The 121,896-nt window shown below is 35.9% G+C and overlaps 1 protein-coding gene across 1 annotated transcript; it reads right to left on the bottom strand.

Moving 5' to 3' along the window:
* Nucleotides 1-553: 553 nt before the first annotated feature.
* Nucleotides 554-98,339, bottom strand: STT3B (STT3 oligosaccharyltransferase complex catalytic subunit B). The gene is made up of 16 exons (XM_080804803.1): nt 97,642-98,339; nt 56,432-56,540; nt 51,937-52,224; nt 34,847-34,912; nt 33,039-33,138; nt 20,414-20,512; nt 18,678-18,824; nt 17,709-17,757; nt 16,181-16,335; nt 14,000-14,211; nt 12,146-12,333; nt 11,418-11,589; nt 10,348-10,521; nt 7,379-7,492; nt 4,891-5,103; nt 554-2,186 (listed from the first exon to the last, which is right to left on the bottom strand). The coding sequence occupies exons 1-16, from the start codon at nt 97,953-97,955 to the stop codon at nt 2,106-2,108; spliced, it is 2,481 nt and encodes an 826-aa protein (XP_080660929.1). The 5' UTR covers nt 97,956-98,339; the 3' UTR covers nt 554-2,105.
* Between the last annotated feature and the right edge of the window lie 23,557 nt (nt 98,340-121,896).

Genomic DNA, 121,896 nt, shown 5'->3' with positions numbered 1-121,896 from the left:
GTTCTTATAACAGTCCTCCCCTTATCTGTGAGGGACATGTTCTAAGACTGCCAGTGGATGCCTAAACATGTGGACAGTACCCAACCTTATATATTCTGTATTTTCCTATACATACCACCTACAACACAGTTTAATATATAAATTAGGCACAATGATTAACAATAAAGTAGAATAATGACAAAATCTACTGTAATAAAAGTTAATGTGTGGTCTCTCTCTCAAAAGATCTTATTGTATTATACTCACCCTTCTCATGATGACGAGAGATAATAAAACACCTATGTGATGAGATGATGTGAGGTGAACGACGTATGCACTGTGATGTACGATAGGCTACTACTGACCTTCTGAAGATGCATCATTAAGGAGGATCATTTGCTTCTAGATCACAGTTGACTGCAGGAAACTGAAACCGAGGAAAGCCAAACCACATAGAGGGAGGACTACTATACACATATTCTCTAAAATCTTTGTAAAAGTGAACAAGGAAGGAATTATGTGTTCAGTACTCTGTAACTCCTTTCAAAAATAAAATTTTTATGAAAGACAACACTTAACACAAAATTTGAATTAACTTTATTTCCCCTACAGTCAACAACTTCTCTGCATTGAATTTTAAAGCAACAAAGTAAAATAAAATCCCCCAAATGACAAGGTATCAGAAATCCAGATTTAGTTACACTTTATTTGTGAAAATGTTCAGCCATTTTATTGGTCTGTAAAAGAACCATCATCTGGGTCAAAAATGAATTCTATAAATCAAAGAATATTCTACACTTTGGAAAAGAAAATCAGCAGTAACATTCTCACTGAATATTGTAAATTACACTTTTCTTCATAAAAGGTACATACTATTCTGTACTTTTCCACCAAAAGCAGTGGTAAGTTATGCTTGTTTATATAAAAAAAAGTTATATCCTGTGGCAGGAAAAACCCTTTCTCTTTCACTTTTACTAAACAACTGGAGAAAATTTTCAAGTCTATATAAAGTTGCCTATAAGCTGGAAAATGAACATGTTCAATCTCCATTTATATTTTAGTGCATTTTTTGACAATTGTCACATTTTTAATAAAAGTAAGAAAATGCATATAGCATTAAAGAGTGTTTCATCAAATGCTTTAGGGATTTAAAAAAATGGGAGTGGAGGATAAAATCATTGTGATGGATGAAGCTATTATAAAATGAGAGAAATCCAGGCAAAGTTTACAAATCCTTTGTCATTTTGAAGAGTCACAGAAAAGGAACTTTGGATACCTGTCCACTTTAAGGGTTTTCTCCTTAATCTTCTGCATGTAAACATAGTGCTAATCTCAGTGATACCAAACCCCATCCTGGTAAGCAACATTCTGTGCAGTTGCCATGCCCTCCAAAGGATATAAATTTAGCCCTTGAATGAACGAACAATGCATGAGATCTGCTCTGTTGAGTACCTGGTGAAAACAACTGCTAAAAGCAGCAATGTGTCAACATAAAAAACTATTGGCATCAATTAGTTACTCAGAGGTCCATCTTTGAAACAGCAGCTTCTTCTTTGACAGAGCAAACAGTAAGCAACAGAAAATATACATTTGATGAAACAATCTTTGCACTGGAGAAACATGAAAATAAATATAGTTCAAGGAAGTATAATTATTTTTCTAATACCTCTTTCTCAGACCTGTACTAGTTTACTGGTTCAAGAAACTCACATCACATTTTGTCATTTGTATTTTACATATTGCTATTTGGGTAATTCAAAGAAAATGTAGGTCTTGTAAAAAATAAAAACATTGACAAGTATGCATGTGCCAGGGACCAAATTAGAGGGTTCTTTGGTGCAATTAGTCCAAATTCTCAGATTTGAAGGATAATATGTACCAATAAAAAAAATCTGCTGTTAGACATTTACAGCAGTGCTCTGTCTTGCTTCACATTACAAATAGAAAATAGCTGTTCTCAATAAGCCAATTTTATTTTTTAAATCAGGCATTGCCAGAAAATTTTGTACATTAATCTGGACCAGTGATGGTTCTGTACCCTCTGTTGTGAAACATGACATGAGCTAAAGGCAAAGACCGGTTCTCACAAGGACAACTGCTTCAAGTTAGGAACCAGAACAGTGTATTTAAACAGTCTTCTTAGATATTTTCTTGCCCTTCTTAAAAACTAGCTTATTTTTAATGTAGCCACGCTTCCTTTTTGTAGTCTAAAAAAGAAAACAGAACACATGATATTAGTGTAGGTTTCCCACAGATTACAAAAATATTACACACGTGGTTTATAGCATTTTTATGAAGCCTGTCTTAATAAAGCCCTTAGAGTTCATCCTATAGCTGGAGTTGAACAATCAATGAGGAACAATAATAGTTCTATGCTAAGTATGCTTAGAGATTCAAGGTAAATTAGACTAGGTCCCTAGCTTTAGGATGAAAGCACTTACCACAATATTCCTCAAATGTATTTCATATATTCCTTACCAGCGGGTAAATGAACTCCTTCCTCTCCTCTCAACCACTAAATGCTTAGCTGTAATTATTACTCACATTTCCAGGCATAACAGAATGTAACACTAGACTAAGGAATCAGGAAATGTTAAATGTGGCTCCTGTTTTAGCCTCCAAGAATTAGCTGTGTATTAAAAATACAAAATAACTTAGGAACTTTCATTATATGTAAAATGATGATTGTACATCTACAAAAACAAAAGAAATAAAATTACTTGGCATATTCTCTCAATTTGGGTAAAAAATAAGAACTTAAAAAATGAAATACAAAACAAAACCAAGCACCAAGAAAAAAATTTCATAGATTTAAAAAAAAATAACATTTTTCTAAACACTTCAGGATCCCATTAAAATACTTTCAACAGATGTTTTCTGGTGTAAGAAACAAATCACTACAAATGTGTGTTAGAACTTACTGCAAAAGTATTTGCTATGTTACAATCTTAGAAGACTAATCATACAGACACATGTGTCTGCCACTCTGACACAGCCACAGATACTGAAAAGAGCAAACGCTTTTTAATTTAAAGCACTTATCAGAGGGTGAAGACTTAAATACAACTCTTACAGGTGGTTTTAGAAACTTAGGGTAAATGCCATGTCATGTAATTTATGATGTCAGTTTAAAACAATTTATAATTTTTTCTAACAGGCACAAGAATACAAGGCAAATGCAGTCCTTCTTAAGGTTATAAAAATTAGCTACTGCTAACTTGTTCGCAATTTATGCTACTTTATTATTAATTTATAAAGGCAAAAAAGTAAAAAATTTCAGAGGGCACAATTTAAAAAGATTTAAACCAGGTCAAGGAGTTAGTTTCCTTATCATTACCCAAAGATTTCTAACACGAAACCTTTTCTATAAGATCTTATAAAATGCCCCAGGTCTATGTAAGTACGTAACTAGAACCTCAGCGACCCATGCCAAAAAGTCTTTCTCCAGCCCTGGACTACATACAATTCCTAGTGCCTCAACCGTCAGCTTTGTAATAGCAGAAGTAAGTTTTCAAATGACTACACAGTCCCAAAAAGTAAAAACTGGTGTGGGGAGAGGAAAGCAAATATTCCTCTAGTGCTAGTATAAAACAGAATATAAAGACATGGAAACCTGAGATTCAAAATCCATGTTGTTGGCCACTAGAATATAGGTTTTGGGCATACAAGGGAGACTAATTTTTATTTATTGATTCATTTACTGATTTGGGGGAAATCATGGGAAGACAAAAGAGGTCAGATTTAGAAAATTCACTATCATCAGTTAGCAAGTTCAACGGCCTTGTTTCTCAGAAACGGTAGACTTTAACGGGGCTTAGATGTCTTAGGAATAAGTGCCTTGATACTAGCAGCATTTATTTTGACTTCCGCACTGATGTGACACACCAGTTTCTCTGCCCACATGCCTATGAAAAACCAGATCATTTGTCATTTGATGCAAATACTGTTCAGTGAATTTGATATGACTAACACATGCATGGCAGCTCCATGTGACATATTTATCAGTCTAGATATGGTGACTTATACCTGACAGAAAATATTAGTTTAAAAAGTTTCTATTTATATAAATGATCTGTACTTTGAATATATTTTAAGTAACGCAAAGAGAAAGACAATTGCTCTAATGATTTAAAAAGAAAATCCTCATCCAAGCAATGTAAACCTAAGCATCTTTCAAGACTTAAGACTGAAATGGGTCTAATAGTATTATAAGGGTAGTACCTTAATATAGAGAGCAACCTATATAAATACTTATTTTTAGTAGCCCATTATAGCAAAGATTAGATCTATTTGGCTTAAGTGAGCAATAATGACCTTCAATAAAATACTTCATATCTTATTATTTATTACAAAAGGACTAGAATAGTCCCATCATCATAATTCCTGTCTACAACCTTTGTCATGATAATTACATTTAAAAATAATTCTTGTGATTTTTTTAAAAATTCAAGACTCTACCAATTCAGACTTAGTTTTTACTCAGTAATACTGTAGCAACATACTAAGAATGGAACATGGCAATGCAATGTAAATTTGCTTTGACTGAAAGATGAGAAACCAATTACATTTTTACTTTCAACAAAAGTTCAGAAAGTGATGGCCACAGATATATTTTACTTTCAAGTAAGTCTTACTAATGGGAATGGCCCAAACTAAAGCCTGAATGCCTCTGGAAAAATCTCAGGTTGGTTCATCGATAATCATGATACTATCCAGAAAAGGCTGTTGTTTGGGCTATCTCAAGTGCTCAGTTTGAAAAGAATGGCCTGCTGTTTACTTTGTATATAAGCTATAGTCTACAAAGATCTGGCAAATGAAAATTTATTAGTAATTTTAAGTAACTGTTTTTCAGACAAACCAATGAACTCTGAGTTACCCTTTTATAGACTAATGACTTCCCTTGGCACCCACCTTCTTTGACAAATACTTCTGTTTTGGGAAAATGTTGGTGACTCGAGGTTTATGGTCTAGTGTTTCCCTGTTATCAGGTGCTTTCACTTTATATATCCTCACAAGCCAGTGTTCTGATGTAAAGGCTTCCTCCAAATGTTTGAACTTAATGTCCTTGTTTCCAATCTCAGCATTACGTGTTCGATCAAAACCTGGGGGTGTACGAAAATCCAGCTGCAAAAGTGGCATTAGTTTGAGATGTTAACCGTACTGGAAAACATTCAGTATTAGAAGATAGTAAATGTTATAATCAGAGCAAAACTCTCTCCCTTTAAACTAGGAAAACAGAATCAGAGCAATATATCATAACATTTCTCATATGTTGCTAACTAGATAGGAAGAGAGAAATTAAATACAGCAGAATTAGAATTTCACTGAACCCTTAGAGTAGATGAGCAGCCTACGGGCATAAAAAACCAAAACAGCCAACCAAAGGAAATCCATCAAAGCCCTCTTTATTACAGGTATACAGAGAGAAACATACAGAAGGGATCTTTTCTGTTTCAGGGCCTTGCTCTATCTACTCTCTCAGCCTGAAAGTTCTTCATCCAGCTTCATTCTGCTAGGCTGGCTCCTCTCTATCCTTTGGTCTCAGCCCAAACACCAGGGAAATATTTTCTTGAAATTGGTGACTGAGAAGTCTCTTCCATTGTTTCCTCATCTTTTACTCTATACCATTCACTGCTAAAGTTTTTTTTATGTATTTTTAAAATTACCTGTATCCTCCACCAGGATGTAAGCTGTAAGATGACTTTATCTTATTCAGAGTGTGGCTTTATCTCCCCAGTATTATTTGTTAAATAAATGCACAAGTAAGCAGCGATATTATATCCAGAAAGTGGAAACTATAAAGGAAGTTAGAAAAGCCAAACCACGGGAGGATTTATGAGGAATGAAAAAAGGAAAAAGTGGGGAGAAGGGAGAAGATTTTAAGAAATTCTCAGACTAAGTTTATGTTCACACAGAGCATGAGCAAATTCAACTTTAAAACAAAAACAAATGCTAATGAGGGCATAACTTGTTCTTGCTTATCTATAAGATAGAAAAGTTGTACTCATGTCTTAAACATTTAATATTCTTTAATAGGGAAGATATCAAAATGAACGCATGACCGAAGTATGATTTGAAACTGTTGATAAATTTAAAGGACACACACACGAAAGTCTTTTGATGCTATCACTATGACCAGAAAAATAATCTTTGAACCATTTTCTGAGATAGCTAATTATCATGGGTTAAGTGCTTCTTTCTTACATGAGTTTAGAGACCATGCAGTTGCCTTCAAAGAAAATCAAAACACAAACAAAACCCTAAATCTTGTAGTAAAATTACTGTCTATTTTTTTAAAGCCACCTGCAGAATATAAATATAGTCAATGGTTGTGTAACAGCATTGTATGGTGACAGGTAGTAGCTACACTTATGAACACAATGTCTAAACTTGTCCAATTACTACAATGTATACCTGAGATAAATGTAGTATTATGTTGCCAACTATACTTCCAAAAAAAAAAACAAAAAACAAAAAAACAAACCCAAACAAACCAGAAACAGAAAAAAAGCCACTTACAGAGTAATTCCAAATGAATAATAATTACCTTGACCCCTATGTAAAGTTCAACAAGCAATTTTTCCTCTACCTTCTAGTAATCAACCAGAAAGCAACATGAAATCAGGCAGTTTGTGCTCAAATCTTAGTATGAAGGTCTAACCTGGTATTATCGTCATATAATGTAAGAGCTACAAAGAAGCCCAGAAATCAAGTCATCAGTCCAACACCCATTATATACAGACAAGGAAAAGGATGAGTCCAGGGAGGATGTGACTTGTCTAAGGTTTATATAACCTGACAGAGCCAGACCTAAAACCCAAGTAGTACGGCAGGAACAGCAGGAAGTCCACTCTTTTCTTTTTGCCGCAATGTCTCTTTACACATTCACTCATTTTGGGGGCCCTTTTGTATACACATCATTCTAATATTCCAGGAAACTCTTACCCAGATAGTCCCAGCTAGCTATGATAACAGAACAGGGATAGAGAGAGTATCAGAAGTGACTATATAATTCAACTCTTTCAGACTTTTCGCCACCAAACAGCAGAGTAGCCTACTTAAGATCATGTGGTTTCCTACCTAGAAGACCTCTCCCTTACAGAAAAATGTCTTCCAAAAGCATGAGATCAAAAGTTAAGATGGCAAGCGAAGGCTGAATTTGAGCCTAGTGTTAATTAATATTTTGGAAAGAAATCTTCGTTCTAAAAACATTTTCCCCCTAACTTTTTACATAGTAGTTTTAGAAATCTAAATTTAAGGGGTGTGTGGACTCTTTAGATAGCATATTTTTCTATACAACGCAACTAAAACATTCATTATCCTGTTTTCTGGAGGCAAACAAGACTACTTTAAAAATATTCCTTTGAATAAAGATTATAGGAAAACTGATGTAACCAACCTGCATTTCTCCAAATCTGTAGTACGACATTTTATACATAAGGCAATTCAATAACGTGGGGGATCCTGCTTTGTCCACACGGAATTCTCCTTGTGGGGTAAAATAATCACTTTCCTACAAGAAAAGAAATTTCTGTGTCAGTTCCATTTAACACATTCAAAGCTACCGGGTTCCCCCCTCTCATTTCCTCATAAAGAAGTAGATCTTGAGATCTTCAGAAAGCTATTATTTAGTTATCTCAAAAAATATGGTATTAAAAGATTAATGTATAAATTTAACATGACCTCTAAAAGAAACCTGCAAAAACTATCAAGGGTTTTTTTTTTTTTAAGCTGAGTCTAGAAATCATTTATAAAAAATAAACAAGAGTGTCTAAGAAAACACAAGAAAAGAACTTTGTTCGATGAGGGAGGGCAGACTTTAAACCATGTTATAAAATCTCAATTATTTAAAAAAAAAATGGTGTCAATGCATCATTTAATACCAGGTAGGCTAGCCCTTTACCAACTGCTCTATCCTCAACCCAATTACACCTTTTTAGAGTTTTCCTAAAAGTTATTTCCATATGAACTCTAAATAATCAGTTCTTTGGTTGGGGAGGAGAATGTCTAAAAAAACTGTGGTAGTTTTTATTGGAATTACATAAAATTTATAGATTAACCACTAAGAGGGCCAACTTGGAAATATAGATAGAAATTTCTTGTCTAGGAATTTATCCTACAGAGATATTTATATATCAGCAAAATACTGAGTATATTAAGTTATTTATCAAACCTCTGTTTATTAAGACTAAAAACCTGGAAATAACCCAAGTATCCATCAAGAGGGAAAGGTTAAAAACATCATGGTGCACAGACACAACTGAGCAACCACTGTGTAGATGTGCAATAAAGGAATGAAGAAGGCTCTCCACATATTCTAATATGGGATGGTCTCCAAGATATATGACAAAGTGAAGAAAGCAAAAACAAAGTATATACTTTGCTACTCGTTACCTGCTTAAATAAAAATCATAAGAAAATAATAAAACATGGGACATTTTTTTTCCTTGGGGGAGGGGATAAATTTTTATTGTATATCTCTTTATATTTAATTTATTTATTTTTAAAGATTTTATAGGATGCCTGGGTTGCTCAGGCCATGGTCCCAGGGGCCTGGGATGGAGCCGAGCCCCTCGTTGTTGGACTTCTTGCTCAGCAGGGAACCTGTTTTTCCCTCTCCCTCTACTCCTCCCCCACTGCTCATGCTCTCTCTTTAAAAAAAAAATAATAATAATTTATTTGGGACAAGAGAGAGCGAGAGCATGAGTATGGGAGTAGGGAGGGATAAAAGGAGAGGGAGAAGCAGACTCTCTGACTCCCACTGAGCAGGGAGCCAGATGAGGGGCTTGATCCGAGGACTCTGAGACACTTAACTAGCTGAGCCACCCAGGTGCCCCTGTTTTTTATTTTTTGAATCATGTGAATGTATACTTATTCTCAAAGTTCAAAAATACTCAACTTAAAGGCATGGAAACTGGATCATATGTCACAATTTTAACACTGCTAAAGCAAATCCATAAATGGAAATCACATACTAGAAAAATTAAGATTAATTTAATACAATGAAGCAGTGTTTTAAAATCATAGTTAAGGGAAACCATCACAGCATTTACAGCTGAACAGAAAGTTGGGAGCTTTACTTCATCCCTGTCATATAACACACATACATACATTTTCCCAAAAGTTTCTTTTATTCTGGATCAGTGGTGAATCTTACTCTTGTCTTTTTTCCCTTCATCATGTAACCACAATGCTGGGTGCCCATCCTCTATGAGCTCACAACTGAGAAAGAGAGATATCTTAGAATCTATTAATGAGACAGGCTGCATGTGATCTGATGATAAACAAACACACAGATGCACCAGAGAAGGGCTTTGGGAGAATGGATAAATCTGTGGTAGGGAAAGTATTCCAAGAAAGAGAAGAGTATATAAACAAAGGTATCACATAAGTCAAAGTAAGAAACCACAAGGCAAATTTCACAGGCTGGAGTAGATTGACGGATGGGAAAAAGTTGAGAGGGACAAGAGGCCAGAAAAATAAAGGACAATATTAAGGGCTTTACATTCCAAGCAAAGGAGTTTGGATTTTATACCACTGCTTCAGTAGAGATTACTTCATACCAACCCCTAGGCTGAGCTTCATCTATATCCCTACAAATTTTCATGACAGCACCACAAATTAATTATTCCTGGCCTTTCCATTAGTGACAATCTATGCTACCTTAGTCACCATTATAATACCAGGACCAAGAATGAGACCTAATGCTTCAAGCATGTAATGCTGACTGGACAAAAATAAGCTGCCCATAGCACCAAGCTGACAGTGGCAGGGTTTTATTCTATCTCCCATCTCTCTGATTTTAAAACCCCCTTTTTTTTGTATATTAGCATTTTTAGTGTATTTCAGTATATTTTTATATTTTATATTTTTATATTTTTAATTTTATTTTTATTTTATTACTTATTATTTTTTATTATATTTTATATTTTTAGTATATTTAAAAAATATATACTAAAGGCTTTTAAGTTGGACAACGACATGATCAATGTCATGTTAGGGACAGGAAACAAGACTGAGGCAGAGAACAATCTCAAGGTTACTGTCCTATTTCAGGTTTATAATCGTAAGGGTTAGTATCAGAATAGAAGCAATGTAAATGGAAAGAAAGGACAGAACTGAGAGGCTATAAAGGAGTAAAAAGCAAGAGTCTTGAGAGGGGACAGTTTCACAGGAGAGAACAGTAGTATCAGTGAATTTCAAAAGTTTTAAACCTGGAAAAATGCTCAATGCTTTACTATTTCAATAAATAGTAAAGTCAGAGTAAGGGACTAATTTACAGGATAAGATGATGAAAATAAATATGATAAGACAATTACGAGGACACTGGCAGCTGTCTCACACATGTAGAATGGTCAGGTTTCTTACCCGAATGTCTTTTGGATGTTCCCCTTCAGCTATCCTAACCATCCAGAGAAACTTGTTGATGTCATCACCAGAATAGCCAATAACTCCTCCAAAAATAACCAAAACATAATCTACATCCAGACTTCTCATGATTTTATAGGCTGCTGATTCATTTGAAGACATAGCTTTTCCCACCTATAGAAAAATGAGAATGTGTGTATTTAGTCCCACAGTACACTAAAAATAAAAATGAAGGAACATTGGACAGAATGCACCTCAAGAGTTCAATTTACATGGAATTCTTTTCCAAGAGATGATTTGCTATGAATTCAACAAATTTAACAAGTTCTATAAGCACCTCACTTACTACAACCAATTATAGCAGGAATGTCAACAATTAAGCTTCATGGAATTAATATTTTAATATAAAAGCAGGCAAGCTTAAAAGAAATACAATTTCTCATAACTTCAAGGCCAAGGATGACCAGCAATCTAGCTGATAACAAATATATTCTTCTTCTCAGTCTACCAGATGATTTGCTACAATGCTAACACAAAAAGAACTCATTTGCTTAACATCCATTATCTATTTAAAATCTTTAAAGAACAGAGAGGTGATTATCTTAATTTATGCAAATTACTTATTTAATAGAGTGAACATAATTTACATGGCCATAAAAATGCAATACGTTTGGCTTTACATACTTGCAAATATTTTTAATTTAAAAATGGAAAATACAAGTTAAACAATACTTAAAAGCTTCAGATTTTGCCTGATTTTCCAGTGAGCTAAATTTATCATGTGATATGCCAGAAATCGGCCTATTTTTCTGAATGATATTTAGATAAGTAAATACCATTCTTTAAAACAAAGTATAGAAGCATACCCTGAATTTACTTTATTGAATAAATGAGTGAAATATTATTTTGAGAATTCAGCAGAGAGTACTTTTACCCACATTTTCCCTACTCAAACACAAAGTGAAGCCTGATTGTGAAATATAAAGATTTAGCAAAATATACAGCAAAATATAAAGACTGCGAATTATAAAGATTTATAATTTTTAATCTTTTGCTTATCAAATTCTTACCAGTGCTATGTGGCTGTTATTCCAGGTGTTATTATCCACCAAAGTAGTTCTATTAGCCATTCCAGCTATCTGATAGCCATAATCCCACCAAGACATCACTCGGGCATGTTCATCTGTATTTTGCCTTAGCCAAAAGTAAGCTTCTCTAAAATCATCTAAGATATTCCTGGTGCTGAAAAGAATCACAATATTCTTTTAAATAAGATATTAAATGTGAAGAGAATCACTTAAAATCTTGAGGGGCTAAGCCATTAAATAATTTCACATTTTAAAATCCTCAACAACGGGGGCAGGGGGATCCATTAAGAGCTAGACCAGTGCTTTTTAAACTATAATATGCACACAAATCACTTGGCTATCTTAAAAAAAAAAAAAAAAAGCAGATTCTGGTGTACTAGTTCTGGGGCGGAAATGTCCATAGGGAGGTAAAAGAAAAACATGGTGGATTCAAATGCAGAGTCTCACAAACATCATTCTATCTTTGAATTCTATCTTTTGAGATAGAAAAAAAGGATAGGTAAAAAAAATCCCTTTATAGGGATTTTTATTTGAGAAAAAGAGAGTGAGAGAGCACAAGCAGAGGGAGAGGCAGAAACAGACTCCCCATGGAGCAGGGAGCCCAACCCGATGCTGGGCTCACACCCAGGACCCCAGGACCATGACAAAAGCTGCAGGCAGATGCTTAACTGACTGAGCCACCCAGGTGCCCTGCCAATTTACTTTCTTACCCATCATGATTATAGGACGCCAGGACCACACTTGGACTGGAGTAGGCATTGCTTGTGACCCAGGTACAGTGGACTGCAAACATCATCAATAGCATCAGCATCAACATGGTGACAATGCTTTTTATATTAGGACCTAATCCTTCTTCAGTTTTTTCCTGTTCAGTTACATGTTTCCTCACTTTACCTGCCTGAACATAGAAAAACTGGTTAGACTAATTATTTGACTTTGTCATTAAGGCATTCAGGGAAAATGTTGAGAAGAATGTTAAATCAATTTAGTTCTTTGAGAAGGAAAATGTATAACCATCAGATAGTCTTGTGCGGGTGATATAATGTTTTCTAAAAATTATCAAGGTAGATTTTAAAGTCAAATGTGAATGAGAAGGATTTCTGGGACTATAATCAATTCAGGAGCTGATCACAAAGTAAAATACCTCTAGTATAAAGCTTTTGAACCCAGGTGCCCTTATGTTTTACTTAAATACAAAGGGAAAAAACAAAACAAAGACAAAGGAGATAACTAGTTATTTTGGCCTCATTCTGGCAACCTTTTCTTTTAAAATCTGAATTTATCATCTTGAAAATGGCAATGTCCACTTATAATTTAGACTTGTAGTAATTTTAGTACAGGAAAAATCTGCATTATCGTAATCTTCCAATTACCAAAGCCTCAAAATAATGGGCTTGTTATTTTGTTAAGATTACAATCCTGTTAAGATTACATTTTTGAAAACAACAACAAAATCCCAAAAGAGTCAGAGTTCTAGATTGCAAGGCCAGTTTAAGAAAAAAACCACAAAACATAACCACCACAAAAGCAAGAATATGCTTTATTAACACAAATCCGCATGAATTCTATTGGACCTGTAATAAGGAAAGAAAGAACTTCAAAGTTAATACTTATACTGGGAAGTTTCATTCCTTTTTGGTATTTAAAAACCTAGTGAATACTCAAATAGTGAAGCTTAACATGGTCCCTGGACAAGGATGACATGCAAATTCATGAAATGTTTCATATTTTTTCATAAAGCGTTCTTTTTTGCCCCCCTCATGAAAATAAGTAACATGGGACTAAAAAAAAAAAAAAAAAAAAGACAAGTGCCCTTACAAGTTTTTTCTACACCTGCACCAAATATAATCCTGCTGTTACGTGAGAGGTTAAAAGTAAATTACATTATACTGGACAGCCACCTGTTACTAACAAACTAGAGGCTTTTTTTTTTTAAAGAGAACAAGATAGAGTACGTGTACACACTTGTGCAAGCTGGGGGCATGAGGCAGGGGCTAGAGGGAGAGAGAATCTTAAGTGGGCTTCATGCCTAGCGTGGAGCCTGAAGGAGGGCTCTATCTCACAACCCAAGCCAAAGTCAAGAGTCAGACATTTAACCAACTGAGTCACCCAGGTGCTCCAGAGGGTCCTTCTTCTTTTTTTTCTAAAGATATTTATTCCCTTTAATTTACTTTTCAATCAACCAAATATTTAAAAAGTTTACACTGAATATGGACCTAAAGGATTAATGCTTGTACCCTTTCAGAAGGGTTTATAGTGCTAAATTTTGTGTAACTAAGGAGAGCAAAAGGTTTTACTCTCAAAAGTGGAGGGGTTTCAGATAAAACCTGACCAACAAGAAAAGAGAATTCCTTCTCTGATTATACTATATTTTCTTCTTCAGCTTAAGCTAAAAGACCAAAAGACCAAACAGGACCCAAATGTTGACACAAACAGTAGAGACCAATTAGAAATGTCACAGGTTGTCTAAATCCTTAATCATTTTTCTTAATATGTATAGTTCTTGCCATGGTAGAAAAATAAAGCACATAAAAATTTTAAAGGCCTTATATTTAGATTCCCACCTTATCATACAAATTTCCTGGGTTTCTTTTATCATCCTCATCACTGCTGTCTTCCACCGGTGGGTTTTCCCTTTTCATGTCATCCCCCAAATAGTGCTCAAACACATTCGAGAAGGCAATTGCAGATAGCATACAGACGACTGGGGTCAAAGTCAGCATCAACCGCACCATCACTCCAGCAAAATAGACAGCACTGATTGCATACAGAGCAACTGCAAAGACAAGTTCTCTTATAACACTTCAGAAAATGTCTACAGAAAACCGAACTCAGTATTTAATACTACATTATAAACCAAAGCTAAAAAGAGATAAATATCTCATAAAGAGCTAATTGTTTTTAAATTGATAATACAGACCAACTGATTAAATAGTCCTACTCAGAAATTATAAGGCAACTTGACTAAACACTACATATCAACAGTTTTAGGTTAATGTATCATGATTCAAATTTAATTATTATGGGAAAGATGACAATTTAGTATTTGTCAAAAGCATCACATATTAGAAAATCCATAGCTAATAGATGAAAACGTATTTGGTGAACTAGATTATTAGGCACAGTAAGTTTATAAAAACAATCCATAAAAAGCCAATGCAAATATCTGGCATAAAGCCTGCTTTAAAGTAGGAAAGAGATGAAAATAATATAATTTATTAACCAACGGAGGAACTTACAAAGTTACTGCCAAGAGACTTAAAAAAATCTTTTCGTGAAAGTAGTTTTTAACAGTCAAAGCTTTCTAGATAATGTGCTAACCACAGGGAAGGCTCCACCAATTCTGGCTAAAGGCTGTATGACTTTCAATGGTATTCAGAGCTCTTATATCATTTGATACTAAATTTTTTTCTAACCATAGATTTATTATACTGTATTCTTAAGTGTACAGCTCAATGAATTTTTAACATATGTGCACACCCATGTAATTACTACCCATATCAAAATATAGAACATTTGTTTATCTCCCTCAGAAGGAACCCACATGCCTCTTCCCAGTTAATAGCTGCCCTTCCTCCTACCTATAAAAAAAGGCAATCACTTTTGAACTTCTAAAGCATTAATTCGTTTTTCTTTATTCTTGAACTTCTTAAAATGCAATTATATAAAAATGTTCTCTTTTGTACTAGCTTCTTTTATTTACCCATGCTATCCTTTTATTTAATGTTGTCATATATTACACTGTACATCAGAATTTATTTATCTATTCTACTGCTGATAACCTCTGGAATGTTTCTAGTTAGGGGCTATAATGGATAAAGTTGCTATTTACATTCTTAAACATGTCCTTTGTCGGATATACACACTTACTTCTCTTGGATATATACCTGGGACTGGGACTGCTGACTAATAAGGGGGGTAAATGTTTAAACTAAGTTCTTCTGAGTGATAGAATATTAATAAGACCTTATCCAAAGTCACTGATCTATATAAACAGGACAAAAATGAATGTCATCCTTGGTTATAACTCATGCAAGTGCTATTTTTCTCTCCCGACTTTACTCTGGAATAGTAATGTGAGTGTCACTCATGGTTCAAACATCATACTTGTACAAGTTCAAGTGTGTACGTCACAAATCTTTTTAAAGTTTCAGGTTTAAACAGATACTTCTTGTGATGACTTACTCATGTAAAGGTCTTTAGTATCTGCTTATTTTGTCTACTTATATCTTGAAGGTCAAATCTTAAACATTTGGCTTTAAAATAGTTTGAAAATACCACCTTCTTAGTTGGAAATAAATTTATCAGTGAAAAAAGGATGTTAACTTAAAAGTGATTCTTACTCCATTACAAAATGACTTTACACTGAAATTTGGACAATGGATGCTGCTGTGAACTTCCTCCTACTTAAACATATCTAATTCAGAAAATAAAGACTATGTTGTCAACAAAGTCATAATTTCCAATTCTCAGTCACAGACTATAAAGTAACATTAATCTCTCAGAAAACATACTCAATTAAATGAAAATTTTATGTAACTGCCCTAAGTTAATTTAAAGCACTTTAATGAGTATATATAATACAAACTGAATTTTTCTTCACAAAACACTTTTGCAAAATGAGAGGAAATTTATCTTGAATATGCACAGACTCAAGCAAAGAAAAATAAAACTTTAAAGTGATAACCTCAATAAAGAAAGTAAGTAATTGTTCCAAATCAAAGTATTTATTAAAAATCTCTTACCAAATACTCTTTCATCGTTGATATTTTTAATGCAGAACCATAGGCCTGCTGGGAAGGTACACACAAGAATATGTAGATCAAAGAAGAAAGATACCCAAGTCGTAGGTTGATGTTCAGACACTGATGCAATAATTGGAATGTGTATTTTTGCATACCTGGCATTTAAAAAGTTAATATTGTTTAAAATTAAATAAAACAGGAGTCTCTTTTAGATGAAGAAATTTCCTTTGACTATAAATATGGTTCCTATCACCCATCCCTTCTTGTTTAAAAGTATATTCCAATGTAACCTACAAATGGAAATTAATCTGGTCCACACTGGTAAACCAAAAATCAATATGCCACTCCTAAAATTGGAAGACTTATCTAAAAGCCAGTTATAAAAGCGTTGGCTCTGACTTTTAATACAAAAGCTTTGTTCAAACAGGAATTTTCTGCAGTTTTGATTAGCATTTCCTACGTTTGTTATCAACAAGTTTCATATCTTTTAGACGTATTACTAGCAGAAATACCTTATCCTGTAAGATACCGTATTGCCACAATACCTTTCTTAACAAGATGGCACAAAGGCAGGTGAGGGAAACCAAAAGGAGAGGACAAATTGTTCCTGAAATACCCTAAGATTCCAAAATAGTCAATTAAATAAGAATGACTTATAAAAATCTGACCTAATAATTTAAACTAATAAGAATAACTGTCTATGACCAGGGTTCTTCCTCGAACTTTTTGGTGATCCACAGGCTGATCTCTTGAAATATGTGTCTAAATGTTAGCTTCAGACATTTATACATAAACCGCTTATGCCCTTAATTAGACCTGGGCATGAGCCTTTCTGGTATCACACCAAGCAGGCCCAATTAGTAAGTTGTTTATTGGCAGGTTTATCGGGCCACACAGGGAGTAACAAAGAAGAAAAACAGTGGGAAGAGGCAAGAGAGATAAACTGTCATCAACAGATTATATTCTTATCCTCAGGAAAATATTTTAGGGGCAAAACTTTTATTGAACTAGTTGTCTCATTTAAAACTAAAATTTTTAACCAATTCATTTTACAGTAGCACTCTTTAAAAATGTACAAATATTCTCTAATGTATTTGATAGACTAAAAATATCAAGGAACTTAGATAACATGGCATTAGAAAAACTACAGAAAAACTATGTGTTTATAACACAGAACCTTAGGAATTAAAAATTAAGTACTACTAAAAGATGGGAACTGAATGGTTAAAAATCAATTATTAAAAGGGCACAAATGTTACCTGCAGCGTTTTGACAAAGAGAACTAAAATAAGGAGCTGACCACGTAGAACAGAAAGGTATGACTTACATATATCATACTACAGGTGCACTCTAAACAGGAATTTTGAACAAAGATAAATTCCAAAGGATGATTCAACATTTATTAAACTAGCATATGCTAGGTACTTCAGAAATGTTGCCCAAGTACTGACAGAGATACTATAATATAGTACCAGAGGAAAAAGGTATTTTAAAATAATATTAGGACAAATAACTTATCTGCACTTACCCAGTGTCCCACAATGAGTAAAACCTGCCACTCCATGGTGCAATGTAACCTTGGAAGGAAAAATGTACAGGAAATCAATCTGCCTTTTTATTGTTTATGTTAACTGTTATGGAACTAATGTAAATTACTATTAAAAGAATTTCAGTTTCCTTTTGTAGGTGACAACATATTTCATACACCTGGCAGTCAGATAAAATAAGGTTAGTAATCATATAAAAACAAATATCTATGGAGATCACATTTCCAGAGAAATACAAGTTGACAGATAAAATTATAGGAAGTTTTCCCATTCTTTAAACTTCCAGTTCACTAGTAAAATAAAGCTAAGACATTAAGATAACATTTGATAATTTACAAAAGGGAAAGATGTCTAAATTATCTAATCCAGTATGCCAAATTTAAATGAGGTGCAAAAATGATTTTAAACATTCTTGCCTTCACTCTTGTCAATTAATCCTTGATTTTAGCCTAATCCTTGATTAGGCTAGTACATTAATTTGACCTTTAGAGAGACTCTGATTTGTTTCTAGGAACTACTGAAGTCAGGATTAGAAAGTCACTTGGAATCTAGACGCAGATGGAAACTGATTTGGTTGAGTGTTTTTTAAAAGTTGGAAAGAGAAAGAGTGTATGCATACAGAGTAGGGCAAGCTTATTGTAGGTAACACTGGAAACTGAATTTTATATACTTTGGGGCTATTCACCTATCAAGAGAAGGATGCTTGAAAGTATATTTATTTGGGACTGAAGCACTAAAACTAAGATACAGTTTTAAAAAAAAAAAATCACAATTTGTAGTGCTATTCAGATTTTAGAACCTCTGATTATTATTTTCATATTGTTTGTAAGGAATACAACCACAGTATTTAACCTAGCAGGATAAAAAGAAAATGTACCAAATTTGTAAAATAATTACCTTTTTGAATAATCTAAAGACAAGATTCACAATCTACAGGTGATAACACCTACCTGTATAAGTCAAATAGATGACACTAAGGAACACAGCACCTGCAGCTAGTGATACACCCAAAAAGAAAAGGGTCTGGAACTCTTGTTTTGTTAATCGGTCTCTCAGATACTGCAAGAAAGCATAAGCTTGCAGCAATGCAAACACACCTAATTAAAGAAAAGGGTGATATAAATAATCAACAAGGCACTTTTTCAAAGATACTTAAAAAGGTTAATTTAAAGAGCTTCTTCAAATACTTGTATCAAACATATCAAAGACTAGTCATTTCATCTAACCAATATTTCCTTTGTCAAAGAAATTACTATATATTTTTAAAAATGATCAGAATCCCCACATATGGACCAGATATGAAAAATCTAATTTCAATAACTAGAGCCTATTTATCACATTACATTCCTCCCTTGTCCCATATTTTAGTGATATGTTTTCTAGGGATAAAAAAAGTAGAACTGTCATTACAAAAAGAGACCTAAGATTTACTGAAGGATACAAATGACTTGTATCAGGAGAATCCTGATAGTTACTCTTTATGATTGAGTGACAGGATGTGATCTTAGTTACACACTTACATAAGACTCTAAATTAATGAATATAAGGGTGAATGCTAAATTAGAGCAGAAACAGCAAAAAGTATTTTTTGTTAATATACAAAACATTATACAAAAGCACTAGGTGTAAAACTAAAAGACATGAGAGAATCCTAAATCCATATGGCATATTGATTTTTCTTTTAAAAATTTATTTTTTAGAATTTTAACCATTTTAGAATGATTAAGTAAGTATAATCAAAGATTTAGACTTTAGAAAATATAATGACCCATATAACAAACATATAATATAAACAAAAATATAATAACCCATATAACTGAAGTTTTTAGGTGATTGTGTATCTTCATACACATTACTATAAAGGCTATATACTCAAAACTGGATATACATTTCTTGCATATAAAATCACTTGGTAATTTTATAATATCAAATAAGAAATGTAAGTAAAGTATTCATAAAGTGCTATGTAACAGTAAGGTGTGGGTTCTTAACTTTTTTTGCAGGGGGAGTTCAAGATTCTAACTTAGAATCTGATAAAAGCTAAGGAATACCATATCAGAGTTAAATATACTAATATTTATAAAATGCTACAAATAAAATTACTACCCGCAGACTTCCTGTGGGTGTCATGGACCTTGTGTTAAGAATCTTTGTTAAAGTTTTAGTCAAAGGTCTCCCATTATCTTGTTAATTGTGACCTAGACTAATAATGGCAAAGTAGTCTACTCATATGGAAAGGAATTGTATTATTTCATAATCAATATAAAAGCCATTAATTTCAGTTAGTAGACAAAATATTTTAGGGAGATGAAAGGGACATACAAATAAAATGTTCCATCTAAATTTGCTGAAATGCAGTAAACTCAGTGTACAGATACACTGTTTAATATTTGCTTAAACCAAGCATATGTTATTTAGTGTTTGCAAATAACATGGATTGTGTAAAAAGGAATATTTTCCCTTTTCAAAACAATAGTAGCTGGGAAAATAGGCACATTTGGGAACACAGTATCAGAAAGTTTCAAAAAAACCCCTACGACTTCATATTTTATAGCGGCAATGTTTTAAAACCAGTACGATGAAAATTAAAAACAAAAAGAAAACGAAAAAAACAATTCCCTTGAAGGCTGGCTGGTTATGCCTTCATATATTCTTTAGAAAAAGAAAAACAGATATTTTTTCATACCAGCAGCTGCCATGTGTTCACTTGTCCTGATTGGCTGGAATCCCACAAAGGGTATCTGCATGGATAATATTAAACCCACAATGTAGAAAGTGCTATATGCTATAAAGACAAAATAGGAAACAAGGATAATTTACTACTACCATTAAGTACTTCAAACATAAATGTATACAAATAGCTCATATTTTTAGCAAAGTTTTAACAAACCTTATTTTAAGAACAGAATCTTGAAATGACTGCTCTATTTGATATATAATTGCTAGTTAACTGCATATTATAAGTCATGAAAATTCTTCCTACCAATCTTTAAAGTACTTTACTTTGCAAAATATCATTTAGAACAGTTTAGGAGACTGGTGCTGCTTTCCTTTTCCTAAAATGGAATCAAGTTTTCAATCTATCAATGATAATTGACATACCTCAGAAGCTATAACTAATTAAAAGCTATTCCTACTGGCATTACTCTGAAGCATGACCTAAAGAATACTGATCCTCATCATATACAAATAGCTGTTATCATCTCAAAACTCTCAAGTATTCCACATCCTTTTTATAGTCTAACACTTTACTTTGTACAGTACCTCTCAGTAAGAAACAAAAAAAACCTCCCATGTCTGTCCACTAAGTTTTCTGTCATAAAAGAAGAAAAGGACTAAGTATACAAAAGTCAAGCCATAGAACAGACTAGTTTCTGAATTTACTAGGGTCTAATAAAGGAAAACCATTTGCTCTTGGCATTGAACATACTACAGTATTCTTGGCTTATATCAACATAAATGTAGGGAAATGGGGAGGGATTAGAATTTGTGTAATAACTTGTTTAGCATTTAGGTGTTCGCAGATCACTATTTTGATTAAGTTCATTACAGAGAAGTTAGAATTGGGAAACATAATTGGAAGTTATTTAGAAATGAAGATAAAACCCAACTGAAGTAGGTCAATATGAAAATTATTCTATTTATAATGGAAGCTTATTTACATCATTTCATGAAACACAGTCCATGGCTGTTGGCAAATAAACTATTCTATTAGGAAAAAAGACTGTGGGTGTAGTTCAGAAGAGAACTGTTAAAGTATATCTATCCAAATTCTACACTATTTAGCATTCAGCATACACTTCTCTTTCCCCCAATTTAGCTGAGAAAGAATGTTTATTTGGTTTCAAAAGAAACCCATTTATGGAAGGTTTGTAAACCATGGGCTAATGGTTCAAATGTTAAGCTGTCTCCCAATCTGTATGATAAGAGATGACTATAGTGTTAGGAAAAGGTAAGAAGCTCAAGTAAATTTAATAGGAAGGACCAGTGTATGTGAAGAAAGTTTCCGATATGCTCAAGATAATGGAGAACTGGTTGTCTAGAGGAGACTACAAAAGTAGTCCACCTAATAATGCACATTCCGGGGATATTAATGATGGAAGAAATTACCCTCAGTGAGGTACCTGAACACTAATGCATAAAAGGTAAGTGAACCAGAATTTCTATATTATGTGACTTAAACTGTCAATCAATTTGGTTAATGGGATTTCTAGTATCAACATGTTTCTATCAGTGTTGTGTAGATGCCATGGCAGAGTCACTGAGGCAGAATCAGAAAAAAATGGTAACAAGTGATCATGGTCTTGAACAACTAACTTAAAAATTTTTCAATTTTCTCACTACAGAATGAGGGGTTTGGACAAAAGATTTGTAGATCACCCCCAACCTAACAACAATAACCTAAGATTCTATGACCAACAGGCCTTTTATTAGACACTTACTACTGAGAAATCAAACCTTAGACAAATACTGAACACACAAAGGCACAACTAGAAAGGCCAGGCCTGGGAAAATCTTATGTCATTTACGTATTTTAATTATAGTTAACGTCTACTTATGTCCGAATAGCATCTTCACCTCTTAGGCTAGACTTCTCTTTCTTATAAACACTAATGAACACTGAATGTTTTAATACTATCACAGAATCTGGATTAAATATGATAAATGGCACATGATGAATAAAAAAATAAAACCTTTTTAAAAAACTTGAGGTGCTATTTATGTATAATCATTTAAAAGTGAATATTTTAGAGGCATTTAGTACATTCACAAACAGCTCTCTAGTCCCAAAATGTTCTCATCACCCCAAAAGAAAACCCCACGCGCATTAAGCAGGTGCTCCCCATTCCCCCCATCCCAGTGCAGATAAACACAAATCTTCATTTGTCTCTATGGTTTTAATTTGCAAGGTAGTATGTTTTTTGTTTTAGAAAAAAAAAGTAGAAAGTCTCTAGCCCATTTACTTCTTTAAGTCATATTTTTCAGAAATAATTACTAAAAGGTATGGTGAGCACACATAAACATATCCATATTCATATTCTCTCTCTTCAAACTGGACTATTACTATGCTTGGCAATGTAAAAGCATAAGCAACCACGTGCTTGGGAACTATCGAAGTTTCCTCTCAGGGATCTGCTCATTTCCAGACTTATTCAAAAAGAAGAATAAACCTCATAATAGTCTCAATTCAGTGGTTTTATGCAAATCCACAGACACTGTCATTGGTAAAGAAAAAAACTCTTCATATAGAAACAAGATATGCTAGAATTCAAGCTATTATAATAAGAGTGATGGAGAGTTGTTCAAGAAAAAGAACCTCAATCTCAGAAAACATTAAAAGACCAGGTGGGACTTTAATTTGTATTACTTTGTAAACACTGGTTAATGCCAAATAAAACTGAATAAATAGAAAGAGGTAAGTTCAACAATATTTTGCCTTTGAATGCCCTTATCCATATTAGATATGCACCAGTGATACAAAGCTGATAAATCATATATACAATAATCCAAAGAGCACCATTTTCTTCTAAGAGAACTGGATTAATGTTTTCTCTATTTTTATATTTTTTGGATCACTGATCCTGTGATGTTTACATGGGATATATGTTCCTCCTCACAGCATTTATTATTAAAAAGACAAGTATTTCCATTAGAAAGAGTCAGGATTACTTGCCAGGTAATATAAAATATCACAAACTCAAATTGTTTAATATTGTCCTTCTCCTTGACTCTGTAAAATTAAATACACATTTCTGTACCTCAATTTAAGTTCCATTTACAAAACCATGTTTTATGACACAGAAAAGAACTAGATATACTTTGGTAGAAAGAAATAGTGAAGTGACTCTCAATTCTTACAAATAAACAAAATCTTCACTAAAGTGAAAACATATTTTCCTCCAGGCTTTGTACAATAGCATCTAACTGTGTTTAAAAATTACCTAATTAATTCATTCAAATATAAACTTTATGTCATTATGGTCAAGGCATTCTATATTAAGATCAACTCCATCCTCTAAGAGTTAGGTATCTAATTGGGAAAATCAGAGATGTACATAACTACAATACAATGAAGCACATCAATGAAAAAACCCTGGCTCTATAAAAACTTCAAGAAGGGAGATCTCTTCTTGCCATCAGCACTGAAAAGACAGTGGACACCATCTCTACCATCCTCTAATGTTCTTAGAAGACCACAACAACACAAACCCACAGATAGCAATCATTCCCCACTAATTCTTCCCATGAACTTTCTAAGGAAACTTGTCCAAATTACTTACTATCCATATCTATCACAACTTTCTATCCATCCATGCTAACCTACTTCTCTTACCCTTTGAACCAGAAGAACAAAGCATACCATCAGTGAACTCTAAGAAAATGCACAATGTCAATAATGTTGTAAATCATTTATTACATCATGAAAACGTTACCACACTGCCATCCTGTGGAAGCACAGTTACTGGCATTCACTACTGCATATGATATTCCCAGTGTGCTCGAAGAATTCCAGAAAAAATTGTCATTAGGTATCTACAAGGTATACTATTCTGTTTGATTATTTCCAGCCAAAGAAAATCTCTCTGACTTCGGTCAAATGCTAATCTTCTAAACAGAGCCTAAATATCTTTTATTGTTGAAATACTTTATTTATTCTTTATCTAAGGGTATGTATGGGATAGGGACAAAATTATATAGAAAACTACGGCCCTTGACTTAAGGCACACAGATGAGTTGTTCTATAAAATAAAGGTACTGAAACTTCTGATTCAAGCTTCATTAAAATTTTAAATTTTCAGGAAGCCCCTGTCATTCCCCAACTAACCTTTAAGTACCTTCTCCCTGACAAAGCAAAGACTTACGTCGATGGTACTCTTCAGACTTATAAAATACTGTTGTACTTCCTTTTATTTAAAGTTGGAAAAGTTTTGTGAATATTACATTTCCATTAACTATGATCCACCATTAAATCACCTTAGCATTTCTGAGTTCCCTCATCTCCTGTTTGATATTTAATGGAAAGGTCTAACAAAATATTCCTTTGCCATTCTGCTTCTCTCTCAACCAAAACAGTATTAACCAAAAAAAACACCATGGGGAAATATTTGAGAATCCAACCAATTTTGCTTTATTAACAAGTATGATTAAAGGACTGTAAAACTATTGAAGCCTTTTAATAAAGATATTCTATTACTTGATTACTGTGAATCCTGGGTAAATAAGCAGGATGAAGAATGGTAAGAAACTTGCGAGATATGAATTAAAGCTTAGAACTTGAAAAAAAAAACCATAAAAATATGAATTCTTCTTAATGATTAACAGACATATATAATAGAGAAAATAATTTCTCTTTTCCAAAGATGCTGCTCATCATTAACTATGTAGAGAATGGATCTTTGTGTTTGTTTTTCCTTTTTTTTAAAGATTTTATTTATTTGAGATATATTGAGATATTGAGATATATTGATATACATACATATATCTCAATATATTGAGATATGAGATATATATATAATATATAATATATAATATATAATATAACTTTTAAGAATAGCATATGTATTTCATACTGATACCTAAAATAACACCAAGGATAGTACAGGAGAAAATAAACAAATATACATCTGAGTTTGAGTTTTATTTCTGTCATGTGAAAACATTACTCATTTAATTTCTGACAATGGTTAATAAGTTACCTAAGTACATTAAAATATAAAGTGTGTGTTTAAAAACTATATGAAGAACTCATGAAATATATATAATTTTTACATAATGTAAAAGTATCAGATAATGTTCCTAGATAAATAATTAATTCCTTTAAAGCTAAGATTAGATACTAAACTTAATATGCAAAGAAGCAGTAATAGACAAATATCAGTAACCTTAATTTACTCATAAACTGAGTAAAATAAAACAAAGAATTTAAACCATGCAGATTCAATGTTATTACTAAAAAACTAAGCAATTTAAGTTGTTCTTAATGTAGCTATTTCTTAATGCCAATTACTATCACTAACTAGGTTTCTAAATTTATTTAACTAATATGACTAAGACTGTTAATTTATACTACACAAAAATTTTCTGGTCTATGAAACAAAATTCAGTAAGAACAGATCCTTAAAGGAAATCTAATATCTATTCTTCTAGATAAGAGTATGAAATGATTTACTGCTTCTGTACAGTTTGTAGAACATGAACATTCATTGTTTCTATTCACTGAAGAAACCTTTTGGATTAAGCTACTGATTATTGCTAAATCATAGGTAAGACTCTTGTTCTATATATCCTGGGTCTTAAAACAAGAAGACAGTAAAAGACTAATCCTTTGGAAACTAAATAATGAGTCATATTAACAGTATAGATGGCATGGGGCACCTGGGTGGCTCAGTGGGCTAAAGCCGCTGCCTTCGGGTCAGGTCATGATCCCAGCGTCCTGGGATCGAGCCCTGCATCGGGCTCTCTGCTCAGCAGGGAGCCTGCTTCCTCCCTTCTCTCTCTGCCTACTTGTGATCTGTCAAATAAATAAATAAAATCTTAAAAAAAACAAACAATATAGATGGCAGAAGCAACATCAAGTGCACATGTAGATATAAAAATTTCCCCCCAAATAAACTTTAAAGTATCCACTGAGAAAGTTGTAAAAGGAATCCTTAAGTATTATATACTAGCCTAAGGAGAATTTTCCCATTTCTTTCCTCCAATAATTAGTTTCAATGCCTACTACAGGACAGTCATCTGGAAAACTCACTTTATGGAACTAATATTGCAATTTCTAACTTTAAAATGAAAACGTCATATAAAAATTTAGGAGGATGGGGCAATTATGATAGTCCCTGTTTGTCTGTCTGCTCTTGGCTTATGTTCCCTTGAAGGTACAATAAAGAAGAGAGGCAAACCAATTAATGCAAGATAAAACATCACTGATAAATTGAACATTCTAGATAGCATGGGAAAATCATGCTTTAGTGTTATATGGACATATTCAATCCTTAAAAAATCTATTTATAGGCTATAAATGTAATCTTTCATGTGGTAAAAATTTATCAGCCACAAATATAAAAATGTATAACCTTTTATTATCTCAATATCTCAGATCTAAACTATCAAAATGATTTCAGTTTATTTATATACTGAATACCTTTTAGGAGTCATTTTGTAATAAGTTACTATTTAGAGTAGGTTTTTAAAGACATTCTGTTACCTATAACTGTGTATCAGCACAAAAGGCAAGGACACCACTTTGATATTTAGCATTTCTAGCCCATAAAATGTTATTGGCAATTAAAAAAATACATTTCTGTATAAGAAATATAATTCTTATGTTGTTTTTCGAATTCTCAGCTGATTTAGAGATGTCATTTTAGAAAAAACTATTCTTTGTTTAGGTGTAATTTTTTTCTTTTCTGGGTTTTCATTTATTTAACTGTAAAATGAAGGTAACTCTAATTTCTTGGGAAAACTACCTTTCAAGACAATAGAAGTTATGTGCAAGATGAGGAATGTCACTTCTCTTCTATTTCATCAATTACCCCCATGCATCTACCTCAGTATGCTATTGCCCTATACTTTTTGTTAATTTGCAATACTCCTAATTCCTCTTTCCAGCAGACAACCCAAGGCTTTAAAATGGGAAATGTTAATAAAGATAAGTATTAGTACAAATAATAAAGAGTCAATGTCATAAATTCTTCACCTATTAAACTTCATATGAACAAATGGGAGCCGTTTCTGATCTCAAGCCAACAAAATTAAAGCCTGTCATAGTGTTTTTCAAGGGACATTACCAAAACAAAGAATTCTACATATTTAAAAAAGTAAAATTGGTAGTCTTTCCTATTTAAGCAGACATCAGATTTTATTTTTAACAAGAATGCATTCAGGAGCAGAGATAGGAAAGTATATTTGTGTCTAAGCAGAAATTAATGGATGGCAGCTAAATCTGGTTAGAAATAACAGATGATCAACAGATAGCATCTAAAATTGGAAAATAAAAATCAAGAAATAGGAGTTTCAAGTTGTGCTACTATGTTTTATAAGAAATATACATTTGGTCTTGATCCAATGTTCCTGGCACAGAGCCCCAAAACACCTGGAATTTCCTAAGTGATGAGAATGATTAAGGTGTTTTTTATTATGTTACTGGGTGACTTTTGCATCTCACCTAAGGATAAAGGCTGGTTGTCAAAGGGAACCAACCACATCATTAGTGGATCAGAATTTCAATCCCAACCCCTTGACCTCCAGGTATGAGTGAAAGGTTAAAGATTAAATTCAAGTGGCCAATGGTTTAATCAATCATGACTAACTATGTAATGAAGCCTCCATAAAACTTCAAAAGGACAGGGTTCCAAAAACTTCAGGTTGAATAAGTGGAGATCTGAGGAAAGTGGAGCGCCTGGCATTCCCCATACCTGGCCCAATGCATCTCTTCCATCTGGCTGTTCCTGAATTACATCCTTTTATAATAAATCTGCAATCTTATAATTACTCTAGTAAATTAATCAAACCAAGGAGGGGATCATGGGAACCTATGATTTACAGCCATATGGTCAAAAGCACAAGTAACAACCTGGACTTGTGACTGGCATATAAAGTAGAGTGGCTAGTCTTGTGGGAATAAACCCTTAACCTGTGACATCTGACGCTACCTAAGGATAGACAGTATCAGAATTGAGTTGAGTGTTATGATACTCAGCTAGTATCAGAGAACTGTTTGATGGTGTGGGAAAACTACCCCCCCATGTTGGAACTGATGACCAGAATCCTTAGAAGCTTATTAGTGGTAAAAACCCAAAGAAAGAACTGAAAGTGGTGGTCTCAACTTAAGAATTTAGGGAGTGAGCCAATTAAGGAAAACATGGGAAAAAAACGTGATTTTGCTCATAAGCTTTGTAGTAATATTTGACTTTCTCAGTTACATACAATATTATCTTAAATTTTAAAATTATAAAAATAAGCATACCACTCTATTATTGTGTTTTAGTTGCTATTTGGTATTTTATGTAACACACCAGTGTTATTTCTCTGCTATTTTTCTCATAATCAGAAATAGTTGTAGTGAAGGTGTATTTTCATTAAAAAAAAAAAAAATCTTTAGATACCCTCAGTCTTTAAAATCACCTCTCAGCCTCTGGAACTCTTTCTTCCTGTCTAGTTATTCCTTCATAAATTTAAATATCAACAGCAGAGGCAAACACTTAAATAGCACTTTTCATTTAATCTTAAAATTCTGCAAGGTGGGAATCATTATCTCCATTTGTTTACGTGAGGACATTAAAGCATAAAGAAATTAAGTAATCTGCCCAAAGTTGCACCACTAGTAAGTGACTAGACCAGGAATTGAATCCTGTTAATTTGGCTTTGCAGTTCATACTCTTACCCTGATATGGCACCTCTCATTTATAGTTACATCATCACAAACTCTCTGTAAGTGTTTCCCATATTATTTCCTCCTCTCAAGATCAAGATTTACCTCTAAAACTTTCAGAAGGACATAGTCAATTGGAAAGCCTAACAAGGTAAGACTTTCCTGAAACTCAAAAGTTAAAACTCCTTCTCATTTCCATTTTGTTCATATGCTATAATTACACTATAATAATGAAATTATGTTGTATAATATAAGCTCCCTAGAAAAGGACCATCTTTTGATCATCTGTGCATCTTAATGGCTAGCACAAAACTTAGTATCTATTAAACATTTAATTCTCTAGTGAACCAATTTGCTTAAATTTCCTAGGGTAAAATTAGACAAACTAAATTCTAGTGCTTCCAGCTTTTGTATCCTAGAATTTTTACATGCAATTTTTCTTTTAAGTTCTTCTGTTATTTAGTGTATGCTTTGTTTATATATGCCAAGTATAATATGATGCCTAAAATTTATGGTTTTACTATTTTTGGTTTTACTTTTTATTTTATTTTTTAAAGATTTTATTTATTTGCAGAGAGAGAGTACAACCAGGGGGAATGGGAGGCACAGGGAGAAGCAGACCCCCTGTCAAGCACGGGTCCTGATGTGGGACTCGATCCCAGGACCCAGGGATCATGACCCAACCAACTGAGCCACCAGGCATTCCTGGTTTTACTTTTTAATCAAAAAATTTGGGGGGGGGGGCACCTGGGTGGCTCACTCGGTTAAGCATCTGCCTTTGGCCTGGGTCATGGTCTTGGGGTCCTGGGATCAAGTCCCGATCAGGCTCCCTGCTCAGTGGGGAGCCTGCTTCTTGTCCCTCTGCCTGCTGCTCCCTCTGCTTGTGCTCTGTCAAATAAAGTCTTTTAAAAAATTTTTGTTTTGTTTTGTTTTGTTTTTTTAAAGTAAGCTCTATGCCTAATGTGGGGCTTGAATTCACGACGCTGAGGTCAAGAGTTACACGCTCCATGGAATGAGCCCGCCAGGTGCCCTTCTGGTTTTAATTTTAATAAACTCAATAGCAGGATTACCTTTCTTCACTCACAAACTCTACAATCCTACAATAATTTGTACGGAACTAAAGTATGTAGTATGTCTATAATACTTAACTCGTTATATGATGATTCCACCAGTAAATATTACCATAAAAATACATTGTGGATATATTAAAGTAATTCTGTTACAAAAAATGTGGTTGTTACTCTCCTTACTCAAATGACTTCACTAAGACCATAAACAAACTCCTCAGTGACATTTAAAAATCATTAATCAATACTAATTAATTTCTTCCTTCTCCTTAAATTATTATTAAATTTATTAAATTATTATTAAATTATTAAATTATTATTAAATTATTAAATTTAATAAGACCCTTATAAACCATCAGAGATAAAATTCACATTTCTATAAATGAAAGAGCAAGTCTCATTTATTATGACTTTAGTACATGTTCATTAGAGAAAATCTGGAAAGCAAAGTATGAAGAAAAAAATATCAGTAGTAGTCCTTGCTGTCTGCCTGCTTTTTATCAACATTTTCTTATATCATCAAATACCAATTTTAATGGTATCATAATATTTCATATATGGCAACACTATAATTTAAGTGTAATTTAAATGTCCACTAGAGAAATTAAAATTTCTCTAGTGGGCATTTAAACTATTTTCACAATTATAACTTCCATCATAGTGAACACCCCTAAATATGTCTCCATATCTTTAGTAATTTCTTTGATAAAAAGTGTAATAAATTTTTACAAAGTTTAAATAATTTTACATCTCATTAGCGTTATGTGATACCTACAAACCAGTCTTTCTATAAATGCAAAGTAAGATGTGGGTGTTCTTTTTTCTTGTTAAAACAACAGAATCCTACCTGTAACATAATTTTGTATAATTCACATTCCAATATAGCTACATATACCAAGTCCAAAATATTTCTTAACAAAATAAATTTAACTTTAAACAACAATTCTTCCCCACCCAAATTTCAAGTAGTAGGGGCTTTTCTTTTCCCTTACCTACCCAGTTCACTCCATTCCTGTGCCACACCTGCCCTATACAACCATATTATCTTCCATGTGCTCCCCTTTCCACATGTGAACAAACTTGAGTTTTCCCTGGCTTATCAACATATTCTAAAGACATATGGAAAAAATTTACTGAAAGGGAAAACCATTTTCAATAATTATTTCAAATGATTTATTTTTTACTTCATTTAATTTGATACTGAGAACCCAATCAAATGTATGGTTATGAGTTCACCATTTGTCAATCATTATTTCTTTATCCAAATGTTTCTGCTCACAAGGAGAGAAAATACAAAGAATGTTATGTGGTAAAATGAGAGGACGACTTGTATATATACTTTATGATGCTTTCCTATTTTTCAGGATCATTAGGTTAAATTGAACTTAAATCTTGATACATTCAGGATAAAGAAATAATTGATTGTTCTATACCATCACTTTCCATCCATTTAGAAATAACTATGAAAGAGCATAAAACTCACCTAATATACTCTTAGTTATATGAATGGAATAAGCGATTAAGGAACAAGGAAGGTGAAGTACTGAGTTTGAATATCATCAAGTTATCTGAGGTGTTCACTAATCTAACTTCACACATATATATAGTATCCCCAAACTACTATATTTTTCATACCCCTGAAAAGAAGAGATATTTTCAAGAGCCAACTAAAGCAGTATTAATTGTGTACTTACTTTTGTAAAGTTACCAGAGAAATCCTATCCATCAAATACAAGATCGTTTCTTAATTCTCATCCTTAGTTCTTAGAGCTAACACTCAAGGGAAGTTGGGACAATGCTCCTGCTTAAAACTTTTATATGGTAACTCTATGATTAAGTTTTTAATCATGCCAAACTACTATTTTTTTTCTTTAATTAAGTAAATAAGTTTATATCTTTGTGTTACTGCTCACCAACAGCATTACCATAATGGAATTGTATTATTTTACTAGGACATTGGGTTCAGACCACAACTTTTCTGATTAATTCTACATATAAAAGTTCTGTCCGTCATAGAAAATGAGCTCAAAGATATGAGACAACATCTATTAAGCATCTTATTCAGAAGACATGTTTTAAACCCCAGAGAGAAAACAGAGTTCATAGAAAAAAGGTTCAGTTTACGCTACTGTCTGAATCAGTGTGTCCCCCCACCAAATTCTTAAGTTTAAAACTAAATGCCCAAGATGATGGTATTAAAAGGTAGCTTTTGGGAGGTAATAAAGGTACTGTGGGCTCCATGGAATAGTACCCTTTTAAAAGTGGTCCAGAGAACTAGCTCAGCCTTTCTACCATGTAAGGACAAAGCAAAAAGGTACCAGGTATGAACCAGGAAAGGAATCCTCACTAGAATGTGACCATTCTGGTACCTTAATCTTGGGACTTTCCAGTCTCCAGAACTGTGAGAAATTTCTGTTGTTTATATGTTACCTAGCCTGTAGTATTTTGTTTTAGCATCCCAAATGGACTAATACTGCCATATATTATACAGAGAGGGCTTTCAAAAATTTATAAAATTGTTTATTTTGAGGATGTTTAATCTCATAGTGACTAAGCCAAATTTGAATAATATGTATATATGAATGATTTCATGCCCATTCCCACCCCCCAAAAAAAGGCTGGGCTGACAAATATTAAATTTAGTATGTGTAGACTAATTTCTACAAAAATTTCTAAAAAACAAAAGAAAAACTCAAGGAAAAGTTGGTAGCAATGCACCTGGGTAAAAATGCCAGCCCACCTTATCAAGCCAAAAAAACCCAAATTATTTTTACCTTCTTATGGGTAATATGGCCAAACAGAAATGGCTGTTCAATGAAAAGAATGTATATGAAACATCTCTTAGAAGCTGAAATTTCAAAAGTCGAATCACTTACCTATGTACACTCTCTTGCTATATCTCTGCATCAGTAACAACACAAATACATGCAGTGGAATAAGGTTGATAATAAACACATAGCCACCCCAAGCAGAGACCTAGGAGTTAAGAAATGCAAAGTTAAATAATTTAAGATATTTGCTTTAAAAAATAGGTAAGTTTTATTTGTCATGACAATCTAAACATATAATGAATAGACATAAATACGATTCTTAACAATTTTGAGATATGCTTAAAATATTTATGTAACTTACAAAAAACCTATTTCTACTTATTTTTATTATTAAAATAACACAATCCCATAAATCCAACATGGTATTCTATGTTCACTGGAGAAATGGTCAAATTAAATAAGAACACTAAGAACATTATAATTTGTCAATTGGTAGTAAAAAGTCTTTTTCATGAGGGTAAGGATTCTTGGGATATAGATCACAAATTTTTAAAAGAAAAAAAAAGGATCTTACTTCCCCCATTTTTGATAATTACACTGCAAGAAGCTTGACTGAGAATAAGAACAATCAATGTTAGCATCAGCCAACAAGTGAATTACAAGGAACACTCAGATAATCTGGATATGTTTTGAGATACTCAAAATAAAAGTGCTACCTCGAGTAGAAATTACTTCCTACTAATGGATTACAAATCAAGATTCTATTTTAATATTTAGCATATATCATAAAATCAGAATATTCTATTTAATCAGAATAACTGGGTATGTTCTCGTCTAATTTTTTTTTTTATGTGATTCTTTACTTTTTTTAAAGTAAGCTATACACGGAAAGTGGGGCTTGAACTCCAAGACCCTGAGATCAAGAGTCACATGCTCTACCAACTAAGTCAGCCAGCCATCCCTGTTCTGGTCTAAATTAATAAAGTTTCTAAAGATAAGGTTTATTCTCAACCAACAGTATTACTTTTCTGAGTACATTCCACAGGCAATAAGCTCTTGTCAAGATAAAAATTTTAGGTGTGCTCTAATAATTAAAAGCTTAGAGGAACCATTTTACCAAGTCACATTAGGAGAACAGATGTTAACATATATGTTGTAACAATGCTGCCCTTGTCTAAAACCACTTGTAATGAACTACCCACCTTCAATGTACAATGCATATAGGAATACCAGTTTAGTGCTTCAGTCCCATGCTATTTTGCACCAAAAACAATGTTACTCTGATTGAGCACAGGTCCTAACTGAAGGACTTCAAATTACCTTCAAAATTTAAATGTAAACTTCAAAGAGAATGGGTACAACAGCACAGAATATGTCTTAGGCTTTAACCATTTTAAAAGGGGCATGGATAATCTGGATGCATATATTCCATGATATTTGTTTAAAAACGGGAAAAAAGCTTACCTAAAATTATCACTAATTTTCAGTATAAGACTACTATATATAGGCTGTGCTGTGGGGAGAAAAGGCAGGAGAATGAAGAGGTAATTTTGATTCCTAATCTTAAGTAATCTATTGTAAAAAGTATATAGGTAGTTCCTAGAGGATAGGACCATTATTTAGAAAAAGTTAAACATCTGAAAAGGAAAATTTTTGTTTTACTTGCTGCAAATATTATATTTGAGGGTTTGAATATTAGCTCTCCAACTAAAACAAAGTCCATACACACCGCAAGGATGGAGGTAGGGAAGAGGATGGCAGTAATAAATAGGAATGCATTAAACATCCTAAAGATTCCAGGAGAAAGGAAGCTAAGAACTAGTCTAGATGAGAAGAAAATGATGATGAAGAGGAATTGGTCTAATTGCCAAATACTTGCTAGACCTCATATAGTTTCAAATATGAATTCTTACCATATAGAAATACGATAAGCAGCAGCACATTGTCCAAAAAACTGACCCAGTTTTTACAGATTTTACCTAAAACACAAATAGGCAAATGTTTATAAATGTTCCTGCTAAATAAATAAAGTTAAATATTTAGTACACTTGTACTACAAAAAGCTAAAGTTATATATTTAAAGAAGGTACAATGGTTATTCACATATTCAGATCCACTTAATATATGTATTTAGAACACTGGGCAATAGTCAGACATTTTATAAATAGCCCTGATTTTTCTGTTGTTCTTATGCAGTTTTCAGGAAAAAGAAATATCTTAAAAGAAAAACAAATCGTATTTTCTATTTTAAAATAGATATCAACTTTTAAAATGATTTTTAAATGATTAAATGATTTTAAATCTTTTTTTAAATGATTAATATCAACAAATTGAGATTTTAACTAAATAAATTTATTCAGCAAATCTACATTTTTATATGTGATTGGTTTTCTTAGGCGTAACACCTTAATCTGTAATTTTTCATCATTTGAATATATATATATCTTACATACAAATCTAATTATGAGCATCCACTTTTGAAAACCTATCATCAGGAATTTTTATACACCATAACCAAGAACAATAAGCAATAAATAATAATCTATATCCTCAAGAAATTGATATTCCTACAATAATTTCTAGGATATGTCAGTAAAATTCTCAAAGACTCTGAATCAGAAAGAGAACCTGCAATCAATGAAAGGTTCAAAAAAATGACAAATCTCTACTGTCTAAAAAAAGCTAACCAAAGAAATAATTCCCAGATAAGTTTATATGCTCCTCTGAAAATAATAGTTTGGTTTAGAAAACTGAATTTTAAGTTTCAAAAGCACAAGTTCTCAATACTTATGCCAAGAGCAAAAATGTCATCTTTATTTAAAAAAAAAAAAAAATATATATATATATATACCTGATTTCAAGGAATTTACGTTTAAAAGGACTCTGCTAGTACACTAAAACAAACTACAGGTGACATGTAATCTTTGGAAGAACTGTAAAGCAAACACACACCTGACAGGAATGAAAGGAGGGGGAGAGGAAGGAAAGAGAAAACATTCCTAGTTTATAGCGCTTAAAGATATATTATCAGGCTGACTTCTATTAGAGTAATGAAAGGTTGCTTTGAATTCAACATTGTAGTATATGTGTGACAAAACACATCCCCTTTCCCCCACTGAAACTAGTTTGATCTATGCTAAAATGTGAATAGGGAAGGTAGTATATTAAAATACTGATATTTTAAAAGTGAAAAATATTTCCAGGAATGATTAGAAATTATTCCTATAATAGCCAATCTCTAGAGAGTGGAGAAGTGAGATGGAACCAAGTGCTAATGCCAAAATCAGAGACCAAGAGACAAATTAGAGAGACCAAAGGTGATTTTTAGAAAGGAAAACAGCTACCGGGGAAATGGGAATGAAAAGAATGTTCAGAAAGGCCTAATTCTTTTATTTTTTTAAAGATTTTATTTATTTGAGGGAGAGAGAAAACGAACATGGTGGGGGGTGGTAGGCAGAGGGAGCAAGGAGCCTAAGGACGCAGGGCTTGATGATCCCAGGACCCTGGGATCATGACCTGAGCCACCCAGGTGTCCCAGAAAAGCCTAATTCTAAATGGGGAGACTAGAAGAAATAGTGTTCTCAGAGGATGAGATGCTCCAGAAACAAAATGGAATCCCAAGAACCAGGGGCAAGAAGGCTATGGCAGGTAGATCAATAAAGAAGAAAAAAAAAAAGATTCTACCTATTGATTGAGGGAAAAAAAGGCTACGCAGTGAACTGAAGGCACAGAAGACAAATGTTGGCAGGGAAAACTTGCAAATGACCATTCAGTGCTTTATATTTGTGTGTCAGCTATTTTTTTGCGTCTTAGCTCCAAATGCATGCTTCAATATATATTCTATGATAAACAACAGAATACTTTCTAAGTATTTCTCCTTTAAAGTGAGTATGATGTTAAGGTTTCTTGGTAGAGGGTGCTGAAGGAACACTGTAGCAGAGGCTCTCCAATCATTTCAGGTGTAGGCTGGTGTTGGTGGTATGGGTGTGAGAACATCTTGTAGTGCTGACCCTGGCCATGTAGCAGAACACGATCCTCCTATGACTCTGCAGCCTTGGTCTAGTAGTAACTTTTCTGCAGTCCTCTTGACATGGTAACCAAAAGCCCTATACAACACAGTCTAAAAGCTTCTTGCCCCTGCTGGTAAACTTCCACTGCACACAATGCTATAGGTTACCAACTCCCCACTCCTGAATGCCTCATTCCAGAGGGTAGCCAATCACCTGTCACGCAGCTCCAAAGGAGCTCTAGGCTGGGCTAACCATCAAACTTCTCTGGGCCTGGTGGGCAGAACCACACTCTCTCTAATGAAACCTGAATCCTAAGTTTGTCCGTCCTTGACTACCTTCCCTCAGCCCTAGCATATCATATAGCATTTCTTTCTGTATTACTCTTCTATCATAGTTAATACTTCTTTTCCTAAAACTCTCCTTATGTAATCTACTGTGACTGACTGGGCCCAGTCCTGCTACAATCTATTATCAAAAAATACTTATAAAATATACTAAGTATAGTCCATATCCTAAAATTACCTCAAACCTTAAAACCAACTGTGTAGGCTGAAAGAGAATGAGAAAAGGAATCAAACATATTCTGCTGTATTTACTAATACACACAAAACTCTGCAAGGCTATGCTGGACACACAAATTATAACTCAAGTCATGACCCAACTGGAGAGGTAAGACACAAAAACAAGAACTAAAGTCAAAGCACAATATGACTGAGACCACATGGTAAGTATAGACACTGAGTGGCATAAGGTCCTTATAAATCCTGATGCCTTATAGATCCTGTTGGTAACAGAAATACAAGACGGGAGGATGGTATATGACTGAGTGTTGAGGTCCAAATTTACAGTGGTAGGAATGTAGACATAAAGGAGAAGCTATGTTCAAAGGCCAAATGAACATGTTTTGATAAACTACTAGAATTAGAGAGTGGTAGAGAAAAAGAAGTTGAGAACTCCTAGTTTTCTACCTTGCAGCACTACAACCATCAGTGGGGAAGAGGAAGGCCAAGAGATGGTAGGTTTGGATAGGGTTTTTTTAAATTCAGTCTTTGACATATTAATATTAAAACTCCTGAATTAGAACTCTTCAACAATGGAACTAGAAATCAGAAGGAAAAAATGCCTGGGAAATTCCCAAATATTAGGAAACTAAACAACATGCTTCTAAAGAACCCATGGGTCAAAGAAGAAATTAAGAATTAGAAAGATATTTTAACTACATGACAATGAGAACACAACATACTGAAATATATGGAGTATAGCTAAAGCAAAGATGAAAAGCATAATTTAAATTTCATATTAGAAAAACAAATAGCTAAAATAACTTGACTTCAACATCAAGAAGCTATAAAGGAGCGAACCAAATACAAAATAGAATAATAAAAGTCAAAAATTCAATGAAATAGAAAGCAAATACAGAGAAAAATAAACAAAACCAGAAGGTGAATAAACTTTTAACCAGACTGACCAGGAAAAAAGATACAAATGACCAGTACTAGGAATAAGAGAGGTAACATCACTATAGACTGTACAGAAATTCAAAGAATTATAAAGGAGTATGATGAATAATTTATGCCAATGAATCAGGTCATATACATGAAATGAAAACTTTCAAAAAAGAAATATTTTACCAAATTATTCATAAAGAAAATCAGAACAGAATTATGTAAATAAAAAATGAATTAGTAATTAAAAATCTTCCCAGGTTCAGATGGTTTCACTGGTGAAAATTATCAACAGTTATGAAAGACACAATACCAATCCTATAAAGATACTTTCAGAAAACAGAGAAGAAGGAAACACTTCCCTAACTATTTTAAGAGCCCAGTATAACTCTGAGATCAAAGCCGGACAGGGGTGCCTCGATAACTCAGTCAGTTAAGCATCTGCCTTGGCCTCAGGTCATGATCCCAGGGTCCTGGGGTCAAGCCCCCAGGACTGAACTCCATTTCTCCCTCTCCTTCTGCCCATCCCAATGCTTGTGCTCTTGCGCAAGTAAATAAATAAAATCTTAAAGCAACAAAAAACCAAAGCCAGACAAAGACATCACAAGAAAAGAAAACTACATGTTAATAATCCCTCCTGGAAATAGATGAAAAAAAATTCTTAACAAAATATGAACAACACAAAACTAGCAATTAAAAAAAAAAGGATTATATATCATGAACAAGTGGAATTGATTCCATGAATTCAAGGTTGTTTTAACATCTGAAAAAAAAAAAAAATTAACACAGTGGTTCCCTAATGTGGACTAGGGAGAAAGTATATCTGGCATCTAGTGTGTGGATGTAAGGGATACACTAAACACTCTGCAACATAACAGATAACTGCCTTCCCCAAATGTCAACAGTATTAAAGAAGAGAAACATTGAATTAATGAGGGACAAAACCATATGATCATCTCAATAGACACAAAAAAGCTACTGACAAAACCTAACACCCATTCGTGATAAATATTCTCAAATTGAAAATATAAGAAAACTTCCTTAAGCTATGGTAAAGGACATCTAAAAAAACAACAAACATCACACTTAATGGTTAAAGTCTGAATGCTTTCCCTTTAAAATCAGGAAGGAAAGGATAAAAAAATTCTCACTGCTTCTACTGAACACTGTTAGAGGTTCCAACCAGTATAATGAGGCAAGAAAATTTCTGTTCTTTGAAAGATATTGTTAAAAAAATAAAAGGACAAGCTACAGACTGGGAACAAATGTTTATAAAACATACATATGATAGAAAACTTGTTTCCAAAATATATAAAGAACTCTTACAACTCAATAATAAGAAAACAACCCAAGCAAAACATAGGCAAAAGGTCTGAAGAGACATTTCAAAGAAAAATCAGAATGCTAAATAAGCACATGAAAAGATGCTCAATGTTACTCACCGGAGAAAAGCAAATTAAAACCATGAGATACCACTACATACCTACTCGAATGGCTGAACTTTAAAAATCTGAACATATCACATGCTGGTAAAAGCAGAGTGAATGCAATGCCTCATACTTTGGTGGAAGGAATGAAAAATAACACTGCCACTCTGGAAAACTGTTTTGGCAGCTGTTTAGAAATTTAAACATGTACTCATATTACAAACCAGCAACCCCCCACATACCTAGGCATCTGTCCAAAAGGAATACAAATATGTGATCATATACAGAACTGTATGCAAATACTTATAACTATTACATCATAAATGCCAAAAATTGGGAAAAATAAGCAACAGTATATCCATATAGTACACCCATACTACTCAGCAATAAAAAACAACAAACTACTAAAATATGCAAAAACATGGATGACTCTCAAAAGTCTTATGCTAAGTGAAGTAAGCCATACATTAAGAGTCACCCTTTACTGCATGTTTCTACAACTTGGCATTATGGAAAACAAACTCCCAAAAATATGTAGATAGAAATCAGATCTGCGGTTGCAAGAAATATGGGTTAAGGAGAGGACTGATTACAAAGGCAGAGGATAAAACAAACAAAAAAAAATTCTATAGGAGGCAACAGTATGTACTGTTCCCAGTACTATTTCATCTGCATCAGCTCTGTTTTTGGTGAGTGCTAACACAGAGGTAAAAACAAACATGTACTCATCAATTTCTGTGTTCCTATAATGCTTTACACATTAACTCATTTAAACCATATAACGTAGTACTATTATTACTTCCGTTTTATAGCTGATTTAATAGACATGGGGGTGGTTTAAATAACTCCTAGTGATAAGAATTGAAATCCAGGAAAGAGGAAACCAGACCATGGCAGTTTGGCTCCAAAGACTCTACTCTTAAGTACTTGATCCTGACCAAAAAAAAAAAAAAAAAGTTTAGAAACTATAGGACACAAATCTAAAAGCATATGCAAAAATGGTTGGAAATGGTGCTTTGAAAACAGAGTACTTCATTTAAAAGATTCTGAAGACATAACTTGTAAGAGACATTAAGCAGTCTAAAAAGAAACATACCAAATGAGGAATGAGTAGACAACTTACATTTACATTTTAGAGATTAGACATAAAATGTTTTCTACTTCATGTCATTTGGTTACCAAAAAACTCACAGTAGTCAGAGCTGTTATTATTTTTACTTTCAATTGGTAAAGATCGAATTTGACATAAATGTAATTAATAAGCTCTGTAACTAAATGTTTTTTATATTTCATTTATAAGAAAAGGGAATGAGAGTAAAGTGTCAAACAACTTGCCCCAAGTCAGAAAATGAGTTCTTATGTAAGAACTCCAAACCAACTCATTTCAAATATTGGAGCTGCTTCTACTTTAAACCTATTTTAAATATGTAGCTTGAAAAAACAGAACAAAGGAAAACCTCACGAAAGAATTTAGTCCTTAGTGAGTATGCTTTATCATTCTGTCACATTGTCATTCTTGTTTTTTCTTTAAGATTTTATTTGTCAGAGAGAAAGAGAGAGAGAGAGAGCACACAAGCAGGCAGAGATGGAGAGAGAAGCAGGCTCCCAGGACCCTGGGATCATGACCTGAGTGGAAGGCAGCGGCTTAACCCTCTGAGCCACCCAGGTGTCTCTCACACTATCATTCTTAAAAGCAACAGGATACTCATAATTGCCCCTACCAGCTCATCAAGTTCATTTAACTCTGTATAATCAACATATAAAACAGCACCGGTTCCACAGTGTGTTCTACAAAAGTATCTGTTGAATTAATAAAACAAAATTATGCCACTTAAAAAGAATATTGTAATGGAGAACCCGATGCAAAATTCATATGGAAATACAAAGGACCCTAAATGTCCAAACAAAAATTATTAGTGTATAAAAGCTAGCATTATGTTAACTTTGATTTGTAATTCCAAATTTAGTTTTCTACGTACTTTAGGAGACTAATACAACTTAAAGAATTATTAGTTTATGTCTTTGCACACACAATGTATAAAAATCTAATTTTGTGACAAAAGGGGTAGGAACAGAGTTGTAAGATTTTTTTATGTGCTACTGAAGATAAGCTAGTATAAATTGAAATAAGAGTATTATAATATTAGAATGATAAATGTAACTCCCATGGTAACCACAAAGAAAACAGCAATATAACATATACCAAAAGGAAATGAGAAAGACATTTAAACATTTCACTACCAAAAAAAAAAAAAAAATCAACACAAAAGACAGTAATTAGGGACAGAAAAGCTACTAGGCATGTAAAAAATAAATAAAATAAATAGCAAAATGTTAGAAAGAAGATCTTTCTTATCAGGAAGCACTTTAAATGTAAATGGCCAGACAAAAACCTACTGACCAGTTATCACCTATGAACACTGATGCAAAACCCTCAACAGAATACTAAAAAACAAATTCAGCAGCAAGTATGTCAAGTATGAGATTATAGAAAAACATGTTTAAACATGCAAAGACTTGAGGAATACTGTACTTTGAGACCTTCCTAAGGCATGTACCAGAAGAATATCTTGGTCCAACTGAGAAATATACATAAAAAATATTTTAAGGGGCATCTGGGTGGCTTAGTCCAGTGAGCAACCGATCTCATGATCTTATGGGTGGTGGGACTGGGCCACCCTGGCCTCTGTGCTCAGTGGGGAGTCTTCCTGAAGATTCTCTCCCTCTGCCCCTCCCCCCACAAGCACATGTGCACACGTGCTCTAAATTAAATAAATCTTTAAAAATATTTTTAAAAATATCAATATATAAAATATGTGTTAATACACACTTAATAACATTTTGTTAATATACAACATATAACATAAAAGCCACATATGGAAAAGTCCACAGCAAACATAATGGTGAATGGCTGAAGTTTTTCCTGTAAGATCAGGAGGACAAGGTCCACTTTTGCACTTCTAGTCAACATAATACAGTTGGCCCCTGAACAATGCAGGGGGGTTGCACACAGGGCGGCTGCAAATTTGCACACAGTTGCAAATTTGCATACAACTTTTGACCCTAAAAAACTTAACTACTAACAGCCTACCATGGACTGGAACCTTACCCCTAACATAATCAGCTGATTGACACATACTTTAATATGTTACATGTTTTTATAATGTATTCTTACAATAAAGCCAAAGAAAGTATTTTAAAAATCATAAGGAAAATACATTTATATACTGTACTGTATCTCTTGAAAAAAAAAAAAATCCACGTAAGTGAATCCTCACAGTTCAAACCTGTGTTGTTCAAGGGTCACCTGTACTTGAAGTTTTAGTCAGAGCAGTCAGACAAGAAAAAGAAATGGCATCCAAATTAGAAAGAAGTAAAATGATTCCTATTTGCACATAATATGATTTTATATGTAGAAAACCTTAGATTACACACATACTCAAGCGGTCAGACCCGATAAATGAATTTGGCTAAGTAAGCAGGATACAAAGTCAATATACAAATAGCAGTTGTATTTCTATACCAACAATGAACAATCTGAAAAGGAAATTACTGAAAAAATTCAATTTCAATAGCATCAAGAATAAAATACTTATGAATTAACAATGAAAGACTTTTAACAATGAAAACCCTAGAACACTGCTACACAAAATTAAAGACATAAATGGAAACATCCCATGTTCATTCATGAATTGAAAGTATTAAGATAACAATACTACTCACTCAAAGTAATCTATAAAGTCGATGTATTCAGAATCAAAATCCCAATGTTTTTTGCAGAAGTAAAAAACCCATTCTATAATTCATACAGCATCTCAAAAGACCCCTAATAACCAAAAGTATTTTGAAAAAGTTCAAGCTAGAGAAAACATACTTCCTGATTTTCAATGGTGCCAAGACTATTCAATGGGGAAAGGATAATCTTCAATAAATGGTGCTGGGAAAGCTGGACATCTGTGCAAAATGATGAAGTTGAGCCCTTACCTAACACTATATACAAGACTGACTCAAAAAGATCTAAATGTAAGACCTAAAACTCTTTAAGAAAACACAGGGCAAAAAGCTTCATCACATTAAATTGGCAATGATTTCTCAGATAAGACACCAAAGGCAAAGCAGCAAAAGAAAAGACTCACGAATTGGACTTCATGGAAAATCATAAACTGTCAAGACAATATAATAAAAAGGCAACTCATGGAATGAGAGAAAATATTCAGAAGTGATGCATCTAATAATGGATTCATATTGAGAATATATAGAGAACTCCTAAAACTGATCAACAGCAACAAGAAAAACCTGATTCAAAAATGGGCAAAGGACTTGAATAAACATTTCTCCAGATATACAAATAACCACAAGCAAAGATACTCAACATCATTAGGTACCAGGAAAGTGTAAACCAAAACTACAATGAGATACCATCTCATACCCATTAAGATAGCTACTATCCAAGGGGCGCCTGGGTGGCTCAGTGGATTAAGCTGCTGCCTTCGGCTCGGATCATGATCTCGGGGTCCTGGGATTGAGCCCCACATCTGCCCAGCATCCCTGCTGAGCGGAGAGCCTGCTTCCCCCTCTCTCTCTGCCTCTCTGCCTACCTGTGATCTCTCTGTCAAGTAAGTGAATAAAATCTTTAAAAAAAAAAAAGATAGCTACTATTAAAAAAAAAAAGAATTAGAAAAAGAAAAAAAAAGAAAATAACAGGTGTTGACAAGGATGTGAGAAAAACTGGAACCCTTGTGTACTGCTGATGGGAATGTAAATTGATACAGTGGCTATGGAGAACAGAAAGGTAGTTCTTAAAAAAATAGAAAACAGCATTATCACATGATCTGGCATTGAACTTCTGGGTACGTACTGCAAAGAAATGCAAACAATATCTCACAGATATCTCTACACCTATGTTCACAGCAACGTCATTCACAATTATTAAGATATAAAAGCAACCCATGTGTCCATCAACTGATGAATGGATAAACAAAATGTGGTATCTAAACAAAGTGGAATGTTATTCTGCCTTAAAAAGGAAGGAAATTCTGGGGTGCCTGGGTGGCTCAGTGGGTTAAGCCTCTGTCTTCGGCTCAGGTCATGATCTCGGGGTCCTGGGATCAAGTCCCACATGGGCTCTCTGCTCGGCAGGGAGCCTGCTTCCTCCTCTCTCTGTCTGCCTCTGTGCCTACTTGTGATCTCTCTCTGTCAAATAAACAAATGAATTCTTTAAAAAAAAAAAAGGAAGGAAATTCTGACATATGCTTACAACATGTATGAACCCTGAGGACATGATATTATGCTAAGTGAAATAAGCCAATGATAGAAAGATAAAAACTGTATGATTCCACTTATATGAGACACTCAGGGTAATCAAAACGAAAGAGACCAAAAGTAGAATGGTGATTGCCCAGGACAGCGGAGGGAAGAACGGGGAGTTACTGTTTAATGGATATAGTTTCAAATTTCCTAAGGTGAAATGTTACAGAGATGGACAGTAGTAGTGGTGAATGTATTTAAGGTACTTAAAAACAGTTAAATTTTATGTGTATTTTACCATAATAAAAACAAGAGTTACAACCTCATATCAATAAGGGATATATTAAAAACACACAAACACAAAAAAAGTAAGTACTGGCAAGGATTTAGAGAAATTATAACCTTCCTAAATTGTTGGTAGGAATGGTAGGCACATGGTACAACCACTGAGGGAAACAGTCTTCAGGTTTCTCAAAAAGTTACACAGAGTTACCATGTGAACCAAACAATTCTACTCTTAGATATGTACTAAAGAGAAACGAAAACATACATCTACACAAAAACTTGTACACAATGTTGTTAGCAGCATTATTCATAATAATCAATATGTGAGAACAACTCAACTGTCCCAACAACTGATGGCTAAAAATAAAATAAAATAAAATAAAATGAAATGCAGCATACCCATATAATGCATCATTCAGCCATTAAAAGGAATGAATTATCGATACATGTGAACAACATGAATGATAATGCTAAGTGAATGGAAGCCATACATAAAAGGTTACATATTTTATGTGGGTTTTACTTATATGAAAAATCCAGAACTGGTTTAGTTTATAGGGGCAAAAAATTAAATTAATGGAGGGAAGGGGAATTGGGAAAATACAGTTTCTTCCAGGGTGATAAAATGTTCTGTAAATAAGTAGAAGATATGAAAAAACACTAACTTATATACTTTAAAATGGATGAAATAGTGAATTTTTTGTTATATGAGTTTTGTCTCAATTTTCAAAAGTTAAATTTTTAAAATGTTGAAAGGTAATTAAGGTACCAGCTAAGGCACTCTTGCTATGGTTCAGACTCGTAATATGTTAAAAAACAACAAAAAGCAAAAAACTAAGAAATACAAGGGCACCTGGGTGGCTCAGTTGGTTGAGCGAATGACTCTGGATTTCGACTCAAGTCATAATCTCAGGGTCAGTAGTGAGATTAAGTCCCATGTCAGGCTCTGCACTGGGTGTGGAACCTGCTCAAGATTCTCTCTCCCTCTTCCCCTCCCTACCTCTGTTGCGCATGCTCTCTCCAAAAAATTAAAAAATAAAATACAAAACTATACAGAGAATACCACTTTTGTGTTTTTCTTTTCACTTCTGTGTTTCTTAAAAATATAAAGAAATTAGAGAAGTGATGAAATGCAAATGGTAATAATATCTGGGTGATGGTTTCTGTACATTATTTTTGTTTCCAAATTTCTAACAAATAGGATATATTATTTATTTTTTTTTAAGATTAATGTATTAGAGAGAGAGAGGGTGCATGTGGTGAGGGGAGGGGTAGAGGGAGACAGATTCTTAAGCTGACTCTACAGTGAGTGCGGAGCCTGATGCAGGGGTCAATCGCACATCCTAAAGATCACCACCTGAGCCAAAACCAAGAGTCAGATGCTTATTAACCCACTGTGCCACCCAGGCACTCCAGGATATATTATTTTTTAAATTATAAAATGTTTCAAATATATAGAAGAATAAAGAACAGACTTCTAAATGAGAATACTTATTTGCTTCAGATGATTTTATTAAAAATTTTAACAACATAGTTGAATGTCCCTTAAAACTTCTTCCTCAAAAATCACTTACTCACACTATATTGAGAACAACCACTAATGAAGTTGATGTACATGATGGATATATATGCTATATTTTTATTCACAACATATGGTATGATTTGTACTGTTTAAAATTTAAATAAAGATATCATACTGTACATATTGCACCTCAACTTATTTTTCCATTTGGCATTATATTATAAAGATCTATCAACACTCATACATACTTTGAAAATTTTAAAGATTATATGTTAAAAGGCCTCAAACAGATGTTCCAAATTTTGTGTTTTTTCCTCTTATGCACAAAATTAAGACTATGTTTTTAAACAGTTTTGGGTGAATACAGCAGCATTAGCAGCATCCTACTGCTTGTCGTCATATTCATCTCCATGGGTGTTTTCTTCTGAAATTCGAAATCAAGCAACCATCTACATTGTTGACTAAAACATTCTCCCCTGAAATTTCCAAAGTAAAAATTTCCAAGAGCTAAGTAATTTTAAAAGATGTAATTATTAAAGAGCAAAATAATGCTTCCATTCACCTAGATACCTAAAAATATACTTAACACATAAAAAAGTATTCACATGTAAAATTTTTGGCCATTTTCAACATTGAAAGAGTATGAGCAGAGGTTACAAGTAAAATAATAAACAAATGCAAGCTTTAAGTTGAAGCCAGTACTAAGTAACATCCTTTTACGTATTAAAAAGAACATTAAGTTTAGGTAACTTGGCAACATACTTCTGGTTTCTGGTTCCAAATATAAGGAATCATTCTATCCTAACAGAAAGTAAAACCCTGAACAGACTGAAGAATCAACAACTCTTCCTGGATTTGTGAGGAAATGACAAAGGACAAATTGCTGCCCTCAAGATTAGAGATATACATGCAAACACAGTGTCACACCAGTGGGAACTGATATGGGAAACAGTGGGAGACACAGCACATAGGAAAACCTGAACTGTCTGAGGAAAGGCTGGAAGCTCAGTGTGGAAACTTAAAAAGTTAAAAACTTAATTCAGTGTGGAAACTTAAAAAGTCCAGAGTGAACCTATTCGTAGAAAGGCCCCCACAATTCTGTGGGGTTTGCCTCCAGGAACTCCATTAGGTTCTTACAGTAAATATAGGAAACAAATCCCCTTTCCAGCACAAGGAAGGGAAAGGGCCATTTTGAAATACGTCTGAACATTCTGTTCTTAACAAGGCCTGTCCTTGGAGAACTTATGTGGGGGAGGGGAAATATCCAACTTCAGTCAGCTCTAGCCAACCCTGTCTACTTAAGTAAGGCAGAGGGGAGGAGGGCAACACACTTACAAAGTTCACAATCCTGCTTACTAAAAGACTCAGACCTAATCACACAAGTACAGAATGCTTTCCCTTTCCATACACCTTAACTCTTATTTATTGTAATTTCTTTTACCTAGTACATCAGGAAAAGAAAGAATGAATAGAGTATTTGAAACAATAATGACAGAGAATTCCCCAAACTAACGTCAAGACACCAAACCAGAGGAAACTCAAGTACTAAAGAAAAAATGCCAAAAATCCAACTACCCTGTATCAGGCACATCTCTGTCAAACTACAGAAAATTAAAAAAAATTCTGAAAAAAGCCAGAAGAAAAACACCTTACCTAGAGAGGGACAAAAATTACATGACGCCTACTCAGAAACCAACCAAGCAAGCAAGAATAGAACAGAATCAGATATTTAAAGTACTGAGAGGGAAAAACACCAACCCAGAATTCTGTACCCTGTGAAATTATCCTTCAAAATTTAAGGAGAAATAAGGACTTTTACAGACAAACAAAAATTGAGAGAATTTGTTGACTGTAGGCCTGCCTTGCAATAAACATTAAAAGTTCTTAGAAGAAAATAACACAGATCAGAAAACTGAGATCTACATAAAGAAAGGAAGAGCACTGGGAAAAAAAAAAAAGAAAGAAAGAAAGGAAGAGCACTGATGGAATAAATAAAAAATAAAAACTACTTCAGGGTGTCCGGATGCTTGCTCAAGTTGGTTATGCATCTGCCTTCGGCTCAGATCATGATCCCAGGACCCTGAGATGGAGCCCCTCATCTGCCTCCCTGCTCAGTAGGGAGTCTGCTGCTTCTTCTCCCTCTGCCTCTCACCCCTGCTCATGCTATCTCTCTCTCTCTCTCTAATAAAATCTTGAAAAAACACAACTATTTCTTATTCTTAATTGATCTAACACATAAGTTTTTTGAAAATAATACCACCTATGTATTCTATTATGTATGCTAATGAGTATAACCTTACATATATATTATTATATATGCATGAAATGAATGACAGCAATGATACAGGGAATAAGAGGGAGGAATTAGGATTATTTTGTTATTATAAAGTACTCACACTACCTGTGAAGTGGTACAGTGTTCTTTGAAAGGTGACTTGGAATAGTTGTAAATGTATGCTGCAAATTCTAGGACAACCACTAAAACAGTAAAAAACAAAACAAAAACTGACATGCTAAGAAAGGAGAGAAAATAGAATCCTATAAAATGTTCACTTAAAACCGTAAGAGGCAGAGAAAGAGTGAAGGGCAAAAAAAGAAAGAGCAGGGTAACAAATAGAAAACAGGAAGACATATAGTATAAATATTAATCCAACAATATCAATAATCACTTTGCATGCCAATAGTCTAAATGCACACATTAAAAAACAAATTGACAGGGATGGATCAAAAAACAAGACCCAAATTTTTGTTGTCTGCAAGAAACCTAGTTTAAATATAAAGACACATATAGATTAAAAATGAATAGATGGCAAAAAAAATACACCATGCTAACACTAATTGAAAGAAAGCAGGAGTAGCTATATTAATTTCAGATCAGACTTCAAAGCAAATAAAGTTATCAGGGATAAGAAAGGCATTATGTAATTATACATAATGACAAAGGGATTAATTTCTCCAAGAAGAAATAACAACCCTTAAAGTCTATACACCTAACAACAGAGCATCAAACTAAGCAAGGAAAAAATTGATAGAAATGCAAGGAGAAATAGATGAATCCACTATCTTTGGAGACTTCAAAACCTCTCTCTCAGAAACAGACAGAAGCAGCAGCTAGATAATCAGTAAGGATGTAGGTGAACTCAAAATCATCAAAAAACTAGGTATCCTGGATCTACAAACTACTTCATCCACAACCAGGAAAATAATACATTCTTCTCAAGGCCATATACATGGAACATTCATCAAAATAAACCACATTCTGGGCCATAAAATACATCTGAACAAATTTAAAGAATAGAAGTCAAATAATGTGCATTCTTAGCCCACAAAGGAATCAAACCAAAAAATTAGTAACAGAAAGATAACTAAAAAACTGGGATTAAACAAGATACTTCTGAGTAACACACAGGTCAAAGATTAACTCCCAAGAAAAAATTAAAAATATTAGCTAAATAAAAATAAAAACACAATTTATTAAAATTTGTGCCATACAGAAAAAGTAGTGCTTATAAGGAAATTTATAGCACTGAATACATATATTAAAAAAGAAAGATCTAAATTAGTAACCTAAGTTTCTACCTTAGGAAACTAGAAGAAAAAAAAAAAAAAGAGGACAATTTAAATCTAAAAGTAGAAGAAAAAAGAATTACAAAGAAAATCAATAAAACTGAAAATAAGAGAGATAAATCAATGAAACCAAAAACTGGTTCTTTGAAAGATCAACAAAATCAATTAGACTCTAGACAAAGAAAAGAAAGAGGACATAAATTACTATTAGAAATGAAAGAAGTAATATTACTACAGATCCCATGGACAGTTTATTAAAAGGATAATAAGGGAATACTAGGAATAACCTTATGTCCACAAATTTGATAACCTAAATGAAATGGACCAATTCCTTGAAAGACAAAATCTGCCAAAACTCACACAACGAGACAATCTAAACAAACCTGTGTCTATTAAAGAAATTTACCCCATAATTAATAATAACCTCCCAAAATAGAAAGCACCAGGTCAAGATGGGTTCACTGGTGAATTCTACCAAACATTTAAGGAAGAAATTATACCAATTCTCTATAATCTTTCAGAAAATAGAAGTGAATACTTTCCTAACTCATTCTATGAGACCAGTATTACCCTGATATCAAAACCAGGCAAAGACATTATAAGAAAACTACAGACCAATATATATTATGAACACAGATGTAAAAATCCTCAACAAAATAATAGCAAATCAAATCCAGCAATGTATTATAAAAATTATGTCATGACCAAGTGAGATTTATCTCTGGTATGAAAAGCTGGTTCAACATTTGAAAATTAATGTATCACATCAAAAAAAGGGGGGGGAACTACCAATAAATACAGAAAAAACACTTGACACAATCCATTCACTCCTGATAAAATCTATCAGCAAGCTAATAATAGAGTGGAGCTTTCTCAAGTTGGTACATATCTACCAAAAATCTACAGCTAACATCATACTGAATGTTGAGAGGCTCAAAGCATTCCCACTAAGATCAAGAACAAAGCAAGGATGTCCCCTCTCACCATTCCTTTTGAACATCATACTGGAAGTACTAGCTAATGCAAAAAGACAATAAAAGGTATATAGATTGGGAAGAAATAACTTGGCAACAGCAAAATAATGCTAGTTTTGCAACAGAACTCAAAATCCCAAGCCATTAAATCACATTTCAACTTTCGTAAGTATTTTTGACCCTTTTCCGCACTCAAAAAGAAACAAACAAAATCGCTAGGTGGCTTTTTGATAGCCTCATTTTTGGAGCTATGACATATAAAGTCAGGATACAGTAACATCATCTGTAAAACAGGTATAACAGGATTGTTGTAAATGGATCATATACACTTGGGGGGCAGGGAGAGGGAGAGTGCACACAGGAGTAGTACATGACATTTTAAAATATTATTCGTTATTAAGTTTACTATGAACAGTAACAGATCCCTGTATGGAACTATAATTGATAAAGGAAAAATATGTACAACCTACAGCATCTCCATACAAAGTTCATGAATATTAAATGGAAGTAAAACATTGTTACTTACCCACAAGTAGTATGTGAACTGAAGTGCAAAAATAGCAATGCCTTCATTATCAAAGGAGCCAGCTACTGACCGAGAAATGTAACCTGGTACAATAGCAATAAAACAAGCAGCTAAAAGTCCTGCTCCTTGGTTCCAAAGTTCTCTGGTAAGCAGGAAAGTAGATATAGATGTAAGGCCGCTAAAAGTCGGTGCAAGGAACACACATACATCTCTTATATGAACAGTTATGTTCAATGTATTTAAGATCCAATGGATAAGGCCAGCTGTTATCATCAACCCTGGGTAAACCTAGGAAGATAAAAATGGAAAATTTAATTACATATAAAATAAGGTAGCTCAAAACACTAACATGAGTTCTTTTATTTTTTCATTTTTTTTTTTTTACAGTAAAAAGTTTGAGGATAAGGTTTCAAAACAGTTTGCCTTCTTCACCACACTCCTACACTACAAAATTAAACCTTCTTTTATATTGGATACAAAGGAAAAGCTCATATATGGAGCAACAGATATTTAAATAAAGGAAGATCAGACAGAATGAATCATTAAAAATGAAAATGTTTAGAAGTGGAAAACTGTAGGCAAGTTTCTTGTTAATTCTACGAACTATTTTTTCACTATAAAACAGAGTCTTAGTCTAACTTGCTCTTAAGTTTGGGGTTTTAACATTTTTGCCCACACTTTTATGTATGTAAGGGAATGAGGGAAAAAAAAAGATAAGTTATGTGCAATATTACGTATGTATCTTCCCTCCTTTCAAAGCCAAGATTTGGGATGTAAACAACTCTAGCTAGGGAGAAAAACCTAGTCAGCTGATGAATTCAAAGAAATATTTTGGGCCTCTTGGAAGGTTGAACATTTTTATACCACTGAAGTTACTTAAGGATGGAAGAGAATAATAATAAACTAGAAGAGGCCAGTTAACAGTTACACTCCTTATCCTCATCCTAAAAGAGGAAGAAGAAACATTAGGAGGATTCAGAGAAAAATAAGTAGGATATTATTTTTGAGCTATTCACAGGTGATTAAAATGTGTAATTACATTTCCATCCTTATCTAAATCCTAAAAGATTCTTTCCTTTCTCCATCACAAAACTACCAAAAAAGTTATAAATTTCCTTTCCTAGCTATACTATTTAAGACTGCAAACTCCCTATGGTCTTTAGACCTTTCCCTTGCTTTTTCTCCTTCATACTTATCATTATTTCACATACTTTTTATGTCACTTACTTTATTGTCTATTAACACCCTCACAAGAATATAAGCTCTGGAAGAGTAGGAAAATCTTCCTCAGCACCCAGAACAATGATTTGGCACAAAATGGACACATAATTCCCGTTGAGTTACATGGAAGGAGAATGGATTATTTAGAATTATTATTTAGAATTATTTAGAATGGAAGGGTGTAAAGTGTGGCAATCACAGTTCTTAAAAATTAAATTTTGTTCCTTTTCACATATAATACCAGGTTCCAGTGTATGACTTTGACAGTCATATTCAAAGAAAATGAAAATAAGTTCAAAAATACCTCTAAAGGTAGTCAATACATCCATGATAAGATGGCAGACTAAGCTGACACACAAAATATAGCCAAAACACATACAAAAAAACCTGCCCAACAACAATAAAAAAAAATATTTAAACTCAAAATAAAGAGAAATCTCCAAAGATAAAGAGGGAATTCAAAGTAGGTACTGATGCCAAAAGAGGAAAAAACCACTTCAGGCCGGATACACACCTTAGGGGCTGGAGGTTGGTAGGGTTACTGTTCAATACAGGATCAGAGAAAATGCCTAATTCCCAGCACAAATCCAGGGCCTGTTTATGAAACTAGACAGATTATAACCATCCACAAGGGAAGTAGTAAGGAATTTTATGCCTTACTTCCAAAGCTTTGAATAGAAACAAAATGAGAAAAACTCATTCAATATATTTGTGAATATGGGCTCCACATTTATAAAACTTCAGGTGTGAGAAACTTCAAGCTAAGAAATAATAACCTCTGAAAACTGTCCTAGAACCAGTGAAACCCCTATGGTAGGCTCTAGTGAAAGCAAATGAGAAAGATTTTTATAGAAGTGGTGGTAAATACTAGGACACCAGGAGTCTCAGAAAACAAACCTCCAGTAAGGAAGAATTCAAAATAAAAAGTTATAAACACACTCAGAAACAAATTACAGTCATCAAATAACATACATAACAAGATGAGCACAATGAAGTGCAGATAACAGCCATCTACCACAACATCTCTTATCACTCAATACCTTTCTAATTTGCCCTGGAGACCATGACTCCTCTCCTTGTTTCTGTATCTCTGTTTATATCAAGGATAAGAAAATGCCCCCAGATTAGAAACAACATTTTACTATCATGGAGAACATATTCTTTCCAGAGAGGGAACATTTATAAAATGTGGCTATATGCTACACCCCAATCAAGTCTCAATAAATTTCAAATTCAAGTCAAGTCTCAATAAATTTCAAAGGACTGAAACTACAGAATTTGTTCTCTAACCATAAGTATAAAGCAAAAAAAGATAACTAGGAAGTCCTCCTATGTTTAAAAGTTAAAAACAATTCTAAATAATCCATGAAGCAGCAAGAATGATAATGGAAATTGAAATAAATTTCAATTTGAATGAAAATAAAAGTACTAGTATAGAGGGGCACCTGGGTGGCTCAGTGGGTTAAAGCCTCTGCCTTCCCTCAGGTCATGATCCCAGGGTCCCAGGATCAAGCCCCACACGGGGCTCTCTGCTCAGCAGGGAGCCTGCTTCCACCTCTCTCTGCCTGCCTCTCTGCCTACTTGTGATCTCTGTCAAATAAATAAATAAAAATCTTAAAAAAAAAAAGTACTACATATCAAAACTTAGGCATTATAAATGTAGCTAAAACAGGGATTAGTGGGAAATTTATAGCTTTAAAATAAATAGATTAATAACAAAGAACAGTTATTGAGCAAACTATATTAAGAAGTCAGAAAAACATCAAAATAAGCTCAAGAAAATGGAAGGAAGGAAGGAAGTTGAAATTAATACAATAAAGACAACACATAATAAAGACAATCAATAAAGTCAGTTTCTTTGGTTTAGAGATCTAATAAAATTGATAAACCTTTGTCAAAAATCAAGAAAAAAAAAAAAAGACTAAACACATATTTCCCCAAAGATATCTTGTACTTTCTCGGGGCGCCTGGGTGGCTCAGTGGGTTAAGCCTCTGCCTTCAGCTCAGGTCATGATCTCAGGGTCCTGGGATTGAGCCCCACATCGGGCTCTCTGCTCAGCAGGGAGCCTGCTTCCCCCCCTCTCTCTGCCTGCCTCTCTGCCTACTTGTGATCTCTCTCTCTGTGTCAAATAAATAAATAAAATCTTTTTTTTTTTTTTAAAGATTTTATTTATTTACTTGACAGAGAGAGAGATCTGCAGTAGGCAGAGAGAGAGGGGGGAAGCAGGCTCTCTGCTCAGCAGGGATGCTGAGGCAGATGCGGGGCTCGATCCCAGGACCCTGAGATCATGACCTGAGCCGAAGGCAGCGGCTTAATCCACTGAGCCACCCAGATGCCCCATAAATAAAATCTTTAAAAAAAGAAAAAAAGATATCTTGTACTTTCTCTTCAACATTCTCCTTACATTCCAGATCATAAAAATATTTCCCTTATGTCACATTGTGAATATAATAGCTCCCCATGAGTTATGATCAGTACTCAATTACCTAAAGCAACTTAGGGCAGCTTTAGGACCTAAAATTTAAAAATTATCTGGGGGTGCCTGGGTGGCTAAGTCGATTAAATGTCTGACTCCTGATTTCAGCTCAGGTCATGGTCTCAGGGCTGTGACACCCAGCCGGGCTTTGGGCTCTGCACTGGGCGTGGAACCTGCTTAAAATTCTCTCTCTCCCCTTCAGTCTACCCCCTCTACTCCCTCCAAAATAAATAAATAAAATTATCTGATTCTTCTAAATGTCTATTTTCTTCCAGAAAGTATTTTTTTTAATCACTTCTCGGCCTTTTGGCTAAGATCAAGTGTAGTATCTGTTCTTATCAGTTTAATATCTGATATGTTCTCTATCTGAGGACAGTATATTAAATGGATTTTTGGAGCAGGGAGATGGAATAGGAGCTTGCTCCGTCCACTCCACGCATCGACCCGGTAATGCAGAAAGTATTTTTTTCAATGAAGTTGCTACTGAACAAAACAAAACCACAAATAACCTTAAGATGTATTATGATAAGAAATGTCTCTTCCCAGACTCCACTTGCCAGAAATAATGGGTAGTGAGATAACCCAAACACGTGCAGGGAAATGGGTAGGGGAGAAGGGACTGTCAAGAAGAGACAGTATATTAAATACTAATCAGCCACAGAAAATTGTATTAGTTAACTCTACAAATGTTTCAAGAATCTCCATCACCTTAGCAACTAATAATTTACTCAAATAACTATAAAACTTACGATTAACATAATGTTATGAGTAACATAAATAACTGCAGATATACTTACAGTACCACCTACTATTCTTCCTAGTGGATACCATGCTCTTTCATCAAACCAATTTAAAAATTCATAGAACCCATGAGATGCAAGATGATGTGTTGATCTATAGTTAAACCTAGAGGAAAGAGGAAAAAAGGAAATGTTATGAAAGTCTGCACACTAGAAAGAAATAGCCCTATCTATTATAAACATAAATATCTTTATATTTAACTCTAAGGCTACATACATATGTCTTTCACAGAAATTGACATTATTCTCCAAGGACTAGGCTTATACCACTTATATAAAACCAAAAACAAAGACCTCCCCCTCAAAAAAACCATGCCTACAAAATTAACACTTGGCCATTGCTTAAAGTACAGGTGGTGGTACATAGTTATGCATTTGAACAAAAAAAGGTGAGGGTACACAATTCACCACATGGTCCAAGTCAATGACTCTCAAAAGATTAAGAACCATTAACAGAAGACAGTATCAAAATGAAAGGAGCACACTTGCCTAATTGCCTCCAATCCTACAACCCTAAAAATTATAGGAATAAAGAATAAATTATAATAACACTAAAACCATAAGAGAATAAACTATAAATAAACTATAAGAGCAATGCAAAACAAGAATATGACCTTCAGGAATGAGAAATTTAGTCAATGGAAGACAAAAGACAAATGAGAAGAAATGCACAGCATTTTTAGATAAATTTCATCAAATATAAAAATAAGCACACCCACTGGAGAAAAGTAAACAACACGAAAGCTATGCATCAAAACAAATGGAAGAATACCATAGGAAGCAGAAACAGGACTATCTGCAGAGACTAAGACAAGCCACAGCTGACTGAAAGGATGTAATAACTGTAAATATATACACACTCAACATCAGAGCACTTAAATATATTAAGCAAATGTAGCAGATCCAAAAGCAGAAACAGACAGCAATGCAATAAATATTGGGGGACTTCGATACCTACTTTCAATACTGGATAGAATATACAAAGAGAGGTAAGGCAATACTGGACTTGAACCACACTTCAAACCAAATGGATCTAACAGATTAATACAGAACATTACATCTGACAGTGGCAAAACACATATTATTCTTGGGCATGCACAGAATTTTCTCCAGAATAAGTTAGGTCATAAATATGTTAGGTCACAAAACAAGTCTTAACAAATATAAGATGACTGAAATTATATCAAGTATCTTTTCCAGCCACCATGGTAAGACTCTAGAAATAAAAAAGTGGAAAATTCACATGTGTGTGGAAATTGAAAATATTGTCCTGAACAATCAACAGGTCAAACGAGAAATTAAAGGGACAATAAAAAATGTCTTGAGATAAACACAGTAAGATTGCAACATAGCAAAACTTACAGAATGCATCAAAAGCAGATTTAAGAGGAAAGCTTAGAGTAATAAACATATACATTAATAAAAAAACAGATCTCAAATAACCTAATTTTACACCTCAAGGAACTAGAAAAAGAATAAACTATGCCCAAAGTTAGCAGAAGAAAGGAAATAAAAAGATCAGAGCAACGATAAATGAAATAGAATCTAGAAACACAAAAGAAAGGTCAACCAAACCAAGAACTGGTGTTTTTGAAAAGATAAGCAAAACTGACAAACCTTTGGCTAGACTAAGAAAAGAGAGAGGACTCAGATAAATACAATCAGAAATGAAAGGCGAGATATTATAACTGATACCACAAAAATACAAAGGATCATGAGACGACTATGAACAATTATATACCAACAAATAGGACAACCTAGAAGAAATGAATGATTAAAAACATATAGCCTACATCAAGACTGAACCAGGAAGAAATAAAAAATCTAAACAGACCAATAACAAGGAGACTGAATCAGTACTCAGAAGCCTCCCCCAAAGAAAATCCCAACAAGATGGCTTTAATGGCAAATTCTACCAAACATTCAAAGAATAACTAATGCTAATCCTTCTCAAACTCTTCCAAAAAATCAAAGAGACAACACTTCCAAACTCACTTCCTGAGACCAGACCTGCCCTCCTATCAAAGCCAGATGAGGGCATGACAGGATACAAGATTACAGGCCAATGTCCCTGATGAACATACATGTAAAAATAAAGAAAATACTAGCAAACCGAATTCAATAGCACATTCTTCAATACATCATGATTATACAGCATCATCAACAGGTATATATCCCTGAGAGTCAAGAATGGTTCAATGTATGGCAATCAATGTGATAGACCATATTAACAAAAATGAAGAAAAAAAAATCACATGATCATTTCAATAGATGCAGAAAAGGCATTTGGCAAAATTCAACCTCCTTTCACAACAAAAACTCTCAACAAATTGGGTGCAGAAGGAAGGTACCTCAACATAATAAAGGTCGTATCTGACAAGTCCATAGCTGAACAACCTACTTGATGGTGAAAGTTTAAAAGATTTTCCTCTAAGATCAGGAGCAAGACAAAGGTGCCCACTCTTACACTACTATTCACACAAAGCTAAAATCCTAGCCAAGCAATCTGGCAAGAAAAAGAAATAAAAGGCATCCAAATTGGGAAAGAAGAAGCAAAAGTTTGCAGAAGACACAATCTTATAAACAGAAAAACCCAGACTCCACCAAATAACTGTCAGAACTAATAAAAAGAATTCAGTAAAGATGCAGGTTAAAAAATTATCATTCAAAACTCAGTTGCATTTCTGTGCATTAACTGTGAAATATCTCAACGAGAAATTAAGGAAATAACCCCATTTACAACAGCATTAAAGTCAATATACTACTTAGGAATAAATTTAACCAAAGTGGAAGATCTGTTCACTGAAAACTATAAAATGAAAGACACAAGTAAATGGAAAGATACTCCATGTTCTTGGATTGAACCAGTATTATCGTTAAAATGTTCACAGTATCCAAAGCAATCTACAAATTTGATGCAATCCCTATAAAAATCAAAACATTTTTCACAGAAAAAAAAAAATCCAAAAATGTTTATGGAACCACAAAAGACTTTACCTATCCAAAGCAGTCTTGATAAAGAAGAAGGTGGTATCACAAAGGTGGAGGAATCATTTTTCCTGACTTCAAACTCTACTACAAAGCAATAGTAATCAAGACAGTATGGTACTGGCATTAAAAAGAAAGAAAGAAACAAACCAACCAGAGTAACAGGACCAAGAAATAAACCCACATACATGGAGTCTACTAATCATTGACTAGAGTACCAAGAACAAATAATGGGGAAAGAATAGTCTCTTCAATAACGGTGTTGGGAAAACCTAGATATGATATGTAAAAGAATAAAAGTGGACCCTCACCTTACATCACACACAAAAATTAAGACAAAATGCATTACAGACTTACAGGTAACACCTGAAACCATAAAACTCTAAAACAAACAAACAAACAAAAAAACAGAGAAAAAGTTCCTGAACACTGCCTTTGGCAATGATTTGGGGAGGGGGGGAACACCAAAAACAAGCAATACAAGCAACAAAACTAACTGTATCAAACCAGAAAGTTTGTGCAAAGCAAAGAAAAAAAGAAACAATATGAAAAGGCAAACTATGGAATAAAAAAAAAATTTGCAAACCATATTTTTTTTATAATTTTTTAAATAAACATATAATGTATTATTAGCCCCAGGGGTACAGGTCTGTGAATCGCCAGGTTTACACACTTCACAGCACTAACCATAGCACATACCCTACCCAATGTCCATAACCCCACCACTTTCTCCCTAACCCCCTCCCCTGAGCAACCCTCAGTTTGTTTTGTGAGATTAAGAGTCTCTTATGTGCAAGCCATATATCTAATAAGAGGTTAATTTCTAAAATATATAAGGAACCCATGCCACTCAATAACAAAAACCTCCTCAAATCAAAAACAAATCTGATTTAATAATGGAGCTGAACAGACATTTTCCCAAAGATATACATATGGTCAAGAGACATATGAAAAGGTGCTCAACATCACTATCTATCCGGGAAATATAAACCAAAACCCCAATGAGATACACCTCACACCTATTAGGATGGCTATCATCAAAAAGATAAGAGGTAACAAATGTCAAGGGTTTGAGAAAAGGAAACCTTATACAGGGATGGTGGGAATATAAATCGGGATGTCCATTATGGAAAACAGTATGGAAGCTCCTCAAAAAATTAAAATGGAACCACCAGCAACCCTATTTCTGGGTATAAATCCTGAAGAAAAAAATCAGTATCTGGGAGAGATATCTGCACTCCCATGTTTACTGCAGCGTTCTTCATAATAGCAAAGGTATGGAAACAACCTAAATTTCTGTCAATGGATGAATGGAAAAAAATGTAAATATATATAAGGGACTCTTATCTGCCACAAAGCAGAAGGAAATCTTATCATTTGGTTTGTAACTACATCGATGAAACTGGAGGGTATTATATTACGAAAAAATAAGCCAGACAGAGAAAGAGAAATACTATATGGTATCACTTGTAAGTGGACTACTAAAAAAAAAAAAATGTTTAACTCAGTAGATGGTGGTTGCCAGGGGATGTGGGAATGGGACAACTGGGGAGATGATGGTCAAGAGGTACAAACTTTCAGTCAAAACATGAATAAATTCTAAGGATTTAATGTACAACTTGGTGACTATAGTTAATAATACTATATTATATACTTGAAATTTGTTGAGTAGATCTTCAGGAACCTCATCTAAACAAAAGTAATGTGAGGCAATGCATGTGTTCATTAAATTGATTTCAATAATTATTTCACAATGTAGGTCTAGCAAATCATCATTTTATACAACTTTGTCGATTAAATTTCAATAAAGCTGGAAAAAGTATTACGAGAAAAATTAAGAAGTCTAAAGATAAATCCAGAAGTTTTTCCATTTCTCTTAACTGGGAAAAAGAAACCGAATACACAACTCAATAAATTTCAGAATGCTAAGGATAATTAGAAGTCTCTGGATTTTTAACCCACATCTCCAGTCCTCGTCCTGCTTTCTGTACAAGCAGCCTCCTTTACCCAAGATCCTCTCGTTAACTCTAACTCTCCCCAGATGTCAGTTACATCTGGGTCTCTTCAGTAATTATTACCAGCGTGCCCAACAATTTACCAATCTTTCTCCCTGTCTACATCAGTTTTTTTGGTTTGGTTTGGTTTTGTCTTTCAATGTCACCAAGGCATCTCAAACTTAATATCCAACTACATTCATGATCAGACTCCTCCAAACATATATATATATATACTCTGCTTTTAGGGTGTTCTACCATCTAAGTTGAAGACAAAAATCTAGATGTCATTCTTGATGGTTCCTTCCCTCTCACATCCTATACACAAATCATAATCAAGTTGTCATTTTACTTCTGAAATATCTCTGAAATTTATCCACTATAACTGATACCACAAAAATACAAAGATCCTAAGAGACTACTATGAACAATTACACACCAACAAACTGGACAATCTGTCCACTCTTTCTATTCTGACACTAGCACTCTAATCCAAGCTATCATCTTAAATAGACTATAGTGGTAGTCTTCATCTCCCTAGATCCATTTTGCCTATCTCCTAAATTTCCAATCTGTATACAGCTCAACAAAGAACATCTTTTCAAAATACAATCACATTTGTATCGTGATCATATTGCAACCTTCTGCTAAACTCTTCAAAGGCTTCCCCTCATAAGTTAAGAAAATGTTTTTTAAAGGGAAGGAATCTCTACTTCTTAACATAAAGCCACACACACTCTAGCTTTTATACAACACTACAGTCTAATTTCATACCTTACTATCTCCCTACTTCCCATATACAGTAGCCCCTCCCTTATCTGTGAGGGGTATATTCCAAGATCCCCAGCGAATGTCTGAAACTGCAGAGTACAAATCCCTATATATACTACATTTTCTCATATACATACCTACGATGATAAAGTTTAACTTATAAATTAGGCACAGTTAGAGATTAACAATAATAAAATAGAATTATAACAATATAGTCTAATAAAAGTAAAATGAATGTGGTCAAAATATCTTATTGTACGGAACTCATCCTTCTTATAATGATGTGAGATGATAAACTGCCTATGTGAGGTGAATGATGTAGGCATTGTGAAGTAGCATTAGGCTACTGTTAACTTTCTGACAGGAGGATCATCTACAGTTGACCACAGTTAACTGAAACCACAGAAAGTGAAATCACAGATAAAGTGGGGGATTTCTGTACCCATCAGTTCTCCACACTCACTTTGCTCCTTCCTAGGATTGTCAGACTGCTAATTCCCTCTCCCTGGATCACTAGTATCTCCCTCTTCTTAGCTTAAATAACTTGTCCTTCAAACTTCAGCACATTTCTAGGGATGCTGTTCTGAAATGGTTCAGTGTACTTCCTAGCACTTGCCACAGATCTATTTTCACATTAGTTCACTTAATATTTACCTTAGTAGATAAATACTCCCATTAGGATACCACTATGTCTTCAACATCTGGTACAGCATGTAACACACAGTAGCCTCAAAAATGTTAAAAGAATAACTGATTTCATAAATATGTTTTTCAGTGGGGGTGAGATACAATCAAGCTATCTTGATAGGTACCTAAAGCCAATTTTAAATGGTATCCCCAAATTAAAGACAAAGATTTAACTATATACTTGCTGAGACCCAAGCCTGAAGGCATAATTAAAAAGTCAGAACAAATAAGAAAGCTCATTAAGATTCTATTTAAAACCTAGTCAAGATACTTAAAAATAAACATAAACATAAGCAGAATGTGTTTAGTCCCATTTTATCCCCAGGATCAAGTTACTCCTGGTATGTAAGATTCCCAGAACTCCCTTATGGATTCTTACATACACATTCTCTTTGATTTTCAGTTAACTTCCTCCTGCCTGAATTGTCATTTGTTTTTCTATCCATTTTCTGACTCAATTTCTAACCCATCACTACGAATGTTCTTCTGCATGCCCTTATGGCTTTCATCTCTTACCTCCTGGAAGTGAAACAACAGGACTATAAAAGGCAGTACACTCATTTCACAGGGCACGTTCAGCGTTAGTCACTATTTTTTTTAGACCCCTAATATGGCACCCCATTCTCATCCTTCCCCTTACACAACACACCACTCAACTAATCTAAGCCCTGTGTGACAGCTAAATTAATTATGACTATAGGGATAAATAAATAAAAAGGGGACACTGAGAGTTCTTGCTGCTCAGTAATATTACCAACACAGGATTACCAAACTTAATTATCGCCAACAATGGTAACAATGTTTGACATTTCCATGATAACTCCTGAGGTTCAATACTTTTCATATATTTACTGGCCATTAAAATTTCCTCTTGGGTAAAGTGTGTGTTGAAATCTTTGCACATTTTTTTCCTAGGTGATTTGGATAAATTTTTCATAAGCTGTAATCTTTCATTCTGTGGCTTCTCTTTTCAGTTGCAATGGTATTTAAAAGAACAGAAATTCTTGACATAAACCTAATTTACCAACTTTCTGCTATAGGATTAGTGATTTCCTCCTGGTTAAAAATAAAGTATTTTCCTACCCCAAAGTCATAAGGATACTGTTTTATTTTCTTTATGTCAACTTACAGTTTCAACTTACTTATTTAATACACCTGGAACGGGTTATTTTACATGGTGTGATATAGGGATTCAATTTTATTTTTATTTTCTCCTTATAAAGAATCATTCCACCATCATTTATTAAAACAACTATCTTGAGGTGCCTGGGTAGCTCAGTGGGTTAAAGCCTCTGCCTTCGGCTTCGGCTCAGGTCATGATCCCAGTATCCCGGGATCGAGCCCCACATTGGGCTCTCAGCTCGAGAGGAAGCCTGCTTCCCTTCCTCTCTCTGCCTGCCTCTCTGCCTACTTGTGGTCTCTGTCTGTCAAATAAATGAATAAAATCTTTAAAAAACAAAAACAAAAACAAAAACTATCTTTTCTCCATTGCTCTACAATTCCACCCACATCGTATATTAAAGGTTCATAATGTGCAGATCTGTTTCTGGACTCTATTTCGTTAAAGTGGTCTTTATGTCTATCCTTGCATCAATAATATGTAACCTTCATTACTGAAGCTTTAAATTGTTATCTTGATACCTGGTAGAACTTTTTTTTAACTGTGGTTTTATTTTGTCCTTTTGCATTTCTACATAAATTTTAAAATAAGCCTGTCAATTCCACCAAAAAAAAAAAAAAAAAAAGTGAGGTTTGGGCTGAAAGTCCATTAACTCCACACAGCAGTTTGGGGATAATTAACATCTTTACAATACTGACTCATCAAACTCATAGTTTATCTCCTTCATTTAAATCTTCTTTAATGTCTCTCCAGAAAATGTACAACTTAACCTTAGAGGTCTTGTACATCTTTGCTTAGATTTATTCCTATCTTTAATGGTATCTTCACTTAATTTTTAAAAATTCTGTTTGACATTGACAGGAAATCTCTTGCTATTTTTACATTGATTTTATAACCAGAAACCTTGGAAATGCTTATTAATTCTAATAATTTATCACTAGATTCCTTCAGACTCTAAATTTGAAAATCAATAAACTTCCCTGTGACTGTTAAAAACAAAGAGATGTGTCAAAGACTACTTGGCAAACTTCAGGTTTTGAAAGCTCTGTTGTAAGAAGTAATAGTTTGTTTCCATTTTGTTCTATCCAATTTATCAGCCCTTAACGACTGACAATCTTTTCAGTTAGCAGAAAAATAGAATGTTAATTTCATTCAAAGTAAACAAAGTTAATTGAAATAGTTAAGATATACAGTATGAAATTCCAAAATGGAATAAGCTACTGCACTTCGAACTTCTGTGTTGTTTGAAATAGTCCATGATATTGTGCGTATATACACATAGTTTACATATACACACATAGATATATATTTAATTGTAATAAAATTACATAAAAATAGACACATTATTTACATAATTATACAAACTAGGAATACAATACATGTATTTAAAAAAACACAGGTATGTGGCTTCCAGAAGCAAGTTCTTTATCCCTATTTTCTTACTTTTCATTGTTTCCTATGGATATAGGGAAAGGCAATAATAAAATATAGTCTCTGAATACATAATATACACAATACACATATATGTAAACTTTGTTATGGAAAGTATCACACAGACAATCTCATATATCCAAATTATAGTTCTCCCCAAGTAAAACTAGGTAAACAGACTGAAAAATGATGTATTAAAGGTTAGAAATCACCAAAATAAAATGGAAATAAAAGAAACACAAGTGGTAAAATAACATCTATCTTAAAATAGTCTCAGAACACTATTAGATTTTACATGTATCCCTTCCTTTATTTATATTGTCAAGTAACTTTCAGTATTTTAACTTCAATAAAATAATTCGTTTTGAAACAAGTGTGATAAAAATGGTAACTATTAAGTACAGATGGTAGCTACATGAGGTTCACCATGGTTCTACTTTTAGGTTTATGCCACATTTTCATGAGTTCTTGCAAAAATAATAAATGCCTCTCCCAAATTTTCTCAACCCAATCTCTAGAGCCAATTTTCAATTCCAATAATGTATGGAAACATGACTTTATTAAGACAGACAAAATAATTTTCATATGGATATTTTTACTTTCTGAAAGGAGCATATCGATAATTCTACTAGTTCCCAGTAACAAGCAAACTGACGGTTTAAAGATGTAAGAAAAGGGGAGCCTGGGTGGCTCAGTGGGTTAAGCCTCTGCCTTCTGCTCAGGTCATGATCCTGGGATTGAGCCTGGAGCCCTGCACGGGGCTCTCTCTGCTCAGCAGGGAGCCTGCTTCTCCCTCTCCCTCTGCTGCTCTGCCTGTGATCTCTCTGTCAAATAAATAAATAAAAATCTTTAAAAAAAAATGTAAGAAAAAAGTGGGGATGAAAGAGTATAATGTGGTTTTTAAATGTGATAAAGAGCAATAGCCATATTACAAATTAAAAGAAGTCTTTAGCAAATCCACTTTTACCCCAAAACTAAGATATGTTAATTTTGTTTTCTTCTGCAATATATATTTAGGTAAGACCTAAGTGTCCTTTGGCTATTCAAAGGCACTGCATTTTATAACTGCCTTTCTCTGTATCTATAGGAAACAATGAAAAGAAAATAGGAATAAAAAGAACTTACTTCTGGAAGTCAGGCCCCTGTTTAATTTTTTAAATCCTTGCAAATCCAGTGTTATTTCTTCATCACAAAAAACCCTTCAGAAGTTAAGAAAAGTTTATGTACTTGATTTAGGGAGAAGAGACTACCTCCTAAAGTAGTAACATGAGATTAAGAGATGGAATCTTATTCATGGAGGTGGTATTTCTTGGGTTCTAGTAGATATTAGTACAATGCTGTATTCAAAACATTACAGCTTAAAAAGAATTTTACAAGCTGGTTTAAGGTTTATCCAGCATACACTGTATTGTTTCCTTATGAAAACAAACACTAAATTCCATCCCATTTGTAAACTAGTACCACCAACCTTTATGAAGAAAAAGACACTGCCTCTACATTTTCCTTCTATAAATTTTGTTGATGTACCCACTTGTACATTTGACTTTGGATTTATTTCATCTAAGTAAAATATCCAATGTACATTCAAAACAAAATCTCATGATTATGAAGCAAAATACCACAATATACTCTTAATCTTAAAGGTTAAAAAAAAATTACGCCTCAGTCCTAAAATTAACCTATAGCTTTTCTACCTTTGAGAAGAAAACTTCGAGGGGGGTGGGGAAGGAGGGGAAGAAGAAAAAGAAATAACAGAAATCTCTGAGGTGGGCAAGGGTTTTGTATGTTTAATTAACATTTCCAATTCTCTACAAAAATATGGCAGTGTATCATAAAAAAATACTAACATAACTGGAAAATGCCTAAGAATAAATTAAGGAGAAGAACAGCATATTGTTATCCTTAATGTTATGACCAAATTCAAGGCACCTAATACTTACCTCCCGTGGCTAGCTTTTGAAACATATGTGTAGAATTTGAACTGGAAAAGCTAAGAAAAATAAAAGCTCCTCTTAAGGAGGAAGTAAAAGACAAAGTTCTAGCCCAAAGACAGGCACTAAAGGCAGCACTGAAAGTAAAACACAAGTTTTCCAAGGGCCAGTTCTGCCATTCTTTTCCCTAAACCATGTTCCTTTTCTGAAACTATCTACCAAATAAATGCATACAAATAATTAAATCTTTAACTAAAAAGTTTGCTATTTGACATTTCTGGGGAAGGGAGGTGAGGGCAGGCGATGTTGCTCTTTCATAACACTCCCATTAAAATGATGGTCTCCAATAAGTACCTGCTATAATATAATTCCTACCCTTTTCCTACAGATACAAGACTGATACAGTTTTAGAAAACACAGTGAAACTGTCAGAAATCTAGAAACCAGGATTATAAAATAGATTCAAACTACAAGTTACCAGTCTAAATACAGAAGCAATGAGAGACAAAGATGTTGCACCTCCCAAAAGTGTTCAGTCCACAAATCTAATTTTCTTAAGACAACACAAGTCTAGTTTAGCTCAGCCTTTACAAATAAGATCTAAGAAACAGAAGAACCAATCAGAAACAGAAAGGAGGAAAGAAAGGAGAGGAAAGTGGCTTTGATCAGTGACAGTGCTAAAGAACAACAAATCCAAGTAGCAAATGAGGGAAGGAAAGAAGGGAGACAGGGCAAAAGGAGAGTGAGGTGGTGGAGTACTGTACCAAGTATTATCACATCTCAACACAGTCCCCTGAAGACAGAAGCCTTGAATCACCCTAGCGGTGATTTTTTTTTTTTTTAATTTGCTTGGAGATAAGAAACCAGATTAACTAAACTTAAGTTTCTATCAAAAATAAGGATACATGGACTCCAAGTGAGGGCTCAGGGTTGTCCTCTATGGATAGATAACACATCTCAATTTGATACCATGTGTTTCAAAACCTCCCCCAAACTCCTGCCTGTCAAAACATTAGAACAGCATGTGCCTCGAAAGGTGGTTACTCTATACTGAGCATGAGTATGGTTTTCATTTTTGAAAGATGAATTTTTCTTTTTCTTCCTTCCTTCCTTCTTCTTCTTTTTTTTTTTTTTTAAATTCTTGAGCAACAATATGCACCAGGTTTCTGCTAGGCACTAGGAACAGAGCACTAAAAAGGACAGGCAAAGTCACAGCTCTCCTGGAGTTTAAGTGCAACAAACACAAACCAGATAATTATAGACTGAAACAAGAGCTTTGGAAGAAACTAAAGGGATGAAATAGAAGAGTAAAACAGAAGAAGAGAAAGAGGAAGGAAGGAGTGGAGACTTTTTTAAGCAAGGTATAAGTGGAATCATATAATATTTGTGAGACTGTTAAGGATGGGAGTAACTGGCCATTTCAAAAGGGGAAAAAATTAAGAAGAAACACACCCACCCACACGCACAAACTCTAGATAAAGAAAAGAAAATCATAGCCAGAAAACGTTATTAAGTACTGCTTGGCTGATAATAACCATCATCATCATCTTATCACCATCATACACAATCTATAAAATGCTTTTACCAAACCCTTCAACAAATACCACTCTCACAAAGGAGATACAACAAAGCAAGTCCCTATCTTTGCCTCAAATTTCCCACCTTCTTGGCACCTTTCTTATGCTTCATATGCGTGGTTGAATTGATTTAACCACTATGTGTCTCCAGATAACCATACTCTTCTCAGAATGCTATAATTTCTTTTTTTTTTTTTTTAAGATTTTATTATTTATTTGAGAGAGAAAGGGCATGCAAACAAGCAGGGGGAAGAGCATAGGTGGAGGGACAGGGAGGGGTAAAGAATCTCAAGCAGAGTCTAGGAGCCCAACTCAGGGCTTGATCCCAGGACCCAAAAACATGGCCTGAGCTGAAACCAAGGGTCAGATGCTTAACCGAATGAGCCACCTATGTGCCCTAGTATGCAATAATTTCTAATCTTTACTTCCTCCGAAGTCCATTTCTCATCTTAAAAAGTTATATGTAAGCACGGGCACACATAATTTTCCAAAAGACTTGCAATCCCTTCTTCCTCTACCACTATCAACACAGGTTCATTTTTCCCAATTCCTCCTCCCTTATAGACAAGCTTGCCACATAAACGTTAAACAACTACTCTGGGACAATGTCTACTGATAACATGAAAATAATGTCTGCATATGCAATGTATTAAAAACAAATGAGAAAGGACAGGAAAGTATTTTTTCTCACAGTTTTCTCCTTCGTGGTTTTAAAACTATTTACAAGATATAAAACAGAGAACTAAGAATTCCTATTTGACTTAAACAGGTTGTTTCACTTTTATAATACACATGGATCAAAAAGTTATTGGGTAGAAAGCAAAGTCTCAGTTCTCATGAGAAGAAAGAATGCAAGACAGACACACAATAAGTTAGTTCTACTGTTTCTATTGCCCATTACTGCAACATCTCCCAAGAGGTAGACAGCTTCCATTATTATCACCATCCATCAATATTTTGAACTGAACAGACTACTTATGAGATTTAAAGTTTAAGAATTTGTTTTGAATTTCTTCCTCTTTTCTGTTATGAAGTATTTTCTAATTCCATAGGAATTTCAAGTATGGTTGTTTCTCATTCTTTATTGAATTTAAAAATCCCACTTTATTCTTTACACCATTTTTCATTAAATCTTTAAACAATCTTGTTACTAACAAGTCAGAAAATTATTCATATGCCCACTTCAGAAATGAAGTCTATAAAACAGCTTGTCTATGATAAGTCATTCTCCCTCCTTCTGAAGGAAAAAGAGCACCAAAATTTTGTAGAGGTGGCTAATTTGAAGATCCTTTTGGCTTTCACTCTTACTTTAATATATTACTTTAATAATCTATCTAAAAACACAATCTCCACCCTAAGTGAAGCAACAGAAATTCACCTTCTCCATTACATGTGTCCAATACTTAACTATTTCAATTTGGCTCTTTTCTTCCTAACATCAGTCCAGGTCTTCCCTAAGAGAAAAATATTTTTCCTATTTCTTCAGCTATTGCAGCAAAAACACAAAAAGAAAAGGCACTTTTATTTTATTTATTTATTTATTTATAAGGATGTTATTTATTTGACAGATCACAAGTAGGCAGAGAGGCAGGCGGGGGCGGGGTGGGGGGAGCAGGTTCCCTGCTGAGCAGAGAGCCCGATGCAGGACTCTATCCCAGGACCCTGGGATCATGACCTGAGCTGAAGGCAGAGGCTTTAACCCACTGAGCCACCCAGGCGCCCCAGCACTTCTTTTTTTTTTTTTCACCCCAGCACTTTTAAAGAAGGTACTGTTTTTACAGAAAAGGCCTATTTTACTAACTTTAGAATTCTACATTGTTTCCTAAAGAACGTTATTTAACCACGATCAGCTTTATTAAAATGAGAAAATATGTGCTAACTATATAAAAGGCTGGCTCTGTCCTAAGGAAGACCATCTAAATACCAAAATTTCAAATGAAACACAATTCACCAAAGCACTGCAAGATGTATATTGTAATCTCCATCCCTGAAGCTGACCTCTGTTCGTTTTTCTCTTCTCATTTAATACTTACTTTCCTGCTCTATCTCATGCTTTAGAATAATATTTTTACTTGCCCTCATAAATATCTTAAGATATATATTAGTACCAAAGATAAATTTGCTATGTTTGATCTTTATAGATTATGATCCAGTAAACAAACTTCTGAAATTGTCAGAAAGAATCATGGAGTTGCCTCAGTAACATATGTTTTACTTGTTCTCTTTAGAGAAAGCACAGTATTTCTACACTCACTGTGAATTGTGCCTTCATTCGGAACCCTGGATTTTCACATATCAGGGCAACAACATATAGGACAGGTGAGTGATATGCTTTCCTCTTATAAATGTGTGATGGATGACTGCAATAAGATATGGGGGGAAAAATCAGCATGATGCCTAAACTTCAGTTTTAAGTACATAAAGAGCTAAGAGTCCGAAAATTCATTCTCTTACAAGTGTCACATGCTCTTAAATCCCTTGGATGAAAAAACCTGAGTGCCAGAGATAGATTTTCTTAGTCATGATGCACCAAATTGCTCCAAAGGCTCAATGTCAAAGCTTGGTCTTCACTGCTCTCTTTTCACTATTACCTCTCCTCTTTCCTTCGTCCATTTCCTGAACTTTGACTACAATGTATGGTAAGTACGCAATTCCTTTTTCTAAATTCTAAATCTATATATTGAACAGTCTACTTGAGTAACAACTATGTAGACGTCTCCACAGATAGGATATTCAACATACCTAAATTAAACTCATCATTTACTCTGCCCTCTACTATTAAAGTAGCTCTCGGGGTGCCTGAGTGGCTCAGTTGGTTGAATAGCGAACTCTTGATTTTGGCTGATGTCATGATCTCAGGGTAGTGAGATAGAGCCCTGCAGGGCTCTGAGCTGGGTGTGGAGCCTGCTTAAGATTCTCTCTCTCATTCTCTACCTCCCCTACTCTAAAAACATTAGTTTTTTTAAAAGATGCTTTCTATCTTAGTTAAAATGTTACCATTATCACTGGTATCTATTTGGGAATCATAAAATCCTCACTCCCTATACCCAGCTCTTAAATACCCCTCATTAAAGCTCTCTTCATATTTTATCTAGACTACTTCATTTTTCTTCTTACAGACTTCCTAGCTTCTGGTATTTCCTTCTGACCTTAGAATCCATCCCCCACACAACAGAAAAATTTCTAAAATGATTATACTGATCCTTCAACTGTTTCCCAAAATCTACAGGATAAAGTCCTAATGTTTTTAAGACTCCCTTCCCTATCCTTACCCTGAAATGGCTCCTCCCTACTTCTTTCTCACCTTATATACCTCAACTTCAGGTTTTTCACTAAATAAATACTATTCATGATTTTTCATGCTTCCATATCTGTGCACAAACTGTTGTTACCTGAAGAGCAAATCCTCCTTTAGTATCCTCCCACACCTATCTTTCAAGACCTAACTCAAGACACCACTTTCTAAGCTTTAACTATCCTTTTCAGATTAAGAACTGGCACTTCCCCTTTTAAACCTTGATCTTGCACTTTTCATTTTACCTTTTTCAAAGCAACACACTAAATAGCATTAATTTACTATTAGTAGGTCCCAACTAAGTAAATAACAACAAACAGTGAACATTTAATAAGTAATTATGAATTATACACTGTTCTAAGTACCTTCATTTGTATTCATTTAATCTTCATGACAACTTATTGATATAGGTATTACTGTCATTCCCAATTCACAGATGAGAAGACAAATGAAGAGGTTAAGTAACTTGCTCAAGGTCATTCAACTAATGAATAGCAAAGCTATTCACTTGATTTGATCTCTAGGCAAAGATAAAAGAATTACTCTTCTTACTCCTAGCACCATGCACAGCACCTCACATGTAATAAGTTCAACAGATGTTGTTAAACTGCCTCTGAACATTTTACATATGATCCAATTTTAAAACATTTTCTGCAAATGTCCTGAGTTAAGTGAGTTAGTGCTAATACGAGGTTATGAGTTGTATAAAATATTTTAGCTCCCGCTCTAAGGTAAATTATTCTTTCTATAAAAATATACTATTTAGGTAGAAGGTAATAAAAATAGTGTAATTGATTAAATTTTCATGTGTGAACACTCCATATACTGGAGTCAATGCATTTGGGTCCCTTTTTATGTTCTGGCCTCTAAAGCCTTTCATCACTCATAAAACTATTCAGTATTGTATGCAGAAATGAAAAACATCTGCTGCAACAAAAAGAATTTCTGTTCCACTTCTTTTTTCTTTTTTAGTTCTGATGAAGAATTTGACTTCCATAATTACCAATCTCAGCACTTGATCTGGCCGTATCCTAACACTATCCATACCATGTTTCTCACTATGTCCTAGCAATGGGGGCCTTATTTTGACCCTTCAACGTGCCAAGGTGTTCTTGCTTGGAGGGATGCTCTTAATTCAGATCCTCAAAGGGATAGCCAAGTCCTTGTCATTTTGATCTTAGCTTAAATATCACCTCAAAAAGGCCTCTTCACTTCCATATCTACAGTGGTAGTCATAAAGCCACATCCCAGACACTAGGTACCATATTATTTTTTTTCATAGCCTTTATCACAACTGAAATTACCTAGATCTTTGTTTCCATGTTTACTTGCCAGAAAATAAGTTCCACTACAATAGAGACCCCTATATATATTCCTAATCCTTGGTACTGTGTCTGGCAGTTATCACACAATAAATATTTATTAAAATGAGTTAAATGTAGAATGTACCATTAGTACTAAAAGCTTTTGCAATCAAAGCCTATAAAAATTTTTTTAAAATCCTAAGATCTGTAAGACATCTTAATTTATCCTCTTCTTATTCCACAAAAATAAGTAATAAAGGTAACAAAAAAGATAAAGGACAAGAGAAGTGTAGATATAAAAATTCAAGACTACATAAAACAAACAAAAATGTAGGTCCTAAGGGCCTATGAGTTTAAAAACTAAATCTAACTTCATTTCCCAGGAATCAAAGCCAAATAGGAGGGAGCACCTGGCTGGCTCAGTTGGTAGATCATGTGACTCTTCATCTCAGGGTCATGAGTTCAAGCTCCACGTTGGATGTAGAGCTTACTTAAAAAAAAAAAAAAAAAAAAATCCATGCTCTTTAGCTACAATACTAAATTCTATTTGTTAAACTAAAATAGAATACAGATATCAAAATGCAGCGACTCTAACATGAATTTTCTGAATTTTTGCAATTATGCTATTTTATCTTTTTACAGGTTTTTATAGCTAGGTACCACCTCAAGGATAAAAGCAACAAGATTAGAAATAGGAGTCAGGACAGAATAAGTTATCAGGTGACAGATAAGATATGCCACATTGTCTCAGATTTTGGTATTTCTAAAACTCTTGCCAAGTATACATTTTCCCCACAAAACTGGTATAATAAGTAAGAACGGGCATTTCTGACCAGAGATTCCATATTAAAAAAAAATCAGGCTTACTAAAGGAAGTATTTCTTCCTCATCATTCTTACACTTCTATCTGGGATGGTTTGGAACACAGAAGCACAGAGGGCAGTTATTATGATTTAGTTCTACAACCAAAAAGGTCATAAAAACAATCAAAACAACAATGAAGACATGAAGAGAATCAACAAAGACATCAAATATATTTTCACAGTGTTCAGTACAGGTAAACACGCAACATGAAAGAATTAGTTGTTGACCTTAAGAGTTGGTTGTTTCTGAAAAGTTGGCAAAAGCACGGACTGGCAATGAAAAAAACCTCAAAAAAACAAAACACAAACAACAACAACAACAAACCCCTCAGAGATTGAGATAGGTTTTTAATTTTTCTGGGTGAGAGTCTGAGAATCTGATGAAAATATGGATTCTCTCAGCAGAACAATTTCTGCAGAATTTAAACTTAATTTTAGAAGATTCCCAACACATTAAGTCATATTAGAAAGGCATTTCTTTCCAGCACTGAAAAACTGCTGTGAGTTACAGCAGTTCAGGAAAAAACTACACCTGTGATCCACTGAAGTAGTTTTGGGAAATCAAGACTATACTTATTTTTCAGCCATTAAATCATTTAAAACAATATTATTTTAATAAGGGAAAAAATACCACCACTATAAAGGATAACACTAGTTAGACAAAGTGCTATGTAACTCTCTGGTTCTCTTTCAAATTACTCTGGTGCCTAAAACTTTCTGTACTAGAAATAAAATAATAGGTTATCCTTTTTTTGCCCAATCTCAAAAAATTAAGGAGAGATAACAAAAAGAGATTCAGGAGAAAACAGGATTAATATTTAGTTTTCATTTGTTTTAGAGGAATAAAATAAATGTCACATTTATAAAAAAAGATTGGATTTTTAAATTTTGGTATATAAATACAGCACTGTGAAATCTCAAACTGTGGTTGGCAAAGCTGTAATTGGAGCAAGATTACTCTACCAACACTTAAACAGATGTCTTTTGTGCAACCTAGAGCAGAAAAAGCTAGGAGCTACATAAAGAAGAACACTGAATATAAGATTCTGTAATAATGCAAATATTTTTCTTGAAAATGCAACCATAAAGTATAGATACCAACTTATGAAGAAATTAAGAGTTCACAAATAACTTTTTCCTCAGAGCCGATAAGCCTGGGCATTATGCATACAAGTTCACAATTCTAAGAACCAAGGCAAATTTGGTCTGTGACCTCATAAAGCTGACAATCTTTGATAATCTGACAGGAGGTTCAGGTAATAAATGCAATCAAGCAGAGAAAGGGACAGAAGGGATACAAAAGGACATCTAAGACTTTTCCAAAGAATAATTTATTATTAAGCATTAAAATATACTGATCGTGGGGCGCCTGGGTGGCTCAGTGGGTTAAAAAGCCTCTGCCTTCAGCTCAGGTCATGATCCCAGGGTCCTGGGATCGAGCCCCACATCGGGCTCTCTGCTCAGCAGGGAGCCTGCTTTCCTTCCTCTCTCTCTGCCTGCTTCTCTGCCTACTTGTGATCTCTGTCAAATAAATAAAATAAAATCTTTAAAAAAATATATATATATATACACACTGATCTTACATGTTTGATTCAGTGAGTTTTGACAATTTTATATATACCATCTATCATAACTATCACCCAAAACTATCACCCAGAAAGTTCCCATGTGAACCTTTCCTGTCACTTCTCCCTCCCAAACACTTTGAATTCTTTCACCACAGATTCGTTTTGTTCTTAGATTTCATATAAATATAGCATAGGGGTGCCTGGGTGGCTCAGTCAGTTGAGTGGCTCTTGGTTCTGCTCAGGTCATCATCTCAGGGTCATGAGATCCAGCCCCACATTGAGCTCTGTGCTCTCTGCTCAGTGGGGAGACTGCCTGAGATTCTCTCCCTTTCCCTACCCACACCCCGCACTGCTCACGTGCTCTCTCAAAAAAAAAATAAACCTTAAAACAAGTAAGTATAGATCTTAGATTCTACTTTCAATAAGTGTTTTTTTTTTTCATTTAACATACTTTTGAGATTCATCATGTAGCAGCAGTTTGTTCTTTTTATTACTGAGTAGTATTCCATTTCATGAATACAATAAATTCTGTCTTAAGGACATATGTTTTTATTTCTTTGGATAAATATTTGCAATTCTATTTCTTTGAATAAATATTTAGCATTCCACTCAATAACTACTCTTAGGTTATAGAGTACACATATATTTAAAAACATTAAACAGTCCTCCAAAGTAGGTGTACCATTAATACTTAATACTTCAATCAGTAATGATACTTCCTATCAAGGTTATTTCTTGTTTTTTTCTTTTTTTTTTTAATGGGCCTACATGCACTGTGCTAAGTATTGGAGAAACAGAACAAACATCTCCTCACAAAGCTCCCTCATGGAACTTAACTGACATCTATCTTAAATCTGGATGGATTATTGAGCAAAAAGGCAGAAAAGAACAGAAGTGTTTTAGAAAGAAGAAAGAGCATGTCAAGGGCTAAAAAAATGCACATAAGTTATATTCATAATACTAACAGGAAATAAAACTAGATCAAATTTTGTGATGTCAAGATTATGCTAAAAAATGAGAAAACCACCTAGGAAGAGTAAGTTGTAAAAAGAACAGTTAAGTCCTAAAGAGGTATTTATGTTTATCAGATGCTCTCATGGCATCACAGGTCTTCAGAATATTTGTTATTCTTAAGGGTTTCAAGTCTATCTCTCCCCCAGAGTAGAATCATGTCTATTTGGGCTCATACCATTGTATCTACAACACCCTGGCAAATAGGTAACATTCAGAGATGTGAAAGGTTTATCAAAGGTATCTGTATTAATTTTCTTTAAAAATTTTCTTTTTTTCATGTATCAAGGAGTTAACAGTGTTGGGTTCTCATCTGGAGACTCATTCAGGGAATGAACTGACTTCCAAGCTCACTTAGGTTGCTGGCAGAACATCTTCTTGAGGCTATGAGACCAAGGGTCCTGGTTTCTTGCTGGCTGTTGGCTGGAGCCTCTTAAGAGGCTTCCTGCAATTCCTTGTACATGGACTCCTCCAACAAGGCTGCTTACTCCATAGGCTAGCAAGGAGTCTCTGGTACAAGTCCACTAGCAACACAGTCTTACATAACATAATCATGGAAGCTACATTCCCACCACCCTAGACTTTGCCCATCACTCTACTTTTCAAAGGCTATCAGCAGGCTACTTCGAAAATAATACATTCTGTGAAAAGATTCATATAGTCAATTGTGACTCTGAGTCTGTTTGCAAAGTGTGGTATTAACATTTTACAAAATTGGCCAAGTTAACATACATTCACCTAATAAAGGAGAAGGCACCTAGTTCCACCAACAGAAACGACCAATTACGGATGCCTATGTAAGTGTAAGAGAATCAAGAAATAAAGGAAAGGACAGAATTCCACAAAGAAAAAAATAAAAGTAAAAAGCGAAGTATCAGAACACCAATGATTATATCTAGGATTAAAGGTTTTCTGTTCCTTCTCCTTTACCCTGTCACTAGGTACACTCTCAGGCTACAAAATACCAGATTTACCTAAATCCCACTAGTTGAGAGACTTCATATATATCCCAAATTCAGCACTATTGGGAATGGAGAACAACAAAGGTAAAGTACAAAGCAGCTAAGGCCGGGGCATCTGGGTGGCTCAGTGGGTTAAAGCCTCTGCCTTCAGCTCAGGGCTTGATCTCAGGGTCCTGGGATCGAGCCCCACATCAGGCTCCCCGCTCCGCTCAGCGGAGAGCCTGGTCCTCCTCTCTCTTTGCCTGCCTCTCTGCCTACTTGTGATCTCTGTCAAATAAATAAATAAAATCTTAAAAAAAAAAAAAAAAAAGCAGCTAAGGCCACCAGCTCAAGTTGGCATTTCAATCTACCATTTATTATTCCTGCCATCTAGTGGCAGGATCAAAAACAAAAGCATACCAGACTGACAGGCAGGTACACCTGGGAGGAAAAAAACACCAGTTTACTAGAACTACTATAAGGAACAATCCAAACCCAGTCCTACCACATCTACATATAAATACCATCTAGATAACACATTAAACACAATGCTAATTTTATTACTTAAACAACGGAAACTCATGCAAGGATATATTCAAGCCTAGTAGGGTAAGAGATTCATCAGTGTTTAATTAACTAGAGCAAAACAAGAAAATTTAGAAGAACTACTAATGATACAGAATAAAGTCGTCTTTTTTTTTTTTACTCTTTTACTTTTACTAGGTCAATTCTGAAGTTTGTAAAGACCTCTGAATACACAGATTGACCACTACCACGACACCAGATCACCTACTCATTTATATATAAGCAGTTCCAACTGGGTTTTTTTTTTTTTTTTTTTTTTTCTGACAGAGAGAGATCACAAGCAGGCAGAGATGCAGGCGGGGAGGGTGGGGGGGGAGCAGGCTCCCTGCTGAGCAGAGAGCCTGACTCGGGGCTCGATCCCAGGACCCTGAGATCATGACCTGAGCTGAAGGCAGAGGTTTTAACCCACTGAGCCACCCAGGCACCCCCAGTTCCAACTGGGTCTTAAGACTACTCACACTAACCTCTCTGCTCTTAAAACCGATGGATGAGTCATAATGATTCAAGATCTCTCCTAAGCAGAGTTCATGCTGTATTTATCAGATGGACAAACTACCTATTTTTCTATTTGAGCAATACATAAACAAAACAAAACAAAACCAAACCAACGGTTGGGACGCCTGGGTGGCTCAGTCCATTAAGCATCTGCTTTTGGCTCAGGTCATGATCCCAGGGTCCTGGGATCCAGTCCCACATCGGGCTCCTTGCTCAGCAGGGAGCCTGCCTCTTCCTCTGACTGCTGCATCCCCTGCCTGTGCTCGGTCTCTCTCTCTGACAATAAATGAAATCTTAAAAAAAAAAAAAATGTTTGTTCCAAAGCTGATACTGTCCTGCAGACTTTTTTGAGCTTCTCTCTGTACCTTCCCACTTACGATGAGATGCATTACAAATAAAAATAATCGAACTCCTAAGAACAGAGCAAAGCTTCTCCCAAACACATTATTAATTGAAAACAAGATTGGGGGTGGTGCTTGGGTGGCTCAGTGGGTTAAGCCTCTGCCTTCGGCTCAGGTCATGATCTCAGGGTTCTGGGATGGAGCCCTCAATCAGGCTCCTTGCTCCACGGGAAGCCTTCTCCCTCTCTCACTCCCTGTGCTTGAGTTCTAAATAAACTAACTGGAAAAAAGGAAAGGACAAAGAAAAGTTAGCACCAAAAAATTACATAAAAATAACAGACTGACAAAAGTATTTGAATGCCATTCAAAAAATCTGAAAAAATTCTAGGATCACATATAAAATAACAGATTTGGGGTACCTAAGTGGCTCATCAGTTAAGCATCCGACTCTTGATTTTGGCTAAGGTCATGACCTCAGGATCCTGAGATTCAAGCCCCATGCTGGGCTCTGCACTCAGTTAAGAGTCTGCTTGGGATTTTTTCTCTTTCTTTCTCCCCTCACTGTGCCTCTCCCCACTAGTGCATTCGCTCTCTCAAATAAATAAATTTTAAAAAGAAATAAGATAATAAGATAGTGGTTTGATAAATTAAAACTATCCAATGTTATTTTTTGCTTAATTAAATCCAATATATACTGAAATCTAAAACACCTGGGCAAAAGGCAAGAGCTTTACACACCTGGCATGTATTCTCTTTCTCTCCACATAGCACACATACATGTGTATGTAATACATATTTAGGTCAGACACACATTCATATATTATAGAAAAAAGATCTCCAACAAACATCTAGATAAACCTATCATATTTATACTTATTATATATCTACTTATTGATATTACATAATTACTACATTATACTATACAAATAAAATTTCCAAATAATCATTACAAATATAAATATGGATAAATTTATATTTAAATTTATTTATATATAAATATATATATAAATATATTTAAATATATTTATGTCAGGACATATATTCATATTCTACAGAAATAAGATTTCCAACTAACAAACATTAAGTATCCATTGTATGGAACACTAATTCTTTTAAAAAAATCCTATAGTAATTCCTAAATTAAATATGGTAAACACCGGATTAAAGAAAATTAACAATGTATTCAAGAACATCTGAGCTTTTAACATGCTAATATGTATTATAAACAAATGGATGGGATCTGCAGTTTTTCCAAATTTAAATTAGCAGAATTTGTTTTGAACTGGAATTCCTGGGATATGTATTCTGCAGAACATGTTTATGGCAACCACTTTAACAAATAATTTTTATGATTTCTATGTTCTCTTCTAGGTATAAGTTCATTCTGTGTTCCAGAGAAGCCAGAAGTTATTCCATTTACTTAGTTTTTAATCAGTAACTTTTCAAACATAAAATACCAGCAAACATAACTCAAGAAGGGGCTAAGAAAGAATGAACAGTTTTCTCTTCTCATTTGAAAGGGGTTGAAAGAAAGAGAAAATACCGAACTATATGAAAACTTTGGTATCCTTCACATATCTAAAGTAACTTTAGCAATTTCTATAAAATAACATGTATTAAACTCCTCAGAGATTAGCATGTTTGGGGTATACTCTATTTTAAAATGTGTTTATTGTGAGAATTACAAATGCTGCAAATGCATTTACTGAATTTTAAATGGACTTACCCTCTTCTATCCCCCTTTTCTTTTTTACAAATGGTGTTACATTATGTTCAACCTGGTGCAATCCGGCATTAGCTTTTTGCCAAATTACTGCACTTGACACCTATACTTTGCCATGGTAATACTGTATTAATATTACTGCCAGTACATTATACTTTAGTTTACTTCTTGAGGAAGGTAACTAATTCTAATGCATGACACTGAAAGTGGAAGAATCTGGAGCAGGAAAGAATAAAAATGAGTAAAAGGCTTGATCATACAATGGCTGGTATCTCCGGTAGAAAAGGTTTCTGAGTCAAAGTCTAAAGATGCTCTGTATTGCTTTACTTGTCAAAGAACTCCTCCAAAAAATCAGAAGTATTATTATGACTTTCAGTTCTGTCTTTGAATCTTAGATCCAAGAAATCTGAAGGGACTTGAAAATAAGTCATGCTCCCTGAAGCACTGCTTTTGCACCAGAGAGCTGTATGGAAGTGTTGGTCTTCAACATACAGAACTGTAATGATGGGGAACTTTTACACAGAATAATCTTCCTAATTTGAGAGCTGGCAAGTGTTTACAAGTTTATTTCTGTGTATTTTGTATTTGTTCAGGCATAATAGAAAGTTGTCTCATTTTATTTAAAGCCTTGAATGATGGAATTCAGAATTGTTCGTATTATTTTCAGTTTTAAAGCAACTCAGTACACTCAAAGCCTGAAAGTGTGCTTTTTAAAGTACATAAAGCAAATATTTGAATACTGGTTGTGAATCTCTGGCTTCTATTATTTTGAAAAAATATTCTGACCACAACATTTAAGAAACTTAATTTCCACGATAAAGCTTAGAGGTGGGATCAGCCAAGAAAATCTTAAATATCTGCCAATTCCTTACCACTGTCTTCTGAGATCTCCAGCATACCCTCAAAAGAACTAGTCCGGCTATCAAAAACACAAGTTTTGAAATGTGTTGGCAGATAGTGACTGACTGATCCAACTGAATAATTTAGTGGGGAAAAAACTGTCAAGTATGGGTATAGGCAAGATAGGACTAGAAAAAACTTGGGAGATGAATGTACTAGTTCTGTCACTCTGGCCAAGTCACTTAGCACTTTACCAAAAATATTATAATAGGCCATAAGTGGATATAAAATACTTCTAAGTTTTTCCAAGCCTCAGTCTTTTGGAAGTGGAAGGGTATAATAAGTAGATGGATGGAAGCATCATGCCATTTCATAATTGTACACATTTGTACCTGCTGTTTTTAAAACCAAAAATATCACCTGAGGCTTCTGACTTCACAAAGTATTCTCTCAACACACTAAGCAGTACTTCCTTTTCTCATCTGTAAAACAGGGGTAATAAAATATCTTACAGTGCTTAAGGACCATTAAGCCACAAAAAGCATTAAAATTTGCAGCAAATTTAACCTAGATTTAGTATCCCTCCCCCCAAATACAAAGTAACCGAGTTAAAAAAAAAACAAAAACAAAACCGACCAGAGACAGAAACATAAAACATAAAAGCACAAAGTCTTCTGTGAAGGACAGAAGAAATAAAAACAATACACACAATATGGTAACCAGTCTCCAAAAACTGTCCGAAATAACTCTGTCCCTACCAGTATGTATGACTCTCTGATAGGCCTGAGTCTACTTTGAACAATAAAATATACTGGAAGTGACACTGATCATCCCATGCCTACCCCTTAATTGGACAAGCAGCTTTCTTGCTCTTGGAATGCTCTTTCTTAGAATTCAGCTGCCATGCTGTGAGGCAGCCTAAGCAGCCACATGAAGGAGCTAAAAGCTGCAGCTGAGCTTCCAATCAAGACTCCAGAGGACTCTTAAGCCAGATAGCATCCCAGCACTCCTAGCCCCAGCTTACTGTAGCCTGTTGAGCCTCCAGATGACTGTAATCATCCCAGCATCACGGCTGAAATCACGAAGCAGAAAAAACTCACAGAATTGTGAAACAATGAAATGCTTTTTGTCACCAAGTTTTGGGGTGGTATATTATATTTTTATGAATTGAAACAAAAATTATCACAAAATTCCGAGGTATACACTCCAGCAACCAACCACACATATGCATGCATCCGAAAATAGTTTTTAGTGTTCATAGTAGCATTATTCATAAAACCAAAAAGTTGGAAACCTAAATATTCATCAACTAGGAAATGTATAAATACAAACCAAAGAAAATTATATACAGAATACTATTTTTAAAGCTCCAAACAAAGCAAAATTTAGCAATACATTGTCTAGAGACACAAAGATATCTAAATATATATATATTTTAATAATGACAAAGAAGATGTTAAACAACACTCAGATAATGGTTTCTTAGTGCTAAGAGGAAAACCAGGAGGACAGGCTAAGAAGAAATATGAATGGATGTGAAATTGGTAACGCCCTAGTTCTATAGTTGGGAAGGGGTTTCACATGGGTGTTTATCATTATGTTCATAATTACAAATATGACATATACATTACTTTATATGTAATTTGCATTTTTAATAGTTTGATTTATATAAAATTTTTATAGCTTTATATTATGCTGTAATTCACATCCAACAATTATAACAAGTACTTATTATAAACTTTTTAAAAGTCTAGAATTATTTTTACTTCAAAAGGAAAACCTTTTGTTTTACATGCTGCTTATATTACACTTTATTTAAATATGGTAAATTAAATAACCAAAATAAAGTATACTAAACAAGAGAAATGATCTCCCTTTCTAAAGAAGTGACCCACTCATTTTAACAACCTTCAAAAAAAGATTAAAAAGATTTTAGTTGCGGGGCACCTAGGTGACTCAGTCCCTTAATTGTTGAACTCTTGGTTTCAGGTGGGGTGGTGATCTCGCGGATTGTGGGCTGGAGCCCTCTGTGGTTTGCAGCCCTTTTTCGGCTCCACACTGGGTGGGGAGTCCATTTGAGGAGCCTCTCTCTCTGCCCCTCCCCCTGCATGTAATGTCCCCCTCAAATGAATAAATGTATCTTAAAAAAAAAATTTTTACTTGCTTCTCAAGATCATTTTTCTACTTTCAGCGAATAACTGGCCTTTATAGATTTAAGATCAGATTTATTTGGGACGCCTGGGTGGCTCAGTTGGTTGAGCGGCTGCCTTCGGCTCAGGTCATGATCCCAGCGTCCTGGGATCGAGTCCCACATCGGGCTCCTTGCTCCGCAGGGAGCCTGCTTCTCCCTCTGCCACTCTGTCTGCCTGTGCTCGCTCTCTCGCGCGCGCTCTCTCTCTCTCTGAGACAAATAAATAAATAAAAAATCTTTAAAAAAAAAATCAGATTTATTTAATCTACCACATATTATTTCATTACCCTATCCCTTCTAATGCCAGAAAGCTGCTTAGCCTATTAAAATACAGTTTTCTTTAGCTATGGTGTGGAGTAAAAATGATTTTAGGATTAAATTAAACTTCCATAAAACTTACTAAATTTTCAAAAATTAAGAACACAAGCAATATTTTTTTAAAGATTTATTTATTTGACAGAGATCACAAGTAGTCAGAGAAGCAGGCAGAGAGAGAGGAGGAAGCAAGCTCCCTGCTGAGCAGAGAGCCTGATGCGGGCTCCATCCCAGGACCCTGCGATCAAGACCTAAGCCGAAGGCAGAGGCTTTAACCCACTGAGCCACCCAGACGCCCCAAACACAAGCAATATTTTAATTGTCAATATAGTCAACGAACCTTGTTCACTATAACAGATTTAAAGACACTCTGATGGATAAAGGTTTTTTAAAAAAAAGTACACAAAAACATCTGGTGAAACCATTACAACCTATCAGTTTTAGGACTCACGGGAATGCTGCTATTATTACATGGAATAGTATAAAGAGTATAAGAAGCTGACCAGTCGTTTTGTTAGAGTTCAATCCATAGTTTAAAAAAAAAGGTAAGGCCTTGGGGCACCTTGGCTGGGTCAGTCTGAGGAGCACAGGACTCTTGATCTCAGGGTGATGAGTTTGAGCCCCACATGGGCTGTAGAGATTACTTAAATAATAATAATAATAATAATAATAATAACAAAAACAATTAAAAGGTAATGACTTGATATTTTGGCTTATTCAACTCTCAGAATCTACAATATTCAAAGATCTTCCCAGTAATTAGACAAAGACAAAGCTATCTCTACTGTGGAGATATATTACTGGAGACAGGCGATTTAAACCCTAATAAGTATTTTTACTTATTATCTTAACCTTTTCTACCTGTTCTAGGAAGGTTTAAGTGAAATCAGTCAGAGCTGTGATGGCTTCCTAAGGTGTCACTTAATTTCCAAATTAATTACCAATACAGGTTATCTAACACCTGCTTTTTGAAAATTCCCCTTCTGCCACTTCGCCTTTAATTTCACCAACCTACGTTACCTATTCTCAATACCGAAAGAATCAAAGAGGATTTTCATTTTTACAGAAAATGGCAAAAGGAAAAACAGGGTTCACTATTTGTTTTGCAGCATGACATTAAGGAGGCAGCCTGCACCCTGAGCCAAGAGAATGGCACCATCAAGCTCCGTCCCTTGAGAACAACACTCAGCATCAAGCCACCACAGCTTTGAACTGCATCTGTAAGCGTCTGTCTATTCCTTAGCTCTTTATTTTGTGTCCCTTAGGCCTAAGCCTCTTATGCATCAGAAAAGTGAAAAGTGTAGGGTTATTTTTGGGGTCTGGGAACACCAAAAACAATTTTTTCCACATAAATTAATGGTTCTTTACTTTATGCATTTTGGCTTACAAAAGTTTTCATTGGAATGCTCTACTTTTGGGTGAGGGATGCTGTAATCACAGTTAAATCAACAGCCAAGAAACCAAATGGATCATTAATCCAACCCACCCAAACTCATCATGTGCATGAATTAAATGCCTACATACGCAATGCTCATATCTACTCTTACTATTTCTCCACATCAAGACATAGTTCTCAAATTCAAACAAAATTCCACCCTGTAAACCTTACTTTTATTGCTGACATGTCCTTTTTTATTTACCAGCTCAAAAGTTAATAGCATTAACTGGTCTGTCTTTTCTTATTCAATATTCCTTAACAGTTGAGTTAAAACTTGAGACAGTTATCTGTACTTGGAAGAAATACTCACTGAACTAAAAACCTCCCTCCCTTAAAGTTCTCATAGGCTATCTAGCTAACCAGTCATTTCCCAAGTGCTGATGGCAATCACTCATTCACATAAATTATTTCTCCATTTAAGCATCACTTCCTTTCTGCATCAATTCTTTCCTTCTTCTATAAGATTAAAATGACACCTTTATTGAGGGTGAGATTATGATGTTCCATACTAAGAGGTCCACCAACAATTATAGTGAGGGGGTGGTGAGTTTCCACACCAACAATCATTTCTCTGACATCTCTGTCCTACAGATCACCTTAATTCTGAAACTGAATAGTGTTAGATCTGACAGAGGTTCAGTCCTACAAGACTGACCTCCCCAGCAACCCAATCTCCCACTTCACAAACCAATCACAAGTCCAAACTGTCACCAGTGCTACTAGCATACTAGCTACAGACCAGATATTCTAGTGACCCTCTCCCTTGGGTTCAATTACTTTGGTAGAGCTGCTCACAGAAGTGAGAGAAAATATTTAACTTACTAGATCACAGATTTATTATAAAAGGACAGAACTCAGGAACAGCCAGATAAAAGAGATTCATAGGGTAAGATTATGTGGGAAGGGGCATGAGGCTTCCATGCTCTCTCCGAGTACACCAAACGCTCCCCAAAACTCCTCATATTCACAAATACAAAAGTTCCCCAAACTCTGTCCTCTGGGGTTTTTATGAAGACTCTATCACATTGGCATAATTAATTAAATTATTGGGGCCACTGGTGATTAAACCTGCAGCCCCTTTGCCTCCCAGTGGTGAGAAGGTAGGACTTAAACTTCCAACCCCCTAATCACAGGGTAGGTTCCACCAGCAACCAACTCCCATCCTTAGGTGACCTAAGGGCTTTCCAAAGCCACTGCATTAACATAACAAAAGATGCCAAATTTTGCTCTCATTACTTAGAAAATTACAAAGGTTTTAGGAGCTCTGTGGCAGAAATGGGGATGAAGACCAAACATATGCTTCTTAGGGATCACACTATCACTACACGTTTCTACTGACATCACAGTCAAGTCCAAGGTTTATCAAACTATATACAACAGAGCCTTCCTGTGCTATTACTATCATCACCGAAACATAAAATGTGGTTACTATTAAGGATAAGGATCCATGTTAATATAAATTGAATCCACTACATTCCTAATACAGTGTAAGATATTCTAGCATGATTAGAAATGATGTTCTTACCCTAAACAATCTCATCTCTCTATAGTAACAGTAAGTTATTAGTATTATTATTCATTAGGGAGGGAAATAAGAACCATATCACTGTAACAGTATTTTACCACTTTAGGCAAAGAACAAATAACTTAAATCTCCTTGAGTGTTTTTACATTACAGGTGTTAAAATCTTCAGTACAGCTCTAGTCTACTAAGTTAAAGGAACAGTCCTGAACAAAATTTAACCAAAGTAAGTTTGTTCTATATTGGGATCAATAAAAACCTGTATCTATACCTCTTGCACAAGGCAGATAAACCATATTAGATTGTTATTTCTGAAAGAAGTATGCCTGGCATGTTTCCTAACAGTTAATATATTAAAAAAATATATATCCCTACTTCCCTGGGGAATTCAAACAAGAGCAATACTAGAGGTATTAAAGAAGCTTAAATCATTAGGTTGGACCATTATCCAAATACAGCCTAATTCAAAGTCATTTATATTTCTCTCTGGCATATATTATAAGAGATATAGGGGACAAGGAATAATAAGTATGTATATATATTCCTTATGATGCTTGGTTTATATTTTAAGTTTGAATTCTGTAGAAATACTAGCTGACTAAATTGGGAGTTTGAAAAAAGGCAGTCCTAGATTTAAATTCTTCAACAACGCACTAACTATGACAAGGCTTTATTTGTTTACAAAAGAAATCAACTGTTATCCATTCATGTAGCATAGGTTACATACTGATGGGCAGCAGAAAAATACCATCAAATTTGATCAAAATCATTCTGACCAATAAATAGACATGCATTCGAGAACATTCCTGTTCGCTATTTCACTTAAGACTTAAGAACTGCTTTCTAATTAAAAGAAAAGCTTACTTGGAAGAAATATTCACTGAACTAAAATCTCCTTCCCTTAAAGTTCTCCTAGGATATCCAGCTAGCCAATCATGGCCTAGAATCCCATTTCCAATATCCTTAATCACTTGCTAACATACAATGCCAAATTTCCACACCCCAACAGATTTCAAGCTCCTACATAAAGAATCATGTAGAATCCTACATAGAAAATAATTTGCTTTATTATTCTTTTAACTTAAGTATAGTTGACATACAATGTTGCATTTGCTTCGGGTGTCCAACACAGAGATTAGACAATTGTATACATTACTCAATGCCTGACTGTTACTCTTTGAAAGAAACTTTTTATCCCCTGAAGACAGTTTCTGAAAGGAACCTACCTACTACTATGAAACCTCTCCTATTCTTCCTGAAGACCAAGACAGTTACTAAATCAATAAAGGAAATAAAGATATGAGAAAGAAAAACAGCAGTAGCCACAGAAGACTGGAATAGAGAGCTATCCTTTATAAAGATACCAATACATTATTAAACACCCCATTCTTAGGGTTCTCCTAAATTCCTTCAGTTCAGATCTCTTTCCAACATTCACTTTCCTCCTTTCTTTCAAGAACCAACAACCACTCCCTACCTTATATAAATTTTAATACGTTTTAAAGTAAACAATACTTGGCAAAAGCTATAGTTTAAAAACCAGTCCTTTGCAGTTATCTGATTATTTATCATTTGTCTCCTGAATGACAGTGATGTCTCCCCCCGCCCCTCCTTCCTTATAGTCTCAGTGTCTGCTGAAAGACTGAATCTCTTTGGCCAGTTAGAACTTTTTGAAAAGTTGTCAAGGTTATCTGGAGACAAGGTTGACCCTAGCTCAGAGTATCATCTTGAGATAATTTCTGATCTCAAGGGAAGAGAAGGATCTCTCCCTTTCCTACAAGTACTTCCTGCTGTGAAAGAGCAGGCAACCTCCACAGCGGGGTAAGCCTGGTTAGTCAAATGATTGCTAAACCTTATTACCACATATTCTCCACAACCCTTTGATCAATGAAGATGGATCTTAAAACAATGCTGAGGGGAAAAAAAAATGACACAAAAGCTCTAAATGCATTTATCTCGAGTTTTAAAATAGGCAAAACTAAATTATATTATTTAGGAATGCACACAATTGCACCACCTATGAAGAAAAGCAATTATGTAATTACTATACAAGTGGTGAGCAGGGGAGGCAAGCACACATCAAGGCTTCTGAGGTGGTGGCAATGTTCTATTTCTTGATCTGGGTGATGATCACATGGGTGTTTATCTTATAATTAGTCATTACATTGTACATTAGGTTTATATACTTTACAGAATGTGTTATATTTCACCATAAAAGAAAAACTTTTTTAAAAGACTGAAACCAAAAACTTTCTCTCCAAAAGCTTTTGCAGAACATTTTTCTCATGCTTATATAAACATTTAAGACATTTTCAAATATCATCCCAAAAACTTCAAGAGTGCTGCCTTCCAATACTCCTGTGCTCCATTACTGTTCTTGCGGATTATACAAGTAAGATGGTTTAATAATTTACCTTAATAATAAAACCTACTTAAATAGAATTTATTCTACTTTAAGGAAATTACTGCTTATTTTAAGAATAGGCACGATCTGCTAAGAGAGTAGATCTTAAAAGTTCTCATCACAAGAAAAAAAAACTTTATATAAGGTGACAAATATTAACAACTTAATATCATTTCAAAATGTATACAAATACCAAATAATTATGCTGTACACCTGAAATTATTAAAATGTCACCTATACTTCAATTTAAAAAAAAAAGAATAAGGATGAAATAAACATGGTGGTCCCAAGTGAGTTTCCCAGTGGTGATTCTTTTCAGACTCTACTCCACCCATTTGGCCAGCAACAAACAATAATTTAAGCTGTGCATACACAGGAACTTTAGAAATTATGAATTACTACATTTTAACTTAAAAATAGTACAGAAAACAGCATATGCTACAATATTATTTATCCATCTATCTATGGGAGAGAAAGACCCAACAATTTAAGTTTTAAAAAACAAATTCATCTGAAGTCATGTGTAGGTTGGAAAGATTGCTAGATATCACTAAAGAAAAGAACACTGCACTGTGAAGAAAAGTCTTTACCAGAGAAAAGCTGACAAACCTGTAGGGCATAAAAAAGGAAATTAAAAGAAAACCTCAAAAGAAACATGAGCAATTTAGTTATAATCATTTATACTTTATTAATATAAACATAAATTTTCTTTATGATTTTATGAATAGTCCTTCTCTTCAAATAGGAATGAATAAAAAAGTAAAAAAAAATGAAAACCTAAAGCATGAAAACTATTAACTCAATGAAATTACAGATAAGCGAAGCACACAACTTTTGTATCACTAATTCTAAATAAGTCTAACTTCACATAAAAACCATTTTATAGGGGAGCCTGGGTGGCTTCAGTGGGTTGGGCCTCTGCCTTCGGCTCATGTCATGATCTCAGGGTCCTGGGATCCAGCTGCCGCCCTTGGACGGGGCTCTCTGCTCAGTGGGGTGCCTGCTTCACCCTTGCCTCCCTATCTGCCTACTATGTGCTCTCTCTCACTCTCTCTGTCAAATAAATAAAATCTTTAAAAAAAACCCAAAAAACCATTTCATAGCTAAACTTCAATTTCCAATACTGTCAATTTAAAGTGAATGGTAGAAACAAACTTCCCTTCATCTTCTCAAGTAACAATTTTCAAACTTCTCACAAAACGGCCTGTAATGCAAACAAAGGTGCAAAGAAAATAGAAGAGAATCTAGCCAAACTACAACCTTAGAAAAAGTACTTCACCCCCTTTACTGGTCAGATTCTTTGCCCTGAAAACAAGCCAAGCTAACATGTACTCTGGAAGCCCTGTAGACTATTGAATTCTGGATCTACTAAACTCCCACCCTGTAAAATTCCCTTAACTGGAATGGCTTAATATTTCCAACCTTACAATGAACTTTTTACAGACAAAATAAATCTAAATAGAACAACATTCACTTGGATTCATTCATCTTTTCTTCTCACTCAGCTATTCCCCTTAAAAGCCCCATCCCTGAAAACTCCCTAGTCATTCAGGTTTAAAAACTTGAAGGCAGGGGGGCACCTGGGTTGCTTAGGTCATGATCCCAGCTTCCTGGGATCAAGCCCCAGGTCTGGCTCCGTGCTCAGGGAAAGCTTGCTTCTCCCTTTGCCCCACCCCTCCAGTTCCTGCTCTCTCTCTCTCTCTCAATCTCAAATAAATAAATAAAATCTTTAAATCATCATCAACTCTTCTCTCTTCCCTACATCAAAACAAGTAATTAGCCATTATCCAACTAGTGAGCTTAGTTAGCTGGGCATGGATTGTACCCAGGCATTCTGATAGGCCAATATGTTAAGACTTAAATCAGGGCAGCTGATTAAAAAACATAAATTAAATGGAGGACACTTTCATTTAAGCCTGCCTTGAAGGCAGAGGATGCAGTAAAAAGGACATAGATTTTGGAGACAAGCAGAACTGTATTATTTAATTCTTAGGGGAATACTAAATTGAAGTATTTTTTTTATCTACAGAAGAGATGTTACCTTATCTCAATTCTAAGATCTAAAATCAAGTTGTAAAACACTGTAAAAACTAAGCATCTACTATCATTTAGAACGTATATTAAAGTCATCCTGCAACACTAAGTTCCACAGAAAGAAAAAAATGGTCACTAATGATATGATCAATTTAATTAGTGTAGCAGTCACAATTCTTTAGAAATGTGTATTTCTGAAAATAGTATAAACTTGACCAACATAAAGGCATTCACCAACCTATGTGCAGGTTATATTCCAAAGTATGCTTAGATGCCTTTCATTTGAAACTCTGAAGGTGTTTTTACAAAGAAATAAAATTCCAAGTCAACAAATGCCAGTTTACCTACATTTACTTAAAATAGGACAGCCTCTGCAGTTGTTCCTATCTCTTCCAACCCTTACCTCCACCTAACATTTTTTTTTTTAAATCCTATGGTATTGACAGTTTCTATCAATTTCTAAATCCTAGGAAATTATTTGTGTCAGAATTAGGTCAAGTGAGGACACAGAAACTTATTCAGAAGAAAGTAAGTGATTTAAAAACAAAAAATATCCACCAGAATCAGGTAAAGGAAGTAAAGGAGTTAAGATGGGGTAGCAAGTTAACCATTCACATTTTTTCCCCTTTCAACAGTATTAATTTGGCCCATACATTGTTTTGGGGGGTCCTATATTATCTGAAAATGTTTTCATTTTTTCCTATTAATTGCAGGGACTGAAATAAATAACTTCTGCAATTATACATAAATTAAGCTAATATCTGGACAAAACACGGCAATAAAACAGCATAAATATGACTCAGAGTAAGCAACAGGCTGACCAATAAGAGGCTTCTAATAATCTAAAAAGAATTTAGGTGTTCCACATAAATTAAAGTCTGGTAAAACCAACATCAATATCCTTCTAACAACTTCACGGTTCCATCTGAGACATCAGATTTGGCAAAGCCAAGTCATTTAACAGACATTCATTGACTTATGATGTACTCAGATAAGTTATAAACCAAAACCTAGAAAGATTAAATCTTGATTCTAACCCGCAGTCCAATTGAGGGTAATACAGAAACAGTATTTATACTCCTTAAGTTCAAGTATTATAGAAAACAATTGTCCAGAAATAAGAGATCCTCTTAATTATGGAGTTGGAGAACAAAGATAACACTCTTCATATTACAGTGAATGAGGCACTATCAATGTCTACAAGCAGGATTCAAAAGCAGTAATAGAAAGATATGATAAAGCAAATAAACTAAAACACTAACCACAGAATGTAGGTGTTGAAGAGGAGTGTTTGCTATAAAATTCTTCCGACTTTTCAGTATATTTGAAATTCTTATAATGTAACAATTTAACGTAACATACACATATGTTGAATTGTGGGATGCTTTTATAATTTGGGTTAACAGCAGTATGAACTCTAAGAGCATTAAGTTTTCAAAGTAAGCAAGTAACAAATATGATTCAGTCACTCGAGAATATTAATCTTTCCATTTTTTCTGAGAGCATGTATGCACTAATGAATACTAAGAAATTACAATGAAGAGAACTTTTTAACATTTTCTCATATTCCAAAGTCATATCCCAACTTTGGGATATCCCAAACTTATAGAGAGCAAAAAAATCAGGATTAAGTACAGACAGGCCAATAAGTTTCCCCATATTCTTTAACAACTGGGTCAGAGCCCACGATGAGCTTCTAATGCTTCCTCTACAATCAATGTTGAATTTTTGCAAACTACTCATGGCAGTAAGAGATCTGCAGTCTTACTCAAGTTAGCCTTCAAAATACAAAAATCCGGAACAAAAAGAAAAAGTTCCAAAGTCTTTACTAACAGATCCTAACTACCCCAGGACCTATACTATATGCCTCATAAAACCTCTGTTTACTACCTACAAGAACCATCACACTTAAACCAGATGGGAGCAGGTCCGATTCAATTATCCAGTGCAGCAGGCCAAAACACTCCCTGCACCTCCTCCCTAAGTGTTCTTGTAACTTACAATGATTTTAAGCTCAAGGCGAGAAAAATTGTAAATTACAATGAATCCAGTGACAGTATACCTGTTCTGAAGTGCAGCTGGACTGCTGTTGCTAATGATTCTACAGTCAAAGTAACTTTTTAAGATTTGGGATTTTTTCCCTAAAACTGGTTTTGTTACCCATTTTGTCTTCTTCAGAACTGAGGTCAATAGCCTCTTTTTGTCATCTGCAAAGTGAAGAAAAACGTGGAGACCTCAAAGTACAGGAACTAGTTCCCAGCTTACAAACAGTTTATGTTCCAAGGGTTTATCAATCCTTTGAAAACATGTTTGCACTAATTAATCTATTTATACCAATTTATACCAGTTTCTTTGAAAAATTGTACTCCAAGTTTCAATTCTAAACTGCAGCTTTCTGCCCTGCAAAAAGACATCTGCTGCCCTTTTACAGCTAACTGCAGTCAAAACTCAGGCTCAGAGAATTCTCTCTTTAGAGCTCTAGGGAGAACCCACTGCAACCTGTGTAGGCAGGGAAAAGGGCAGCTCTCCTTACAAAGGGAGCTTTTACATCACCTCCATGGGAAAAGCCACTGTAAGTCAACAAGATAACAGTGGTGGAAAAGGTACCTGGTTAATATAAAAGTATTAATAGTTACAACAAAAATAAGTAGAAACTACATTTTGCTCCAGATAAAAAGAAGATAAAATTAGGTGCTGTTAAAATAGTTGCTCAACCAAATGTTTGGCAAGTACAGACAATATATTCTAGAACTGCTTCCTCATATCTGATCAACTCAACTGATAAGGGAGGAAATTACTGAAGTGGTGAGGAGATCATACCACAAATGTTGCTAAGTTCTAAAAAAGTATAGTGTACTTTAAAATTCAATAAATATATAATATCCAACATTATATACCACCCCTTATAACAGCTGCAAGATTTAAAAAATAAATTGAGTGACAAATTTAAAAAAAAACAAGTATAACTTTGTGACAATGAGTCACCTCTGGCAACTAACTAGAGTCTTACGCAATTTAAGAACTACTGTAAATTATAGAAATAACTCACAAACAGAAAAAGTAAACTTTTCACTAAAAAGACTTCAGAAATGAAGCCAGTAACAAAGACACGAAAAAAGGGAACAGAGAAGGCCAGAATAAATCGGTTTGTTGATATAAATTCTGAAAGAAACATTTAAATATTATTAAAGATCCATGTCATTGCTGCATTATAAAATAGTAATCTGGGAGACTCCCAAGCTAGTGTAACACTAGAGTATTAGATTAAAAGATCAAAACACTGGTGTTCTTATTAGCTTGGAAGGAAAACTGCTTTAAAAATCCAAAGTAATAATGATAGGCAATCTAAACCCTTTTCAAAATTTTTCAACAAGAATGGATTATAAGAATGAGATACCTAACTACCTGAGATCTTCAAAAGGTATGAAAAGAAAAACAAAAGTGAGCAAACAAGGGTTTTTTTTTTTTGTTTAAAAATCTAGTTTTCTCATTAAGTCAACCCAAATTATACTTAGACATCAAATTTATATTTGGCAAATCTCTGTTCACAGTAAGGGACAGGGACAATTCCTTTATTACAAAAGGACTCTTTAATACTAATGACAATTACCTAATATTATGAACAGAAGCATTTAATTAGGGATATAATAAAATATATAAAATATATTACATTATAGGATATACACAATATATAAAATAAAATGTAAATATTAAAACTATTAGTAAGCACCTAAAGTAGATTTTAAGAATGAAGAGATATATATACCTTTAGATTAGCTTATACAAATTAAATTTAGTTCAAATTTCATACATTTAGCTAAAGGACAGTGTTTCTGAAGTATGTTTCTATGCACTGAAAAAAACAGAAGTGAAACAAATTTTCACGTAGATAAAAAACGGTTATGCTCTCCAAGCATATTCCTGTAACCTAAAAAAAAAAAAAAAAAATCAACTTCTAATTCTCTGTCATACTTTAAAAAAGAATATTATATGTAAAGTAACTTGGTAAAACTTCATGATTACAATACTCAATTTCAATAGTAATTCTGGGCTGACTTGACACAGATTTCTAATCTTCCTTCAAAATAAGGAAAAATAACAACATTGTCTCCTCATTCAGTTGCGAATTTTTCTGAAATCCTTAATTGCAGCCTCAGAGTTACTACTAAACAATATTCAGCCTTTGTAAAAATGACACTCTCTTAGAAATACTATTCACAACCTTTGCTACCCAGTGATGTTTGGTCACCATGCATTTCTACTATTGTAATGTAAAAAGACAACTTTCTCTTTTTACGTTGTTCTGTAAAATAATAGCAGTTCTCATCTTCTGGTTCCAATTTCATTTTTATCTAATTTGCTTAAGTGTTTCAAACCTAAGACTAAGAACATTGTACCTAGTTCCCAAGGCTTCACAGTATGTTCTCCTGTGATTCCAAATAACATTAAGTTATTTTTTTTTAAAGTTAGAAAAAAATCAAAACCTCTTCGTTTCACAAAGAATGTCCCAGTAATTAACTGTTTACCTAAAATGAATTCTCCGTGAGCAGGCCCCTGTCATGTTCAATAGATGCTGCACTACCAATTTTTCTATCTTAACAGAACTTCAATCCAGTATTTTAATATATGGGTAATTCACTTCCCCAAATATTTATAATCCATATAGTAACAGCTCTCAAGAAAATTCTTTCTGTATTCAAATGATAAATATCTTAAAGTTTAGTTAGATCTAATTATTATAAGGCTGCAAGATCAACTCAAGGCTGACAAGTCGGTCAACATGAATTAAGTTAGTTTAAAAGGCACAGGCTCAGGTGTAAGGTAAAAAACAAACAAAACCAAAAAGGCTGGGAAAGCTGGGGAAAAAATTAAAGCAATAATTCACAAACCAGCGTAACGCCTAAATTAGCTAGTGTTCTTAGGGTAATTCTCTAAAACATTTAGGTCAGTACCGAATACCATGTGCAACTTCTGGACTATAACCTAAGGCTCCCACCACTGCGATAGTTTGTTCTCTTACCCACAAACGTTCCTGCAGAGACCAATAAAGGAACTAATGCCATGCTTTCGGATATTATGCACAACATACTGAGGGTGACAGTTGGACTAACAGAGTAATGTTCTTGCTCTAAAAAGCAACCCAAGATAATTGTGGAACAGTGAGGTGCTGAGTGCACTTAGGGGCCTTGAAAAAAGCCACTCCTGAAAATATCTAGTGTTAAATAAATAAAAGTCTACAGCTTTCAGATCACTTTCAGGGATATTATTTCCTTTCCTACAACACCTCACTCTTTTTTTCCCTTCTTGTATGAGGAGAGCAAAAACGAGAAACACGAAAAACGTAAAACTGCAAGGCTGAGTAGACAGGGCTCCTGCACATCTGGCCTCACGTCCAACCGCAACAGGGCAACCCCTGGGCGATCCCAACCCAACCAGCAAAAACGCGCCCGCAAAAATGAGAGAACGCGAAAGCCACGGGCGGGGAGGCGGGGAGTCCGCCACGAGTCGGCCGAGGAGAGCCCTGCCGGCTCCCGGCGTGGCCACTCCGGACTGGGCTAACCAAGAGGGCTGCGAGGGGCTTGTTCGCCCTCCCGGGAGGCGTCACACTTATCCGGAAGGGGGCCAAAGTCTCACTTGGGGACCCCACCTCGAGCTGCCAGGGGGAAACTTCGCCCATGGGCAGGGGGCGCGCCCAGAGCTCCGGGACCCGCGCTCGCCTCGGCGGGGGTGCGAGCTGGACTCTGAGGCGGCGCGGGGCCAAGTCCAGGACGAGCCGCGGCGGGCAAACGCGCCGGTCCCGGTTCGCCGCGGGCGGGGGAGGGGCGGCGGGGCACTTACCACGGGTCGAACTCGTGAATGATGCTTTCGAAGCGAATGACCGCGAAGAGGCGCGAGCTGAAGCCGGCAAGCCAGGCCAGGAAAAGGATGGTGAAGGAGAGCAGCGACTGCCAGCCGGCCGGCTGCGACAGCCCCCCGGATAGCCCCGCGGGGGCCGGCTTCGGCGGCGCCACGCCGCTCGCCGCCTTGTGCGCGCACTGGGCCCCGGGCCCGTGGTGACCGTGCCGGCTGTTCCCCAGGGCCATGAGGCCGCTCCACGGGGACGAGTTGAGGGACGACTTGTGCTTGCTCTCCGGGGCCGAGGGCTCCGCCATGTTGTGCCCCGGCGGCGGGTCTCGCTCCTCGCCGCCGCCGCCGCCGCCGCCGCCTGGTGCGAGGGGTGCTGGGCGGGGACCCGGAGGAGGAGGAGGAGGAAGAAAAAGGAGGAGGAGGGAAGAGCGCCGCGCACTCCCGCCCTCAGCGCCGCGAGGCCGGGGGACAGGGGGTGGAGGCGGCGGCGGGGAGTCTCTGCCTCAGCAGCGGCCGCGACCGCCGCGCTCTCAACTCGGATGGCCCTTGCGCCCCACTAGCCATCCGTATCCTCCGTGCAGCTGCGGCAGCGGCGAAAGCCGACGGGACGAGGGCGCCAGAGAAGAAGCAGCAGACGGAGGCGGCACCACAGCTCGGAACAGCAATGACATTCCCCCCTCACACCCGCCGCCCGCCCCGCGGTGAAGAGCAGGAGGAGGAGCCCCCTGGAGTCCGGGCGGAGCTCAGGCTACCTCTGACTCCGCCCCCGACCCGACAGGAACTGGCCCTTCCACCTGTCACAATGCGACAGGTCCGTTAGGGGGCGGGCCCAGAACGGCGGTGCCCACCAATGAGGGCGCGAGCTGGGGCGGGGCTTAGCCCAACCGCTCTCCCTCACTCCTTCCCCCTCCCGCCTCGCGCCGGTTCGCCCGGGGCGGCCGTGCTGCGCGGCTACGCTTCATTGTCAGTTGAAAGACGCGGTTTCGCGCGCCTGTGTTGTCGGCAAGGAAGCGTGCTAGGCGGCTCTGCTCGTTGCATGAAGCTGGGTCGGGACGAGGGATCGTGAGGTGATCGAGAACGGCGGAGCAGCCTCCGTCAGAATCGTCTTAAAGAAGGCGAACAGCGCCGCGCCGACCGACCGGGCGCTCGCGGGCTCGCGGCGGTCGTGACTTTTAACCCGCTCTGCGCGGAGCGCCCCATCACGTGACTGAGCGCGCAGGCGCGTTACTCCAGTCTTGTGCGCTTGGCGGTGGCTGGCGGGGTTTCGCCGCCTGGGGCGCCCGGCACAGCCTGCGCAGCATGTTTAGTGTCGGTGGCGGCCCCTAGGTCCACCCTGCGGGCTGTGCCGGGTGTCCTGCTTCCGATGTGAGTTAAGACAACTTTGCCGGCGCTGAAAACTCTTCCGAGCAGAAAACAGGCTCCTAGCTCCGAAGAGACCTACCTAGGGGGCAGGCAAAGTGCGACTTTCTCGCTTTTTTTCACTTCTGGTCTCTTTTTAATTGGAAATTAGAAATCGTTTGTTCACTGGAAATACGAGCCGATGCATGGCTTCATTGTTAGGTGGGCTGCATACAGTCCACCTAACGAGTGAAACTTTATGTCAGCTGTTACTGAAGTCTCCTTAGTAAATAATAACGGACTGAAGATCTCTGTCCACAAAGTTCTGCCCTTATGGGTTGTATTTTTATATCTTCCTCCCCTTTCTACTTGCCATCGCCCCCGCCCCCCCCCCCCCCGCCGCCGAAAGTGCCACTAGGGAGACCCGGTTCAAGTCAGAATGAGTTTAAACATAAATGGAGTAGCGAGGAGACTAGAGTTACTCTAATATACGCCTTGTGAAGGACATGGACCTTTGATTCTATACATATTCGATTCATTTTTCATGTAATTGTGCATTTTATTTAGGTGAATAACGTGAACTTTAAAGCCTGTGTTCGCATATTATTATAAAAAACTCAATTATTAAGCCATTAAGAAATTTAACACATCTAGCAAATTTAAGCGTTTAGAAATTGTGTTTAAACAGTAGGTCTCTTCAGAATGTTAGATAAATGAATGAGTATACTTAGTCTGAGACTGGTATTTGAAACTAATGGATACAGCTACTCTTTTAACCTAAGTGAGTAACTTTTCTCTGGTCTCCTTACAAAAATAACTAAATAGTCTCATTAAGGAAAAGATGAAAGGTTTCCAGAAGTAGACTTTCCCACCAACAATTTAAAGCTGACACTTATTGGACATCTGAAATTTAGTGAGAATTATCATAGAATATTAACTGAGCCCTGCTGTAGGAGAAAGGTGATATGCTCTTCTCAGAGCCAAACTGTACATGCTAAAATGCCAGCATTTAGAGTATTGGGCCCATGTTCCATGAACCAAAGTTCTATCAACCCAAAATAAAATTTATATTTTTATTTTAATTTGGATACTTGTTTTACTATCTTTTGTATAGATGCTTTCTATTAAGCATCTATATTTCTATTCTATTAATATTATCTATTAATGCTTTCTATTATATTATCATGCTTCCTTTTTGGTGGTTTAATTGCCAAAGTCCTGGTCTGAAAAGTGACAAGACTCAGTTCTAGTTGCCCATTGTTGCTTACTAAGCTGTTTAGCATTGGCCGAAACACCTGCATGTGTTACCCCTTCTACTTAGAAAGTCAGTTGTTAATACCACCTGAGATAGATTATCTGAAAATACTTCAAAAAATTGTTAAGGATCATAAGCGAATACAGCTTAGCGGTGAGTGAGCCGTGAGTGTAAAGCAGAATAAAGACCAAGTTACTCTTGATCTTTATTCACTTACTCACTAATGCATTCAACAAGTATTTATTGAACTCCTTTATGCAAAGCAGTATGTGGGCATGGGATGTAGTAGGGAATATGAGAAACGTGGTTCCTCCTTCACAGAGGTCACCAGCCATTCCTAAGGAGATGGGCACTGAGTAAACAGTCACATTTCTAAGTACCAAAATGCAATGCTACAAATGCTATCAAAGAGAGACATCTGGGGGATTTGATCTGCACAAGATGAGAATGTTACCCAGGGAAGCAGCAGTGGGGATAAGGATAAAATGATCAGAGGAAGAAGAAAGGAAAGAGTTATCCAGAAAGAGAAGCACATACAAAGGGCCTGCTTTAGGTGTGGGGAGGCGGGTACAAAGAACCCCCAAAATGGCCAGTATGGCTACAGCACAGTGGAACAATGTGACACAGGAGTTGAGTAAATGACTAGAGATCATAAGGTCATGTTAAGAGGTGTTTTTGTTTTGTTTCAATGGGAGACTAATAAGGAACCCTAAAGGGATTTAAGCAGAATTTGGTGTGTATGAAATGGAGTGTCATCAGCTGTGTGTTTTGGAAAGATTACCGAGAGTGCAATGTGAAAAGCACGTTGCAGAGGGGAACTCAGGCCACCTGTGCCAACATCTGAGCTTACAGAGGTTACTTTTGTGAGGAATGCATTACGGAGGAACCACTAGGGAATCCATAAAAATAAATTGCAATACGGTGACTTCTCAATTTCCAGCCCAAATATAGAAAAGTGACTCTGTTTGCCCATGAACTTGAATATATTGTTTTGCTTCTCTGCACTTGAGCTTCTTGATCCTGCTAGGTGTTTTGGATGCTGAAACTGGGACAGTAGGGCCCAGAGAGGAAAGGATAGGTAGGGGAGGTAACGAAAGAGTGCAATCCAGAAAGAGGCATAAAGTATGACCGGTAGTGACACAGTGCAGAGAAGTGATGTATGACACCACTGAAAAGTGTGCCTTATATTGGCAATCACAGTTCCCCAGTTACTTTAGCAAGGTCAATTTTAGTGAAGTTGTAGGGAGCAGAAACCAGATGGCAGCAGGTGAGGAGAGGTTGTAAGCAAAGGATGTGCAGGCAGGGAGTGTAAACCACTCTTTTTAGAAGTCTGGCTTCAAAAGCGCATGGAGAACCAAGTCAGACAAAGAAAAGACAAAATGATCCTCAGCTCCTGGCTTTTCCCAATGTAGTCAAGAAAAGATTTAAGTGCAGATAATGTGCCTCAGTAATGGCACAAGTCTAAGAGAAGGTTTATTCTTCCTAAAGGAACAGAAACAGTGTGACACATACCCTTGCCCTGAACCCTGGGCATAGCAGGGAGAGCCAGAGTCTGGCATGTAATTGGCATTCATAAATATGTGGTGACTGAAGGACTTCTCTACCATGAAGTCCAGAGAAAGATAGTTGCTGGTATTGATTCCACTGCTCAAAAATGTCTTCAGCACTTTCTGTCTTTCCATTCTATGCTGCATTGTCTGTTCACACATTTTCATCTGCTTCCGTGGTCTCCTCTGCATTGCTTGGGAGAAGCTGAGAACTATGTTTCCCAGATCCTCTTCCATGTATGGTTCCATGTTAGAGTTTGAGAGGAACCCAGTCAAGATTTAGAAGACAGAAAAGAGGGGGAGTTGGCTTCGGACAAAAGGAGAAGAATGAGCAAATGTAAGATTCACAATATCCTTTCAGCTGCTGTGAGAACCGCTTGTCATCAAGTAAGACAGAGTAAGGAAGGTTTTTTTTTGGAGATGATTGGAAAGCTTTTGAGAACTACCTCCTTCAATCCTTCAGGTTGAAGTTTTCAATGTTCACTTCCCTGACCGTGACTTTTTGGCAGCAACTTCCCTGATCTTATTTCCCCTTGGTTTTCCAACATTCATACAAGTAATCAGTCCTGTATTAAACCCTTTATTCCTGAAATACCTAGAGTAGCTCTGTTTAACCAATTGAACCTAGTAATAAACATTCAATTCTCTTAGTGTGTTGGATTTCATTCCTTTGACTATTGCCTGAAATTTTTCATTCCTTTTTATTGCTTCATGATATTCCAAAGGATGGATGTACCATACTCATTTAATCATTTAGTCAGTAATCAATTGATGGTGGTGGATGTTTGGGCTGTTTCCAATCTTGTGCAACTACAAACATGGATACAAGGAATAGACTTGTAAAGAAGTAATTGTTCCCAAGTGTAAGAGTGTTGGTTGGAGAAATTACTGTAAGTGAAATTTGGTATAAGCATGTTTGGAATTTCAGTAGATAAATCGTTCTCCATATAGTCTTGTATCAGTTGCATTCCCACAATGTGTGAAAGGCCTTCCAACGAACTCACCAGCAGAGTGTGGTAAAAAACTCTTGGCTTTTTGCCAACAAGTGAGGTGTAAATTGGTAGTTTTAATCTGCATTTCCCTTATGAGTAAAGCCGAGGATATTTGATTTTATATTTAAGGCAATCTTTTCACATCCTCAATGAGGCAGAATTGGCATCACTGATTGTATATCTTTAAGTGTAATTATTGGAGTAGTATGCTCCAATGTTATGGAAACCATTAACATGTGTAGTTTTATTTGCCAGTTGCTGAGAAAACGAGGTCATCTATACTGAATTCATGCAAATCTGTTCTTAAAACACACACACACACACACACACACAAAACTCTTCTGCTGTTCAATTTAGCATATCTCCTAGATTATCTATTCTATATCACATACCTTGTGAAAGTACTTTCGAAGTAATAAAGGGATTTTTTTAATGCTGCATTAAGAAATTCAGGTGGAAATTTTCTAAAGATAAAATCACTGTTAGCAAACGTCTCCTCTGATAGAAAGGTGGTTTTTCATTTCATTTTATGTCATGAAATTCTATGCCTTCCTGTTATGTAGCTCAACTGTCCATCCCTCCCCAACAGCCTTATAAGAATAGATGAGTAAATAGGTTACTTTAGCAAATAATATTTTCTTTCAATGTATTTCAATTACAATTATAGTGATTCTGATGCTGTATTATCATCTATCTCATACATTTGGGATATTTTTTATGTTAACTCAAGTAGTCATAATAACTGCATTATATTTATAAGAGAATTTATTAAATTATGTTCTCATGAAATAAAAGTAATGCTCAAAGAAGAAGTTTATAAAATATGAGGATATTATTATTTTACCCTAGAGGTGTCAGAAAAACAGGGAACTTGAACTAGGGGCTCTCTGTTGCTTAACAAGAGAATTTGATATATACTGAGCTTCAGAATTTGTGTATACATTTTTTTTTAAACTCTCACTTCTTTCTGTTGTAAGTTGTTGATATCCCAAATGTTTAACTTAAACGGAGGTACAATAAATATTATGCTGAAGTGATGTATTCCACTTAATAATTACAGAAAACAAACTCATTTACTAAGGAATTAGAAGAGATTTTGTTGGTTATTAAATTAGTGACACAACGGAGAATGGAGGGTACATTAGCTGGAAGTTATAAAATTGAAAATACATTATAATTTTGATAATAAAACAAAATTAAAAGGAGCTGAAGGGATATACTCATTAAAAATATTCTAAACATCTAAAGCATTGTAAATGCATTTATGACTGGGGTGTTAATTTTATTTCTGAAAGTTTGGGCTTCTTAGGCTCTTAGTTTTCAACAAGCAGAGATATACTGGAGGTCCCAGCTAATGGAATTTATTGAAAGGATGCACAGAGGGGTAAGAGAGACAGGAAGACATCTCCATAGCTGCACAGCCAGACCTCACAGAAAACAAGAAGTTATTTTGGGACACACAGCAATTGTGGTGGCTCAACAAAACTCTGCTAGGCCAATGAAATGACCTGTCATCTTCCTTGCATTCAGCAACTCCTACACCAGGCCCTGTGTGTATGCTGACTCCGCTCTTCTGTGTTGTTTCCCATTGTGACTACCTCTCCTGTCTTTACCCTCTAACTCACTCACTATTCTTGTTCTCAAAAGCTCACCGCTCATGATTTCTTATGACTCCTACAGCTTTGGGGCTGCTACTTAGAACCCTCTGTTGAACAAGTCTGTGCTCCTCATGAAATCTTTGCTCATCTGCCTTGGATCCGTTTCCCCAGAAGCAGACCCTGAGATGAACTTTTGTATAATTTATTATGGTAGTGCCCTCCGGAGAGAGAAATTGGTAAGGGAGTGAGAAAGTCAAGGAAAGGGAAGAAGTCCATCAAGGATACAGCCTCAGCCAAGTCTGAGGAGGGTCACCCGGCATAACTCCAGTGGGGGAACTTGGGAGTGTAAGTTATGCCTCTGACATCTAAACAAGAGGCAAATACCCAAGACATTGCTACTCCTATACCTGCCAGTCACTGGCTAAAGGTCAAGGAAATGCATGAGCTTCTAGGCACTTCAGGCTCTCTGGTTATTTGAAGGGAAAGCCTGGGGCAGAAGCATAGGCACGTGGTAGAGAGGGACCTGAAGGTCCTGGATGAGGATGGAGCATTGCTTCAGCATCTCTCTCATGTTCAAATACAGCTTAGATTGGAGCTCCCTGAGAGAGACAATCTGCTGAGTCAAGAAGTTATCCTCCCAATGGGGCACGTGCACCCCAATGTTTATAGCAGCAATGTCCATAATAACCAAACTATGGAAAGAGCGTAGATGTGTCCATTGACAGATGAATGGATAAAGAAGACATGATATATACAATTTATTAATAATAATAATCTAATATCTAATATATATCTAATATATATATATTAGAATATCACACAGCCATCAAAAAGAATGAAATCTTGCCATTTGCAATGACATGGATGGAACTAGAGGGTGTTATGCTAAGTGAAATAAGTTAATCAGAGAAAGACAATTATCACATGATCTCACTGATACGTGGAATTTAAGAAATGAGATAGAGGATCATAGGGGAAGAGAAGAAAAAATGAAACAAGACGAAATCAGAGAGAGAGACAAACCATAAGAGACTCTTAATCATAGGAAACAAACAATTGCCGGAGGGAAGGGGGTGAGGGGATGGAGTAATTGGGTGACGGATATTAAAGAGGGCATGTATTGTAATGAGTACTGGGTATTATATAAGACTGATGAGGGGCGCCTGGGTGGCTCAGTGGGTTGGGCCTCTGCCTTTGGCTCAGGTTGTGATCTCGGGGTCATGGGATCGAGCCCTATGTCGGGCTCTCTGCTTGGCGGGGAGCCTGCTTCCCCCTGCTCTCTCTGCCTGCCTCTCTGCCTCCTTGTGACCTCTCCTCCCTGTCAAATAAATAAATAAAATCTTAAAAAAAAAAAAAGACTGATGAATCACAAACGTGTACCTCTGAAACCAATAATAAATTACATGTTGATAAAAAAAAGAAGTTATCCTCCCATGTAAGGTGCTCCTATTGGGCTGTTGTACTGGTTCACTCACTCCATAGTGTGTTGGTTACATCTAGACCAGTCACATTTCTCTGGTCTTGTCCGTTGCAGCTCAGGTAGTAGGGTCACATGGCTACAGTGCATGGTCACCTCTGTACATGGTCACCTTCAATAGGAGGCTATAACCCTGACAGTAATGCCAAGGCTCTTAAAAGAAGGCAGAGTAACTGGCCTGAATCTTGTACCTTGTACAGTCTTTTCTAATACAGACTAGTTCATCTTGTTTGAGTTTACTTGCACCTAGATGCATACTTGTTACTGTTACTTGTGGGTTTGTTTTTTGTTTTTTGTTTTTTTGATCAAGTGGATCTTAAAGCAAGTCGTCATCTCTTAATTTCAGATTTGAGTTTTTGGATGAGTATGAGTTCTAAATAGTAATTACTACTCCCATACAGGAAAGGGAACAGGTGGTTGGTAATTTCTGATGTAATTTACTTCTGACAATAATATTTCTCAGAACAAGACCCCATAATACATATATTATAATCACCTGGGGTACTTATTATAACTGCAGATTTTTGTACCCCATACCCAGTATATCTGGGGCATGACCCATGAATATGCATTTCAATAAGCATCCCAGGTAATTTGATTCACAGCAAAGTTTGAGAACCATTGCTTTGCAGTATAGATATTATCAGCGTCATTTTACTTTTAAGGAAATTGAGGTTTTAAAAGGCTAAGAAATTCACCTGAGGTTATAGACAACTATAACCTCAAGTTACAACAAGTGTCTCAAATGTTCTTTGCCATAAAAGGGCATTTTCACTAATGCTATGTTTGCAATGTGAAAGTTTACTTGCTTGCAAAAATGTTTGCTACCGAATTAAGGCAAATTTCAAGATGTCTGTGACTAGATAGTGTCTTTGTACATATGATTTCATTTAAGCTAACTGCAGCCTCCCAATTGTGTCGACTACAAAATTTTAATCTGAATACTTCTATATTCCTGCCAGGAAAACAAACAAACACCTGAGTGCAAAGGCAACAGTCTACGCAAGCAAATCTATGAAGCTAAAAGTGAAGGAGTTGGTAAGAGAGCATCATCAAGAGATCAAAGTAGGGTTCAGCAATTTTGTTCCAGACAGAATGGTAGTGTGTGTTTGATGAGATGCTGGGAAAGTTCAGCACCTCATACTTGAGCCAGAACACCATCCGTTATGTAGGATAACCTGAGCATGCATATGGAATTTCGAAATGTTGCTTTTAACTCGGGTTAAGAATGCAGGAATTGGGTGGGTCTGGAGTTCACGCCTATCCAAAACATAGCTGTAGACCTTGCATGTCAGGTCTTGGCTGTGTACAGAAATGGCCATGCTTTTCCATGAAGGGTGGTTTGAAACATTTGGTAGAGTAATAGCAACTTTTCACCTTCAAATCCAAGGACTGGCTTGCTTGTAGAAAGATGGAAGCTAGTAAATATCTGATATCCTTGTTTTTGTTTTTGTTTTTGTTTTTTTAAATTGTCCATAAGACATTCTTCTATGAGGGACGCCTGGGTGGCTCAGTCAGTTGAACTGCTGCCTTTGGACTGGGTCATGATCCCTATTGGTTCCCACATCGGGCTCCTTGCTCAGCGGGGAGGCTGCTTCTCCTTCTGCCTCTGCCTGCCACCCGGCCTGCTTGTGCTCTCTCTGTCTCTCTCTCTGACAAATAAATGAATAAAATCTTAAGACATTCTTCTTTGGAAATCAACTTAGAGATACCCTAGGAGGTAGCAAGGTGTGATCCTAAACCTTGTATATTCGAAACCAGAATCCCTGCTCTTTCTACAAAATTCTTCTGTCACTGTATATGTTGTTACGGACTGAAGGGGTCAGCCCCACATTCACATGTTGAAGCCCTAACTCCCAATGGGATTATATTTGCCTTTCGGGGGGTGAATAAGGTTATATGAGATCATGAGGTAGGTTTGGTGTACTTATACCAAGAGGAGGAGATGTTAGAGATTTCTCTCTCTCATCTCAGAAGACATGGTGAGAAAGCAGCCTTCTGTAATCCAAGGAGAGACATCTCATCAGAAACCACCCCTTCCGGCACCATGATCTTAGACATTCAGTCTCCAGAACTATGTTGAAAATGAATTGTTATTGTTTTAGTAACCCGGTTTTTGGTATTCTGCAAGCTGACTAGGATGTGTACTGAGTACAACCTAGGTGATCTATCTATATATCTATATATCTAAAATTATTTTTTTAGGTGACTTTCGCTACTCTAGAATAGTCAAAACATTTTTGAAATTACAGAATCTTAAGCTGGTAAGATTCAGCCGGATTATATCCAAGAAATTTACCAACACATACACAGTAATTTCTCATTATCTGCAGGGAATATGTGCCCCCCCCCGCCACCGCCAGGGGTTGTCTGAAAACTGAGGGTAGTACGAAACCCCAAAATATATACTATGTATTTTCCTATGCATATATACCTATGATAAAGTTCAACTTATAAATTAGGCACAGGAAGAGATTAACCACAAGTAGTAATACAATAGAACAATAATAACCATATACTGTGATGAAAGTTACTTGAATGTGGTCTTACTTTCTCTCAAAGTATCTTATTGTCCACAACTCACTTTCCTTCTTAGGAAGATGATGTGAGATGACAAACAGCCTATGTGATGAGATGCAGTGAGGTGAATGATGTAGGCATGTAATATAGCGCTAGGCTACTGTTGACTTTCTGACCATATGTCAGAAGGAGTATCATCTGCTTTCGGACCCCAGGTGACAGTGAGAAACTGAAATAACAGAAAAGCAAAACTGCAGGTAAAGGAAGGAAGACTATTGTATCTCATTTATTTAGGAAACTCAGGAACATTAAAAGTACCCAGAATTCTTATGATTTGAATTCTCACTTTCTTACATTCTAAAATCTACTAGCATGTAAAAGAAACATTATATATAATTTTTATGTAAATGTATGAATTTGAAGACCACAACCCTAACATATTTGCCTGTAAAGAATCTAGCTCAACCCTCATTTTATAGATAACTGAGAGGTGCAGAAAGGCCAAGTGACTTGTGAAAGACACAGAATTTATTAGCGGCCAAGCCAGGATCACCACTCAGTATTAGTGACTGCCAGTCATGAATGCCTTCCAACTCAATACACTAAGTGCCATATGACAGAAGTAGTAAGTTTTGATCACAAAATATGTTTCAGGTTTGTAAGATAATACAGATCATCAGAGACAGAATACTTCACATCTTAACATTTGAAAGGGAAGTATTATTTTGAACATTACTTTTTAATAATAATTTGGGATGATAGTGATTAGTCTGCTACTGATACAATAATGCTGCATAACAAAACAGCACCAACATTTAGTGGCTTATGACAAGTATTTAGTTTCACTCAGGGGCCTGTGACTAGTCTGTGATTCTCTTGGGCTTATCTGATGCCATCTGAGGTTAGCATCAGGTATGAGGAAGGACGAGGTCTCTTCCATGTGTCTCGTCAGCTTCCGACTCAGTTGCTCTTTCAGATCTGTTTTGAGAGCAGATGTCAGAAGCTCAAGAACCAAACCAAATCATGCAAACACATTTAATCCACTGTGTGATGTCTGCTGATATTTCATTAACCAAATCAGTCCTACAGCCAAGTCCAACATCCATGAGCTGGGTCTGTATGTATCACCAGTTCTCCTGAGATCATTGCAAAGCCTCAAAAGTGAAGAGCATGGATGTATAATTATATTATAGGAGAAAGATGAATTGAAAATAATAATCTAATCTATGAAAAATAACACTGTGGTTTCGGTATTAGCATATAGTTCATAAAATGTACTTTATGTAACTCTATGCAGCAAATTTATGAGCCAAACATGAAAATAAATTTCAATATGCTGTATGCATTCTCTTCTTTAAGATAAAGAAATGTAATATTAATTTAAAGTTCTATGTTTCTTGAACAAAATGTATGTCTCCTCTAAAGAATATCTGCTTTACTTATATGAAAGGCTTTGTTTAAATGAGAAAAAAGGAAATGTATTCTGGTTGTAAACTTGTCATTTTCAAAAATTTTAATTATATGAGGAGTTTTAACGTTTAGGGCGTGTAAGCCTAAACTTTATTTACTCTTAATCTTAGTTTAAACTTAATTTAATCATAGACACAACCATTAGGTAAAGAAGAGTTTGGAATCCAAGAGTATGGAAATTAGAGGCAATAAAGAGGCCAGTACAGAATCCAGAAAGAATGACAGAGAAAAAACTCTATAGAACTCTAAGAATGGGAAGGAACACCATATAAAGTTGTACAATCCAAATTTTAACACCATCTAGCCAGAATTAGATACTTTCCTTTTGGGCAACCTAAGTATCACTTCTGAAAAAAAAATCTATTTTCAAACTGGATAGGAATAAAGATAACTTGTGAACTCACTAAAGTTGAAAATCCCAGAGTTTGTTTTGGTTTCAGGTGCAGCTTGATCAGGGGGCATTGAACAATGTCACTAGACTCCCATTTCTCCATCACTAATATCCATTTGGTAACTTTCACCTCCATGTAGTTTCCTATAAAGCAGACAGGCCCTTCCCTTGTAGTTGAAAACAGCTGCCACTTCTCCAAATATTTCCACTTCTCACATTCAGAGGAGAAAAGAATGTGATAATCTTTTTTGCAGGATTCCTAGCATTGTCACTGCATCTCAGTGGCTCTGAGCAGACAGCATTCCTATCCTTGAACCAATCACTATGACCAGGAAACTGTGATAATTGCTTTGACCCCAAGTCACATGTTCCATTCTTGATTCTGGAACTTGATTCTGGAGCCCCACCTGAAGCATACTTGGCTGAAAAGGGGAAAGAGAAGGTTTCCCCTGGGAAATTGGGTTATAGTTGATAAACAGTGGTGTGGATTATGGGTGTGAAAACAAGAGGTATTTACAGGATGGGTGCACATTACAACCCTGTTATGTGTTGTACCAGTAATATTCTTCAGTTGTTTTATAGTTATAAACAATTTGTAGGAATCCAATGATAAGCACTGCTAAGAAAATACACACTGTCAGTTGAGCTTTTCCGTTACTTTTATGTAACATAATACTGAATAATGACAATAGCAACCATTTATTGAGCAAGTCCTATTTACCAAGCACACCAAGAGCCCTCATTTAATCTTCATGTCAATTCTTCCAAAAAAAAAGCATTAGTGTTTATATTTAAAAAATAAAGAAACAAGGCTCGGAGAGGTCCGCCACCTTTCCATGAATACATAGAAAACCTGGTAAAACTTGTAGACTGTATTCAATAGATAGCAACAGAAACAGATTAGTCTGAACTCTCAGTGGCTTCCTAGAATGAAGGTTTATGTCTCCCTCATGATTCACGTCCGAGTGGGCTTAGGAAGGATGCTGCTCCATGAGATTGCTCGCAGACCTAGGCTGGCTGAGGCTTTACTCTCATAGAACTACAGCATCTGGACCAACTGACTTTCTCCATCACCATGGCAGGTGAACAGAGAGGGACCTGCAGAGTCACACATAGGACTGAAGAATTTAATTTTTCAGTGTGGAAGTGGCCTGCATCACTCTCACTCACAACCAATGGTCAGAACTTGTCCCATGGCCTTCCCAATTACTGGAGGCCTAGAAAATGTAGGGGGCACATGGGTATTCAGTGAGCAGCGAGTATCACTTCTATGGAGACAATCCCAGATCTTTCTGACCATAAAACAGGAATTCTGTCCATTAGACTACAATTTCTTTTGCATCTAGCTATAGACTTTTTTGTCTAGTTACCTTTTATTTCACTGTTTCAAAGAACCGATTGTTCAAGATTTTCCTTATAGGAAATGTGAAAAACAACACAGTGGTGACAGTGGTGTAGTGATTAGGAGAGAGCAGGGGGGCTCAGATCCAGACCTCCTGAGATTGTATCCTGGCTCTCTTTACTTGCTGCTTGCCTTTGGATAAGTTATTCAAACTCTCTGTGTCTCAGTTTTGTCCATCTGTTAAAGGGAATAATAACGATATTAACAACAGGGTCTGCATAACAGGGTTATGAAGATTAAATGAGTTCATTGCATTATAGCATGAGGATAGCACTTAAGAGCAGGAGTGCTCAGTAAATTGTGCTTCACTGAGTAAAACTTTCTCAGCTGCGAGATATAACTTCAGCCAGAAGATGTGGAATCATGGGCCCGAGGGTCACAAAGGCAGCCACAAGAGAGGGAATAACAGAGCAGACCTCAAACCGCTACTGAAAAAAACAACTCAAAGGTCAAACTCAGTTGAAAGAGGGTAAGCAGTGTGGTCCTGATCGGTGAAAGCGAGTGCATGTGTGCACACTTGTGTGCAAAGTACAAAATGTAAAGCAGCAAGTCTGACAAGCCACATATGAAATTCCATCTTGATAATCCCTCCTCATGCATCCTGTAGACAATGTAATGTATTTGGACATGGTTTCTCACATTCGTGAATCAAGAAATAAAGCCAAGATTAAAGATACAAATTCTACTTAACCTCCTCCCATGTCACACACACGCACAAGAAATATATTTAGTCTCTCCTTGGCTACTGAGCCCTGAAAACAGTCCAGAGTAGCCTGATACTTCTTGAACTCATTCCTGCTTTCCTAGAGCATCTCTCCAGGGAAGGTGATTTCTCAGTGGCTCTGCATGGGATTCTCAAGAACCAGGAACTCATCACTCTCTCCCTGAGGAATCTGGGACCGAAAACCAACCACCGCTGGTTTGCCCAACCCGTCAGAGCAGCCTTGTCCCACCTGTCAGCCTTCATGGAATGCACAGGGACTCCCTTTCATTTCAATATTGAGAACACGACCCAATATTTGTGAGAATAAAATCTTTCCCAGGCCTGCTAACGAATCCGAAGCATTAACTGTGAATTAAATTTATTTCTGCTTGAATTCGGTTTTTGTTTCTCTAAAAGCAGAACACTCGATGACATCCATGTGTCCCCAAGCTTCCTAGGTCGCATAGATCAGAAAATACTTAAGACTCTGAATGCACTTTAAAATTTCCTTGAAAAAAGTAAGTACTTTCGAAAGCAGAAATTCAATTCTCTTTCTATGTACATTATTTAACAAAAATAATGAACAGCAAATAGTAACTTCTCAGAGTATAAACAGGACCTTCATTTAATTCTTCCCTGTTTTTCCTTATTCATCTTTGTGCCCTTTAAAGAAAAGAGATTTATTTTGTACTTTACACATAATTATGGTTTTGTGGCTCGGCTTTAGTACTAGAAGATGCCTTCTTCCATCTCCATTTCAAAAGAAGGATCTGTGATTTCGGAGGAATAGTTAAGCATCTCGAAGGCAGAGCATGTACGTACAGATCATAGAGTAGACCCTGACCAAACATGGTTGACATTAAGATCTATCCAGGAATTCATAATACCCAGAGTAAGTAGAAACAAATAGCCCTGAGAGTTCCCAATAAGTTTAAGAGGTTTTTAATTAACTCTGCAGACCAGGATAAAAGTAAGGAATTCATTCAATTAATATTCAAGCCCATCTCAACCAGATACGGGACATTTTCACCAAGTCAATGGCACATTATTATTCTAGTTTTGTTTGGGATCCAGATTGAGCTATTTATTTTCCAAACAATAGCCTGTAAAAATGAACTCTGTTTTTAAAAAACTGTTTCTGGCTCTCCACATTCATTTCCTTTGCCAAGCTGTATACCTGATCTACATTTTAAAAAGTGGATTACAAACTTCCTTTGAGGTTATAAAACCCACTTGGGGTCAAGAAGGTACAGCTCCAGCACATTTCACCCCGGGGCTGAGATGCCGTTGTAAAGATGCAAGTAGACAAAAGTGATGAATTCTAGATGGAGTCTAAGCACTGCATAGTTAAAATTTTGAGGTGTGGGAGGGGGTTCGGTGTATTGTCCCAAGTATTAAAAAACAGTAATATACCAGCACCTTTTGTCTCTTTTATATTGGTGGTTCCTGTTAGCCTCCCTTAGAAATTCTAAGTCACTCAAGGAAGAGATTGTGAAGGGAAAGGAAAGAGATAGGGAAGGGGAAAAAAGAAAATGATAGAATTATGCAAGAAAATATCAGAAAGACAAAAGCAAGAGATTCTAGGGAGTAGGAACAGTTGGGGGGGGAGAATTTTATATAAATATTGTTTCCAAATAATCACAGCAACTAAGAATAAAACTTCAACTAACTATAGCTGTGAGATATCAAATAATCAAAAATAAGAGATTTGTGTGCCAAGGGGAGAAATGCTGCCCGGGCCTAGATATTAGCAGATGAGCTTGGGCAAGAGAGAACTCTGGGCATCAGACAGGGATACATAGTGTCAAATTGTTATTTTCTTTTCACCTTGATGAACATTTTGGTATTCTTACGCCATTGCTAACAGAATCCAGGCTTATTTTTCACAAGTTTTAGAGCCGATTTGTGTACTTTTACATTTATTTGTATTTGGTTTTTAACTTTTTATCTGGAGATTCTGAATGTGTAGTGAAGAGTTCCCATGTACTCATTCCTCAGCTTCCCCTGATGCTAGCATCTTATATAATCATAATACAAAGAGTAAAACTAGGAAATTGACATTGGTGCTTGACTAAAAACTATGAACTTTATTTGAATTTCACTAGTTTTTCAATGAACATCCTTTTCTCTGTTACAGGATCCCACATTGCATTTAGTTGTTGCAGCCATCGTTGTTATGAACTGAATGTTTGTGGGCGCCCTCCCCCCCATCCCCGACTAATCCCCAGTGTGATAATATTTGGAGGCGGGGCCTTGGGAGAAGAAATTAGATCATGAGGATGAAGACCTCATGAATGGGATTATAAACAAAGGCCAGGGAACTAGCTTGCTCTTTTCTCCCTGAGAGGACACAGTGAAAAGTTAGCCATCTACAATCGGGAAGACGGCTCTCATCAGAACTCAACCTTGCTGGCACCATGATCGGGGACTTGCAGCTCCCCAAACTGTGAAAAATACATTTCTGCTGTTGATAAGCTGCCCAGTTTATAGTATTTTGTTACAGCAACAGGAGTTAAGACAGGTATTGCTACACAACAAATTGCTGCAAATTTAGTGACTTTAAACAATACATTGAGTATTTTCTAGTTTCTGTAGGTTAGGAGCTTAGGCACACCTTCATTAGATCCTCTGCTTAGGGTCTCACAAGACTGCAAGTAGATTGTCAGCTGGGCTGCAGTCTCATTTGGAGGCTAGATTGGGATGAGTCTGAGTTCAAGCTCACTCAAGTGTTGGCAGAATTCGTTCCCTTGAGACTGTAGGACTGAAGACCCTGGATTTTTGCTGGATGTTGGCTGGATGTTGCCCTCCACTCTCACAGGTGGGCCTCCTGAGAGGGCCATTTATTTCTTCAAGGGCAGATGGGAGGAGAGATCTCTTGAGTGAGCAATGTGGAGTCATATAATGTAACATAGTCACAGCAATGACATCCCGTCACCTTTGCCATATTCTACTGGTTAGAAACAAGTCAAGGGGATGGGATTGTACAAGGCCATGACCACCAGGGATGGGGGATCATGACTAGCCTCCATAGTCCCGTGCAGAGCTGTCACATCTTCTTAATCACCTCTAATCTGTGACAGTTACTCAGTCTTCTTGTCCTTCATACCCTTGACATTTTTGAAGAATACTGATCTGTTATTTTATCAGCTTTGTGAACATTTAACTATTGCATTTGTAATAGTTATTAAAATATTTTTCTCAGTTAGTAGAGCATGTAACTCTTGATCTCGGGGTTGTGAGTTTGATCCCCGCATTGGACATAGAGCTTACTAAAAAAAAAAAAGAATAAAAAAAAGTGTTTTTCAGAAAATCATGAGCACACACTTATCATTTACCCCACCCCCTAAAGATTACACCATCAAACAGTAATGTGTCTCTTTGTTTTTGTTTCCTGGGAGGTGTTATGGAACAGATTATACCGAGAAGTAATGGATTATGTATAAAATGTTGTGAGCCTAGAAGAATGGTCATATTTTTGATAGAAATCAGAAAACTAGGTGGGGAGAAATCTGGCTTCAGAAGCAGAGTGAACATTTGTTGTTTCCCCCCCGGGAAACCGTCCTGACTCTCAGTCTGTGCAGTTCAGATGGAGAGAATTCCACTCAGCTCCAGCAGTGGGCACATCTGTTACACCTGTCAGAGCCCCAGGCCGCTCTGATTGGTTCCAGGATTGGCCCATGACCCAATCAGAGCTGCAGAAATGTTCAAATGAAACTCTTTCTAAGGCTATTGAGAGAGAGGCAGGCGTAGTATGCTACAGGGCTTCACATCATATACCCAAGTAGCTGTGGTAAGCATTCTGCTCTGTGTATTAATTAATATTAGGTTTTGCTGTGAGACAGAAAACCCAAGTATACTGTAATTTAAACAAGAGAGAAATGTATTTTTCTCACATTAAATTAGGTCTGGAAGTAAGCAGTTCAGGGCTACTTGGTAGCTGCAAGGTCGTCAGAGAGTTGTTTCTTGTTCTAATCTTTGATATCTTGGCTCTACCTGATGGTCCCAGATGGCTGCTTGAGCTTCCAGGCTGTGAGGAGAAGGAAGGGGTAAAAAGGGATCTTTCAAAGACACTTTCTAAAAATTGTTCATGACACTTCTACTTATATCCCATTGGTCAGAACTTAGTCACACTGCTATGTTTAACTGCATTCGAGGCATGGAAATGTAGTCTTTATCTCAGGAGGCTGTGTGTTCAGCCACAGATTAGAGGTTTTGTTATAAAAGAGTAAGGGGGAAACAGCTATGGGAGGACAATGAACTTTTTCTCTGCCCTATCTCCACAAAAGGAGAGCCTGACTGAGAATAGAGCCTGTCCTGAGGAGCAGAGCTGAAAGATCAAAATAGGTATCAATGATACCTTGCAAACTCTTGATCAAGCTATACCTGAAGCCATTACCCCTGCCACTTAAGCTAATAACTTTCCTTCTTCCTTAACTTCCTTCCTTCCTTCCTTCTTCCCTCCCTCCCTTCCGTTTTTCTTCCTTCCTTCCTCCCTCCCTCCCTACCCCCTTCCTTCCTTCCTTTCTCTCTTCTTCTCTTTTTTTTTTCAACTGGAAATAATCTTGATTGGTACAGAAAGGAGGATTCTCCCAAAGAACTATAAAGTCACCTTTATTCCTTTGTCCTCTCAAGTTCTTCATTGCCTTCCCAGTTGCTCAGAATGGCAACTGAGTTTTCCCTTAGATCTCGTATGGGGCCAAATTATGCATCCCCATGCTCCATTTCCTTTCAGCCTAAAGGAAAGGGAACTCCTTGTGTTTCTTAGAACTTGCCTTCTTGGATTTGATTATAGTTTTTAAAGTATGTTGACTTGTAACTTCCACTAAGAATTATAAGCTAGAATTCTCAACACTACCTATTCTAGGTTATTTACTTAATCTTTAGCAAGTGCTTCTTGGAATTCTTTTGCTGTTCAGTAAAAACTCCTCTATCAAATAGCTTGGCTGCATACCCATCTCCTTTTTCTCAATTATGATTTGTATTAATATTAACAATATCTGCAGGAATTAGAGCTTAATCGATTTTTTTTCCATTCATCTGAGTACCCTGCCATAATAAGTCTTGTTTTAAAGGGTTCCATACAGTTGGTCAGCAAAGCAGCTTTTTTTTTTTAATTTAAAAAATTTTTTTAAGTCACCTTACTAATAGTATCAATTTGTCTAGCCTGTTCCTTTGCATCTTTTTTCCTGGATCTTCTCTTTGAAGCAGAAGATACAAAACATTAGCTTTGGAGGTTTTCCTATCAGATTCTGAAAGCATGGTTTTCACTTAAATTATCATGCTTCTCTATACCTACTTATATCAGTAAAGTGATTAGAAGTGTCTACCAACTGCAATTCCCAGGCTATGAAATTCTGCTTTTTGAATTTCAATTATATGGTAGCACCATATGGCAGAGGAGAAAGGAGTGCTCGATGTCTTATCTAACAGAGAGTGCCTCTCAAGCAAGGGAATTGCCGTCACAGTCCAAGTTTCACGGGTTCTCTGAGGCTTAGTATTACCTGCTGCCTTCCAAAGTACACACATACAGGATTTTCTTAAGCTACGGTGAGAAAAGTTGCTACAACCCAGTAGAGGTGAGGAGAATCCATCTGAGTCAGCTACTGCCCATCTTCCTACAACAAGATGCTGAGGTAGCCATGAGTAGAAAGTTCTGGAAATGGGAGAACTCTAGGCTTCTTTCACTTACGTGTATTTAAAAAAAACAAAAAAAGAAAAAAACAAAACCTTAATAAACTTGATGCAGAGCTGTGTTACAGAACATCATTCATTCCCCCCAGGGCCTTCTAGGCAGTTGCTACCAGCCTAATGCAATTTGCCTGGGAGCACCACGGAGACTCTTAAAGCTTCTAAAGCACAAGGTCAAATTCTACAAATGTCCAGGTATGCAGGGGGGATGCAGCTAATTTATGATTATGGGGACTCTTCTCTTTGAGTGTCACAAATTAATGGAACTCGGGGAACCACACATCCTCTTCAGGATAATAAATGGGATCCTGACATTTTAGACTCTCTGCCATTGCCTTGACTGAGTATCCTTTCTCTCACTTGACGTTAGGGGACATCTTACTGCCTGATGGGATGGTGACCTCCTACTTGCTGCCTCTGAAGTTGGTGTCAGGACAATTCAGAAAGAACAGGGTATTTAAGGGCGGTGAACTCTCTTATCTAGCTTGCATATGAATTTAACAAACACTTTTCATATAATGGTGGTCCTGGCTATCACCTTTTGCCCTCCAGATCCACTTCCCACCATGCCTTCTCTTCCTGGTGGCTGACCCAGATGGGTGACATCCACATGATTCCTGGCTCCTGGCTTCTGGTTGGGGTTGTCCCATGGTGAGTCCTGGTAGGTGAGGGTGGGTTCTTTATTTCCCTGGCATCCTCTCTGTGGGGTCCCCAGTGCTGACACACTGACAAAGCTCCTTTCTGGTAGCTCACACATCATCTCTTTCTCTCTTTCTGATTTTAGTAATTTCTCTCTCCCTGCCCCTTCAGGCTCTGACCCTTCTCTCTGTTGTTATTAGCCCCAAATACTACACTAGCCATTGTGGTTTCCGTCGTCCTTCCCACACTTTTATAAATAATGCATTCTTTAAACTCTCCTCAAATGACTCATTTGTATCTTGTATTTTTTGTTGGGACCCTAAGTGATAAAACAGTGTTGCCCTGATTTGCCCATTATCCCTTCTGCTTCCTTCACATGACCGGGCTCTAATAGTCTTTCCTTTTAAGTGCTTAGAAAAGACCATTATATTTGTTTGCTTGTATTTACTTACTTTATACACTGTTGCCCTGCCTCATTTCCAGAAGGGTGTGATGGTGCTGTGTATTTGCTAGTTTTGCCCTAGCCTGGACTTGCCTTTGCCCATTTAAAATGTACTGAATCTTTAGGTCATCCACACGGGAAATTGGGGAAAACCTTCAAACTGGCTATTCCCTGTCAAGAAGACAATCTCTAAAAATAGATTTTATTGAATTTAGTCTTCTTAAATTGAATTTGACTGAACCTGTTTGGCACGGATATAACCATAGAAATGTAATATGCATTTGCTTGGTGACATTGAAGTATCTACTGTTTTGTTTAGCATGGATTAAACTTTGATTCTTTTGGGATAATTGTCTTCTTTTTTTAATGCTTCCTTTGAAGATGTTATTTATTTATTTATTTGAGAGAGAGAAAGCCTGAGCAAGGGAGGAAGAGAGGGAGGGAGACAGAGTGGGGAAAGAATCCAAGAAGACTCTGTGTACTGAGCTCGGAGCCCGACTTGGGGCTCGATCCCACAACCTGGAGATCATGACCCGAGCTGAAACCAAGACTCAGAAGCTTAACTGACTGAACCACCCAGGCACCCTGAGATAATTGTCTTCTTACACAAGAAGGATAATTTCTTCTCTTAGGTACCCATTGCCCTATAAGGAAAAAAAAAATGACAACAACAGCGAAATAGCAGTGAACCACACTTGTGATAAAAAATGATCCGGGGCATCTGAATGTCCCAGTTGGTTAAGTGACTGACTCTTGATTTCAGCTCAGGTCATGATCTCAAGGTTACCCGATGGAGCCCCGCATCTGGTTCTGCACTTAGCGTGGAGTCTGCTTGAGATGCTCTCTCTTCCTCTGCCACTGCCCTTCCCTCCCACTTGTGCATACTCTCTGTCTCAAAATAAATAAATCAAAACCTTAAAAAAAAGTGATCCAGATATAGGTGTTCATTTCTAGGTTTTCAATATCAGGATAGGTTTTTCAAGACTACATAATTTTTAGTACAACTGAAGTACATGGTACTTTAAAATAGTGGTAAAAATGTTTTCAATCCTAGGTATTGTGATTTTGGCTTTGGACCAGGATTCACTTTCACCCAAATGGAACAAGGAGATGCAGCCGACACTACACTTGCTTCACTTACCTCCTCTTGGCTGCCCGCAGAGGTCCCCTGCAGTTTCAGTGGAGAATTCCTATGCTTGCAAAACAGTTTCTTCCCTCCGGCATCTCTCTGTCAATGAGTTTGCTCTGGACACACGTGAGGAGGAGACACCCCCTAGTGCCTCGGATTTAACGCCCCTCTAGCAACCCTCACCCCTGTAGAGACAAATATCCGCATTTCCTCACCCTTTTGGGAGAAGAGACAATTCTAAGCCATTTTCAATGCAGGTGTTTGGCGGGTCACCAGCAGGATTGAGCCCCCGTTGCCCACAGAAGTCACATGCTTGTTAACACACCCATTATTGATTTCCTTCCTTCCTGCCTCACTTCTACACTCAGTGTGCATCCTGTGATCACCTCTCAAATAAACTACTTCCACCCAAATTCCTGTCTCAAGAGCTTTCGGGAAAACCCATTCAGGACAGGAGACTCTAGAAGGACAATGGGAGAGGAGAAATACCGAATGATAGATCGTGCCATTCTAAGCTTCAAGAGAATAGTGTCTTTTATATTCTTCTGAATCATTTCTGTCTTTAGATTGTAAACTATTGAGAACACTGGCTGTTTCTTTCCTTTTTTCTTTTTTTTTTCCCTGAAGATTTTATCTATTTATTTGACAGAGAGAGACACAGCGAGAGAGGGAACACAAGCAGAGGGAGTGGGAGAGGGACAAACAGGCTTCCAGCCGAGCAGAGAGCCCGAAGTGGGGCTTGATCCCAGGACCCTGGCTCTATCCCAGGACCCTGGGGATCATGACCAGAGCCGAAGGCAGACGTTTAATGACTGAGCCAACAAGGCGCCCCACACTGGCTGTTTCTAATCAACTCTATAAATCTTTGTGATCTATGCATGCAGTGAAGGACTTGATAAATATTTGATAATAACAATTCTAAGATTATGCTATTTATGGTAAGCATTGCCATAGCAGAGGGGTATAATTATTGCAAAACAGCAAATACAAATAGAGTTCTGCCTTTTTTTTTTTTTTTTTTAAGTAAATGCCATTTCAATTCTCTCTAAAGGCTCATACTGAATAAAAGGTCTTATTCAGATGAGCACTATTAGGGAAAGATAAGTATATACAATTGTATTCAATACAAACTGAAGTTCATTGTCAATTTTTCACATTCCTGATTCGTATGAAGGGCCTAAGCAAGGACAAAGCAACATGTCTGCATGGTTCCATCAGACCGCAACATAGTTTCACCAAATGCCCATCTGGGGTGTGTATTTGCATGCACAGCTCAGTCTTACCCTTTAGAACTGACTGGGGACCTTTAAAAACCTCACTGAAAAGAGGCCAATCCAAAAATAAGTGGCAGAGAATTCATGGCGGAAACAACAATGAAATAGAAATTAAATGCATTGTTTAACTCTAAGCTACTCTCCAAATTTTGGCTCGTTTTCTCTGACTTATCATCCATCCACTATCCAGGGAGAAGAGGAACGTTTTCAGCGCATTGTTTTAGGAGTTTCTCCCCTCAAATAACTCACTAGCATTTACCCTGTAGTAGAATGGTGAAAAGTCACACCCAGGATAATACCAGACAATTTCTTCATCTAGCTGATGTTCATGAAATTGAATAGGCTTGCTCCAAAATTCATTGGGAGTCATTATTCATTGTC

This window comes from Martes martes, assembly GCF_963455335.1.
Source record: "Martes martes genome assembly, chromosome: 1".
Classification (NCBI taxonomy): domain Eukaryota; kingdom Metazoa; phylum Chordata; class Mammalia; order Carnivora; family Mustelidae; genus Martes; species Martes martes.
Note: the sequence above shows the minus strand (reverse complement) of the source record. Positions and strands in the feature narration are given on the sequence as shown.

Coding starts and splice junctions, on each gene's coding strand:
- STT3B (XM_080804803.1), bottom strand. CDS start 97,955: ATGGCGGAGCCCTCGGCCCCGGAGAGCAAGCACAAGTCGTCCCTCAAC. Junction 52,225..56,431: donor GAAGAATAGTAGGTGGTACT/GTAAGTATATCT, acceptor TTATCTTCCTAG/GTTTACCCAGGGTTGATGAT. Junction 12,334..13,999: donor CAGGAAATTTGTATGATAAG/GTGGGAATCTAA, acceptor TTCTATGTTCAG/GCAGGTAAAGTGAGGAAACA.